Source organism: Rhea pennata, chromosome 9 (genome assembly GCF_028389875.1).
Source record: "Rhea pennata isolate bPtePen1 chromosome 9, bPtePen1.pri, whole genome shotgun sequence".
Lineage (NCBI taxonomy): Eukaryota > Metazoa > Chordata > Aves > Rheiformes > Rheidae > Rhea > Rhea pennata.
The window spans coordinates 4,913,112-5,036,751 of record NC_084671.1 but is presented as its reverse complement, the minus strand read 5'-3'; the positions used below and the strand labels follow the sequence as shown (position 1 = coordinate 5,036,751).

General features: G+C 37.6%; 3 protein-coding genes across 5 annotated transcripts; 1 reads left to right on the top strand and 2 right to left on the bottom strand.

The window, feature by feature from the left end:
* Nucleotides 1-22,387: 22,387 nt before the first annotated feature.
* Nucleotides 22,388-33,960, bottom strand: LOC134144239 (dynein axonemal assembly factor 11-like). The gene is made up of 7 exons (XM_062583021.1): nucleotides 33,942-33,960; nucleotides 28,869-29,019; nucleotides 27,693-27,786; nucleotides 26,551-26,669; nucleotides 25,380-25,522; nucleotides 24,487-24,684; nucleotides 22,388-22,499 (listed from the first exon to the last, which is right to left on the bottom strand). Exons 1-7 carry the CDS (start codon nucleotides 33,950-33,952, stop codon nucleotides 22,388-22,390), a joined length of 828 nt encoding a protein of 275 aa, XP_062439005.1. The 5' UTR covers nucleotides 33,953-33,960.
* Nucleotides 33,961-51,013: 17,053 nt separating this feature from the next.
* SERPINI1 (serpin family I member 1) lies at nucleotides 51,014-99,838 on the bottom strand. Of its 2 annotated transcripts, none has more exons than XM_062582731.1 (9): nucleotides 99,743-99,838; nucleotides 73,693-73,960; nucleotides 71,665-71,895; nucleotides 68,802-68,996; nucleotides 67,752-67,956; nucleotides 60,889-60,986; nucleotides 54,395-54,481; nucleotides 53,055-53,144; nucleotides 51,014-51,312 (listed from the first exon to the last, which is right to left on the bottom strand). In XM_062582731.1, the coding sequence occupies exons 2-9, from the start codon at nucleotides 73,940-73,942 to the stop codon at nucleotides 51,236-51,238; spliced, it is 1,233 nt and encodes a 410-aa protein (XP_062438715.1). In that variant the 5' UTR covers nucleotides 73,943-73,960; nucleotides 99,743-99,838; the 3' UTR covers nucleotides 51,014-51,235. The 2 variants fall into 2 exon arrangements, with proteins under 2 accessions (XP_062438715.1, XP_062438716.1); XM_062582732.1 differs by lacking the exon at nucleotides 99,743-99,838 and adding an exon at nucleotides 99,316-99,398.
* Nucleotides 99,839-100,057: 219 nt separating this feature from the next.
* On the top strand, nucleotides 100,058-113,507 carry PDCD10 (programmed cell death 10). Of its 2 annotated transcripts, XM_062583130.1 has the most exons (9): nucleotides 100,058-100,173; nucleotides 104,643-104,815; nucleotides 105,333-105,543; nucleotides 106,376-106,429; nucleotides 107,463-107,580; nucleotides 108,212-108,338; nucleotides 110,833-110,911; nucleotides 111,248-111,330; nucleotides 112,343-113,507. In XM_062583130.1, exons 3-9 carry the CDS (start codon nucleotides 105,448-105,450, stop codon nucleotides 112,422-112,424), a joined length of 639 nt encoding a protein of 212 aa, XP_062439114.1. In that variant the 5' UTR covers nucleotides 100,058-100,173; nucleotides 104,643-104,815; nucleotides 105,333-105,447; the 3' UTR covers nucleotides 112,425-113,507. The 2 variants fall into 2 exon arrangements, with proteins under 2 accessions (XP_062439114.1, XP_062439113.1); XM_062583129.1 differs by lacking the exon at nucleotides 104,643-104,815.
* Nucleotides 113,508-123,640: the final 10,133 nt, after the last annotated feature.

The window sequence follows — 123,640 nt, the reverse complement described above, 5'->3', positions numbered from 1 at the left end:
TGACTGTATGCTGAGATGATGTGAACTAGAAAGCAATTTAGACTTTGAAGTTCCATTATGCCAAATCTAAACACTACAGCTGGCACACAAATAAAGACTTACAGGAGAACAACTTGGACATCCTAGTTAATAAGTATTTGTCCAGACGAGTAATTACATCACCTTAGTACATGCTTTCTGGAGACTAGGAAAAGTTAAGGTGTGTTAACTGAGTTGACATGATTGGTGCAGGAGGTCTCATACCACACCCTTCAGACTTGTAAATAAGTAGGAGAAGGTAATCTGGAAGGATTTCTATGATGTGCTCTATTGCGCTTAATACTGAAAATCAGACTAGAGACAAATTCACACACAACTCTCTGAACAGCAAGAGTCTCTACCACTGCATGCCTACATGTTAAGGGGTAAAAATCCCCCACCAAAAACCAGGCCTTTGGTAGGTTTCAATGAACATAATCATGGTGCATGAATATATATTTGTATTGATACAGACCCTAGCTATTTAATATATGTTAAAAGGAGAATGGGAATCTGGATTTCCTAGGCTATGCCCCATTGCTGGAAATGAGGCACATAGTAGCTCCCCATGAAAGTGCTTGTTAATATATAAAAGGGGAGGGTTTGGGGATTTTTTCCCTTTTTAATAATGGTGCATAACAATATTTTTAGTTTAACTTTTTATATGAATGTAATTTAATTTTTTTTACTAACTCATTTATATTATGTTTTATAGTTGGATTTCATTCTCTGCAGTTTTCCTAAGTGTCCTAAACAGTACTTATGTTTCATAGGAATATTTTTGTCAGCAAGTATTTTGGTTTTCAAGTTACCATAAATCAGATTTACCTTATGTATAAAAAAGTTTACATGATACTGTAAAATGTATAATATGTACATAATCTTCAGAATACAGTTATTTTGGTAAATCAGCCTGTATTTTTAATGTCACTGTTACAATATTTAATTATTTGAGGCATAATAAAACTTGACTGTAGTCAAACTAGAATATAGCTGCAACAGTTTGTTAAACTATGAATGCAGTATTAGGAGAAGTATATTCGTATGTTTGTACAGCAGAGGCTGGTAGAGAAAGCAAAGGAACTAATAGCCGTGGTGGGACTTCCAGTGAAGGGGAGCAGAGTTAGAGCCAGCGCTCACAATACTGGTCGCTTTAGCGTTCTGTAGGTACGTGGTCTTTAAATCATCCTAGCAACTAGTCCCTTTTTCCATCGGCAGCACTAAAGCATCTTCTCCTTTAGTGTCAGAGTGTGAATCTTTCTTACCCTTCACCTTGGATATGAAACAGGAGGGAGACAGGCCCAGGCCCTCTTACCATGTAGGCTTCTCCTACGCCCAGGACCAGTCCTTTCCTGCTCTGCCCACCCCTGCAGTGCAGGAAGCCATTCATACCTTCCGTGTGGTGCCTGATCCTCTTCCTGCGCCACTTCTGTTACCTGTGGCAGAGGGAGAAGGCTGTTTTTAAAAAAAAAAAAAAAAAAAAACAATACCAATACTAAGACAGGTGGTGTTCAGGAATACAAAGGGCTTGCTGTCTTCTCACAGCAAGTCTTACACCTGTAAAGAATGATACATTTCAAGCATTTATATTAATGTGCACAGCTTTTCCAATTAGAGACTGTAGTATGTGGCAACCCCATCACTGATGGAAACATGGAGAACACAGACTGTCTTCTGCCAAGCTCCAGGGCTGGTAAGTAGAATTTTGAGTAGGGAAAGTTACTTCCAAAGCCACCTGCAGATACAAACTATCTACCAACTCTCAACCAGCAGAGCATCTTCACAGCAAAATATGACACTTCTCTCAAGTCATGAAAGCAGTTGCTTAAGCAATTTGTTGACTACAGATAAAATTAAACAGGTATTCACAAGTTCTCCTGGATTGTTGCCCTTGCTGTTCCTAATGCTTTGGGCATAGAGGGTGTTTATTAAGCATCTTTTATTTATTGTCAAGTGGTGGGGCTTTGCTCACATAACTTGTGAGCCTGGCAGAAGTCTAAAGAGGCCCAAAACTGCCCAGCATCAGCAGGAACAGAATAAGGGCTCCTCTTACCACTTGCATGAGCCAGTGTTCACAGCTGATGCAATATTTACTTTAGCAAGCCTAACAAGTTCACATCTACTGTGAATAGGCCAAGAAAATCTTAATGAAAGCCTATTCTGTACTTTATCAAGGACCTATTCAAGTCAGAAAAGTTACTTGACTGAAGGTCAACTTTCTGAGCAAGATTGTAGTCTTGCTAACAATAGCAGTGTGTAATCTCCGTAATATGCCACAGCTACTGCCTTAGCAACTGCTGCTTGGGCTTTCTCATGAATTCCTGGCCAACCTGCGCAGCAAGCTCCTCCAAAGCTCAGGATCAGAATGTGGGAAGAAGGAGAGAGGAAAAAAAAAAAAAAAAGGCAAAAAAAAAAAAAAAAAAGCTTGGGCTTGGAGCAGGAATCATGAGAGAAGTCCTAGTGCCTGTAAGAATAAATATGTAAATTAGAGATTATTGAAGAGGCTCCTAATAGCATATTCCAGCCATAAAATGTAGGAAACATTAACTCTCAGTGAAAAAAAGTAATACTTACAGAACGAATTCCACAGCAAGTCAGGAAATCCTGCAGTGGCTCAGCGAGAATATTATGGCCCCACAACTCACCCTCACTAAAATGCTAGCTCCTTTAACAACGCTGTGCACATCAGGGCATTAGAAACTGCACCACCAGGCAGCAGGGAGGTTCCCAACAGTGGCATGCAAATACACATTTTATATCCAGATTTTGTCCAAATATAGTAAATGCCTGAATGCTACCTGAAGGTTTGATCCAACCCAAGCTGAAGAACAAGCCAGACATCTCTAATGCAAATGTTAGAAAAATCAGTGAGATTAGAAGTGAAACCTGACTCTAAGATACATTTGCCATTAAAGTACAGACTACATCTGACAAGATATGGTGCAGTTTTTTGTGACAAAGGAGTGGTCATTGCTAAAAACAACCCTTGCTTGGTTTTTCAAGTCTGAGCACATAAGACGTGTTTACTGCATGAATAGTACTTCTTTCTGCTACAATGCTACAAGCAGAAACTATATTATTACAGCCAAAATATTTGCAGGATGAAGGGAATAAGAAGGCCAAAGCAGTGTATCCAGAGCAAGATAAAAAGGTCTATTCAGTACACCTGACACATTATCAGACTTCACACAGCTTTCCTCTTCCTTCCTCAGTTCTCATTTTAATAGTTCTTGATGATTCAAATGCAAAATTATTCATTATTTTCTCATCATCATCATTTAAAAGGGGAATAAAAAAACTGGCTTTTTTCATATCTACTAGGACAATATTTTTACACTTTTATTAGAACTTAAGCATATTAAAGCGAGTTATCAGGGATTCAGCTGACAAGATTAGCAATGCTTTTACTTGTTCCTACATGCTGAAAGACACCATAGAAAATTTACTTGCATGTCAGTATCAGTAACCTGTGATTCCTTGAAAACACAATAATTTCTTTAATAAATGTTTCTTTTTCCCAAAGTTTTTCATCTGCGGACCTCAAATCACTTTTAAATGATTTTTATCATTTTTAAAAACCTGCTAACCTTATCTATCTTGGAAACAGAGACAAGGCCATGCAAATGGTTTGGAAAAGGTTTTCAAGAAGAAACATTGATAACACAAATCAGATGATTGGCCTTAGAGTCCTGCTGTATCTTCTGATCAAAATCAGCAATATTAAACTGTATCTATCATCTTCTGCATGTTTTCAAGCACATAAAAATTTGGGTTTTCAGTGAAAAAAAAAAAAAACAATAGACTTTTGACCCCGTGCTGATCTCTCACTGGTACTTATGGAAGTTGCTTGTATGAATTCTTGGCCTCCCTTTGACCTCTGATGTCATCTAGGACCTACGTGTTTCCTTCACTCCATATCTACATTTCAACTGCACAGGCTAATACTCGAGCAAAACTTCAGAGGAGGTGAAAGCGTCAGGACATTTTCCTAAGTGCTATGTAGGTCACCAAAGTACATGATCACAATCTCTCAGAATGCCTTCCCGTTACCTTCAAAGTCTGTCCATAGGAGCAGACTCTCCAACAAATGTCCACAACAGAGCTAGCTGGCCAAAAGAGCTGCTATTTTCATAGACCTGCTGTCAGTGACTAATTGACATGACTCGTAACATTTTCATATACCTACAGACTTCCACATGATGCTCACAAACAGCTTTGCTGCTTCAAGTTAGGTGGGTAAGAGTCTAAAAACACACTAGGAACATAGTGCCTTCCCAGTCAATAGCGCTGACATATGAATAGTCTCTTGCTTGTATACCTACTTGTGCTAACTCATCCATCTCAAGGTGCCACCTACATAATTCCGATAGCTGGGACATAATCCCTTCTCCCCAGTGCTTATTTTACTTCATAAGAAATACCTTGTTGCCTTCAGAGTAAGTCAGCCAGTTCCATTCCTGCTGCCCATCATCTACCACAATCACTGTGCAGTTGAACTGAAGAAAGAATGCGAGTGGCAACTTTGACTTCCACAAACATGGAAGTCCTACAGGCTGGTAGAAGCTTCTTGAAGTAAAAGGAATGACTCCAACCGACTACATCAGGAAACAGCTCAGCCCTCAGTGCCTTTATAAGATTTCTCCCTTGCTACCAAAGCTCTCGGTTCATTTGTTTCTCTGAAAATGTGCTTCCAGAATGGCAATCAGTCACTCTGAGCAATGATCGGAGGTACGACAAGCTGTTCGGTGACTTCTCTAAGTGCCCTTTTCCAAGAACGAGAAGGTAAATGTAAGTATGCGTTTGCTGAAAAATTGCTGCGTAAACAAAAATATCATTGCTAAGGATCAGGGCTCAGCTCCTGGTGTGCCACAAGTCAGGCCTTACCTGCAAAGCAAGTCACAAGCATGATAAAACAACTACTGTTCCCTGCATGCTTGCGTGACCTCAAGTCTCACGAGAGGCTCACCCAAGGGGTGCCTTCCTCCCACTCCTCTGCCGCAACACTGCTACCACGGCCGCTGGCTCTCTCCCTGGCCCTGCCTCGCTGTCTGCCTGCTGCGTGATTTGCAGATCGGCACTTACTGGACTGGGTCAAAGTCTGGACGAGCACCCGTAGCACGGCCACGTGGCCGAGAACAGCCGCGCACTACCTCCTGCCAGGAGGAGCCGTGCGAAGGGGCATAGTCCCCAGCTCCACAACTATTCCTGGTTCCACAACCTTTCTTTCCTCAAACGAGCAAAAATATCTACCATGTAACACACCGTGTGAGACACGCTTCTCTGTCACGAAGCCAAGATGATGGGATCTCATTCATCAGAAGACAAAACAAATTGGAGGACCTGTGTTTAGATTAGTCTCTCTTCGATCGATTTTGGGTTTTAGCATGAATTTAAATAGTGTCTAGTGGAAACATCTCCCTTCTTATCAGGGATTTTGGCTTATAATTCAAATAAATGACCATAGTTACACTCCTGAAAGAGTTTATATTCATGTTGAAGCCCACCCTTTTACATTTGTCTGCAAGCTGCAATTAAGAACTTAACTATAAATTGTGGAAGACAAAAAGATTAGCTTTAAGGGAAGGCTTAAAGTTTAAAGAATTTTATACACTGGTATACATTAAAGAAACAACAAAAAAAAGCCGAAGATGACATTTTGAAAAAGGCAGCATGCTTAAATAATGATAAAATGATATTGTTAGCAGTTTATCAGAACAAACAGCCAAAGTTGTGTAAAAAGATTATGAAATTAATTCACAGACTACCTGGGACACATTATTCTATTCATGTCAAAGATAACAGCAAGACAGGCAGTTTTTCTCTGATCTGTAGAAAACAGAAACTCAATCTTCCCTGCAAGGAGCTGGAAGCCCTTCTAAGGTAGTAAGTATGGTGAATAACTCAGGTCAGTCCTGTGCAAGCTACTCGCAATCGCAGAAGCCCTGATCAGTTTGTGTACAGTAGATACTGCTAGTCAAACAACCCTCCTACGTTACAGGGAGCTGATTTTCAGGTCATTTATTGTGACAGGCTAGAAATGTGAAGGTCCCTATATGTTATGCTGAGAAATGGGTTATAATACCAAACAATGCCCTTAGACCCCCCAAAAATCCTACAAGAATTTAGCTTTACTAACAGTTTTATATTGTAATGTCAATGAATAAAGCCAATATCTGGGGAGACATACAGGGAATGAGAATATTCAATTAAAAGTCGGTGCAGAACACAGACGAGAGATGGACTATATACAGATACACTTCAGCACACATCCAGCATGATCTATTAGAAGCAATAGTGGAGCTAATGAAAATTGCTACATTTAAGTCACAGCTAACTAGGGCCGGTGTCAGAAAACTGACATTAAAGAAATAGTATATTTTTTGTTTTAAAAGATTAAAGGAGTTTGCTGTTTCACCATGGGAAAAATCAGCACGTGTTAGCAATGAACTTTTGCAAGTGTCTGTTGCAGCTGACACACTTGAAAGCTTACAAGTGACCTTATGGTAAGTATTGGACATCACAGTTATTAAACCAGCCAGGCAGCACAAGCTTAGTTCAGCACCAGTATAATTACTGAGTGCTGGATGGGGAACAGGGGCAGATGGAAGGAACCATAGATACGGGGTGGAAGTGAAATAAAAGGAGACATAGCCAGGGTTACCGTGCTAGAAAAGGTGGAGGGATGGACAACATAAAGCCACATGGCACTGGATTTCGTTGGCTCTAGTGTTGGTGGAACAATTTGTGTTACCTTTAAATTATACAGATATATAGAGAGAGTATGCAAGTAATTACATCATGAAACAGGTTGTTTTGAAGTGTGTCTACCCGAATGTTAGGCAAAAGCCTCCCATAGATAAGCTCCAGAGTTTCAAATTTCCAACTATTGCCTTTTTCCTATGTTAAGATTTAGAAACTCATAAAGGTCTAACTCAGATCTGACTCTTTCACTCAAGAATGATAACATTATTTGGCAAAGAAGAGACAGCTGCACTCCCTTACATTCTTTAGGCTTCCAAATGCTCCAGCAGGTCTGGATATGGCTCTACTTCTTGTTTTACTGACGTGTTGGATAGCCATGGTATCAGATTGATTTGTCTGTAAATTAGGGAAGATGGTGCAATAAACTAAATATGTTGAGATCTTTCTGATCAAGATCAGTATTTTGAGGGTTTTTAAATGAAACTTGTTAAAAATAATGCTGTAATTGAAGTATGTCTTTGTAAAAGTGTTATGACTCAGTGGTAAATGTGAGAAACCACAAACCTAGTTATTCCTGAAAAGACATTGAGATTTGTTTGGGAGGAAGTTTCCTTAACTTTAATTAATTAATTAATTAATTATTTTAATTAATTTAAAATTAATTTAATTAATTTAAATTAATATCAGAATATTGGACAATCTGATATCATTTTGCAGCTGAAAATAATAGAAAAGTTATTTGGAAAAAAATTTAACTTTGGTGTGTTTGTAACAGCAGATCTATCTAGCTCTGCCATGCTGAAAACTCCAAGATTAAGACTCTGGATTATTTAGTGGTTTGTTGCAAACCAAGGTGACTCAGTGCAAGTAGGAGGAAAGAATATGTCATAGCTTCTAGCCTTGCTTCGATTTTCTACATTGATTTTGACCGTAATGTAATTAGTAGTTCACAAGGTTATTCTGTTTGGTTATTCCACACTGTCAAGTGTTCTCCTTAGGGCCTATCTCACAGCAAAGTTAATGAGGAGTAGCTCATACACTGTAAATTTACAGTTTACCTTAATCCACGCTTAAAGTTCCCCATCCAGACAAATCTTCACATCATACTGCCTCAGTTAACACAGAAAGCTCTTGGTCTACCACTACCGGTGACACTGAGCGCGCTGTTTTCTATCCTTCCTTTCCCTGTTTGTATTTATACTCAGTTTTAGGGTTCACATCTTTAACAGCTGGTTTAGGAGGGCTGGTTTTCCTCTTCTTCATGCAAATCAGCATGAATTGCACTGCTGCTTCAGGTCATCCCCTTACATGCTGAACTGCTTTCTTGAGCTTCACAAATTTAAGCCTTTTGCAGATAATATCACCAATAGATTAATCTAAACACAAGATCTGGGCTGCACATATCTAATCCACATTGTTAACGGACCATCTGCAAAACAGAAATTATCGCCACCATTGTAAGGAGTGAAGGAAAGAAGGGGCATTTTCAGCTAATTGGACGGCAGAGGTTTCGCATCTCCCAAATTATTAAAGTTTATACTACAGAAAAAGAAGAACAGGTTATTTAAAATTCCTCTTTATTTTAGGAAACTAAACTACTAAAGATTCATAATCGTTTCATAGAGCTTTAGCTTTTCTAGAAAAGGTCACTGGTTCTTTCTGGTACATTACGGATGCGGGCTATTTTGATACCACATACAGCACCATAGACGCATGCTTAAAGATCTAGTGTGGCTTAAATATATTTTAAGCATCAGAAATAAAACCATCCTTGCTCTTTAGATATGGTAAACTCATGCCTTGCTCAGTTCACATTAGGCAGATCAGGACTGCCCTAGTGTTCCTATCACTGAGACAGCAGTCTGGTGTTATAGTCCACGGTTTCCAGTATTTTGGTCTCAGCAGAACTTAGCAATTTATTAAATTGCTAATTCTTGCTGTGATTTAAATTTTCTATGGCAAAAATATACATTCACACAGAACCTAGTCTGCATTATTTGTGCATGCTGCATAATATCTCACTCTGCTCACATGCAGCTGAATTTTGTTACTTCATGCCTCATGTAGAGGAGTACTATTCAGCTTGAGTAAAAGTGCAGAATTAGGTCCTAGTTTTCAAAATTTTCTGTTTATTTGCCTTGATGGAATGATATTTTTCCCCTCTGGTGTTGTTTTCCTGGGGTAGTTCTGTCCAGAAGCCAAAACAGCTGCCAGTTCTAATTTCCAGGGGACTCTGCAGTGTGCTCCCTGCCTGTTCCTGTTTGCTGATCGTTCAGCCACCAATTAACACTCCATCTGCAGAGCCAGGCGACACCGCGGTGCATTACCATTACGAGCCTGGCAGGAGCTGCTGAATTTATAACATGACAGAGTTCAGCCTCTCCAAACACCTTTCTGCCTTGAAAACCACAAATCTCACCACAGTGAATGCACCCAGGGAGAACACAGAGACAAAAATCCAAAGCTTCAGCCTCCCAGGAAGGATTTAGTCTGTTTGGTTCCTTCTGATTTCACAAGGGCATAAAGGCCTTCAGCACTCTGCGTTACTGGGCTCGTATTCAATAACCCAGTTGTCAGCGAACAGAATCGCAAGCCGCATTTGTCCTCTGTACGATGGGACACGTATCTGATTAGAAACGGAGTATAGTGAACTTTTAGCAAAACTTCCCCACCCTTCACAGGATTTGGGCCCACATGAGTATCATCATTTGTACATTATCTGTGCAAATTGTTTTGTGTATTGTGCCTCTTCATACAAGTCACCTACAAGGTTCTCAAAGAGTGAGAGATCACTTCGTTATTTGCTTTTACAAACAGGTAACAAACACACTAACAGCCAAGTAATCTAATACCTAATAAGAGGATTAAGTAGAGAGGATTTCTATTTAATATTGTATTAGTAATAGCAGCTACCTTCCCTGCTCATTCTAACTCTCTCACAGGATACAATATCCACGCTTGTAAGGAAAGCCTATTGACATCTGATAAGTCAATAAATCTGTTTTTGTTTTTTAATGACCTCCAGGGCTGTTTCCACATGCTCACATAATCTTACCGACAATTTACCCTCATAAATTTATAACTACCCTTAAGGCTTTTTAAACCCTAGAACTTGATACAGCTCCTTTGCAGCTCTCCTCTTCTGGTTGTAAATCAAGACTCAGTGCAGGAACAGCATTAAGCAAGCCTCACCAAACCAAACCAAATACAGCAATGCATAACAAATAACAAAGCAACAGGGACAGCGGTACTCCTTGTACGTACAATCAATTCTAACGCCTACAGATGTTAGTGAAAAATGCTGTTCCAAAGAAAAGGGATGATCCAGGAGTTAGGACACTAGGTTTGGAGTAACACCTGGTTTTTCAGCCTTTGCTGCTAAATTCTGTGTGTGACATTCAGAATCAATCTCCCTCTCTGTTTCCATTTTTTCTCTGCACAAATGGGAAGGGCAGCATGAGTCATACACGGATTCAACAAATACAAATATGTTAACTATCCATATATAAGTACATTAAAGCATCCATACTATGCGAATGTCTCCAGTTTAAATATTTTTAAAAGCTCAGTGGGCTTTGGACTGACCATTAAATGAACAATAAGCACATCAGGAACATCCAAGAGGGGGGAAGCCCCCCCCCCCCCCCCAAACTACATTCTGCTATGAAACACTGGGCAGTTCCTATAGAATCAATGGGATTGCCTGGCAGTAAATTGCCAGGGAGATGTGCTTTATTTCCTGGCTAGTAAGTGAAAAACCAATCAGGAGCAAGCTGTCAGTGCTGACGGCTTTGCCTCTGGAGCGAGCTGCCTTCTGAGCTGCTGGGCCCACAGCCTCCATCCCACGGGCCGGCTCCTTGGGATGCCTGCCCAGGAGCGCCAACAGCCTTCTTTAACGAGTAACCATGTACTGGAGCTTTGGCCGGAAGCAGGCGATGCACATTGCACGTACGACCTCTGGTCCTCAAAATACCGCGAGGTGGGAGAAAGTCCCTCAAGCCTCGAGGGGCAGATCCCACCACAAACCACAGCGTGCGAGGAAGAGGAGGGAACAGAGCAGCAGTCAGTCAAGCTATGCAAATGCCTCTGCAAATCACGGAGTTTATTTTTATGTTTTCTGCTCTCTACCTAAAGACCTTATCCTTTAAGCAAACAAGATACTCACTACAAAAGTTATCACTCCACTTCAAAACACAGAGGCACAGACAGATAAAGCAGTGTGCCTGAAAATAAATAGAAAATCTGTGTCATAGCTACAAACTGGCATGGAATCAGGGCTACTGCATGCCATAAAATTTGTGTCCCAGTCCAGGACGTAACTAAACCAGAATGATATAGTGTTAGTTAGCTGATTTAATTTTAGGAAAATTGTAAACACATGGCAGTCATCATATATAACTGGCAGCAACTGCAGTGCTACAAAATACATTACTAGAGGAAAAGATGCATATTTCGGAGACTTGGACTTTGGTGACTGCATGTGCTTGCTGAACTGGTAGGATAGCTGAATTTGAGCAAACATTAGTAGCTTTGCTGCTTCCTTAGCTTGCTGGCAGAACATTTACATACACTTGTATGCCAGAAACTGTGTGTGTGCACGCCAATAGATCATCTCTTTTGGGATTACCATACAGATAACTTGTTTTGATACGGTATTATGTTCCCTAAGTGAACAGTCAATACTCCAGATTCAACAGTAAAAGCCAGTAGCAGATCTACACCAATTAGCACAGTGTGTCCATTCCTAAAGAAAAAAAAAGTTTATGGGAACTACAGGGAAAAAAAATAAATAAATTTTATAAATCCCTGAGGTTCAGAAAAAAAAAAAAAAAACACCACCACCACCAACAAAAAACAGACTCCGATTTAAACATTGTCACCTAATACTTCACATAAGGAAATTAAAACAGGTCTTTATTTGACAGTGAAAAACAGGAACTTCTGAAACCTCAGGACAACAAACCAGCCTAAAACTAGAATACGTTTTCCCATAAGCCAGGTTCTTATCCTTACCATCTCCCCAGATACTGAATCTGCCTTCAGCTCCTTCCTTTCAGCTGCCAACCTCCTTATACAACCCACAGTCAGGCAGGGATTTCCATCAACCTCTGCCTAATCATTCAACTATTTTCCTCTTCCATAGTGTTTTTTCCCTGATAGCAGTTTCTTATTGTCCTCCAAAAGACATTTGAATTTGTTTTTTCCAACTTACGTAACACCATAAATTATCAGGAACGAAATTAGCCATCAAAGGGCTAATAGACCTGTTCCTTCAAGGGCTAAATTAGTTTTACCACAGTTTATCAGGAAGGGAGGAGGTTTAAAAACGTGCTCTTCCAATGGATTTAGCTCCTTATTATGTATACTGAAGCCTATCTTCAGTAGTCACTCAAGGGACTAAGAAAAGTCCTTTGCTCAGCACAGATGGCCTTGAACAAAAGGTCAAATAAAAGAGCATGAAAAACGTGGAAATACTTTAAAGTTGCTCTTGCAGACAGCAGTTGCTGGCTGGAGCTGCTTTTTGGTACAGGCTTCACTTTTGATAAAGGTCTTTGAAGAGCCTTCTCAGTATTACTGTATTCAATTTAATTCTCTAAGTTTTGGTTTAGTTTTGCTTTGTTTTTTTAAGTGGGATTTCTGGTGTCTCTCATAAGGGAAAAATATTTGCTTTATTGTGAAGGGATGAAAATTATGGAGATATGAATTAGCCAAGATACTGTAAACATTAAAGCAACCTGGACTCTGTATTATATAGTAAAAGGTTAACTACAAAAGCCCTCAAAAGGAGACCATGAGAACAACTTTTCACTGTATATAACTACTGATCCACACTGGCAGCTGGGTGAGATTTCCTGTGAGACAGGAAATCAAAATTAGTAAACTTTGGCAAGAAAAAAATGGCCATTTACATCATGAGCAGAAAAATAGCATGGAGGAACAAGGGCTGTTCACTAACACACAAATGAAAATAGAGCTATGACTTTACATAAGGTGGAAGTTAGTGGGGAAAAGCTTGTGCTTCTTTTTTCAAGGGAAAAAAAATTGTTAAACAAAGCAAAATGGAAACAGAACCCAATACATACTGGAGTGCTTTGAGGAGCTGAATGTTCTCAGTTTTATAGCATTTCTTGAGAGCTGAGCATCTCTGGACTGAAATGGCACCTTGGGAGTCTAAAGAGAGACACTGAATATCAAGTTAAGATTAAGAAATGCCATAATAAAGGGATTTCATTCCTTTGGGAATCCTATGAAACAGATTATTTGAGGCCTGCAAGAAAACCACAATGGGAAAAATAATCACAAAGAAGAGAAAAAGCACTTTAAGCCTAAGGCCCACAGTCAGCTATCTCAGGTACGATCTTTCAGGTGTACTTCACGTAAGAGCCTACACTTCTAGCAAAAAGCAGCTAGGTTTAAGGAATAAAGGAGCAGCAGACTGCAGCTGAATATTATTGTCTAGAATTTCAGTGTTTCCCTGAGAAATCTGTGTTTCTTTCAGCTGTAGTTAATTCCACAGAAAAGAATCTGTTTATTTTTCTAATTTATTTTTGACAGTTGCACTGTAGTTTATTGGCCAGGGTTTGGTGGCTGCTCTGCTCTGTTGTATTCATTGTTGGATGGTTCAGCTCAAGTTATTTTGCCTAAGAAAATGTAAAATACTGTGGCAGTTTTCGTGCTCATATAGATATCTGTCTAATAGATATGCCACTAATTCTGTCTGTTAATAAGTTTTCTCCCAATCAATGTTTTGTTAAAAAAGGATTATACTCTGAAATGAATAAAAGGAGTATAATGAGTAACTAAAATTAGTATTAAAAGGAGTTAAGAAGCCCCACACTTCAGGAATGAACCATGTAGCAGCTCTTGATATGCAGACTCACCCTTCAGCTATCTCCAGAGGAAGGCAAGAGTCAAGCATATCTGAAAAACACTATTCATTCTCTTTGAAAGGTTGTATCTTGGCTCTACTGCTAATAGTAAACCATCCATATAGTTCTATCGCAAATTAAAGGTTGCGTTTCCAAGTAAATTAGAAAAACAATTTATTTTAAAGCAAGAGATGAATTAAGACTTAATTAAAACTACACAATACGACTGGAGAAGGAAGGATTAATTCAGACTAGTCCTAAGGGAGCTCCGGTCCTACAAGAGCTTTGAGGGAAGACATTCAGTTACCATACCTCATCAGCACAATTCCCTTTAGTTACTCCCAGGGGCACAACATTCCTATGGCTTCACAAATTCACCTCTTTGCCACAGCATACTTACAAAACACAGAAATCACTCAATTCAAAGTCAGTTGGTATTTAGAAACAAAAGAATCAGAGATTGAACGGGAACACAGCAGCAGTCTGCTTCTGAGAGATTTAAAGTTGTAGCAGACAGAGCAAAAGACAGACGTGCCACTTGCACAGCATAAAATGCCCCTTAATTTACAGTTCAAGAGCCAAAGAGAGAGGATGTTTCAGCACGGCACTCCATATTGGAAAGCAGAGCGCGCTCTTGGAAAGCACATGAGCTTCAGGGAGTGTTAATCTTAAACAAGATATATTCTTTAAAGAAATTTGTTTACTAGCTGCTTCTTTCGGAGGAAGTCACAGTCAGTAATTAATAGGCCAAGTTTTATGGTCTACAAAAAGGTTTGTCATAATTAGCTTACCTTGTTTAAGATCAGATTGTCTTTGTATTTGTTTCTGCTTGTATGTTGCTGGTTCTCCTCAGACCTTCAGGAAGAATTGAAGCTTCAGCAAATCTGCTTAGGCTGCAGGAGCAAAACACAGTAAGTCCTCTGTGATGACCACTAACACAAAACTAACTCAGTCTAAGTAATTCCCCCCCTTCCCTGCTAGCCCGTGCACATCATAACCCTTCAACTCCGCTTTCTTCTGAGGCTTCAAAGTTCATTTCACTAAGCTTTACCTTGCTAGACAGAGCCCAGGTGAGAGAGAGCTGCTGTTTTACAGATGTCTTGGTCCACTGGGTGTAGCTGGCTATGCTTCCTTTCTGGCTTTATGTATACGACTTTCACCTGTTCACCCTCTGTCCTTAGCTTCCTAGAGAGCCTAACAAAAATCCTTCCCACATGGGAAAGGCTGCCTTGTTTGGCTGCATGGCTCCAGGCCTGGAGGGCAGCATATTTTTTAATTTACAGGCAGGAGAAGGAGGAGAGGGAGTAAAAGGAAAACCAGTGGCAACTGAAATATAAGCACAGCAGAACTCCAGCTCACTTAATGATGGGCTCATAGCATCCATGCTGGATTTCTGCCCTTGAGAGGAATCAGGCACACGGAGAAAATACGCTTATTGAGGGAGAAATGGCTTTTGTTTATACACAAACATTTATAATCACAGGTATTTTTGTTTTCTCCTAGTATTTTCAAGTAACACATTTCACTTTAATTATTCCTGAGAATACCTAGTTTCCTTTAGAGATGATTGTTTACACACAGATCAACCAACCAACCCCATCCCCCAAACCCTGACCCCTCTTTTGCATTATGAATTGCCCTGTCTGGCTGCACGTACTTTGAAGTTGCTTGAAATTAAATATTCACACTTACTGTAGTGTCATATTATATTTTACTCTGAACATAGATGTTTGGCAGATCTGGTGCTTTTATTATTTATCTGCATCTGGACGTTTCCCTCTGATAAGTCCAACAGAAGTCATTACCTTTTCAGATATGTTTATAGTTCTAACTTTGAAGATAACCTGTATATCTGCACTGAGCTCCATGCCACTGTCACAGCAAAGCTACTACAGTACCTCTTCCAAACCCACCAAGGAACTACCCTGCCAGGCACCTGCCGAAATGCCCCTCTCTAGCTTTGATTCAGCAAAACCTTTCCCAGCCCTTGCCCAGGCTCTGTCCAGAACTTCCTCCTCTCTTCCAGGTTTACGCACTCCTCGGCCTCCTGACCGCCTGTTTATCCCCACCACCCAGGCTGGTTCCTCTCCAGCAAACACGCTCGCACCAGCCCCTTCCTCGGCACAGAAATCACCTCTTTCTAGTACAGCCCTCTGCACAGGTCTGCGACAATCATTAGGATTACAATTCCCAAATGTCTGGTCTTCAAGGACTAGCACAGCTTCACAGTAATGCGAGTTTGGAGCTGAAATAACAAATACCGAGTTTCCAGCAGGGCTGACAAAAAAAGTTCCTTTTCCTTGTACAGCTAGCAGAGACTGGCACATGCTGTTATACCCTTCAGAAAGCTCTGTGCAGAACTCGGCAGTGCCACGCACCATGCTTGAACTCAGACACCTTCCATCACAAAAACCAGAGGCCCTGCCTGAGCTAAAGCCTCTTGCGCCAGCCTGACTATATTGCGTCCAGCACCTGAATGACTTCAGGCATCCAGGCATCGCACTGCACTGGGATGTGAAAACCACAAATTTAAAGGCAGATTTTGGACAGACTTAATTATAGACTTTTTAATAGCTTATAGGCATCTGTAGTATAAATAAACATTACTGGAATAAATGCAATTATACCTGGAGAGAAATTTGCCCTGGAATTATTTTAGCATATTCAAGTTGATGAAATATTAGAGACTGAATATAACAATCATACTGCTGCTGCAGGCTTTTTTGGGTTCAGAGTGCTTGAGTGTGACACCATCATAGTAAAAAGCTTCAGGAACTTTTATCTGATTTTTGTGGCATAGAACATCATAAGCACTTTAGATACTTCTCTCTGCAGTGAAATGTTGTTTTGAAATGTTGTTGTTACTGTTTAACTTTTTCTCTTGATACATATATCTATACTTTGGAGCTTGAGCTGTGATTTTTAGCTTGAATCTTGTAATGTTTAAAGTAAGAGAGAAAATACAGGAAAAGATAAAAAAATGCCAATACCTCAAGTTAGAATCCGAGGTAAAATATTAAGCTGAGTGAAGAAACATAACAGGTCCTTATTCTTTGTCACTTAGATATTATTGATCTTAAATGTCTTCCATGTTGAACAAATAAGCTTTCCATTATTTCTCTACAATATTATACCCTGGTTTGGTCATCTGTCCTCTTCTTTTTAAAGATTAAATAGAGATATCTCTTTTGGAATAGACGTCATTTGACTGATTTATTTAAATCCGCACAATTCCATGCTTCACCAGTGATTTTTGTACTGCCTACCTAATACTGAGTATAGTAAACAGAGTGGCGGACCTGAAGCTGGAGCTGGGACAGAAGTGGTGGCTGGACCAGAGACTGGAACAAGGAGAGGAGAACGCCTAGACCTGGCAGGCAATGAAAGGCTTGCAGCAAAGCCAGCCTGCACAACCAGGGACCTCTTGGGCTAGAGGTTGGTGCTCATTGGGAGCACTCGCCCGGCATGACGAAGCTGTTAGCAGCTTCAAGTTCTCAATGTAACTGAGCTGAGGCAGGATAAAACCCCAAAGAGTAGGACTCAGATATGCATAATCCTGAAAAAAGGTGAGAGCTAAGTACTGACTGGAAAAGGGTCTGGATCCCTGAGCACAGAGCAGTCTCCTCTGATTTTCCCTGTGTTCAGAAAAATGGAACTTTGTACATTTTATGAAGAAAATTAAAATTACATCAAAGAAACATCTGACTTCCATCATCGGTTCCTCTTGATAGGAGCATCCATAGACCAGCTCAGTGTTCAGGTCAAAAAGACTAAACATAATAATCTATTATAAGGAAAACAGACTACAGCAACAGCAAATATATTACGTTAACACAGAATAAAAATGAAATGATGGGTGTGGAAAAGAAAAAAACTTGGCTTGTACTACACTCCCCAAGGCTGACTGTGCAGTTTCATGTCATTTGATTATTCATGATCTTTCTGCTCATTCCCAATTTGTCACTGTCAATGCTTGTCATGTCCCTGTTATGATCATTGCATTTATTTTTATAGCTGCTTTCATCCAAGGCATATGTTATCTATGGCCTTTTTCCCTTACCTTCAGTGCTTTCAATGTAGCATGGTACCTAGCAATTCCAAAGCAAATATATCCTGGATGATAGATCAAAAATGAAAAATTAATGCTCTGAGCCATTTTAATAGCTTATTTCCACCCAAGCTTCTAGCCAATGTGCCTCTGTGTGTGTTGTAAATATATCCAAATAGATCAAAACATCAATCAATACATTCACTAAATTCATTTTTTCCTTTAGTGCTGATAGCAAGGAAATCACCATAAATGTGGAAGGTTGTTCAGTGAATGGCAAACACTAAGTGGCAGCGATTGAAAGCTGCTTTACATTGACTAGCAAGTATTTGATTTAATCAGTCAGGAAGGAAATGATAAAACAAATGAATATCCTCTGTTCTTCAGAAAGGGATTCTCAAAGGAATGGGGAGAGCTTCGGCCCCTTAAAGGTAAACAGCCTCAGAGTGCCCTTTATCATAACCTGATCCCTAATTTGTAACTGGTTCCCCTCCTTCCACGCAGAAGCACAAAGCTGTGCTTCTGCAGCTTTGAAATTGGTGGAAGATTTGCTGTTGAATTTAATATGGGAAGGACTCATTTAGTCACTTGCAAAAGTGAGTGAATAAGTGAGTATTGAAAGCACCACTATTCTGGCATTGCTAATACACAAATACCACAAACAGAGGAAATGAACCCCCTTTCCGGCCACAGGAACATGCAGGTTTGTCCACAGAAGATGAGCTAGACTGTCTTCACCAGCGGCCAAAGCAGGGCCTGCCGTGCAGTAAGCCAGTAGCACAGCCCTCTGTGTCAGCTGTTTCTTGGTTTACCACAATGCAGCAAGCACCAGGACATGCCAGCTCACCCAGACCATTTCACATCAGGCAAATTCTTAGGGTTACAGGGGAAATTAAAGTTGACCAGGACTGAAGGAGGTCACTTGCCATGTCCCTATAACCATTTTGCGCTCCAGCATTATGAAGCTCAACTGCAGGGAATCAGAATTACTACTGTAATTCGTTGATTAGCTATTTACTCCATCAGCATGTAAATCTGGGCTTTAGCCATTTGCATAAACATTCCTGCTGTTCAGCCTGCACCTTTAACTGATCAGCTCTGATTTTCCTCTGATGCTCTCCTTCAGCCTCTGGAAACTCAGCGTAAGAAATTAGAAGAAAACATTTTTGGAGGTAGACCTGAGAATAATGAACAGAATAAAAGCAAAAGTCATGTTTTCTTTCTGTTCCTTTCAGGAAGCTGTCTTTTGATTTGATATTGCTCACTTTCTATTTTGTATTGATAGAGTTAGACATAATGACAAATGAATAGTTAGTTAGAATGAGACTCGGGAACTCAGTTCTGAGCTTTGCCAGCCCTGGATCTGCTATGTGAGGTTAGGCAAGACTTTACACATGCTCTGCTGGATTTTCATGAAATACCAGGTTTGAAGGTATCTTTGTCAATAACTAGGTATGCAGTTGATTTAATGATACTGTGATACTGAGGTCACAGATAGTAGCTACTATTTCAGATTTCAGAGTGCAAGCACAATTGACGAAATCTCAACAGCTCTAGGGAAAAAAAAAGGCTCCAAAGTCATAGATTAGGCTTAGATTAGACTGCTCAGTAACATAACTGTGGAAAAGCAAGGAAATAAAACTCGGGAGTAATTTGCCTCAGGCCTTTCTTTCCTTGGTTTTGGACAGGCGTTTCTCATGGCTGCCAAAACCCCATCTTTCAGCCGAGAGAGTAATGAAAACAACCTCTTAACCATGTAGCAAACTCAGTGATTCCTCCTTCCTATCTGCACCCTAAGAAAACATGTGCAGTATGTTCTCACTGGTGCCAGGCCTGGAAAGTTGAAATCGTATAAGCTTGGAGTTTCCTTCATAACAAATGTCTAAGTGCAGCTGAAGATAATTTTGGCAGGAAAAGAAAGATAGTAATAATCTAATTTTGAAACCAAAAAGTTCACTAATTTATCCCTGGTTTGACATGAACATGGGGCCCATTTCAAAAGATTCCCACTGCTGGCATTTCTAGTTGAGTGGTAATGTTGAAATGTATCCAGTATGCTTCCTCTGCTTTATGGCTGTTGTCCAGTCAAACAGCTGGAATTTAATTGCTCTTTCTTGCCAGTTTCCCGTGTGACATTGCTGATAGAGAACATCTCATTTAAATCTCATTGCAACAAAGTGGCTAAAACTTTGCCAGTACGTTCTTGCTCTTGGACGCGCTTCAAATAAAATCTGCAAGACTCCCTAAATATTACCTAATGTTTCGCTGGGATTCCAAAGCCAGAGAATTAAGATAATGAAGGGAAAAATCATGAGAGTAGAATCAACTTTCTGTCAGGAAAGAATAAATCAAGGTCTATTCCCCTTCCTTGTTGCTTACCCAGGAATCAGGTCTATGAGAGCAAAGTCTCTGACAGTATTCTCAGGAGAGAATCAACAAATTCCTAATTACAGATGTGAAAAGTGGATGGTAGCTTCACTAGCAGCTTGCATCTGAAATGTCTGCCCAGAGAACAGGGGAATTTCCCAGCTCAGCCAAACTTTCTGATCTCTCAACATAGAAAATATTTTTAAGGAAAGGTGTGATCAGCATCTCCATCATGCTGCAGGGGGACTGCAGAACTCCCTTTCCTGCTCCCAGACACTTCCAAAAATGTGATTTATGAATGCTGAATGTGTTGTCCCTACAGGACCGGGAAGAAGAAAGCACAACAAGTGGTCTGTATTGCATACAGAATGCAATAAATATCCTAAAAAGCATCCCAATGAGATGAGACAAGGTGATGAAATTCAGTGCACTTCATCTCAAACCCCTGGCATTGGTTCTGATATCTTCTGGGATGATTTTGCTGAATTCTGGAGTGACAGTAGACAAAAAATCAGCCTAGTTCCCAAGTGCCTTTCCTTGTTTGAATACTGCTGATTTGAGTACTCTCTACTGTCTGTTAATTTCTGAAAAGACTCTTTCCCTTTCCAGCCTCTAGATGCAGTAGCCCCACAACAACCAGTATTCAGCTACTTGCGGCATCTGTCAATACTCTTAAATCCTGTTTGCTTCCCACTTTTGTTCCCAGTCTTACTTCCGAGATGGTGTTTTCTCACATATCTCCTCAATCGAGAAGAATACTTTCATCCTTGTTTCTCCCCTTTCCATTCCCAAATACAATAGCTATGCTTTGCATTGATTACTTTCATATATCATTTCCATATCAATTTCTTTCTCTGAGGTAGAATACTAGCTTCCTTCCCCAGAAAGCTTTCAGCTTTGCTGCTCTTACCCTCCCTTGTAAAAGACTCCTCTTCTTTTGGGCCAGTTTGCCACACTGTACAGCACACAATGTTCTACTTTTTCTGTTTCAAGCTACCAGTTGCCTTCTTGTTTTTATGTGAACCACACCTCTTCTCTGACTCTAAAAGCTGGCTGCATTTTGATGTTGAAGAGTATCATTTCAATTCTCTAGTACATTTATGGAGAGGTTTGTCATAGCTTGGTCTCTTCCCGTTTTTAGGAACAGGCTATACTGCCTAGATACAGCTATTGAATCATAAGAGCATATGAATGTCTGTGTCCGGAAGGGGAGCAGCCTGTTCTATGGATCACTGAAGAATATTTCCTGGGTGTAAGTCCTAAATCTGACCCTTCTTTGCAGTGGTCCATACTCTCTCCTTTCGCAGCTGTAGAATGTATTTTGAGCTACATACATTATACATTCAAGATCTTGTGGTGTACTTCCTGCAATATTTTGATAAGTACTATGACTGCTAACCTTTGGGACAGGTAAGGACACTCATAACCTGGAAGCCTGGAAACTTTTCAAGTTGGTTATTTCTCTTGTCCCAATCCAATACATCACATTATACTGAGCTTCTACAACCTTTCCACATGTAAGTCATTTTACTGTGGAGTCTGCAGGCTGAGCGGTCATTAGTCCTCCTTGCATAATTGAACCAAACTGCTCAGGTAGCCAATACACATCAGAGAAGTTACTGATGGTCTCCAGAATTAGGCAATGCTGTTAATTGTCTTCTTTTTCCAAGACACTGTCATTCTTCTCCTAAAGCGTTAGCAACGTAGCTGTTGTGCCAGCAAAAGCTCCCTGGATAAAAGCTAAAATTGGACAGCGAGTGAATCAAAAAGGGACAGATACATCTCAAAGATTATTGTATCCAGGTCTCCTGGGGAGCCTTTACAAATCCTTTTTCAGCTTCCACAGCTCTTTTTCTTCTATGTGGCTTTGGTCTGAGGACTCTATAAGCAGCACTAAGGCCTTCCTAAACAATGCCAGAAAACAGCTAAAAGATGTCTTTCCTCTTCATGATTTACCTCTCCTCAGTGCTTTCTAGCCATCCAAATACAATGAGCAAAATTCGTAAACAAGTCCTGACAGAGACATGTGGTCTGAAGTTGGACACATCTCAGGGAGATGTAATGGGAGTCAATAATTGTGGGTTATTATTTACATAGGAATTCCAAGACAAGAAAGTTACCTGATATTTTTAATGCACCAAATTCATGACACTCAGCATACATATTATATCCTATTTACATGTCATGTACCCGTACTTACTTGAAATCTGTGGTATCAGCAAGTACATGCAAAAGAATTAGAATCAGAATTTCTGATTCAACACATCCTTGATCAAAAAAAAAAACGGTAAGTTGTATACACAAAATGTATCAATTATTTTAAATAAGGTGATTCCAGCATCACCTTATCATCATCCATCTGTCATCATACAAAAATGCAGTGCTACAGTATAGCACACATTTTGGAAAGAAAATTGTTTTCTGGGGGTGAACAGTCCTCTGGTAGTCGCGGGACACCATCCAGTGTTTTCAGGTTTGGCAAACTGGAAAATACACTTAAAGAGAGACAAAAGAAAAATAACAAATCAGAGGTGAATTATTGGAAAGTGTTGAGATCAAAATAGACGTTGATAAAAACGAAGCAGTGGGTTCAAACATACTCCAAATATGTTTTTGTTGTTGGAAATTTTAATTTAGAATTTGGTACAGAATTTACCTAAGAGCTTTATCAAAGAACCGATCACAGAGCTAATGATTTTCTCTTTTCACTCAGTTGTACAAGTTCTATATCTTCAGACTCATTAAAAAGCTATAGATATCCACGTTTTTAATAGACAAGAACCAAACCAGAAGTCTAACATAAAACAGGGGTTAGCCCAGAGTGAAATTCCTAGACTGCTGAAAAGCAAAGATTCAAATTTTAAGAAGCTTAGCTCAACTTTTATCCTTCTGTGACAGAGAAATTAGGCTCTATACATAATTTTTTGTACTCTTGCTACTCTCATAGAAGAAATACCTCGTTTTGTGGACATTATGCCAAACGCTCCAAAATGAATGACTCTACCTCGTAAAACAGTTCCATTTAAGCAGCATCTCAGCAGGTTTGACCTTGGTCGTTAACACTTTTCTGTTTTCTCCTCCAGAAGAGGAATTTGATAGAGTCTTAGCCTCAATAAGCAGTGCACAAGGCCTTAGCCTACTTGCTATAGCATGTGCCCGTGTACTCCAGTGCCTAGTCCCTGCATGTAAATCAGGGCTATACCTATGCTGGAAAATCAATTTGTATGTCTTCCAACACAGTGAAAATAATAAGAGTTATATATATTTAATTGCCTTTAGAACTGGCAGGATCGGGGGCATAAACATAATTAACAATTGTTAAAATGAGATTAATACCAATTCTTCTACTGGGCCTTTTGATATATGAATAAAATACGAAATCCGTTATTTCAAATTCACTTTTAAAACTTTCACTTTGATATCTATCTGTCTATCTGCTTATCTTTAAAATGCACAAGCATCACCATCACACTGTCAAAGAGAAGCCTACTAGACTGAAGGAAAAAGCCTAAAGAAAATTCAGAAAGGTTTTCATTAGAAAGATTCTCTCTCTTTTTTTTTTTTTTTTTTTTTTTTTCTCCCAGGAAGAGAGGACTTCTTACACTCATGCGGGAGGAATGGGTTTATCTGAGAAATATCACCAATGCTTGCTTTAGATGGAAGACTAGACTGTTTATAGTGGGGAAAAACACCCAGCAATGTAGAGTCTGAGCAGTTCAGAAGGGATATGCTTAATACTCCTTTCTGATCTTTATGCAATGTTTCTTGGCTATCAGGTTTTGGAGTCAATAAAGCTGGGGAAGAACGGAATAGGGATGTGAGTGTCAAAATATGCATGAAACTTGGAATAAATTATCCTCCCCTGAGTTCTCTACTCTGTCATGAATAGACCATACCTGAGGCAGCTCAGTTAAATCTATGCCACACAGTACTGTCTGCAACCTATATATATCCTGAGTGGGGAGTTCAAGGCAGTGTGACTCCCACAGTGCTGGCAGAAATAGAAGAGAATATCAGAAAAATAAATTAAGGTAGTAGATTTCTCTTGCTTCTCTCCCATCTTTCAACACTTCCTTCTGATTCTCTCTCTGACACATAATGTAATTTAGACTCCTTTCATAACCCGTGAGTGATGTAATGACACTGAAAGGAGTTTTAGTAAAAGGTAACTTCTATTAATAAAAGGGAATCTCATTTATCTACCCTACTCAATGTTTCTAAACTTGGTTCATGGACTTAGTTTATTTCATGAACTGACATTCATGTCATTACAGAGACTCCTAGGCAGTTTCTGAATATTCTGTGACTATTCTCAGATACCAGCCTGCCAGCCCATTTTTCTGGAGTATGCTGTTGGTACCAGAGGAAGACAAAAAGGCTTCCTGGGAGAGCTTATAGTATTTGAGATCCTTTTCCTTCTATGCTCCCCTATAAACATTTTTTTATTTATATTTTTCTTGACCATGAGATGGTAAAACTTACAGTTGCCTGTAGTTTTCTTGAAACTCACAGGGATTCCTCTTGAGTATAAGGGATTCAAGTGGAGTATCTCTCAAGACTGATATTCCATTTAGCATCATAATGTTATTTTCAGCCAATGATAAGTGTTGGATCTGAGGTATCTTTGGCAACTGTTTGAAGGATGTAAAGTGATTTTTACTGACATTTAGTTCTTTGCATCTGTAAAGTACAAAGCAAATGACATCACTGATCACACCTACAACAGCATATCCCTGTAAACCAACATAAGGATGGCTCTTCATCAACTAAGGTCGTAGCACCTTAGTGTTTTCAATGAGAGGTACAAGAATTTGATTCCTGAGGACCTGTTTTCACACTAGTTTTACACTTGTGTTATTCTTGCCTAACCAAGGACTGCAAGATCAGACTCCTATAATTTATACTCTCAACTTTCCTTATATTATATGATAGATATTTCATTACTCTCATTCTCAGTATTACAACTTTCCATATATCCAGTCATAAGACAACATAGTAGCAAGAGCACACTGTAATAATACAGTTGTGATGATCATACCTGGCCTCTCTGCTTGCATCATATTGCACCATCTCAGCATACACATTCCTTCATCTGTGTTCAACAACTTCCGCTTTTAGCAAAAATATCACTGAGCTCAATGAGATGCATGAAACACTAAGAATGAAGGGGACACGATCTGTCTACCTTACTGAGTATTTTTCAACTTAGAGATGACATGAACTCAGAATAGCAATACAATGACAGAGTCTCAGTATAATACCAAAACAATATCATATTTTGGCAGTTCCCAAGAGTCTGCTGCAGATGCTGCCTAAGTAACAGCTTTGATTTCTATGATAGTGGATAAGAATAAAAATAGGACTTTTTTGTCTACCTTGGCAGCCTTATGGCACTGAGGTCTGTCAAAGAATTGTCCACCAGCCAAAGTTTTTCCACCCGAATTAATCTTCGGAGAATTCTATTGAGGTTTTCCACCTGGTAAAGATCTCCCAGGTCCTGAAATGAGAGGTTCAGTTCCTGGGGAGGGAAAAATAAAAGAAACCAATTAATCTTTTCCTTGCATTCTAGTAACTATATTATTAAATCTTTTCTATGTTAGAACTAGTTAAAAGATGAATCTGTTTTATTATGCTGCTCTTATATCCACTTAAAAACAAACAGTTGTTTCAAATTCACCTTGCAATTGTAAGGATAGCAATGCCTATCCCTATGTAAAATAAGGTTAATCTGAAATGGTACAGTAGAAAAAGCTGGTCTTTTTCTAATCAAACACCAGTCATTTGCGTGAAGCTGTATCTGGGAGTGTTATTCTATTTTTCTCTATAGACATCTTAACACTAGTCTTATTTTTTTTCTCTACTCTTTAGTAGAGTCTTTCCTTCACCATTATTTTTGCATTTTTGCCACACAGTCTTTCATGCCTGAAATATGAATCTTACTTCTAGGCCAGCCTTACCCTTTGACTGGGGACCCCTGTGTGTGTGCTCTGGCTGGAGAACGAAATATTAAGTGGTTGTGGCTTCTGAACTCTGGAGCAGAAGCGACCAGCAGCAGCCAGGCACCAGTGTTCCCCTAGTCTGTTTTGTGTATTTATGCAAAGGGAGAGACAGATCCATCTAACACTGAAATCTAGTGCTCCAAAGTTACTACCTTGCCTCTTTCTTGATCTTAGGGAGGTCATAACTTATTGCTGACCAGAACCAGCAGTAATGTTGTTCCTCCAGTCAAAACCAAAAAGAACTGCTCAGGCTGGTGAGGAGAGAGCGGAAGAGCTAAAATGAAACTAAGCCATTCCCTAACGATCTACCTATCACAGATTTCTTTGAGGAAGGCACTAAGCGGGTAAGTTCTTATATGTCCAAGCACAATGAAACCTTATCACAAGGCAGAAGTTTATTCCTTGTAGAGGGCTTGTAAAAATGTTCTATTTTACGTCATGGTGCCAACTTCAGCTTGAAAACTGCTGTCAGGAGCCACCCCTGCACTATATGTTCAGCTTGTTTACAATGCAAAGAGGTAATGAGAAGAGTTAACAAAAGTTTTACAGCACAGTTTTCCCAGTTCTCTTGCAGTTTCTTTTGCCATTTCTCTGTATCAGTTACTTGTTTTCTTTTTTTCAAAGTATCTTCTTCTCCTCTGAAAAATAGCTCTTCTTCTGAAGGTCCTGCTCAGAAAAAAAGATCTGCAATAATACATGTGATGTGGAATTGGCATTTAGTTACTTGCTGAAAGATAATATATATGGCTGGGAATATATCTGAAATGAAGAAATATATACAATATTTTAGCTGCATAGATTTCCAGGCTTCTGTGAGGTAAATTAATCTGAAGATTTTCTACCTTTTCTGGGCCCGTAATCTAGCAAACAACCTAAGGTCACAATGTTTGGGCACATGGTTAGTAAGTGACATTTCCTCTAGAATTCAGAATACAATTTTTTTTTTTTAATGGTAGGGCCTAAGAATCTGAGCTTTAAGATATTGTTCCTCTATATTTTTTCATATGCCGTAAGTAAGATTATATAACAGATATGTACTTACCCTTTCATTGTCCTGATAAAGGAATGTGTTTGTAATTCCTGAGCCATTGACAAAACCTGCAACTGGGCTTAATAGGAATGACTTTTTGAGTATGACTTTTTAAAACAACACTTACTGAGGACTTAAAGTCAATGGATCTATTGAAATGCTTAAAACTATGCACACATTTAAATTCCTAGCTGAAGTAAGGACAACACGGACCTTTTTCTCCATTTAGTAGCAAACATGCAAATACCTTATTTTAAACTTTCATTCCACATTCCCGAATACTCCTATAGGCTATTCTTGGGCCAATTCAGGCTTAAAATAAAATGTGTGTATATTGTTTGCTGGACTGGATCTCACTCTCAGTTTCTTAGTTGATGTATGTGTACAGCATTCTGAACATTATTTGAATGTTAATGAACTTCTGAGAGAGATAATAAACACCACATTAAAGGTAAAAATCTGGTAAAAATTTAAAAATTACAATTCTGGCTTAAGGGTATTTTCTTAGTAATTAAAAAAAGTAAATATCTCCCATGTGAGACGGAACCCTGTCCCTTTTCAAAACAACCGCAAACTCTGATTTCATCTCTAATGTTTAACAACATACCCTTAGATAAATAAAGTAAGGCTTAGCATGAATGTGTCTTTTTCATCTTTACCTTCTCTTACTCGGGGACAACGGAGCTGATTTCCTCGAACATCATGTTCCTCTAAGTCACACCAGTTGAGATACTTGAAGGAATCAGAAGGAAGCTTAAAGAAGCAAAAGAAAGACAGACGAATGGGTTAAGGTCTTCCAGTTTCCGTCAATAATTTTTTTCTTATTTCTGGCCTTACCCCAGCAGAAATAACATTCGTGCATGTTTCCACAATGTTTTCTGCCTTAATACCATCTGGTGAACAGCAAAATCATATACAGAAGTGAGGATGTAATGACATGCATTTGTGTATGTATATGCATGTAAACACAAATTTATGGACAAACTCACATACAAAATACCCTGAATGAAATTCAGGCATGAAATCTAAACACTGAAAACCTGCCACTTTAGTCGAGAACATGAGGTTTCTGCCCATTTTGCTTTCTCAGTAAAACCTGTTCTGTAATTTCCAAGGCATCAGTCTCACAGAAGGGAGCAAGAAGCAAACACTCTAGTTCTGCTTGTAGTTTGTGAGATAGGTGTGATTTGTTTCATGCCCAGGAGACCTGGCCCCACGGTTGCTCGCAGTGGAGGAACCTCTCAGTGTATTGCAGATAACCATCTGCTCACATTTCCAGCATTCCTGTCAGTGCAAACCACAATGGTTGAGCTGAAGGCAGAGGAGAGAGGGAGCACACAGCTCTGGCTCACCCCCTCCAGCAAGGGCTGAGCTGTACACACACACACACAAGCTGGGAAATGTTGCCAGGCTTCACAGGTTGGGGATAGTTTACCACATACATCCTGATTTCACAATAGCTTGTATGTACTGGCTCAAGCCCAGAAGAGCTTTATGTTTGTAAAGGCACAGAATATCCTTATTGTTGCCTTTCACAGCAGTCCTTGCTGTGGTATAGCAAATGTACACAGCCACTTCAGGACTTAGACACTTGCCAGTTGCATCCAGCTAAGGGCACAGTGCTCACGGGCTTCCTGGGCCATTGAATCAAGTCTCTTGCCACTGCTGACATCTTGTCATATAATCGTGTTCATAATCTGATCTAGCTTTGGAAGATAAAGGGAGGCAAGACATAACCAGTTTCAAAGTTGAGGAAGTGATTACAGCCTTAGTTACTCTTCGTCAGCGTCACCGTTCTATAAACTCATAACCAGACTGGTAAGCCAAGCACTTACTGGGGAAGATAGTCGTGAATCACAATTCTGACTGATGGGTCCTCTGTTCTGCGATGAAACTGGTGGAACAGTATGTGTATTGCTTAGGATGGAGCAGTAGGACAAACAGGACTTACAGAATCTTTGATTGCTTGTAGTCAGACCTGAGGAACTAGAGAGAAGATTTTAAACCAGTAATAGATTCTCATTCTGTTTAAAGAAATGCAAACTATTTTATAATAATAGGAAACAAGGAAAACAAGGGCTAAGACATACTACTGGAAAACAGTCACAGGATTCTGAGATCAAACCACAGATACAGTAATCCCCCCAGTCCCTTTATAGCACCATTCATCAAAATACCATTTACTTATGCATATGAGACTCTGACAGATATGTCCAAACATTGGAAAGGGGAACTCACTGCCAGTTTGTTAGAAAAATTCAACCTTGGACAAGAAGAAGAATTGAGCTTTTTCAATATCACGATATGCCTCTTTTATCCTGCATAGCCCTGCTTCTGTGGATCCAGTTTGTGTGAAAAGACACTTCAACCATTGCCTTATAGATATTTATTTCAATCCCTTTGGTAAGTTCTAGTGGAACACGAAGCCTCCAAAGAAGAGCTAAACTTTATTTGATAGAACCATCAAGTCATCCGCTTTGCTAGTTCATTGCTTGAGAGCACTCACGAAGGTATATCTTCTATACCCCAGCTAGGGCGATTTCTCCATTTGTGCTTCAGAGATATTGCATAACTCATAGGCTGGTAGCTACAATTGAGAAATTTACCCACGGAATACTTTAGAAAAATAATTTTAACTTAGTAAGTGTACTCATCCAGTTTGATAATTTGCCTTTTACTGTGCAAGCTCAGTGAGAGCTTGTCAGAAAGTATGATTAAAACAATCATATTCAGGAGTAGAAATGGAGAATAAAAATGTGGCTTTAAAATTGTGTAGTGAGGATAGTAATGAAAGCTTTACATTTAGTATAAAAGACAAGCTAAATATAATATAGTATAGAACTCAAGATTATGGAGTCATAGGAAAATAATAATGAACAGACTATTTTTTTCACCTTCTATGATTTTGTTTTGCCTTTTTTAAGTATTATCAAAAATACATACTATATTTTGCCTGGCTTTTACCTGGAAGTGCATATTGACTGCACAGACCAGTATTGACATACAGAACTACTCCTCCCTTCTTGCTTTATGCTTTTTTAAATGAGATTAGAACAACCATGATAAATCATCGGTGACTTAAAGGAAGTGGAGCATGCTCAGCATCACCATGTATATGATTATACAGTTAGACATTTTGAGGCAAACAGACTATTTTCATGTGTGCATGCTGTTAGAATCAGTGGGCATTCATGCAGCAACCCTGTGAAAAGAGGGTTTACATTTGGTGAATGTGCACTAAGAACCCTTGCTTACCCCTGCCTTGGTATTTGCTTTGCTTCTGCTTTGCTGTATGTTAAATGCGATCATATCAAAGGATTATGTCAGAAATATATAGAAGTACTTTATATTTCAGAAGATCTATTATCCATCCATGTTTTGGTAGCACTTTATTAGGATGTATTCAAACTACTGTTTGTAACTGCAAGGTTTTTCAAAACCTAGCTTCATATCAGCTAGGTGCTGCCTCTGCTGAGCCATTGATACACTCTCCCAGTTCCTTGAAAATTTGGGCTAAAATATTTTAGCCAAACCATTTAACATGACTTCTACTCTGGTCTTTCAGTAGAAGCCCACACGCAAAATTCTGCATTAGTGATAGAAACTAGAATATGAAATCCCAGAACAATATGTGAAAGATAGAACTTGTGAAGTCAGCGGGGTTGTGAGATTTCTTTCAGAAGGAGGGACAGAAGGAAGGAAGTTTCATCTCAGAAGCATCTGAGTTTAATAAGCACCAGCTGGACCCTAACTAATGTCAGGAAAGATTTTTCTCAAGGAGTAAGTGCAACACTGCTTTTCTCTCTCTTGCTTTGGTTTCCTCACTATTTTGCTGCAAAATTGATGTAAAAGAAATTGCAATGGATGAGGCAGGATGCAATTTCAAACAATTACAGATCACACAATACATGAAAGTAACAAAATTTTCCATCTTGATTGTGAGGCCCTTCGGCTGGATATGAATCTCCAATGACACTTCTGGGAGCAGCACACTAGATTATGTCAGCCATTAGGGAAAAAAATTAGATTCATGATGTCTGTCCAGGTTGAGTCATTTCCTCTCACTTCGCCTGCAGTGAGAAATTGGTGGCTATCATAAATCATAGACCTAAATTCTTATGAGGGAGGAATTAATTTCAGTAATGGAAACCCACTGTGGCAATAGCCTTCCTCCATTCTCTCTCTTCTCGGGGGGGGGGGGGGAATCTATGATGTCTTTTAAGCAGTATTTTAAGAGTCATGTCAAAAAAGGTTGGAGCAGAAACTTAAAATGGTAAGGGAGGGGGAAATCTTGCATATGACCAACTTTTAACTTCTGAAGCTGGCCCTCAGTCTAGTTGGTAGTATCATGAGTACAGCCTTGCTACTGATATCAAATCCACATCCAAAAATTCAGAATAACCAACAGTAAACACCTAAAGGATTTTTCTCACTTAGCTGCAGTTGCCAACTTGCATATCCAGGCTTAGCAAGTTGTCTTGGCTCCCTCTGCAGTGAGTACGTCCAGATGCCCCCTTGCCCCACCCAGCCTCAATACCTATTATTTTCAACTGGGGTGAAACACAGCCTGCATATATCACTCTCCGCTGTCTACAGAAGGAGCTGTCAGGCTCCCCTGGGAACAGACACAACTTTTAGGCATCTGAAGTTTGATGAGGAGGATCCCATCTTCGGTGCCTAAAGTGTGCTCTGAAAGAGCAGGATTCCTCATCTGTACAGAAAGCTCAAAGGAATCATTCATTGTTGAAATATATAAAACAGCCATTTCGTCTAAGCAAACAAACAAACAAAATACACTGTGCAAAGCAGATCTTTGCTCGCACCTTGAAATCCGGAGTGATGCATATGACATGAGTGGAGATAGTACAGATAATTGGGTAAGTGAAAGTAATCATGACTAAACCAATACGTTTCGTATTTTTTCTTCAGTAGAGGTTAGAGTGGAGAATTAAGTGGCTGAAATATTCTGTAAACCGTAAGGTATGAAAATACAGGAGCTAATGCATTTTTCACAACATGATTTATGAGACATGAAGCCATATCTTAAAATCACATACTCCTATAAACTTCACTAATAAAAATTACACATATCAAGATGTCAGTGTCAGTTGAGTATCAGTGAAGTGGGTCTGCTTCTCTTCTCACTGATATCTTAGCAAAATTTTCATAGGCAACAAAATGCTATAAATTTTCTAACTGCAGTGCACGTACATTTGAGTCCTGCTGACTTTAAGGGCAGAACATATTAAAAGCCTGTGAAATACTTTGAAGAGCTATTGCTGTGCTGCTTGTGAAGCTATTGAGTGAAAAACATTTCTCCAGTGCCTTTTTTTTTTTTTTTTTTTTAAGATATTTGGCCTTTAAGAAGAGTGCCAGTTAAAATACTCCCTTCTCCTGATATAACTGGCAGCTTCAATATAGAAACATTTTAGTCTACTGCAGATGCTGAGCTTTGCCTTATGGAAAACAGCAAATGGAAAGCTCAGCAGAAAAAAAGCAGGGACAAAGAAGACAGAAGTCTTGCAAATAGAATTTGAAAGGCTTTTGCCCCAGTTTTGAGCAATGTGGGGGTCCAGTCTACTTCCAGTAGCTATTTTCATGACTCAGCAGCTCAAGCAGACTTAACTTTCACTGCATAATAGCTACTTCCCCTGTAAATCTGAAATGCTCTTGACATGCTGGGACCACAAGGCTTCTGAATGAAGAATACCTGTACTACCTCTTATGGATATCCAGAGTGAGAATTCCTCTGGTGCCCAATACAGCTTCAAATCCCTCTGAAACAGAGGACATAGGGGATGGAAAGGCCCTTATGCGGTTGACCTTAGTGGGAATATGATCAAACTGATATTTAACAGCAAAGTGCTCCAAGTTCTTCGAGTCCTAAAAGTACAGAAGTGAAAAATGTGGATCTTTCTAAAGGTACTAAATCTGCAGAATTTTATAACCACTTTTACTAAAAAAATAGGCAAACTAAGCAAAGGATGGTAAAAACTCCAAAGTGGAGAGCTCTTATACGCAGGCAGGAGCTGCTGATTTTGCAGAGGCTCCAAGAGAGCTGGTTATGAATCTGTCCAAACCACTTCCACAAACAGTTTGCTTACAAGATACAAAGATCCAGCTATTTATGTTGTCTCAGTCAATTGCATGTGCCAAAGCTGATAAACAGAAATGAACCACAGGGTTAAGATACAAATCTAATTTGTATACATAGTGTAAAAGCCAGGAAATTCAGAATTTGGGCTGAGCTTTCTTCATAACGCACATAATTCGCTGCTACAGAGCAGGTGTTTCTAGAACAGGAGAGGACTTAGACGTAATGTTTTCATGCTCTACTTCTATCTACCTTTTGATTATTTTAATATGAGTTTTATGAGACATTATGCAATATTTTGAAGCAGTCCTTTTGAGCATAATTTAATGACAAACACACCTGTAAGTTACGGTAACAACGCATCCCTGCTGTTAACTGTAGCATCAATTATCTTGCTTTATGCGTTATAAAGCTGCCCCCTAAAGAGATGTAATTAACATAATCAAGTCTTATCAACATAATCATGTATTCCCAGTATATTTATCATTATTTTTCTCTAAAATTCCTTGCAGCTCTTCACAGATATAACTTGCAACCACACAAATTCCGTATCTCAATCCATGTGCCTTTTGTACCTGTTTATAATAAATTATGTATTTTTGTGAAGACATCTTCTGTCTTTTGGTTTTCAGCCACTGACACCAAGAAAAAAAAACACATTTTTTCTCTTTTCATTGCACAACATCCTCCATCAGCAACACAGTTTGGTACGTTTTAAAAAGATACTCAATCCTGTAACACTATCTTTGTTGTCAAAGTGTGTCAAGCCAACTGTACAATGACTACGGTTACTTATCTTCTTTTGCCCTCCTACCTTTCAGACATCTCTTGCTGTTGTGTAAAATCCTCACATCTTGCATAAGGCTATTTGTCTACAGCCAAAGCTTATCTTCCCATCTTTTCCCCTGCACAGAGTGACAGTGTTACATCCTTTGAAGAGAGGTAACCTGCCAGGATCCCAGCTTGAGCTGTATGGATTCACTGTCTCCAAGGAAACACTCGCGACGCAGTCACATTAGGAGCTATTGTTACTGATCTCTTAAGCACATCAAACAAATTCCTGTACTGATCTAGTTGGTATCAATGAACTGTCTTTCAGGGAGGTGGCTAAAGATAGACTGGTGATACTGTGGCAAGATATGTGATCATCCAGATGAATCTCTGGTGTGCTCCTTTCACCGACTTCACTTTCCTAAATTGCACTCACATTTTGCCTATTGAATTTTAGTTTTTCTTTAGCTTAAAAGATCTCCCACTTCATTAATGACTGTTGAATGGCTTATGATTTAATCCAAGAACACCGGATGAAAACAAAATAGATACTTAGACTGACTCACATTTTATGCAATGTTCATCAAAGTCCTTTATGAGCATTTCTTGCCCCATTTGCAAATGTTCAGCCATTTTGCACACCATCTTCCAGGCTATCTTCTCCTTTGAGTTTGCATGTGAATATAAAAACAAAGGACACTTTTCTCTGTAGGAGCTGACAGGCCGTTTCTGTGTCTATTTCTGCGCATTATTTTTCTTAAAACTTTAAAGCTATGGGGACTGCTCAAGTGTGATTATAAAGTTGTGCGGCTAAGCCTGGTGAAGCTATTCACTTTAAAATGCATTTCACATAATGTTCGCTTGGTTCACTCAGACAGAGTGGAGACGCTGGCAGTGTGCCACTGACGGAATTGCAGCAGCTCAGTGTTGTTACGGGCACTGACTAGTCCCTGCTGAAGTTTACAGTTGTCTTTCAATCTTTAATGACAGTTGTGGGAGCCTAAGTTTCAGTGGTGTGTGGTGTAAAGTTGTGACAGAGCAGTCAGTCATGCCCTATCGATCCATAAGCGCATCTCCCTCCCATATTATGGGCATAGCTTCTTCTTCACTTGGACTCCTAGGTTACATACTGAAAGAAGAGAGATAAATAAATTAAGATCAATGTGGAGAAAAGTACCCAGTACTTTGCCAGTGAAGCACAGGACCTCAAAGCTTATCAGAAAATTTCAGTCCCTTTACAAAAGTATACGTGGCTCCAAATCCTGAATACTGAAATTTGAAATGACAATTGTCTGATCACTCTCTGAAATTAATTTCACAGAGGTCTCACTAAAACCTCAGGTCATACAAACTGAGCTTACTATAGGGTGGGCAGAGCACAGGCTAGGAAGAGTTTCATCAGGACATTTAGCACTTCTTTTTTCTACCTGTCCAGAAAAAAACAAAACCAAAAACATATTTCCTTTCCAAATTAAATAAGTAATTTGAGACCTTTTTACATAATGTTTTTCCTCTAAATTTTAAATGAAAGGCATTAGTCCATACTGCAGATTAATGGGCTTCAGATCTTTTTATGGCAAATACATTACTCATAAAATATAAGAAAAATTATCTATGTGCCATTTCAATGAAGTGACATATTTAAGATGGTGTCTCCCTTTCTATTATAAATGCTATTTCTCAGGCCTTTACAACCTGCCCACAAAAGTGTGCCCCTGCCTAGAAATGCAGCAACATACCTCATCTGTACAAGAAAGAAATAGCGTTTCTCATTTCATCCAAATTTGATTGGCAATTTTGTTTCTGGTATGTCTGAGCGGGTGTATCACTCTCAGGCACGTGTCTCTCCACTCTACATTCCGCTTATCAGAGGCTTCTCCGCACGTCCTACAGACACAGCTGGTGCACTACTGAAATATGGATGAACTGTGCAGAATACCTGTCATCCTGAGATCTGATTAATGACAGAAACGATTCAAATTATTACAACTAGTGTAGGCCACGTGAGACCCTACTGTTCTGGACACCAGAGGAAGCCAGTAAAATACAGTTTGCTGCAGAGAATTTATAGTCTAATTGAATAGAGCAGATAGAGTAGGAGAAAGGAAATAATATTATCCCTCCTCTTTTTATAGAGAAATAACTGAAATGCTCACACCATGAAATCCTGGCACTGTAGTAGTCAACAGCAAAAATTCTGTTAATGTGAACAGGATCAGCGTTCATACAGGATTTGCAGATACTGACTTCATTAACAGTCTGGCTTTAAAATCTAAATATTTATTTTAAATTGCTGAGTTGTTCTGATCTGACATGTTAATAATCTTCAACAAATATTCAAATTACACTTCTATATTTTTCTGATGCAGGGATACAGCAGCCTTTTAAAGAACACTTTGTTGATGTTATTTCAGGTTCTTTATATAAATTCCTTATCTATCTTAATATTAGCTTGATTCCTACCAGTGCTATCAAGCCACTTGTTTGATGTCACTAGTAAAAACAGATCTAAATCTGAACAACATTGTATCTACAGTAGAAAGTTAATTTCTACATTGCTCTTACATGCTTTGACTATATCCAGGAATTCATGGCATTTATTTTGGATGAATCAGTTAGAGAATTTCTCTGCATTTTAATCAGTGCAATCTGCATGGAACTCATAGGACGCACTGGGAAAGAACACAATTAAATGCATATACGCTCATCTGTGTACATGCTCCAGCACACAAGCAGGCACACTTGCATAAACAAATTGGTTATTTTGCCTGGTTACCCAGACAACCATTTTTTTTTCTGCAGCACATTCAGGATTCCAGCAAACTATTTCATTCCCAGTGGTAGGATTGGTATTCACAGGAAAAAGCTGAATACAGCAGAATAAACTCTTGGATAGTAGAACAGTGCATCAGGGATATCAGACAAAAAGGAATCAACAACTAAAAACACATAAATAATGGAAGTGAAAACTGTACAAGTTTGGCTTTTTAAGGTGTTATAAACCTACGACTGCAGCAGCACTGAAACTTAGTTCTCTTTTCTGGAAAAACAACAGACCTGCAACTCATAATGACAATATCTGGCACTGAAGACTGAGTCTTTCCATTAATTTTATGGTCTTCGGATCAAGCCATAAAAAGAGATGTTTATGGAATGAAGAATAGCATTTTTATTTGGTTTAGGAGAGACTTATTTCACGATCAAATTTGAATTCACTAATAAAATGTGGGTCAGCAATTTCTGGATGAAGTAGATGGTTTCTGAAACTAAAGAAAGATCATGTGGAAGCAACATTTAAAGATTTTTTTTCTCAAAGGTTTCTTTTCTTGATAAATTATGTATTTTTCCTAAAAAATACAATAGACATAACTTGCCTTCTCGTGCATTTGGCAATTTATCTGTGGGTGTATGAAAGAGAAAACAAAATTGTGCCCCGAGTAAAGTCTGTGGCATCCAGCACTCCCACTGACTGAAGCACAATTATGATTTCTCCTATTACACATCTCACAGAGATGAAGTGTATTTCTTTCACTTTAAAACATAGCTTTTTATCTTTGAACAAAATTATTGGAGCTCTAATCCACAGATGCACATAAGCTTATGTTTAATGTTTTAGCTCTTAAGAGTAATGCCATTGACTTTAAAGCAGAAACAAACCGTATGTGCACACAGGAAAAAACAAAATGTATCTGCCAGATAGCTGCCAGATTTTTCACATAAGATTGAATCAAGTATCCTTTTATGGAGGGCATGTCTAGAGCTCATTGAAATTGATAGGCAAACTGTCATCCACTTCAATGAGTTTTCTGCCAGCCTTGACTTCCCAAATGCTACTTCTATCTAATTCTTATGAATTGAAACATCTTATCCAAAGCTGCCAAAACAAATAAGATCATACATTTGATGAAGCCATCCAGGGATGAAAACCCTAATGTGTGCATGGCAATCTTTTTTTTGCCTCCATTCACATTTTCATTATGAGTCGCATGTTTCATCTTATTGTATATTAATTGTTAATAATTCTAGATGGAACACAACATTCATTAAGTAGTTCCTAATTTATTGAACATGACTTTCAACAGGTAATTTTAATCATATGAAAATCCTCCCAAATTTCATTTAATAATCAATTTCCTGTTGCAGTCTTGTAAACTTCCTTTTACACTACATAATTTTAAATAATATCTCTAGTTATTTTCCTGTCTAACTTTCATCATGGCAGATGCCAGCACATTTCCATAAATTGTTGCGTTTATTTATGTAACTGTTGCTACTTAAGAGCCATATTTCCTTTTTTGCATGGAGAATTGATTACTTGAATTATATTGAAAAAAAATGTTTCACTTCATCCATCAAAACCTTGCCTTCCTAAAATTCAGATCTTGCAAGTATGGGAATACTTAGGAGTCACAAGAACGCTCCTTTAATAAACTGACTTTACAAAGTTGTCATATGTTAGATATTTAGGCTAAATAGATATCATTTCTTTAAATATGGAGTGGGAAAACTACTCATTTGATTCATTCAGTTTGGCATCATCCATTCCATCAGTGCTCAAAACATTTATACTGGGCAGCCTTTCTTCTTGCATGAAATACTTTGCCCCTTTCCCTCCCTTTCTCCCCAGTACCTTCTTGCCTCACATGTACACCTACTTCATACAGATACTGGAGTATGTTCAGCTGTGTGCATGCACACACAATACACATCATTCCACAAGCACAGTCAACTTCAATTTTGTATGTATATTTACAGATATTTCTATATTTGTATAAATACATAGCTGTATACATGCACACATGCATGTTTACATACACACACATGCACATATATAATATATAAAGGCAGGGAGGGGAACAGAATATATGTCTTCCTCCATATATGGAAGTCCCATAGAAGACCACCAATTTTTAATAAAAACATGTTTTAAAATGTCTCTGCTATCTTTCAAAGAGCTATCCCTCCCTCCATTTGTTTCTGTGATACAGTCCGCATTACTGCGCTACATTTCTCATTGATGTTACGCTGTTGACGGGTTGAGATTGTGAAAACAACCTTTACGTTAGCTAAGAAAGAACTGAAAGAAGAGGATAGCATGCAAAAGCAATACAGTTGAATAACAAACATGCAATTCTGTTGTTTGAATTTCAGGGACATCTGCCTCCCTTGCAACCACGACAGAACTGAGAACTGTGAATAGGTACTTTCAGGCAAACCGGTTCCTGACGTCTCTGACTTTTTCAACCCCATACTTTTCCTGTTTCTATTGCCAAAGAAAGTGTAGTTCAAAAGAATACCTTGTTATTCACTGTCTATAAGGATAAAGACGCATTTGTGTGAAAATGCTTCTTTTCTGGGAAGGAGGAAGAAACACTATAGCTATCCATGTTTCATACGCTTAGAGCTAGAAACTGGCATGTCCTGCCAAAAAAAATTAAATGTAATGAAAATGTGTATCTGGTCAAAGTCAGACAACGCATTTGCCATATCACATGGTGGAGAAGGTTTTAAGCATTCTTTGGACTGATTTTCCATTGCTTTCTCCCACAGGTAAGTATTTGTACCTGTTGCTCAGTACGTGTAATGACCGAATGGAGAATTTTGAGTAACGAGCATTTTGCATTCACAAGGTGCAGATATAAATAGTTATTTTAAATCAGGTCTACTGACTTCCAAATAAAAGGCATTCCTAATTTATGTATGTTCAAAAGACAAGAAGATCTTAAAGTATCTTCTGGATGGTGAACCTTCCCCTTACTCCACACAACCCCGTCTTTCACCCAAGTTCTGATATTCTAGGACACTGAATCTGTTGCCAGGACTAACCCAGAGCACGTACACCAGGCTGATAAGGGAGTAAAACATCAATATGAATTAGTCTTTCAGGCCAACTGATTAATTTTGATCAGAGTCCAGTAAAGGCAATCTATTGGCTTGAAATTGAATAACTTCATTCAATGCCTCTCTCTCTTTTAGTTATTTCATACAAAATCCCCTCCAAAAACAAAACTATCATCTTGCTTAGGTTCATTTTTTCCCCTCATTTTAATTTTGCTTTGATTTTAATTTTGCTGTTTCAAGAAAAGGAGTAAAAAGTAACATTTTAAACCACCCAAATCTTTTGACTTCAGAGAAGCTATGCCATCTGATGGCCTAACAGAGGGTTATGAAGGTGCTGGTAAGATACTTTATGTCACTGTATGCTCCAGTCACAGGCCTGCAAGACCACTGAACCAGTCTCAAGCATAAATTAAAGTGGCCTTTTGGCTGCTCCGCTTTGTTGTGCTCTGCCAGCTCCTGTATTCTAGCAACTGAGAAATGCAAAACTTCTTTTCTCTTTGATTTACACTGAGGAAAGGAGGAGGCTACATTTTCAGCAGTAAACATTATGTGGTGGTGGTACCTCTTTGAACAAACAATATTGTATTAAAAAATTATTGACTAGGTGTAGTTCTGTTGATCAAGGTAGTTTAATTTTTCTACTGATACTTACACTTTTGTTTCATTTCAGATCTCCGAATTTTTGCAGTTGAATTGTGAAAGATGAGCACCTGAGCTTCAGTAGTATTCCTTATTTTGCATTTTGCCTTTGCTGTTTTGTAGAGCTGCTGAATACAAAGCAAAGCAGTAAGAGCGTGTGCTATATAGCTAGTAAGGCTCGAAGTACTTCCTCTGTACAGCTGTGGAATACATCCAGGATATTCATAACATACTCCCAGGAGATGTCATTCAGTGTGTGACTTTCAGTATGCTATTGTGTGACACCAGATGATTAAGGCTCACAGCAAAACAGGGGTTAGTTTAAGTAAATAAAATTAAATATTTCTTTATGATTGTGAAAATCACATGTTACATCTTTGAGGTGGCATCAGCTGTCACTCCCAAATGCTGCATATATCTGTTGGCTTGTTTTAAAATGCTTTGACTGTTCCATGGATTTTCCTACTACATAAATTCATTAACACTTTGGCCCTACAAGATGATTTGCTGATTTGGACAATAGTTTGGGATGCAGTGGAACATCCCCCCTCAGTCTCCATGTCATTTTATGGCTTGGAATTTATAGCCTCTTACTGCTTCCGTTTTCAGATTTTATCTGACAAACACAGATAATAGCTTACACAATATAATATAATTTCCTACACAATAGCCTTGCTCCATGTGAAATCAAATTTTAATCTGCAAGCTTTCCACATCTGTTGCCATCTACAAGCTCTAGGTGAGCTCTGAGACTCTTTGTCAGGAACAAAGAATGTGATACTCCTCTACCAACTGTTAGGAAAAACCCCGTCCTAAATGAGGTGACTGAGTAGGATTAGAGTATTATGGCAGTGTAATTCATAATCAGCATTATTGCCATACATACAATGGTATTACACATACAAAATCCTCCTGTGTTTATTAGGATAGTCTGTTTTCCATACTGCTGAATGTGAACAAACCTATAAAATGAATAATACTGGAATTTCATTAAAAAAAAAAAAAAAAAAAAAAAAAAAAAAAAAAAAAGCTGTGTGCAGAAAATCTAAGGAATTAGCAGAACTTTATGGCACTCAAAAAGATATTAATGTAAAACAAGTTTCTAGGAATTCTCCACTTGAAAATCTTTGTTTATAGGGTTGTTAAGGATGTATTTGCAGTGAAAACAGGAAAGACTTTGATCTGCCTTTTTCTTGAATGCTATTCTGATTATCAGGCTTGCAATGAAAGAAGATAGAAAATGGGCTGCCAGATGGTTAATGGCCCTTCTGAAAAATAGCCTTCTATGTTGCTTTTCAGAAGATACTTGCCACAGAACTATAATAATATAATCTTTATACACTTGTCATTCACAGAAGGGAGCATATTTTAAGCAGGTGTTATCAAAGCTAAGTAAGCCCAAATTAACTGGTCCTAAAGTTACTTTTCAGTACACCACCAGTAAATCTACTAACAAGCCACTGTGATCTAGAAAATGCATGCAAAGTAATACAAAGGCAGCATATAAATGGGAAGGTCATGACTCCTCTTTAGAGCCCTCAGGGTTGACAAGTAGCTGGTGAGCTCTGCAACAGCCCATCATGTTATACAGTGATATCCCTTTATTCCCCTATGATTCTCTGCCTTCATCTATCACTTTCTATCTTACATTTAACTTGTGAATTCTCTGTGCAGTGGCTGTAGGAGGAGCAATATGCCTCCAAAAATCTCAGGAGGCCTGAATACTTGAGCATATCCCATTTAACTTTAGGGATCAAAAGAAACAGATTTAGTCAGGTTAGGCTCCCTAAACAGTAGAGAAAGGGAGAGAGTGAAACAAGCTATACTCTACACTATTAAAGGTATCCTGCACTAAGTCCTCCAGTCTCCAAACCAAGAGGCAGAGAGCAGCTTTGTTATTTTGTACTGTATTATCTTCTAGTTTCATGCAAATATAATTTGTATAACAGTAACAGGATTTATGATTTGATGGCATGTCCACACTCAGTGGAGTGTATATGCAGGTGTACATACACACAACATACCTGTTTTATAAATTCTATATCCTGCATGCTTGTAGTCTCTCTCTCTCTCTTTTTTTTTTTTTTGGTGGAAATATTGTGATCAGAGGTCCACTTCATATTTTCAGGAGTGACCTGAAGTGATTTTTGCCACAACTGGACAAAAACAGATCTTACTGATCAACAAAAATTACAGATATGCCAGTCTCACCTGGTTCTCTATTGTGCATCAGAACATAACCTGAGAAAAATTCATATGGTCCCAAACTGACTGAAACTAATGGCAATCTTCTTTACGGACAATAAAACAACTTTTTATCAGGCCCCAGATGACTGACTAAATAGTTCTAATAGGTTTTTATGATGATACTTTTTGGTATGGGTATTTAGGATGCTATGTGATTGTTTGATTTAAACAGTTAAGTCCTTGGAACTAGACTAGTTTTTGGTCATTGCTAACTGCACTTTCTCCTTTAGGATGGTTCATGCCTACTTTGTAATCGACATGACAAAGACAAAGCACTGGTAATATCCTCAGCTTTTATAAATGCTTGATACAAGTTAATCTATTTTACTCACGATTTCAAGCTCTTCATCCTGTGTATATCATGAATCAAAAAGTCAGTAATCAATAGATCATTTCCTCAGAACACTTTGTTCCACAGAGATTAAACACATTAAAATGGAAGGACAACTGAAAAATAAATGAATTAAAAGGATTCAAGGTTAGCTGATTCCACTTGCACCCTAAGAAATTGTAGCAAAAAGACTAGCACTGAAACATTGTGACAATTTGCAAATGATTTCTGTTTAAAAAAATATCTGAATTGAACTTATGAACTGTAGCACACTGTGTCTGATTCTCCTTTTGTTTACGTCAAGGAAAAAAAATCTGTGGAGGAATAATCGGTGGAGGTACATCAATGTAAAACAGCTGGGAGTGAATTAGAATCGACCTCCTTAGCCTATTTGTGGGTTTCACTGAGGGTTTTAACAGCAGCTCAGTCGATTCAGCTTATAAAGAAATAGTCTTGAACCACAGCTGGCAGGAGAACTTTGTGTGTTCCCGCTGCTGGAAAATGACGGAGCGTCTCTACACTCTGGCAATTCGAAGTCATCAGCCTGACCCAAAGAGAACTTTTCTCAAAAGCACTGATGAATTTTAAGACAAGTATTTCTCCTTACATGAACCTGAAAATTTCCACCAGTTTGTGTGAAATTATTTCAACTTTCTAGTTTCTACAGTTTAAACCATGCCATTTACAGAAAATACTGACAATGTTAAAAGCCTCAAATGTAAAGGGCATTTTGTATCAGATTCTTGGCAACTGATGAGTTTTGGCATTGTTAAAACCATGACTTTGTAGACTATGATCTTTACAGCTCTCAGGGAATGAGAGACTTCCTGATTCCTTGTATTTCTTGGCACATTCTCGCATATTTGTTTCATTCTATAAAGGTGATGCTATCATACAGTTAGTACTTGTACGCATTCTATCACTTTGAATTGCTTGGTTTTAAAATGTGGGTCTTAACAAATACATGTAAAGACAGAGCAAAAATTTTAAACTCTGATTTTGGCTTAACTGCTTTTTAGAATACTTTAGAGCCTGAGAAAATGCTTGAAGCCCTTCTGTCTAGCCGTAAATAGTGTTGCACCCCATCTGAACAAATGCACACGCAGAAAGGATCTTTCTGAAAAAAAAAATCCCCATGGCCAATTCTAATCCCTTAATGGGAACAAAAATCCATTAACTATATATCACATTTTATCTGTACCTAATTTTCTTCTTTACTTAAAGTGTGTCTTCATAAATATAAACTCCTTTTTATTTCTGTAGGATTCTTCCTGAAGTTCTTCCAAAAAATGCCTTTTCCATAGGGAACAGGAGACAAGTTTATGTGAGCTGCACAGTGAAACTACCTGTCAAATGTAAAGTGTAGGGCGTACCTAAATAGTCGTTCATGTCATGATTCAGTGTGGCTGCAAAGATAGAAAGTCAGATAATTTGGCTTAATTCCCCAGCTACAGGAATGAATTTAATCTTTTACCTCAGGCAGCTCCTAGCAGAAGACCTAGAATTTTACTACCACTATCTGGCAGATTAATTTCCAGAATACAGTGTCGCAAACACATCATTAAGGAAAAAAAATTCAGACTATTTGATCACATTAGAAGGTGGAAAATCCTACGGAGACTTTTGCACATGATGCTTTTAGGAACAGTTGTTAATGTTTTGAGCTCTGCTACACTTGGTTTGGGCTTCCACTTACTTGAGAATGATTAGCTGCTTGGATTCCAGGCATAGCCATTAACATACTTTTCAAGTTTTATTTGTAAAGTGTTTTCAAAAAGTTTGAATAATTTCTAAAATAGTGAATGCAGCCAAAAGTCACATTTTTTTTTTGAAATACATTTATCTGTTAATAAAAATAAAGTGCATTTATCTTCAGTGCCTTTCTCCACTTCCCTATCTGCCAGTGTGACCATGATAAGCCTGATACCCTTCTATCAGCCTAGCAGTCTTGACTGTTGCACTATACTGTTGCCTATAAACTGCATTTTAAACTACATATTATCACGTGACTTGTGACAAACTTAGTCAGTTTACCTAAGGCCTAGAGCAATTGATCCATGATTATGACTCCTAATTACCGCTGTGAAAAACATTAATGTGGATGTTATGAAAGCAGTCCTACATAAACAGAACGTCATTTGAGAAGCTCTAGTAGATGGCGGTAACAGATATACAACGTTGCTCATGAGTTTTACAGTTTAGGCTATGTTTCTTTGTGTATTGCAAATAGTTTGTTATGTTTAATTTTATTTTATAGCCCTTAAGTAATACCAGCTGGGGGCCAAAGACAAGCTACTGAACCAATTAACAAAAGGCCCCAGTAAGCAGGCAGTCTTTGTTTTGTCTGAGCCATTTTAACTATTGCAGCTTGATCCCAAATCCTTGCACACTGCAGATAGTTTTACAAGCTAGGTTAAACAACAATTTCTCTTTGACCACGTCCATAGATGCAGAGTAACTCATGAGGGAAGTGAATTCACATCCTACAGGTAGAGCTGCGTTATAAAGATACCTTTTCCCTCTCCCCTGGCACCGTGCTTTTGTAATCATACATCCTCATTTTTAATTCATGTATTTCCATTTTCTCCTGTGAGGAGAGAAGCAAAGATCACCCATTAAAAGGGATAGAAACACTACTCCTGACCTAACCCGCAAACACAGCTTCGGGAATATGCCTAGTCTTCTCTTCTAGAAAATCCTGATAAGAAAAATTTTCCTTATTCCCTAGCAAGAGAGTGAAACACCTGACACTAGTGTAATTTCATTGCAAAAAGGGAGGACATGCTAGGAATGTGCTCCTGCAGAAATTCTAGTGGCTGTAGGTAAAGAAGCAAGGGAGAGGAGAAATAACAGAGGTAAAACAAAGGGAGTAACATAATAATAAAGCCAGCATATCAGGGACCTCAACCATAGTCATTTCTCTCTTGTAGTCAAGAAAAAGAACATTTACTACAGCTCTTAGACTCTGAACTACTCATACTATAACTCTAGTGCTGTTTATTGGGATGGGTTGAAAAATAAACTTTTTCTTTTGCCTCAATCCACCAAGCACATAATACCATTGTGCAGGCTTGACCCAGACCTATGAATTCACCTACAAATAAAGAGCTTAACATTGCTAAGTTGTGAAGAATCAAAGAGGAAGACCTGCACCACAGAGTAGAGATGATGAGTGATATTTACCAGTTACTAATCCCGGACACATGGTTCTAGTTAGACTCTCAAATGCAGAAGCAATGCCCATTGATTTCACCAAGAACTACATACTTATTTGAGAGAAAATCCTATTCCAGATAGATATTCAGCTTTCTAACATTGCCAAATGATTACTATGAGAAAGTACTTCTCAGCTTCTTAGGATAGAGTGACATCTTGTGGTCTCTTCTTTTATCTGTCATTGAAAAATTAAAAAAAAGCCACAAAACTTCTTTGCTGTTTCTGGTAAAACACTAAGATCTCATTTGCTTGATTAATATCTTGACCTGACTCAGTCCCACAGTCCAATTTTATACTCGTATATTTGCTGTAAAATTACAACGAGGTGAGCTAGGTTCAAAATACAATCCATGGTCCTTACTGTAACATACTGAAGATTTAGAGACCAAAGCAAATGAAAGGAGATGGCAACTAATAGACAACCATAGCCAGGAATGGATTTCCTTTGTTACTGCCCTAAGCAACAGGATAACATGGACATCTTGCCATTTTCAACAAGCTTTCAGTCTCTTCCATGGACCAGAGCAGTTTTTCTTGAATTTTAAACATATATTCTCGTTAAGACTTTTAGTATGATAGCCATAGTTAATGCTTGGCACAGCAATACATTAACATGCTTATGTATATAGCATCAGAATGTAGAAGCAGAGCACTGACTGCTTTCTGCCTATAACAGCAGCGTGTTGAAAATGATTCTCTTTACTCAGAGCTCCTCTACAGCTCAGTAAGCACGCTTAATAAATGTTTTTGAGAGAAAAAAGATAAAACAGTAGCATGAAGTATATAAGATTATATCTAATTCACGGCCAATAATGGTACTCTCAGATAGCCTAATAAACTTTTATGAAACTGTGTATGAGAATATTAATTTAAGCAGCACAGTCAGATTTACTACTACGGTTCTGTAGCCTTCTACAGGTTGTGTTTAGTCCTAAATAGGTCACTTAAAACCAGTGATAACTTTTCCCTTGACCAAAAGCAGTATCTTAGGAATTCTAAAGCTACCTCCTTTAATGTTAATTCCTGAATTAACATTTTCCCTACTACAGCGCTCAGTCAGAATAGTAGACGAGTGACACGTATTTCCTAACCTAAATATGTTCACCCTGTCTATTGCTGCATGTTTACAATGAGTTAGATTATTCTGCTCACTTCAGAGTACATCCCATTTTTCTTCCTGTTCTCTCAAGGTGAAGAGACTTCTGCGTATCTTCAGCAATGACCATGTGCCATGGACCATGGCCAACTCTAAGAAAATAGATGAAAAAAGCCAATTGAAGAATTCTGGGAAAATGCCCAGTCTTCAGGGTTTGGGGGGGTTTTTTAGGGCAGCGGGCAACTGTAATGGAAAATACAACTTGAAGGCTGAATGAAAACTGGTATCTCTTTATCATCTTACTCTCAGTTCTTCCTCCTCTCTAGTAACTTAAAAATGTTCTGCTACATCAGCTTGAATCTGCTGCTACCACAAGCAGTCAGATTCTGAGTTAGTATAAAACTATTTTATAAACCTTTTAGCCCAAACACTTGCTTTTGCATGTTGAATTTGCTGAATTCTGGTCTCCACTTTATGTATGAAAGAGTTTGAAATCACTATAGTTACAAGTTCTGCTTCATTTGCACTGAAATAAAAGAGAAAAATGCAAATAAAGGTTATACACAAACATGTCTGAACAAATAAGGGGAGGAAGCAGTGAGTGAGGTATACACTGCTTGTTGATATCAAACAGACTGGAATCCAGATAAAGCAGCTATTAATTTTTGGGGGTTGGAGGGGGAAAAACAACATTGTCTCTCTCCCCCTCCCCCCCCCCAAATGATTACTATCAATATTTGCAACAACTTTGTTACAGGAAATAGTCTGTAAGCCTGCAGCCAAATGAAGTAACTGGAAACTTCTTGGGAAACCTTACAGGAAAAGTATAGGAATCTTTATCAATGGAGCATCATTATAAATACTCTCAGCTCTTAAATTTTGAAAGCCACAAAGCCTGACCGAGTGGGGATGAAGGGTAAATTTAAAGCCTCCTCCAACTGATTATTCTCACTTCAAGAATGTGTATGTCCTGCAGAAATTTAACACCTGTTTTCCAGAGGTGTTTTCACTCACAACAGATGCTTTCATGTATGATAAACTCAGTGACTGTACAAGGGACCAGCTAGCCTGAAGCAATCAAGCAGAACTCCTAGTGAGCTGCCACTAAAAGGATTAGTGGGGAAAGTACTCTCTCCAACTGCAGCCCTGGAAAGTATTCCCAGCTAGACTCTGGTAGGAACACATAAGGAGGACAGAAGATGACAGCATTAGGGAATTGCACCTCCTGTTAAACTCCATCTGAACCAGAGAAAGACCTCAGTACCCTCTGTCACATTACGGGTCACTTACACAGCACAACTATGGAAGTTTCAGTATTTTGTTTTCTGATAATCCTTGCCCTCCCCCAAATACAAAACAATTTTTAATAATTATATGCCTAAACTACCATGTGAAACAATTCACAAGTTCCTATTACCAAAAAAAAAAAGACGAAAGTATTTTGCTTTTGTCCTGAAGAAGCAGCATCTTTGATAAGATCACTATACAAAATGTAGATTAAAATACACAATGAAATAGTAGTCGTGTGTGTACATTTTTATATATAAATTGACAACAATACTTAAGATTATTGCTATTGAAGACAGTACTGTCTGAGGCCAGACCTTATTCTGATTGACAGCTAACATCTTTGCATAATTTGGTAGTAATTCATGTTGCTGAAAATTTAGTAATTCTAGATTTAAGAAATATGAACTGGCTATTTTGAGTATCAGATGAGACAATTACTCTCTGCTCTTGTTTCTACTAGTTTCCCTAAATGCCCATTGAGGCAATTCTCACAGAATCAGACTTGGAATATGAGATTCTGCATCATTCTACTTAATACCTATGTTCAGTATAACTGGTAGGGAAGTCTATACACTTGCCTGACATCCTCTACAAATATTGTTGACTGGCAGTTGTCTCTCCATAATTCCATAGCTTTAGTTCAAGTCTATCTTCAAAGTCTTTCCCTTAGTAAGAAGCATCTACACTGCAACAGATTAACGCAAGGAAAACAAAACTGGTCAGGAAGAACTTTCACTTGACTAAGAATAAAGATCATCAAGTTGTCACCTGCTTTCTCCTGTCTCTTTCAAGCTCAGAGTAATCACCTTGAAAATCTGCCTAAAGAAATGTAATAGCTTAAACATCTTACCTATTTTCAGGCTCCTCAAAGTTTGAGGCACAAGAGATGCTTAGCATATGGATCACATTTACAAACATCAGAGCATATTCATAATTTATTTAAATATGAAGAACCAACCAGCCATTGCGTAACTCCATTCATGTCATAGGAGCTTTCCATTTGCACTGGAGCTAGTTCTAGGCATTGGTAAAGCTAACCTCTACTCCTTCTCATAAGCATTCCTCTTCTTTCTCTCAAATATAAGATTTTCCTTACACAGAGCTAAAAAAGTTTACAACTTTTGTCTAAGTTAAATATAAAAATTTGTAAGTCCAGAAATTTACACATCAAGGGTAATAAGCAACAACAGTTAAGCATCAAGGATCTTTGTTTCCTCTGTGCAACAGAATGAAACAATTCAAGGAGGCAAAGCTAAACATGCTCAGGTGCCCCTTCTCAGAGGGAGAACCAGCCTTCCAAGAGAAGGCATCCATTGCTTTCTGTAGGTTTGATTTGCGTGATCTGCACCAAAAGTACATATAAAATAAACAGTGTGTTCAATTTTGGAAATTCTCCTTGCATGAGTAACTTCATGAGCAGTATCTATGTTGGTCTGAAGTGCACACTTCAGAAGAACTCTTAAGTAAAGCTAAAGCTCCGCCAGTATGCATTTGTTCCCATAGAATTCAAAAGACAAAACTCCTGTCGACTGAGAAGAAACCCACCTATTACCAAAAAGATTGTATTTATCATCTGTTTCAAAGAAGCTCCTCCCCTCTTTTCTCCTATTCTTTTACCTTTTAGTAACTTCTGTTTATTTCATGTTTTACACAAAGAGGGAAGAAATAATTACATATCTTTGTGGTGATAACTAGTATTTCTCTTCCCTCCTGCAAATAGGAATGACAACTAATTTCCTTGCTAATGTTTACTTGTGGTGTGTGTCATTCTCTCATCTATCAGTTTATTCTTAAGAAGTTAGGGAACAAAAAGGATTATGTTCTATTAGACATTTATTTATGAACCGAACATTTTTCAACACTTGAAATTACGGTTTTATAAGAAAGGTCATTCTAGATCACCAAAGTGAGATATTGCAAAGTTTGAGTTAACAAAGTAGAATAACTATTCTGAGGAGAAAATATGTCCATATAAATGTGACCATTTCAATTAATTTCAGCCATATATATAGCTATTCTACACTGACTAGTCTTAAGTATTCATGCGATCAAATTTTATTGGCATCAACACTTACGGAAGGTGAATTGCAGGTTCACATGCAGAAGCATTCATAAAAGCAGTATTTTAGAATCACATGTGAAAGATTCACAAAAAACCCTACCACAGTTAACTTATAGAATAAAATCCACTAAGCTTAATTTCTTCCATTAACTTTGATGGAACACCATACTGCAGTCTGTTTACTATAAGAACAGAATAAAATTACATTTTCCAGATATAATTCTTCATCCAACTCTAAGCTATCATGTAGGTTTACTATTTCCATTATTCAGAGCTGTATACATTCTGCTTCTGTCTTATTGATCAAGTCAGCCTTTGGACTGTAAAAAATTTAGGAGTTATGGATTTGCAAGATTTTTTTGCTTTACAATTCACTAGAACAAGAAACAGCTGTTGACATGTATACAATTTTATTTTAAGGACACAGCAATCACAATTACAGAAACAGACCATTATTTTAATACTGTAAACATTCCTCCAGAAACTGACTTGCAATTTAAACCACAGTTAAACCTGAAAGGCTTTTAAACAGTATCTTGGGGAAAAACACAGCAAACCTTAAATATATTAACTTCAAGCTTCATGTGCTTATTTCTTTTTGGTAGCTGGTAGTAGTTAAAGTTCTTCAAAGTCATGGCCACTTGCATTCATTGCTTCAGGGTGCATTACCCTTCCCATGAATAAGACAGTACCTGCAGCAAAAGAAAAGGGTCAGGGAAAGGGAAGAAGTCAAAACCAAAAGAAAAAGTTGAGGTTATAAGATGAATACCAATATTAAAACCTAGAATGTATGGTGCACAGCTTTTATAGGAATACAGGGGTGTGGGTGTACATGTGTATGGGGGGGGGGGAGAAGAGAGAGAGACAGAGAGAGAGACAGAGAACAGGTACAATATAGATGAGAACAATGAAATCCTCTACATGAAAGTGCCTCTTAGCTTATTCTAAGGGCTTGATTCAAAGCCCTCTAGAAATCAAAATAAAGGGTCACTTTCATTTCAGTGGCTCTGATAAAGGCGTGTGAAAACACTGCCACTGCTGTCAAGTAAGCAGTTAAGTTAGTGTCAGCTTCTAGATTGGAGGTTTCCGAAGGTGCACATACCTATTCAGAATAATTTCTTGATCACTCCATACCCTCACGTCCCTGAGCTGTTGGGTCAATGTGCCTCACAATTAACAGTGAGCCACAGAAGCTACCATACAATCATTATTTGATACAGAACTTGGTTCACAGATTTACTTCCCACTGAAACATGCAATCCATAGCAAGAAATACTGCTCCCCTGACTTATTTAATCAATATTTACAGCTCACATTTTCCAAGCACTTACTTAACCTGAATAATCATGAGCACTTAGAATAAAATCAGATTTGCATACATCTTTTCAAAAGATTTCTAACCTTGGGTTTCTAAGTTAGTAATGCATCTTCTGGCTTTAAATTTAGCTGTTGGCTATAAATGCAACAACAATGCCTGTGAAACATTAAGTATTGCCCCAAGGCTACTAACTTCCACTCTCTTTCACTTTAAAACTTTGTTTTTTGGAAAGGGCATAGGGGATCTGAGCAGGGGAAACAACTGACTCCCACCTGTATTTTTGCTTAGCTACATGACTACAATAGCAAGTCTTCTCAAATTTCGGTCTGTCATTAGGGGCAACAGTCACAACAGACTGTAAGCATTTGTATGACCACACCTTGCACACAAGGCACCCAGCCCAGTTAGAATGTAAGCATTACTGCCATCTAAATGGTTTAATAAACACTGATCCTTATGATGGGCATCTCATGCAGTAAACCGCCTGCCAACTATCGATATTTGCTTCTAAAACAGATAAAATACCAGAACACACAGATCCATTGAATAATCTCTTAAATGGCTATGTAGTAATGTTCTGTTTGTCATCCAGTCACATCCACATCATTAGGAAAGACAAATTACAAATACGAAACCGAAGAATTATTTAATTATTGCCCATTTTGCTAGTGAGTGCTGTTCTCATCCCTTGCCTGCCACAGAAGACTTCAACACACAGAGTTATTCAGAGCTGTGTTATCTGTCCATTATGTAAATCATTTGGCACTGCAAACATCTTGCTAGTCTAACTACAGCCTAGCTCAATGATTATGGTTATTCAGGAGAGTAACACTGCTCTTTGAAGGAAAAGACCTTATCAGTGAATTCTTCCTCCTCTGGATTTTTAATCAAAAAATTACAAAAATTTTCCAGGACAATGGAAGATTTGGGTGTGTCTTGGTGAAATGTTAAGGGGACAGATTTTTTGAAAAGCGTCAGTCATAATACTAGGCATTTCAAGACAGATTAAGGAAAACTCATACTACAAAAACAGTTCACTAATCAAAATACGCAGTTCTCTTGCACACCTCTGATGACGGAAAGTGAAAGACATAGAAGAGTATCATAAAAACTCACCTGTTCTTCTGTTTCTGATCAAAAAGAAAAAAGGATGATCAACTATAACTTGGGGATACAGCACTGCCATTCTACTAATAGCAATCATTCCTAAAGGAAAAAAGAACATAGGCAACTTGTTAAACATCACTGCATCTTTTTCACATTCTCCTGTTCTTCACAGGAAATACCTGTGAAGCTCAGACACTGAAGCCCCTCACTCCAGCACCAAGCATCACCAAGAAGTACCACAAACAACCTAACTGAAAACAAAAGGGACCTACAATGTAATTGCATGCCTATTTATGCTTTGAGAATGATTAACAGAGCAACACAATTTGATTTCCAACACTGAGGGAGCAGATTACAAATTATAAGATGCAGAACCTTAAGGGTAGTTATGATGCCTGCTCACTTTAGAAAGTGCATTGTGTCAGATATATGATGACCTGTTTTATTGAGCTCTAAGGATGCATTTGATAGTAAGAAGTAACTTCTAATAACTAGAGTAAGCAATACCTAAACAGGCTGATCTTGCAGCTTTTAGATTCACTGAGTCCTTAAATAATGAAGAGGTTGAGGGTAAAACTAACTAGCAGTCAGGTAGAATTTGTCTCTTCATTATTTTTATTTCATTTGGAGATGCATGGATTTGTCCAGGCCGTTGCTACTCCCCAATGTGTCATTTTAACATTTTTACTGAACTGTCAACACGAACTCATGCATGTCAGTTCTCTCTGCCCATAGCAATATTACATTCCAACAGTTACTGGTATTTATGATGATGGAAACACTTTTCCTTTCCTTAAAGACTGGTACAATTAGTAATCACCTAATAATCCCTACTGGCAATTAATGTAACTTATTTTCAGGAAGAACATGTGAAAACCAAGTAATCAACCATCTGGCCTTGTAGCATTAATACTGGCAAACTAACCTTTATTTTATCCCACCTTACATCTCTGTGTAGGAGCTTATTAAAATGCAACAGCAAAAATTCTCAGCTTCTTCCAGCTATTCTGGAGCTAAAGCAGATTGTCTCAATTAGCAGATTACCACCCCAAATTACAAATGCTTAAGTTCCACAAAGAAAGTGTAAACTGCAGTTTGTACTCATCTGAACCTTGGAAATAAAATAAGAGGTGCTTTTCCATAGGATTCTCAAAATGCTTTGTGAAACATACCACATTATGAAAATGTGAACATTTTCACTTTCCAAAATTCTCTTTGGAAAAGCAGTAAACTAGCTGTGCTTTGTCTTCATGCTACATGCTACTCAGCTTTCCTAGCTTTACATCAAGTCAGCTTTAAAATATTAATTAACCAGACATTTGATTTAGTTCTGCTTTTCAGTCAGCTACCTGAGGCAGCAGCAGCTTCTGATCCTTCCTCATTAACTTCTAGGAATGCCTTGTGAAACGCCTTTCCAAGGTAAAGCTCTTTGTTATCTAGAGAGAAAAAGGAAATGTTAAGTAGCTCAACAGTAAGAATGAAATATTTAAAAATACACCACCACAAAAAAGCCAGCACTACTATCCACTTTCTGTACCAAGCAGAGGCAGGTAAAAGCTTTGTGCACAGGGGTTACATGAAAATGTTTTCTGTCCATGAAGGGCAGAAAGTAGTAGCTCCATTTGCTTTGCTTATATTTGTAGCGCCCTCCTATACTATTAGTATTATAATAGCATTGTACTACCTGGACATCCTGTGTACCAGACTCAGCATAAATTCTTTGGTGCAAGAATTGTCTTTCACTGTTTAAATTCAGGAGTTTGGGGGAAAAAAAAGAATGACACTATACGATAAATGCTTATTAACAGGAAGAATTTTACTTGTTTCTATATTAGGTGCAATGCAGACTGGGGGAAAAAGAAGGTATTTTCTTTGCACTCGCCATTTTACATAAAAGAAGCTATTTTCTTTGCACTCGCCATTTTACATAAAAGAAGCTGAACATAAATATTTATTGCAACAAAACACACCGCAGGACTGATTTTTCTGTCTTATCCTTCCTTCTCAGTATTTTAATTCAGGTTCATGTCTATTCCTACTCAAGTCTTTAGAAGTTTTACTGCTTTTCTTTACTGACCAAGTGATCTGACATATCAGAATGGTCAGCACTTTGCAAGAAGCAGTAACATTATTTAATCAGTTAGATGAAATTTCATTAGTCACACCATGAATTAGATACACCAAAGATTATCTAAACTACAGATATTGTACCTCTCTGAAATCCACAATAATGGTAGAGCACAACTGGTAGTTAAGAAATAAAATCTTTCTAAACGCGGAGCTATGCAACCATGAAAGCGTGATCCAACAGCCCCAGTAAGGTAACTATACCGTTTTGCATTTCTGACCCTCAAAAAACAACACAGCATGAAAACTCTAGCTGAAGGCTGAGTAAGAAGGGAAAGCTTGGGACTATTCTAACTGCTAGCCATTTCATTTGGCTCTTACAACTACAGCTAGCAGTTCTAATACTAATGCAAACCATGATACAGGAGACAGCAGGTTATAATGTGCATCTCCAGTAGGTCTCACTATCACTACACATATGCTTCAAAACTGAACTAAACCTCATAGAGTTTATCTGGTTAACTTAAATCTCATCAAGAAAAACCTCAAGTCATTCCCTATGGGATTGTGTGCAGTAAGACATACTGATTGCCATATATTTTACAAGTGCTAGGCTTCAGTTACAAGCCTCCAGAAAAGTTATCTTGAAAGCTGGGATTAAAGTCTCCAGTCATATTATTTTAAAACACAGGCCCTGCTGCATATGCTTTCCTTGTAGAGTAAGCACAGTTCCAACAGCTTTTGTATCCTTAATAGAAAGACCACCTGAAAACAATCTGGTTACTTTAAAATACTAACATCACCCCAGGCATTATCTGTTAAAAAACCCTCAAGTTAAACACACACTAACATCAAGTGTACAGTACAGTCATCCTCTAATTTAGATCTTATGAATGTAATAAGACTCAAGTATTCCAAAAAGGTATTTAAAAAAAAAAAAACACAAACATCAAATGTGCAAGAACATTTATAAAAGTGATAATGGATATACACCTCAGGCAAAAAAGGGTAACAGAACCAGATACACTTATAAATAATTCCTGCTTTGTACATCTCATGTAATGCATGTGTTGCCTTTTAAAACGTCAGTTAACAGGATTCCTGCTCAGCTTGTTGGTCAGTTCCACAGACTTCTTCCAGGTAGCTGTATTTCGCTATCATTGCTTGAGATCATTTCAAGGTTTAAGTATTTGAGCTAACTCTCACACAGGCCAAGAGAAAACAAGAATTTTGCATCTTTTAAAGAAAAAATTTGTATTATCTATTTGTATTTGTATTGTTTTGTATTATTTTAATTTTGTATTATCTTAAATCTTAATAAATATTTAATAGCAGACAGATGCCCACTCAGCCTAACTATAAGTTTCATACACATTTATTATGCTACTTAAGCCTTCTTCTGTGACCTGATATTTACAGTAATACTCTACATTTTCATGCTGAATGTTTCTGCATAGCAGTATTTTTTGGTCAAAATTCTTAGAACCTAACAAGATTGGTCTCCACATGAGAGTGTGAGAAGGAGCTTCTAATTCTGCTAACACAAACATTACTAACATTTACCATCCGTTATAATGCTCTAATAGCATGCTTAGTTGTAAATGTATTCAGAATCTGAGTGTAAAAAACAATATATTGTTAAGTGAACAAGAATACAGGAAGTGGCAATGGGCAGAAATTGAAGCACTGGAAGCTCCGCCTGACCGTGAGGGGGAATTTGTTCCCTGTGAGAGTGACAGGGCACTGGACCAGGCTGCCCAGAGAGGTGGTGGAGTCTCTTCTCTGGAGATCTTCAAGGCCCGCCTGGATGCAACTCTAACATGCTCGAAGTGACCCTGCTGAGCAGGGGGGTTGGACTAGATGATCTACGGAGGTCCCTTCCAACCTTACTGATACTGTGAGACCACTATGTCCAAACACTAGCACACTGCTCCAGCTATAGTATTATTGTCATTTCAGAATAAGGCACAAAAAAAAAAAAAAAAAAAAAAAAAACTTACAGATGACAACTAGCATGCAAGTTACCCACAACAGAAAAAATCCCCTCACCCAGAAAATGCCTTATGCCCTGAAGAAAGTTTATAACCCACAGAATACACAGAAGGGCTTTATTCAATGTAGTACATATAGTTTTCATTGCTCTGAAATACCAAATCTGTTATTTAAAACCTAGACAATCTCATGATCTCAAACAATATCCAAAGAGCTCTGTGGGTGAATTTTCCATCATAGAGAGGTACTTTCTATTTGGTTTCAATCTGTCGCCTTTCAGCTTCATTGGATATCTTCGTCTTTGGATAGTGAAGCAAGCAATCCACATCCTTGTTTATTTTCTCTAGACTATTCACTTTACGTTGTCACTACCGCATCCCTCTTCATTATCTTTCCCCAAAGTGAATGAATCTCTTCATGTGTAGAGATGTTGTTACCTGCTGTTCAGGCACCCTTTTCCTTTTGTTCTATTTTGAGACTGTCAAGTCAGGACTAATGGCAGTATTTCAAACCTATCCACAAACTCTTGTCACTTCTGTCTTTCCCTTATGCCTTTCACCATGCATAAGGTGGGGCTTACCTGAGCATCTGCTATCACGTCATTCTTCTCAATTAGCTTCTACAAATCTGAATTTTCATAGCAGCCAAAAAGATTTGATTGCTATCATTCCAGAAAAGCCCCACAGAGATTTGTCATCAGAATTTAAGCCTTCTGCAAGACCCTAGCCTAGATACCCATTAATGTGTAGGAGTGATCTGAGGTTTACTTTTAATGTACATGACTGTTAGCATCACATTTCATTTGTCACTACACTCCATGTATTTGTAAACTCCCACTCAGAGCTGCCAACTGGTTGCTCAGCAAGTCTCAGTTAAGAAGTGTGCAGATTTATTGACTTTTCTGGCTTAAGTTGTCCCAGAAAAATTGTACCTACCTCAGTCAAGACTTCTAAGAAGTCTTTACTGGGATGGTCCTCTTCCAATTACCTTACATTGTGAAAGTCAGTCATTAAGATTACTTCATTACTCACCAAAATGTAGGTCACCTTGAGATTAAAAGCAGTTGCCATTTAAGACATTACACAATACTAAGAAATACTATAATCTTTTGACAGAAAAGGAGAATTTTAGTAAAGTAGATTCAAACTTGCCCGAGGGCAAGTCTCAAGTGGTATCAAAATACTCAAGCTGCAAGTTTGCAAATATGTAAACCTAAAATCCCAAATAGGAAGAAACAAATCTTGAAACAGCTTCTGGTAAGTTTTAGGTTTGATTATTTTGAACACCTAATGGAATAAGGATCCACAAATCAAGCCAGACAAAGTTTTGTTTTTTTTTTTTTTCCCTTAAAGTGAGAGATAGAATACCTGCAACTAGACAGGCAAATAGGAATATTCCCTAAGTGTCTCCACTCACTTGAGTTAACTGACAACTTAATTTCCACAAGCTAGCTGCATCTAAAAATGCACCTCTGGAGTAGTACTTTCTGTTTGGTTACTCACAATCCAGATATTCCAGAGGTAAAACTCACTCTCTTCCATTTTACAAATTGAATGCAAAAGTATAAAAATCTGAATACTGAAGAATAAACCTGTAATCCTGCAATTTGTTCATATCTACTAAACCCCCATAGAATTTCACTGAAGCCAACAATCTGTGTCTGGATCTCATTACAGGATTACAGCAGGTTTTCCTTGACAATAATCCAAAAGCAACAGCAACAGGAAAGTGGGAAGAGAATATTTTTAAATATAACAGAATTTTCAAAATATCTCCTTCTGTTTTCTCTTCTAATTTGTATCTTCCTAAATTGAATGCAAATATTTGAAAAAAAAGTTTCTGCCTGGATATATATAAATATTTTAAAGGTTTCATGGATTGCCAGATTTTCCAAAGGGTAGACAATGAAGCACATAAAAACATCTGGCTTTAATCTCATTACCTGACATGCCATAAATGCATTTTAAAAAGCTAGCTTTCACAATTTGTCTTCAGTTTTTTTTCTTTCCCTCTCCCAGTTTACACTGTGAAATTTTGAAATGGTAAATAATCTTTTGTACTTTAATTACTTAAAATTTTGTCTCTATAGCATGAACAGTCAGGTTTTATGAGATCTGTCAGTTCAAAAATATTTTCTTATCCTTAACAAAACTATGAAAGACCTTTTCATCCCCTACTGGCACACGTTCTTTATTTAAATCAAAGGTGAGAATGTTATAATGAAACAAAAATTCTCTCTATGCACTGCTCTGTGTTACCCTGTAAATAAATTAATCTGTAAGTAGTACAGGAGTTAATTTACTTATGCAGTATTGTATTTTGATTGTGTGGTACAATTATAAAAAAATATAAAGCCTTAAACAAACCATTTAATCACATGGATTGAAACAAGTTCCAATCTTCTACTAACCTCCTGACTTTAGAATTACTCACTGATATTTAGGCTTCTACTTTATATAAATGGAGAACCAAACACTCCATTTGTGGTTCAGTTTCCCCTGGGTGTTTTCTGTTGATTTGGACAGTTTTTTCACTTATATTTTTTCAGTATATAGACCTCAAGTTACCATACACCTTATTTTCCTTTAGGCTGACAGAGAAACTGGAAGTATTTCTCATGTTTTTTTGTTTTTTTTTTTTTTATGAATTTTTCATTTATTCAAATTCTTTTCACATTATCTAGCTCCATTTTTTTGCATAGTTTCACAGGAAAATTGCAAGCAGCAAAAAAAAAAAAAGATAAACTACATAAGCTACAAATGGGATTTCAAATATGGTAAAAGTCACAAGCTATGTGAAAAGTGTAAGCATTTCTGCTGTAAAGCTTAGAGAAAGGTTCCCTTTCATCATCACTCCCTTGAACGAAGCCATACAAGTGTGATGGCTTCCAGGAACAGACAATTAAGAACAGCTGATTCCCATCACCTGAGTCCATCTGGCTAATTAAGCCATAAAGCAGAAACATACAGAGAGGTATATAAATGTAAATTATAAAAACAGTGATAGTAAACCCATGCTGGCACACACCATCTAGACAGAACCTAGGACCTCAGCTGGTCTGCTACACTTCAGCTCTAAACAGACTATACTAAATACGCTGCTTATGTGGCTTCTTAGGCAAAAAGGAAAAAACTTCTCAGGCTCATTTAGTATTTAGTTCAATACCCTTAGAGGGTATTAAAAGCACAAATATCTGTCATTTCCACCTGAATTTCCATTGGATATTTCAACTTCTGACAATAAAGTATTAACAACCAATTTAAATAGACACAGAGCATAAATGACCAATTCACCTTTATCATAGTTTTCTTTCATGTGCTGCTTCTATACTGAAGGTATCTGGGGAAATGACTAATTGTACAACAGCTTAATGCTCTTAATGCTGTCAACAAATAACCTCTAGACACAAGAGATGACAACGCACTGGTGGTATTAATCCCATTTGTTGTCAAGGCACTCAGGCCACATATTCTGTAATATGGATCTGCTTCTTGCATAATATTCCATTTTCTCCATGATTTTAAAAAGCTCCAATTCTAAAGTGCTCTGAGTGAAACTGGCCAAGTAAACAGTATCTTCCCATGAGATTCCTCCCCTGCCCCAACTGCTCCTACAGTGAGCATGACTTAGGTCATTCAAGAATTCAAATGGAACAAAGATTTACTAACAGGTTTTTTTGCGTAATTCAAAGAGTGGTTTTTTTTTTTTTTTTTTTTTTTTCTTTTTTTAAATCTTTACATGATTTTAAGACATTCTCATATCTTAAAAGACAACAGCCTCTTACCAGACATTGCAGTAAGGTCAGCATTATTGCTGAATAATTCTGTAATTCCAAGACCTTTCATGATATCTTTCAGATCAATTTCTTGTTCTATTGTGAACCTGAAGAACAAAACAGAAAATTGCAAAAAGGCAAGAATCCAAGTAGTATTTATTACTATTAAAAGATTAAAATTTCTAGATAATGACAACTGAAATACTGAGGTAAATAATGTAAAGTAGCAGTATAGAACACTGATACTTTCTATTAAAATGTTTATAAACCAGTTTGACAGCTTTTTTCTAATGCAGAAGCAATCAAAGATACACTAATGGTACGCACAATCTCTGACCATAAAATGGTAGTATATCAGTTACGTGGTAGCTGATATAAATGCTTACTTTTAATAAGAAAGGGTTAATATAAGAACTGAATTGTACACATACTACAACGAAATATCAAGCAATTCAAAGAGCAGTACAAGCTTCACAGAGAGCTGTTGGCAAAGAAAAGAGGAAACTATGGATATTCCACTTTTATTTAAAAAGTATATGCAAAGAACAGCATTTATGAACAATAAGGTAGTTCTGACTTAGCATCTAATTAATCTGGTGGCAAAATTCTCATTGGGTTTTAATTGCGAGTAGAAAAGGAAAACAAATAGTTGTTGGTGTAAATGCACTTGTAACTAAAACCTAGTACAATTTCAGGATTAGCTTGCCAACTGTACTATGCTGCTGTGCTGGAAGGACAAATCGAGATCTGTCCTGAGGGCAAAATTTTGGGCAAAAGCATGTTCAGCACAATAACTTTTTCTAAAAGATTTTAAAAGTTATGTCTGATGTTAGTAAGACAAACAAAACAGGTCCCTCCTGTATAGGCAGACACAGACATGGGCAGCCAGAAAAACACAATGCAGTGTATCAAAGTAATACAAATAATAACACTGGCTAGAAACAATCTTACCAAATGACATGCCCGTGGAGGGACATACCAGATGACCTGAAAATTGCTGATGGGATTTTGGGAAAGGGAAGCATGTCCTGCTTACCTTCTCTAAGAGGAATCAGCACTTGCTTCCCCCTTAGAACATTGTGAGCATTGGTCAAAAACTCCAGGCAGGGAGCTCAAGACCTTTCGCACAATTTTAGCTTTCAGTTAAAAAGACAAACCTACAAGTTGCTTGTACATTCAAGTTTCAGACTTCCAGCCTCCAACACAAGACATCAGGTTTTGTTCTCATTAGACACTATGTGGAACGGATCTAGAATTACTTTACAGACTTCAGTAAAAACCCAAAAGAAGAGATGAACTGAGACTTGCCTCCTAATGCCAGAGTTAACTGATTTAAACAGTACAGATGTTCTTTCTGTGCTTTTGCACTGCAGTGAATAAAATCCAGAAATATTTCCTTTATATTAAATCAATATTAATATTTTCCAAAACATAAATCCAACTATACCTACCCTACAAACATGAAGGAAGAGCAAATTAATGTTAAAATGTATTTTACGAAGACTTAAGTGGTGTAATTCCCTTTGGGTTTTACTTCAGCGTTTACATTTAATGTATCGAGCTTTCAACACACCATAACCTAGCTGCTTAATAGCAATATCAAATTAGATGGAGATTCCAGAATAGGACAATAACGAGAATCCACGTGAAAAGCAAAATTTGAAGTCACAAACAAGAAAAAAAAAAACTGCAAAAGCGCACTTTTTCAACTGCAGAGAATCACTATAGGATATAAATGAAAGTTATCGGCAGGTTTAAATCTCTGGACCACTGGACAGCAAGCACATTTCTCTGCTAAGTGACAAATAACAACCCAAAAACCAAGAAGGTAAAAACATGATTAAAAAAAAAAGCAGTTTTTGCATGCTGATCAAGGAAGAGGTTTGGGAATCTTTTTAAAAAATTCCAAACAAATAAACCCTGAAAGCCCCGGCTGAGTATGCCGCCACTAGAAAACACAAACAAAGGATACCTACCCAGAGGATAGCATTGACTTAAATTATCGTAAAGAGGGTATTAGTCCTGACTGAAATCTCTGGAAAGGCAAATAAGCAAATGCTGAAGATACTATAGGTAATATCTACAGAAATGAGTACCTCCTTTTGTCTGTGATCTATGAAGCAGACTGAAAATATCACATCACTATATAAATACCAAACTGCTGCTTTAAAAAAAAATAAAACTGATTACTTCCCTTCTTTCCCTTTTTGTTTCACCATATGGTAAAAACTTACTCAAATTAAACTGTCGTTAATATGGTATCTCTCTTCCTTTCTCACATGTACTGAAGAGCAGTGAAAATTACAAATAAGCTATTATTCTTACTTCACATATTTTATTTGACATCTAAACTAGTCTTTGAAAATAATAGGGATGCTTTAAACACTGAACCATAATTTCAAGCTACGCAAACTCAGGTTAGCATTCTGCGTAACTGATACATCATATCTGGATTTCTTTGCATTCCTTATAACCAGTGATGTAGTTACTCCAAATGAAAGTCAACCGCCTAGAACACAGAAGAGACCCATTAAATGTTATTTCTCAAACCAACTATTTATTGCACCTCCAGACTTTGAAATGCTGAGCTACTACATACTAGTCCTTACACGTGGTTATTTGCAGTGTCTGTTCATACAAAGAACCAGAAGGTCAGATCAATTTTTTCCCCACAATCTTTTAGGTGCATCTGATGCTAAAAATAGTACTATAAATCAATTTCAACACATCATAAGTCATGGAATTATCCTCTGCAACTTGGGAATATTAGAAACCATGAAGGGAGGCCTGAGAAAGTTCAGACACTGAAGAGAAGATGAAGAGTAAGCCAAAAAAAGAAGTTGGAGGACTGATCTGTTTAGTCGAAAGGAGAGTTTCTGTTCTTACTACACAATTGTTTCACTGATACACATGCACAGAGATATACAGGCTTCTACAGACTTCCTCAGGAAGCATACGGCACAAAGATATTAATAAGGAATAATGACTCAGACTATGAGTTGAAGCTAGTCAAAGCCAAGAAAAAGCAAGGACATGCATTTGCTTTATATTTATCTTCACAAGGTTTGTTTGTAGTGTCTCTCTACTTCCTAAACTTGAAATGAGGTCCAAAAAGCTGAACAACAATGCTTCCCTTGATTTCAATCATGTTTGGACCTCTCCCATACAAACTGGGGGTAGAATGAGACAGTTTCTCAAACTAATTCTACTTCCTAACAAACAGTTCTCCTGAGAGTTTAGCAGCAGAAGATGAGCTCCTCATGAAATTTTAAAAATTCTACAAGCATTAGATTCAAATGATGCATTTATGTCATAGAGTTTCCTTAGTTAAGTATCTGAAAGTCCAGATTTTTTATACAGGAATAACTATCATACATGATCAGAGCATCTTTCTTCTGCATTAGACTTTTAAGATAGAAAAAAGATGGCCTGGTCTTGTATAATGCTATGCAACTCTGAGATGTTAAATTTTTAGAGAAGTCTTCAGAAGCTCAGGATCCACAGAATCAAGTATACTTGATTATACTCGATAACTCTTGCACAAGAGAACTGGAGACTACTGTGATTGATCCTAAAGGCCATAATTGCACAAAATACTAAAACTTCTGAATGAGAGAAAACAAAAAGCTCCAGGTTTTAGCACATTATATTCTGCAAGAGAAAAAGCAAGCAAAGGAATGGCTGTCCTTCTTAGAACCACAGGGTCAAATACACTCCTGGTTGAAGGACAAGGTCTCAGGAACTGTATCAATATTTAACCTAGCAAGCAGCTCTCAATACATAGCTGACAGATTCCAACATTTTAGCTGGAATTTCAGTTAGGTCTTCCTGAGGTGCCAAACTAACTTGCATTGTACCTGAAAGAGATGCACAGCTGATCTGATGACCAAGGTCAGGTCATGGTTCTTTCTACAACAAGGTCCTTGTTTTCAGACTTAATTATGAGCTGCAGAAGCTGACTGCTAAGTGTGCATTTCAGCAAAACAGTTTTGCGCCTCTTCCATGATTGCATCTGAAAAGCAATTAGAACTCACCTGTTCCTCATGAAATGGGGACTCAAAAGAGCACATTAAAAAAACATGTTTGCTCTTTTGGGTAGTGAAAATAATTTTCTAGAAAAGTAACTTGTCCTTTTAGTACAGTCTGAACTATTTTTAAATGTTTCATTTTAGAAATCCAGGCATACTGGAACAATTCTTAAGAGGAACTGTGAAGACTGTAGTACTGTTATCAGGTAGTTCTTTCTTCTGTGTTCTTGAAGTAAATTATGTTTGGGAGACAGCTTTGTAAATTAGATTCATGGTCTGTTTCACTTCTATGTAAAAAGTGGATTAAAATGTTGATCACTTTAGTCTGGGTTAAACTGGAAACAATGATTTGAAAATGAAAATGAGAAAGTATAATTTAACAATTCTGTACAAATCTCTCCTTTGCTATTAAGAGAAATAATACACAGTTTCATTTGCACACAGATAATGCAGACAGCAATTGGAAAGCTGTGATTAACTCTGCTTTGTTTAGTCATTCATGCCCTATTACAAATGTATAAGTTTAAAAGTGTTCACTTTATGATTGGATAGCACCTTTCAGGATATAAAAATTTAATTTTGTTCTACTGCTGCTTTTAATTTCTCAGTGGACAGTGCCTGCAGGCCACATTTCATAACATGTCTTTCTGAGTCAGAGTATAAAATATTTATGAAGTGTTTATTTAGAGCACTGATAAAACCCCACAGATCACCTCTGAATCCTAACGGAAATCTAACTCTCTGGGAGCATGCAATTAATTTTTGGAATTTGATATGGAAGTTACTGTATTACTGTATGGAATTTCAAGCTCACACTAGCTATCATTTATAATCTGAAAACACGGAAGATAGTGAATTAAAGCTATAAGCAAAAGAGGTACAACTAACATTTACCAAGTTCTTTGAGACTCTTAGATGAGAGTAACAGATATGAAGATTAGGTCTCAAGAAGGAGATATTGGGCACAGAAGACAGACACAAAACCTATGTCCCACAAACTCATGTCCAAGGATCATGGCTTCCAGGAATCTTGGAGTCTTTTTTTTTTTAAGCAAACAAAACCTAAAACTACTTGTAAAACTAAAACTCAAGCTCAGTATCATTACTATGTTTACAATGGTATGCATGCATTTAACCCTATATACACCTAAGCTTCCTAAATTCAGAAGCTAGTTTTCATGGATTTCCTATATAGTCTCATAGATTTCCTATATAGTTAATGGAGACAGACTTCTGCTATGAATCACTCTCTCTAGTATTCTGAGAGATGTCCAATTTCAGCAACCTATACAGACATTGTGAAATACTCAGATTTATAAAAGAGTTAAAAACAGAAGTTATAAAAGAAGCTTGAGGAATGGAAGAATTCTCATATTCTCATATTTAATTCATTTAGTAACATCTAGGCTGTTTGCAGATATGGATAGATGTTACCTGGGAGAAGTGTCCCTTGCATCTTAGCAGAATGTTAATACTAAACCACCCTGGGCCTGAAATTTCAAGGGAGGGAAAAACAAAAAAGCACAAGAGAGTAGACTCAGTTTGTACAAAATCTGCAGTGTAGTTCTTGCTCTCTGTATTTCTTCAAAGGAACAGCTGGTTAAAAACTAACTCCTATTGCCAACTATATGGGGCAGAGAAAAATAGAGAGCCCCAAAACACTGCTGTTCCCTCACTGCTCTGACTCCAAACATTAAAACTTTAAAAGGAAGTAGGATTCAATCCTGAGTTGGAATGATATGGCATGCCAATAGCACCAGTTCATCTCAGTCTAATTTATCCCTGCTAGCCTTGGCTTATTGCGCTCACAGCTGCAGTCAGCTTCTTGAAAGTGGTCCTTACATTGGAAGGAAAGTCAAAGTGCAAGGACTCTTTTCCTGCTCTTTATATGTGAAACAAACCTCAAATCCTCAAATAACCTGAAGAAACAAAAACCCAAAAAAGTTGTTTTAATGAATTAAAAGGTTCACTACTAGTATTTTTTCTACTGCCATGTACTGCTACATAATGCCACAGAAAGTAAAGTAGAATGAACTACATTAAAACTGTGCTATATCATTACATAAACACTTCAGTGAAATCATTATGAATCACTCAAAGGGCATCATTATCCAACCATCCATCTGAGACATTTAGCAGTAAGCACCTCTATTATGTCAAGTATAAAGCCAGCATGAAAAAAAGAGTATCTGAAGGCAGCTAAAACAGAATTCTGTGAAAAATAACTAAGTGATATATTTGAGTAAATATCCATGCTGTTGAGCATGTTCAGTTTATGTGCCCACAAACAGACAGAAGTCCCATCCCATTCTGATAGTAATGTCTTGTTCTTCTATTGCTCCTCCAAGGAGAAAGAGAGAAAACTATTTATTACAGCTGTGAAAGAAGATAGACAAATTGGAATTACCTTTCAACATTCAACCATTTGTGTCTACATAGATGCATGCCATTAGCACTCTTAAATTAGCAAACAGAAATCTAATTAGTACTTAAACAAAACATTTTTAGCTTTTGTTAATTCTCAGACTTGCAATATTTTTATGGTTCCTTTCTAAAGAGAATTTATTCATAATGAGCTCTGCAAAATGAAGCAAGCCATCATTCAGAGTGAATATATTCCTCCTTCCAGGGCTTACTGCTCAAATGCAACATCCATCTCTCGCTCAACCAACTACCATACCACAGTGCAGGCCTCCGTGGCTTTCTTCTCAAAGCAACTTGCATTTGCTTGCTACATAAAGCTTAAACAGCTTGGTCAGATCTGTGGTTATCTACTTTGCTATTATGACCATCCCAAATGCAAACAGTCTTCTCCCTTCTTTTGACCCGAGAATATGATCTCACCTTGGTAAATATACTTCCACTTTTTGTTTTTTCACAGAGTTAGCCCATTCATCAATCAACGAGGCTTTGACCAGTGGTTCTAGTGTGACCAGTGGAACTTCCTGTCTGGAAAGAACAATCATCATACTAATCTCGTCTCCCTCATACGGTATTTCCAGAACTTGGTAGATACCACCTGCTTCATTGGAGCCATCACTGAACTCCCCTACAAAAGAGGAAAAAAAGCTATCAGAATTTTCTTTTATCTTCCCTAAAGAGGGAAAAGTTAAACAGTTAACACTATGCAATATTTGCTAGATACTGGAGCTTAAAGAGACCCCCTTTACTCTATATAAAATCAATCTTGTTTTCTTCACCTTAGGATCTAAGCCTTACACCTGTTTCCTACAGCAGAGAATCACTCAGATTGTAGGTAATCATACCTCTGAATCTGTTAGCTAATTTCCATGAAGTCAGACAAAAGCCTCAAAGATGCTAAAATTCCCAAGAGTTTCATGGAAAAGAGCAGAACATTTTCATTCAGGACAGTTTATCAACAATGAGACTGAGGGAAATACTGTCAATACTAGACATTGTAGAATCCGTATTGGAGGTTCAATCTCAAGTTAAAGAAAACAAGCATAATTAATTCTACTGTTCCTAGAACCACTATTTCTCTTCTCTAAGGTTGTTAAAATAGCAATCAACATTTTTACAGGGAGCAGAAACATTTACAATACTCAATATACAGCAAAGCACAAGAAAACACTTTAGTGAGAACCAGAAATAGCTCTAGAAATGTAAAGGGGTTGGAAATAATGGTCAAACATTCTCAAATTCAGCATATGGCACCAAACACATTTAAAAAATAATCAAGAAAGGTCATTATGAAAAGATCACTATTCAGAATAATACACAAGCACACACATTATGAAAAGACATCAAATCAGAATCCCTTCATTGGGCAGTCAAACACCACATTTAGAACAATACAAATGAGTATTACTGCAACAGTACTATTAAGGGAAGAATTACTAGCTTTAAGTTGCTAAAGCTCCAAGTAAAGCTCACCATAGTAAAACTCTCCTTGCTGGTACATCATCGGAATCTGCACTTCACTTTCATCATCTTTAGTGAAAGAAAAAGTTCTTGTATTTTCAGGTCTGAACTGTGATTTCCAACTACCTTTAAAGTAGATTGCATTGATTAGAGCCAAATGAGTTAGAGCACCAAAATCCCTCGACGACACAAAATCTTTGATCATATCTGCGGGGTGGAGGGAAAGAAAAAAAGAAACCTGTCAGTCAGCATGTCAAATTGAACATTAAATCAAAACCTAAGACAGCTTGAAAAATGCAAGAAAATAAAAAGCTGTGCTAACATATAATTTCCAATTCAAATGTTCTATTAAATCCCAAATTAAACTGTCAGTGTTTTGCAAACCTAAATCACAGCATAGGTACATAAATTCTTCCATCAAGCATATGTCAGTCAATTGTTTTTTGATCACTGCTTGAATATTCACCACAATGAAATCTTAAGTGGAAATGGGGTCAAAGAATGTTTATACTTGTGCTATCGTATGGCTCAGTGTTATCCTCTAGAGGTCAAGCTCATACAAACTTTGGTTCCAAACCAAAGAAGTACTTAAATGGTTGCTTAAAGTGTGTAAGCATATCCATTGGAACATCAGCACCAATTTTGAAGTATTTAATTTCTAATCAAATAGTGTCCCACTGACTCTAAAGAAAAGACTAATCCTAAAGTTCTCAGCATTTGTTCCACTGACATTTGGTCCTCGAAAACAGAAGAGAAGACATCTTGCATCTGCTCTGATCCTGGGAGGTTTGTTAGCTGAATGCAAGAGCTGCTTTTCTCCTAGTCCCAAAATAAATCATTTATATCTGAATTCTCTGCTACCTGCTTTAGCTTCTCTTAAACAGCTTGCTTTACAGCAAAATAACTGAGTATGTTAAATGTTATACTGACCAGATTTGTCACTATTCTTGAAGAATTACAGCCTGCTTCAAGTTGCTTGCTTTCTCACTCACTTCTATTTTTAACTGACATTGCAGTGCAAGGTGTTAAAATAAATTCCTCATTCTGATTATTACTTCTTAATTCATAGCTTAAAATACAAATTAATTCTGCTTTCTGCAGCTACACATGATACCTGCCTGTTGATGTGAAACTTTTGTACATAGGGTAGTATTTGTTTTGGGCATGACTATATTTATACTTCATTTTATCTGAAAGGACATTCTTGAAAATGAAATCTCACCCTTGCTTACATACTCCCTATCACTGGAGAGAAAAGGAAAAAAAAAAGGAAGGAACTAATGTGGTATGCACTTCCAGTTTTTCCTTTTTCATTTGGTGCATTATATTCCCTTACATTTCTCAACCATTTGTTAACAAATACATCTGGCCAGAGAAAGCTTGGACAGTTATGTTTTCTACTTTGAGCCACCCATCATGCTTAACATGCTGGAACTAAAAGCTTATCTGTCTTGTATCCCTTTCCTAATCAGAGAAGTAGTCTCCTCTGTCAGCAGAGCTATCAGGCAGGGCAAAATGATCTCTACTGCTAAGAAATTAGGCTGAAGGGCTGTTACTATCACAACCTAATGCTAAGTGATCCCCATCTGGTTGTGCTAGCTCTACAGTTCCTGCCAGGGTGATGGTTATAAACTTGGTAGGACACAAAGCAGAGAGTAAGCAGGGGATCTGATCTTGCTGTTCTTTCCAAAAGAAACAGAATTTTAAGTTTCCCTCAGACATGCACCATGGTTCTCTGTGAAAACACTGCAATCTGCTGCATGACTTGCATTCTCTCCATTTCTGTAATCTGAGATAAAGGGCAGAATTTATTATGGATATAATAGGTTCCATTTTTTTCTTGGAAAAACAAGATTTTCAAAACAGCATAAAAGCATTACATGAGCTGCTTTTTACTTTGGTGCTGTAAGTTTCCATAAAACATCAGGGATTCTTAAACTTTCAGACAATGTGGTGATGCGTCAATTCCTTAAAGGAGATTCTGATCTTACCTTTAGATTTATAACGGTACAAATTATATTAGAACTAGTTCTCTATAGTTGAATTACTCTTAAAATATCAACCTCCAGAGTGTGCCAGATGACCTAGAATAAGATTATGCTTTGATCCTTACAAGGGCAGTAACTTCACTTTCATATCTTGATTCTACATGTAATCCGAGAACACCATATGCTTCTGATTCCACATGTGGAACAAGCACTATATATCATGTAGGTCTGAGTAAATACATTTACATAAGTAGTTTTGCACTTATACTTTTCCCCTGCTACAAGTTATTGTTAACCTTCTTGAAATCAAACACTTTCCCTGCATGCTATCTGGCTCATTTGAGTTGTTTCCTCATGTGGGAAGAGATTCACTTACAGGGTCTGATTGTGCTTATCAAAATTTACTTTTGTATTCTTTAGTACCTTACACCTACGAGTTCCTGAGAAAGGATTAGGGATCCTCCACACATCTAGAACACAGGCCAATAATCTCTTCAGGTAACATTTTTCTACAGTTAACAGCACTTACCTATTTTTAATAAATATCTAGATCAGTATTAGAATACTGTTAAAATGCCTACTATTAAAATATCATTCACCTTCAATAAACGTTACAGGCACTTCAAGATAGCAATACAAAGGAAGATACATTCTGACAGATGCACATGGTTTAGTAACAGTAAATGCTACCTAGAAACACATCGTCCCTGTACAGGAAAAATAATTCCACAAAAAAACTGATATTAGAATTCTTTTTATGGGAGGAGATACCTGTTTACTTTAAGACTAAAGTAACAGTCAAGGCAAAAGTTCTACAAAACTTTCCAAATTCAGAAACACAATGAACACTTACTGTAGAAGTACATCAAAGAACCACATGGACTTACTATTTGTATGATTCTCCACCCACTTATTGATGTGGGTGGCTACAGCCACGCTTTGACTGAAATCTACGTTCTCTACTTCAGCTTTAAAGTATTTTTTCACTAGCTGCAAAAATTTGTCACTGACATGAAATCCATTCTGCACATAGAGGGAGTTAGCAATATTCAAAACATAATGACTTTCTTCAGTAGTTGCCATAGCAGAAAGATCCTTCAAGAATGCAAACTCCTCACCTGCAGAAAGAAAAACAAATAGATTCAGAGGGACATTTCAGGAAATAAAGTTATTCTGTGTTTTCCTCCAGAAATTCACAAAGCTATCATCAAGGGTGTGGGGAAGGGCAGATGTCCATCTTTTAAATGTTTTACACTTCACACAGCTTTTTTAATTGTTTAGTTTAATGAGGAATTCAGACAGTGACAGCATCACAGAAAAAACCTCCAGAAACCCAAACTGCTTCTAAACCAAAAACTGATGAGACTCATGAAGTATTCCGCTTTAAGACAGAAAGGTTGTACTGTTGCATGGTCCACATGAAGCTGAAATTTCTGGGTAAAGTTTACTGGGTAACTTAAAAGTTGAGCAAGATAATACATTCCAAGACAAAATCTTTGGAGTGCTTTCACTGAATATCACTCATGCAAGAACTGTGAATGGCCCAGCTTAAGTCAACTGCATGCCCTCCTCAATTTAGTCGGGGACAACTTGTCAGCGTTTTAGAGACAAACCGTAGAACTGAACATGTGCTGTAATCTTCAGATGAAGGCATCATCTGTGTAGTGGTACAGTGCACAGTGAACTTGCTAAGCATATTTTCAGTTATATTCAGAATTCCCTCCCCTAGATGCTTTCACAGAGGACTTAGAAGTCCAGTAAAACAAGCAAATAAGTTTTATTCAGTTTTCAAACCAATTACTACATCAAAATATATAGAAATTGCCTCTTTAAAATCATTTTTTGCCATTCACTGATCCTCCCCATTTGCAGTCATAGTATGGACTGGCTTGCATCAGAATGTGCTTGCATTCCACAGTGCAGCACTACATCAGACTCACCCCTTCCCAGAAATGGCATGGTACGGTACTATTATTCTCTCTGCAAAAGAAACATCTGTTTCTCAATAAGACTAATGTGAACACAAGGTAGCATCTCGAAACATCCAAGACACTTACATTTCTTAGGTTAGCTTGAATATCTGGTTGCTATGCAGTGCAATGAAGACAGAACATTATGGACACAGAATTTAGGGTAAAGAATATGCAGATTCTATTATGAAAATAAGACTGCATGGGAAAATTCTGCCCTTAATTACATCCATATAACTACATTAGTTGCATATCTCTTACAGTGAAATTCAATATTAGAATAAACAAGGTAAAAGTAGTATAAGGACACTCGTTTTTACGCCTTACCTCCACATTCTGCATTTGTTTAACACAACAGGAATTACACATCTATCTTCTACAGGTGTTAAGTATGAATTTCATGGCTAATCATAGTCAACATTCACCCACCAGTTAAGTTTTCATTCACCCCTTCCCTCTCAAACCTCAGTCATTTCTATCAAGGAATGGCAAAACTGAAGCATCTTAAAAGAAATTCTAACAAAATTAGAGATGCATTATAACATTTCTGATTAAATTACTATGACATTTTCATATTTGTCTATGCAATACTGCTTAATTGTACTGCTTTCATTTTCAAGCCCTACACAAATACTACTACCAAAAAAACCCTTACAACTCTCAGGCAAATGACACGCTTATTTTACATACAGAAGCCAAGACTAATAGTTTATTTCAATTGTCCGAGGTTCAGGTGCCCAAGCCAGGGTTGTATGTTAGCATCTCAGATTATGCAGAATCCACTGAAACATGTTTCAGCATGCTCAGGTCAAACAGGATGTCAAACAGCCTATTGACTAATAACCCATAGACAGCACTGGGTCACCATCATAGATGTTCAGGCATTGCCACTGGTTGCTTAAAGATAAGAAATAGCCAGAGTAAAACATGATTAAAAGATCTTACCATTTTTCAAGCTGTCAAAACCCAAGGAATGTCGAATTTCTTTCAAGGTGGTTCCATGGGCTCCAAGCTCTACCATTCCCATGGCTATTACAATGCTCAGAGGAGAGAAAAGAATATTCTCATCTTCTCTTGCAGCTCGCAGCTGATTGTAAATATTCACAGAAAGCTCAGCAATGGTTTCATCAGGAAAATTTGTATTGAACGCCTTAGTTTGCAAAATAAGTAAAGACAACAGTCCAAGGAAATACATGTCTTGAGATTCTAAGATCTGCAAGATAAAATTTAGAGAAAATTAGCCAACCTTGCTTAAGAAATAAAAGATTCAGCTCCAGGAAGAAACAACAATATTAAATTGTTTAGCCTTAAATCTGTGTGGACAAGAATACAGTTACAGAGTTCAGTTCATTTATTTGGAGGAGACACTGAAAGACACACCATTCAAACTAAAGTAATGATATATTTTGCATCATTATGCAACTTTGTTTTTTGAGACTTTCTGTAAAATTTACATTTTGCTAATTTACTGTAGGTAGATTTCAGAAGGATGTCTTCTTTCTTTCCCTTTTGTAACAGTAGTTCTTGAATTGCTATGCACTCCTGCAGTTCTTCACCAAGGAGACTTAAAGACACACATTTCTTTCATTTGACCTTCCAGTAAGGTGCAACTTATTCACCTAAGTTCCAAAAAGCCAAAGCCTCAAACTGGTAAAACCATATGAAGTACTGTAAGAGCTTGCTCATGACAAAGGAAATATACCATGATAGTGCTCAGCTACAAAACATGGCAAATAGTCAAAAAAAAGTCTTTGAAAGTCAGACATGTCTCATTTACCAAATGAAGTATCTTTTGTTAGTAAATAAAAGCAAAAAGTTAGCTAGTTACTTAACTAAGTAACAACCCCAGCTCCAAGATCTTTAGAGGAGAGTTAAGGTTATTGTATGTACCAGCAAGAAAGTTTCAAAATAGAGAAAACAAAAAAGTGAATTCAATAAAGAAATAGAGGGTTAGTACCAACGCTCTTCACTAATCCACCTCCCAGCTTTGCTAAAATTTACTAAACAACACTTTCCAAGCTACCTGCTTGCCTAATCACACAACAGCTATGTTATTAAAACTCCAGCTCCTGGGGCAATCTATACACATCTCCATCCCTCCATTTTTCTTTTAAACCTCACATTTCCTTGGCACCTTATATATTACTTCCAAGTGTTTGGGGTCAGCAATACCAAGCCAACATGGCTCACATTTCTGTTACTTCTTTGACACTTAGAGTATCCCTCACACATAAAGCAACAAAGATTCCCAAATTAGTGGTCTAGAGAACGTATGATAAACAGCTTTGGTCTGGAAACGTTTGCATGTTGCTGTGCCTGTCTACAGTGTTCACTAACGTGGACCACATTCATGTGAACGTGCCTGCCCAGAGTCAATTAGCACAAGCCAGCCCAAGCACCTCCGCCTTATGCTCCCCAGCTTTTCCGTTTCTAGAGTTACTGCGGATTTCTATACACCTGACATGCACACCCTTAGTAAGCCTTATACAACATTTATGTTATGCATTTCATCTTCAAAGCACTATGTAGTGTTACCTAATTAACTCACACTACACTGAATGATACATAATTTAAGCATTATTACTCACATTTTATAGCTAAGGGAATTGAAAAGCAACAGGGTATATATATGTGTTTTGACAGTAATTTTGATGTAGTCACTGTTTAAGATTCTTCCTGTCTCCTAGCCACAGATTAGCTTTTTGTTCATTTTCTCAATGAGAAATTGAGAGATGAACAGGTGCAGAAACTACAAAAGCTTCAGGGGAAAAGGACAAGTCCTTAACGAGCAGTGTTAGACAGGGTCTCGTTTTACCCCTTCTCCCATCCCCTTCCTGATGATGGCTTATAGGTGTATTTGGCTATGTGAAATACGCCCCATTCCTCAGTTCCAATAAACTCTCCCCTATGCTGGCACCACGTCATCTCTGAACTAGCTGTAAATCTTTGGTTCTTAGCAAAGTATCAAAAATCTCCACTGAAGACCCCTACGCTACTTGCCATCAACTAAAAAATGACACAGGATGATCTCCAGAGGTCCCTTCCAACCCTATTCTATGATGATAGACTTCAGCATAATTACAAACTACCTAACGTTTCACTGCCTCCCAACAGAACACATTTCAGTCTGTGCCATGACCTTTATTTCATAAAGACTGAGATCATTAACTTTTAATGGTCCAAAACAGCATAAATGTATCACAAGCTCTCATTACTTTTCTTAATAACTACATATTTTTTTAACCTTCCCACTTAAAAATTACTGGCTTAAGATTATTAAGATTTCTGTGACAGTAAATAGATTGATTTCTGTTTCCTTTGCAGTTCTGGACATTCTAGATTTCTTTTTAATAAAGAAATAGAGCAAGCATTGCTCCTACTACTAAAAAACATAAGACTACATTCAGCACACTCCTGTCATATACAGAACCCTGGTATTAACCTGAAAGCTGCACAAACAGAAGGAAAGATGCTTATAAACACCTCACAGTCTGAGCCAAGAGAGCTCAAAAAACTGAGGAAATAAGCTTCATAAGTGATATTTTACACATGAGGAACAGACTAAGCTGGAGGGAGGAAGGGAGGGAGTGTGTGTGTACTGGCCTACAAATTCAGAGAAACTCACAACCTAATGTGAGCAACCAACCTTTGTTGTTGAATATGGATATAGTTACAAAAATAGCTAAGAATTTTCCCCTCTATCTAGCCCATAGCACAGAACTGTGCCAGTTTGCTTTGAGTGAGAGAAGGTTACAACAGATGTAAGATAATCTTCCATTTCAAAAAAAGAAATTTCTCCAAAGCCTTTTTGTTGCAGAGGCAGCTGTTTAGCACACCATCACTGGAAACAGTCTGTCATATGCTCTATTGCTAGACATTTAAACAAATCGGAGGGGGGAATACAACTTAGTGAGGTGCTCACAAAGTGAGATAGACTATTTCAACTATTTCAATACCAATATTTGGCATCAGCTAATGCTAAAAAGCCCAAATCATAAAAATTGAGTATTTTCTTCCTGACTAGTCTCATGAAAAGCTCCTTATGTGAAATAACTGAACTAAAATACTTTAATTATTTAGTTGGACAGAAGAGAGAACAGGTACATATAGAGAACAAATAAGATTGATACTGTTTATCAAACTTTTTGTTGTATGCTTGAAGAAAGTTATCACCAGTATTTAAGTGAGACTTTAAGGGAAATGTTCTTTGAGGCAAAAAGCACCAAGTTTGAGCAAAGCTTTTTAGTGCGGGAGTCAGTGAGGTGGGAATGAGCAGGTAAGCGCAGGCAGAGGGTGGAATAATTTCTCCTGGTGGCAGTGCTAGCTTACAGTATTTGTGAAGCTACAGCTTCTTCACAGCATATGAGTACAAAAGGGAAGATGCTCTATAGTGGACTAAATGTCTGTGGGAGAAGGCTGTTGAAGAGCATTCTGACTAAGCCTTGCAAGCTAATGTGAAGATGACTACCCCTTTTTACATTTTATTCTCACCTGTCCAAGCTGAGAGGTTTGGGGTAAATTCTTCAATTTTTTTGTACTTCCGGAAAAAGCATACATTTTTCTACTGCCAATTGGAAATCTAGTTCTAAATTAGCATTCCAGTCATAATGGTTATAGCTTCCCTGATGCCACCTTAATTCAGGCTATAGCTTTTCTTTCTGGTTTTGTGCTTTCCCATACCTCTTCATGCAGGTCTTCAACCAATGAACTGATAAGCACTTACAGTGCAGCATATTCTCATCTTTTCCTTCACTAAGATCTGAAAGTGTTGAATAATTTGTTGTATTTCAACAGCATGGAATTGGAGACCGTTTTTTAAAATCCACTATATGCTATTCACAAATATACTTTAAGTGAGGGAAATGAAGTTGAACATTATATAATGTATGCCTGGGACATTAGACAATTCCCATGAATATCAGACTTTTTGGACAGTGTTCTTTGTCATTCATCGGCAGTACAGTCTCTCTGAGCTGTTCTGCATCAGTGAAATCTAGTTAAATAATACTGCATCAACTGAAAAGGGGGTTGAAGTTCATATTTAACAATCTTTTTAAAAAGAAAAGTAAGAATCATCAGTTTCAGATGTTACTGTATGCATCTTGCATTTACTGGCTACTACACAAGTTAAAAAAAAAAGAATGTTAAAATTCCTTTCCCCACCAAACACACAGCTGTTAAGACCACATGTGAATTTTCCATTTGAGGGCCAATCAGTGAAAGAAACTAAGTTCTACTACATTTTGTCTTATACATTAAGTCAAATACATGAACAGGTGATGAAAGAATCAGTACCAATGCACAAATGCTCTCCTCATTACAGCCTCTTCTTGAAAAAAAACATACAATAAACAATCTCTTGCTGCAGAGGTTTGCATAATACTAGTTTTGCTCTTGCTTGCAACTGATCTTCTCAAAAAGGAGGCAGCACCAGAACACTAACTGTTGCAGCAATTCAGTGATATCCATGTTTATCATGCTATTTGTCTAATTTTACCATAACTTCAGTTTAAATCCGCTCTTCTAACATACATGTACTTCTTTACTTGAACACCCTACTCCACTCAGTTTGACATTCCTTTGATTCTCCTGGTACTTCTGCTCTGGGAACTGAGCTATGTCTGTTTTGTCTGTGGGCTTTTTTCCTATTTGGATGCAGTTCTTTAAAGAGCTTGAGTTTCTTGGAGCCATCTTAAAGGGCTCTCCCCTCTGCTTCTGATTTTAATTTGTTTTTATGCACAGCACGATCATTTGGAACAACTCCTTTCTTCTCAATACCAAATGATTTTTCACCTTGGAATTTAATCTCTGTAGGCATTTATCATTTCCCTCACTTACTACTAAAGGTAATCCAGAGAGATTCCAGAAACACTACATTCATTAGTTAATTGCACTGAAGTCATAACTAGTGCAATTCCTGGGAAAGTTTCCTTCAAAATTTCAGAAAGCTTTTGTAAATATTTCATCAGCCCCAAAATTCAGTCTGCCCCCCTCCATAACAGACTTCAAATAGCTCAATGCAATGGCAACACTCCTGCTTTTTCCTAAGGCCAGCACAGATTTAGTACTCCTGTACATGAGCAGAGAGAAAAGAACTATTTAAATTATGTTTAAAGAAAAATGTCCATAGGCTAGAACACAAGACTGATGCTACAAATGTAGCTCTTGCCTTTCCCCAAACATAAGGCTGGAATGACTAAGAGAAAGGAAGTAGAACAACATCGCCCCCTCACACCCACAAACCCTGAACTATTCAGTTCATCACATATGCTTTCAGAAAAATGCAAAAGGGGCAAGCATCCTCTATAAGCCAAGATATTTTGAGATGTTATATTGCCTGAAACTCGTACTGGGTTCACAGAAAGAAAATTCCATGAATTTTGAAACAGCAAGAAGAATTGGACTTGAAATAGGAACATGCCAAAAAATTCAATTAAGGGTCCAATTTAACACCTTGTATATGCCAGACAGATGAAAAAAGGCTATTGTTTCCATCTTTTACGCCTATACCGACTGCGGGTTTTATAAAGAAACTTGCCTTACAGCTTTTAAAACCCAGAAACTTTGCAAAATAAAACTGTGATTTATTGTCCTTAGTTCCTCAGCATACAGAAGCTAAACTAAGATTAGTTGCCTTGAAGATTACTCTTGGCTATGTGCAAGCTAAACACCAAAGGTATGGGAAGCAAATGAGGAAGAACTGCTGATTCATTCTGTTGAGGGAAAAGCTTGGGGAGGTAAGCAAGTGCGGTGGGAGAACTGACTGCATTCTCTCCTTTAAAGAGGAGCGCCTGCTAGCATGCAAAACAGTTGTTGTTTAAAAAAAAAAAAAAAAAAAAAAAAGTTTACTTACAGAGCAAGTTCACCTGGTCAGAGGGGAAAGAAAAAACCACTCATCACAAAAATACACACAAAAAAATATGTTGTATCTATCCAGGCTGGAGTTAGGTGCCCTGCACTTCCTCTATACCCAACCAAACTTTATTATGTTTGCAATAGATTTTATAAAAGTTTCAGCAACTACTGCTTTGCTAGCAAAACATGACAATTGCTGCAGATACCTTTATTCTAGATGTTGTCTTGCTATGTTGGCACATATACTAGGGGCAGGCTGTGTAATAATAATCATTTAAAAAAATTCAACGCAACTCTCCCTACATAAAGAAACAAGGGAACACTAGTTGAGTAAGGGAGATGCACTGAGCAGTTAGCAAGATCATTAGCTGTTCACCCAGGGCCAGGCAGTCGTTGTCATGACTACCTTAAAGGATGTGCAAAGGTACACAGCAGTAAGGAGGAGCTGCCTGTCTCGTTTAGGCTTGCCTCAGGCACGCTGCCCAGGAATAACAGGGGATTGTGGCTGCTATTACAAATCACAAGATTCTTAAAACCCACAGTTTATACTGCACTATGACATTGAATCATTATTTCAGCTCTTTTGCTTTGTGTAGAAATCCAACTTTGTGGGTTTTTAATTTACTTTACAGATTATGCAAAAATTACATCTCCAGCTAGCATTACCTGAGCAAAGCATTCTCACACCTCCAGCTTTGCAGCTTTACCTTTAACAGATCCCAGAGAAGTAACATGGCACTTTCTTCCCTCATGTTTACTTTGCTTGTTGTCCTTTTCCTCTCTATCACTCAACTGTTCTCCTCCTTCAGCATGGGAACTTACACAGAGCACTGTAAAACAAGGCTGCACTGAATTAGCCTGAGAAATAATTACTATTACATGTCAAAGTTACTTTTACATGACAAATAAGAACAAGCAGGTATACAGCAGATGGCAGTACAAAGGCTAACCACTACAACCAAACATATAAATGTGAAATCTACACCACATCTGCTTACTTAATCCACTAAAGTATGCATATACACAGAATTAAGATACAGGAGAGTCCTTCTGAAAATAATATTTAGGTGTTAAAATAGCAATTTCAGAATAATAGACAAGCTATCCATGATATGTTACTGCTTATATCCATGATGTGTTACTGCTTATATCCAATGAGATGGGAGAATAACTAAATGCCCATAAATAGTTTTAAGATATAGCTATCATGGCTAATTCAAGTAGTACTTGAAGATATCTACAAAGTAGTTTGCTTACTAGAGAAGTGATGACAACTATGTGAAATTACACCTGTCAGGCATAAATACCGTCTCTGACATGTATGTTATATTCAGCCTGCAAGCCTACTGCTTCATATCAGGACATATTTGTTTTGTGTTGCAAAAAATGTTTATACTCAATAAGCAAAGGCAGCTTAATATGCCTATGTGAGCTTCTGACCTTGTCAGATGGAGGTACTACAGACATATGTTCAATCATTAAGCTTGTTTGATTTTGTTTATTTCAGAGAAATGCAATTACATTCATATTTCAATCTGCATTAACATTAGTAATAAAGTTATGGGATTTCACCACCATCTGCCAGTTCGTGAGTCAGTGCCTTCTGCAGCAGGAAACTTTGAGGTCAGTTTCATCAGAAAACAGCAGAGTATCAAGTACTGTAGTGGTATTTAAGGGTTAGTATGTAACACGTAAGATGAAGAGCCATTCAGCAATGTTTGGGGTGTACTAAAACCATGTTCTCAAACACACACAGCAAGGCATTCTCCTCAGGATGTTATGGCCCCATAACATCAGCACCGTCTAGAAAACCTGAAAGGAGAACTGTACTGAAAACTTTCACATTGACAATTTCTAACATCAAACCCCAAATATTGTTAAACTTTCAGAGAACTTGGCACTGAGTCACTAACTTGATGATGCAATTATGCAAGCCAAAGATATCTTAATTGAGCTTCCTGAAGCATAATCCCTCAGCTCCAATTAAAAAATAAAAAGAGATGTTGAGAAGCTACATCCAAAATACTTAAATTTGAATAGCCTAAAGCAAGCATCAAAATCCAGGTGTATACAATTAAGGAAAGCTTCCCCCTTCCCCCCCCCCCCCCGAAACTACTAAGACCTGCCATTGTACTGACCCATATACAACTCTTATATTTGTTTCTTATGGCTAGAACAAAAAAAAATAGAAATTATTAAAAAAAAGTATTTTTATCTGTGACAGTTATCACATGCTTCACAAAGAATAAGCTATAAATAAGAATACAAAGATCAAGCTCTGAGAAGGAGAAAAATCTTAAGTACTGAAGAATTTGGTGATTCTAAAGGTTCAGAATTTATGGTCTGCAGACAGACCTCCTTAGAAAGTCAACAACCAGTTGTGGGTGGACAGAGAGCCTCAAGGCTAGAAAACTAGAAAATGAAATACTGCTTTGGATCTGCTTGCAACAGATCAAAATGGTCTGTCAAGTCCCTTAGAAGCAACATAACCAGGTATGCAATGATATATATGTGGCTTTCAGTGAGGGCTGTGAGTGTACCTCTTGGAATGAGATCACTTGCATAAATGTTGGAGCTACAGTAAAGATATGCTGACCTCAATTTAGTATTGACAAGAATAAAAGTGGTTGGAAGAATGAGCATGTTGCACTTTAGAAGCATCAATTATGCTTATTTTGGTATTATGTAATAACTTTGTGTATACGATTTGCACAACAAATTAAAACTTAACATATCAAAAGAGAAAACAGGAAAACAGTGATTGGATCTCAATTTCTTCTTTATTTTACAAGTAATTTAAAATCTGAGATATTTTCTTCTATTCAGAAATGAAATGAATAGATTACCCATAAGAACTGAATTGTACTTGCAGTCCAGTCTTTTAAAATGAATCAAGAAGCAAGAATAAAAAGGTTTATATAGTTATCTCAAAGTTGCCTTATCTTAAGAAAAAGTTTCAGTTGCTACCCCCATTCCTCTAACAATACTGTCAGCACTCCTGACAATCTGTTTTTCATAGCCTAAGACATTTCCCAGACTCTTTAGTTCAACCTTGTGAAGAACCCTGAAAGCTGACTTAGGCTCAGGTCACAACAGCTGCCCAGCAGCTCTGCTTCAGTACAGAAATGGAGGCCCAAGACAGGACAGTGCCCAGCAGTTGGAACCTGCCCTTCGGACTGCTTTTACTGTGGAGGAGAGACATGCCAAGACATAGGAGGGGACGCGAGCCCTTAGTGAAAGGCTCTCTTATGAACTAATTTTAATAAGTTACATTTTCAGATTTTTTCTTTTCAATGAAAAGTAAAATTTATTACTCCACTCACAATGAAACCACCACTTAGGGAAGATATTGCAAATGAGATAGTAGCATTTTTTCTTCCTCTCTTAGATTTACTTATGGATAGGTTGGGAAAGGAGGGCAGAGGAACAGCGTGATCTGATGCTGTATTAATCTTTTCTATATCAGAGGCTGCACAGACAGCACACAGCAATGAATTATTTTAGATACGGGAACAATTACTTGCCTGCTCTTGCTTGTAATGCAAATTCCCTTATTTACATTAAGTCACATATTCTGTTATTTTACTGTGAAATTCAGCCAACCAGCAAGCTCCCAGAAGCTCACTCCCAACTGTAATTTAATTAAAAGGGCAGTTGCTAAGTTTCACCATATGCAGCTGCCAGATGCAATCATTGCAGTTTAAGTCTAAAGGCAACATAACTGCATGTACTGGAGCATGGTTTTACAAGTGATGAAAGCTGTCATTTATGTCACAGATTTCTGTAATGCATTATGATGTAGTTTCAGCAGAACCTAAAAAATATTAATACATTTGTGAAAGCATTTATGGCCAGTAAACTTGGAATGCATCTGAAGTGCCTTACCCTTTTTCGTGGAACTCTATTTATGCATAAAATGACTTATGTTAAACTATATATTTAGTCAGGCATGATATACGACCTCACAGAGGATTTTAAACCTTCAAATGTTGGAGGACTGAAGGACAACTAATTAGGGACTTAGAGATGCAACAGGGAGCCCTTCACTATTCAGTGATTCATAAGAACAGGGAATACCGCATGGATAGTACCGTGTTTCTCTTTGGGAGAGATATTTGCCAAATTCAATTTCAGAAGCCTACCAGCTGACTCAGGAAGTCTTTAAAAACTCTTTAATAAAACGCAATGAAGAATGATGGTTTTTAAATCACTCCAGAGTACAAGGTGCATATCCATTGTGAAACAGTGCAATTCAGAAGTTCAAAGCAGATAATTCTTTAATATGTTTAGTTTCCTTTACAAGGACTTCAGAGGGAAAAGGATCAAGACTAGATTAATTAGAAATGAGAATTCATCATTACAAGATTGTTATTTATAACTGGCAGTTATTATTTGTCTAATGCCTTTCAGCTTCATAGTCCATTTCAATACACAAGTTGGAAGACTGCAGTAGCCACATTGACTGGTGAGCTTCCAGCCAACTACAGTTACTGTTAGAAACAACTGCACTTATCAGACCGACTGTCAGGACAGCCACAGTCCCGACAGCCAACCGGCAGAGCAGCAGGAAACACTGGGCCACAGCAGCTCTCAAGCACAGCTCCCCAGGCCATCCCAGCAGCCTGGCACCCCCCATGCTGGCAGCCGGTCTGATGCCAGCCAGGGGAAATGTGCCGACAGAGGTGCCAAAGCCATTACTGTCCACTTAATAGAGCTGTACTGGCAGAGCCTCTGAAGCTGGACAGGATCTGTGAAGGACTGTTTTTAAAAACAGTTGAAAGAGCTGCTTTGGCAAGTGTGCAGAGCCTTACCAGTGCAGCCACAATTGCTACAAAAAAAAAAAAAAAAAAAAAAAAAACAAAACAAAACAAAAAAAAAAAAAAAAAAAAAAAACAAAACAAAGCAACCTCTAAAGATAGTCTTGCATAAAAATTTCAGAGAGAAAAAAAAGTGAGTAGAGTCAAAGAAAGAGTATTTCTTTTCTCCTCCAAAGTGAGGGAATCAACATGTATGTAATCAAAATCTTTACCTTTGAGATAAAACATAACACTAATATGTAAGCTTAACCATTTCAAATATTTAAGACAGCATCATAACATCTTTCATAAAATACACTTTTTTCTGAAAACTACATAATAGACTGGCTGCAAAATTCAGCTAGCAGCAGGATTTTACTTTCTAGTTCAGAGTGGAAAATTCCAAAAGAAAGAATAAAGACTTAACTTTTGATATGAAGGATACTGATCACTGATCTTTCCTAAGGAGTGAGAAACACTGAAAGAGCAGGTACAGAAAAAAAAGATTAAACCTTTCTTGGGCCCTGAAGTCAATTCTAATTCTTCTCTCTTAGGCTTCATCGTATCTTTCTGCTCTGCAAGCAATTTTAAATATTTTCATTCACCTTTCTCCTTTCAGATTTCTTCAACTTCAAAACTCTAAATTTATGTCTTCCACTTGGGAGCAGCTCTGCAAATATGGAAAAATGAGACGGCAACTAGGACAGCTATCTGTGGGCCACGATTACAGACACCAGAAAAGGCAATAGTTCCACTTACATATCTGGATATAAGGAAAAAAGCAGTTAACATCAACAGTGCCCCTAAAGTCTCCTTCCTCTTCCCCCCATCTCCTCATTCAAGTCCTTCCTCCTTCTCACTTCTTCCCTAGCATCCATGAATTTATCAGCTTAAAAAGACTGCAACACTACTCATACCATTCTAATATGACAAGCAGTCAGGCTATGAAGGCAATAAACTAATTCAGCACCACCTTGTGTGTGTTATTTCTATAGTTCATCACAGAGAGAATTGTTCAGAACAGCAGCAATTTTAAAAGATAAATAGGAAAGCAGGAAACAAAAGATGACAAGACACAGGAAAGAAAGAAAATCCCAGTCATGCAGCTACTTTGTCAACAAGAGAGCAGATAAGCAACAACTGAAGACAACAAGTACAACTTCCAAAAAAAAAAAAAAGGCAAAAAAAGGCAAAAAAAAAAAAAAAAGGCTCATTTGGGAAAAAAACATACAGAACAAAACATCGTCAGATTTTCACATCTTTCTTCTGATGGTTATGTTTATCCTGGACTTTGAGACCTATGGCTGCTCAAAAATGCCTCTTGGCAGTCTGTGGACACAGCAGTTCAGTGTAGAGTCCAGTATTCAAGCTGTGCCCAGAAGGTAGAATTTGGCCTTGAAATGCACTTCTGTGGATCACTGTACAAGCTCCATTGGTTTGTGCTTATTAGAAGTGATGCTTTTCCAAGCATTCTGTGATAAGCCATTTAAACAACACATTTATGGAACTGAATTTGTTTTATTCTCTCATTCTCCCACACAGAGAAGCTGTATCACATTATCTCCAAGTGGAAATACTAAAGCACTGCAGATAAGCAAGCAAACATGAAGCACCCAAGAACAATCAATCCACTTCTGTTCTTCACTGGCTCACATCTATGCAATCTCCCTATGGTTGTATGAATGCATTCAGTCTGTGTTTTACTCTGAGAATTTAAAAGTTTTTAAAAAGAATAGATTTTCATAATTTGAGAACTCCAGTACCTTACAGAAAGTAATCAGCCCATACCTAACACACATAATGAAAAACAAATGCTGAAGCCTCATCAACCCCACCACACACACACGCTTCCAAAATACAATACTTGCTTTCCAACCCTTCTTCAGTATTTCCTCTAGGGCATCCTGCAGTAAGTTGACATGAATTTCCTTTGTTAAGGAGGCTATCAAACTAATCCCATTTTTGTATTATATGCTATGATTCTTCTTCATGCAATGTTTTACATTGGCAGGTAATACATACCCTTGTTGAAAATATTAAGCTAATAATCTGAATGAACTTGGCTTTGAAAAATATATAGGCTAACTTGAAGCCTTGTGCCTGCATGCAAGCTCTCCATGGGTTATCTGAGTTTTAATTCTAAATGAAGAGGTTAAGTGGACACCTGGGCCTCAAAGCAAGAGCAAGCACCTCTGCAAAACACGAATTTTGACCCAACCTGTGCTGATCAGTTCCTGTAACATAGCCACATCAGAAGAAGTATTTCAAATCATTATACCTCTACAGCAAACTCACTAGCCAACAATCAACCAGAATGCACTGCATTGTATAGATGGAGGTGGTGCAGCTATGTGCTGTGCTAAATGCTGCTGGAAGCATTTCCTTTAGAAAAAAGGAAAAGTTACTCACTTCAGACCAGTTATTTTACTGGTTCCAATTACACCCCAGCAATATGTCAACACCAGTCACACAAAGTCTGTTAGCCCTCAGAGAGGCACACAGAGATCAACTATACACTTGGTGGGAATTAACACCAGACTGCATACTTCAGCCACCTCTACATCTCATCATCAGAGAAGCTTGATCAGCCTGCTACACTGCATACTCTGTTTAAAGTTACATTTAGCTTTCAGAGACAAAAACAGACATGGTAGACTTAAATGGAGAAACATTACTTACGGATGGTATGAAATTATCTGCTTAATTTAAAGTTCTTAATTTATTTCTACTCTATTCAAAAATCATTCAGCTTGGGATACAAAAGCACTCCAAGTAAAGAATACTGCTCAAGGATTTGTTGTTTTAAGCAGTAAACTGCCTGTGTACAGGTGGAAGCAACTTATCCATATCAAGTGCCTAATCCTGTTTGACATTCAGTAGCATGGATTTCTGCATGGCTTAAAGAGCAAACAGTAATCAGCTGAGACATAAGCTTGGTGCTTGTCTTTATAAAAATAGAGAAAAAAGCCGACCACAGCAAATATCAAGTTGTAAATGGGACATGTCTTTGCTAGCTCCCAGAGTCCTCAGCAACCTAACTCATTAATAACAAAAGAATAAAAGGTCAATAAATGTTTTTCCCTCATGCTAATTAAAAAAGCTAGACTTCAAACAATACAAACTTCACTGCACAGAAAAAGTCATAAAATTTGTGTGCATTTACTGTAGTTACTAAATGCAATACAAATGATGACAGACAAACATCCACTGGCTTTGCCTAGGTAAAATTTAAATGTATGTCTCTCTCCTTCTCTCCCTCTCTCTATATATATATATTCAGAAATTAATAGCCTAACATTTATTTTCCCAAGATTCACTAGGTTGCAGGAATTGTCACTATATATTAGGAGGGGCAACAAAAAACCTAACAAGAAAAAAATGGATTAAAAAAACTCAGTACAGCAAGACTTGAAAACACACTTTATCACAGCTGCAATTACAAGCCTGAATGGTCACACTGATTCCTAACCTCCAGCACTGCTTACATTCCCATTCAGTTTTGTGACCTTATTAAACATTTCCATGTACTACTTTTAAAGGTGCTACTAGTCTAACCCGCAGGTAGAGAGTCAGACCATGATGTGACAAAGCTAAAACATTAACTATCTAGAAGTCTCCAGGTTGTTCACGTATTCCTAGGTCTCACCATTGTCTTTGGTTGAAGTGTTTCTGAAAAGGGACTACACCCATGTTCACCTGCTAGTGAACACATGCACCCACCAGTCCCTCTAACAATTGTTGAGCTTACTTTAACAAGGAAATAGGAATTTATTTTCCTTTAACATCCAGATCAAACTGTGGATATCCCAGATAACTAGTTTGATATTACTGAGAATTGTCAAAACAGGGTCTAGCTGGTTACTGTAAAATGTAAGACTAGCAAAAGCTTATTGTGAAAGGCAAGTAGTGCCTTCCAAAAAAACAGGAACATTTTTTCCATCAATACGATTCTCCTAAGCATGACAGACAATCCAGTCCAACTATAAATTCTTTAATGCAGGTGCTTATTTCTGTTATTCGATTAACAATGATGCCACTTGAAGCAACCAAGTATTAAAGTGACAGGGATTTTAAAAGCTCAGTTTTGCTAGTTAGGGGCTGTTTTAGTCTGTTTGCTGTCCTTTATATCCATGCAGGAGGGAAAAGCTAAAAAAAAAGGACTTGAAACAGTATTCTGATTCCATATTTACAGTGGATGGGACCAGAACTATGTCAAATAGCAGTAAAAGCATCAAGCTAGATATTTGTGATGGTATTCTACTAACAAAGACAACGAAACTCTAGAACAGATTAGGGGAAGTCTACACCATTAGATTTAAGAACATTAGACAAACATGTCACAAGTTAAGATATGGTTGAGCATACATTGGCAAAGTGGATTAGCTAGATGAGTGAATTTCAAATTCCCCTTATACAGCATACATACCCCCATGCCCCATATGCTGAAAGAGGTTTTTAATTTTTTTCAACATACATACACACACATAAATATATGTATATATACACATACACACACATTCTCCACCTACATATTCAAATTAAAAGGTATTTTGCATATTTTATCATGTCATCAACTTATCTATATAGAACTCATGTCCAGACAAGTGAACATCACATGTGGCTGGGAACCATGTCATTTAGAGTTGAATTAAAAAAGCATTATTTATGCATATGAACAAGAGGAAGCCAAAACAGTACTTCCCTTCTTTACAGTCAACTGTCATCATAAGAAAAATTCAGAACATTGGGAAAACTGTAACCTCTCTCAAAAGGATGACATTAATGTCTTCATACATCACCCTTTTAGTCTTCTCACACATCTGATCCTCTTTTTTCCCCTCCCCATCACCTCTCCAATTTGTCTGTAGTTAACTGGCTGGAAGAACTTCCAGCCTTGGTACTATTCAGGTCTGCAGAACTCTGAGCTTACAAAAAACCTCAAATGGAATTTTCTAGCACACATAAGAATCACTGAAAAGCAAAAAGCTTTAACCACTAAGTCCCTTCTATATTTTGAAAGTCTCATCCTTAATATGTTATCATGAAAAATGTGGTATACAGGAAAAGCTCCAGCAGATTAAAAAAATACTGAAAGAGGAGTACATGCTACTAGACTTAAAAGATTATCACATAACTACTAGCAAAGGGGAGGTGGGAACAAACAAGAACAGCAACTTAAATAAGAAGCTAAATTAGATGGAAGAAAATAACAAAATTGTATTTGTCAATCTGATTAATTTTAGACCATCAGTCAAATCAGTCAAAGGGTAAGCCGTGCATGCATAGAACAGCAGGCTGAAACATTTAATGCTATACTCAAGCTTGCTCTTCAGATAAAGTCACATTTTTAAGTCCCTGTAGGATCAGCATTATTTATTTGGCAGTAGGCATAAGAGACCGAAAAAACGTGAACAGCTTATCCATCAAGATGATGGATGAAGAGTCCCTAAGCAAGGTAAATAAATTCCCATAGCAGTCATTTTAAGATGTCATTTCACACGTTTTGCTTGCTATCTGTTTTCTGACATTCTTGAATGTTTACCTCTATTTGAATATTACGGTTTTACTTTCACAGCTTTCTTAGAGAAACAGAAAAGGACAAAAGTACTGCTAAAACATAAATAAAGCCACACAAACAACAAACAAGCACACTTGTAACACAACCTAAAGTGTACCCAAATTGTTTGAACTAGACTAGATCAAATTTATATTTACATAATTTTGCTTGCCTACCATAAGATCTGTTTCAGAAGTGCCCATTACTGGAGAATTCAAGTGCTGATAACTGCCACAGGAAGTAGGCCTCAGCATTTTCAAACCACTGAAATGTAAAGAATACATGTAGAAATACTAACACTAAGACTCTATCCCAATGGGCAACCATACATCTCAGTCATTCAATACATAAATGTTTAGAAAGTTTCCTTTATGGAATAGAAAGCATTGCAGTACTGTGTATTTCAAGTCCAAGACCCATTAAAATCAGATCAAGTCAGTCAAGTCAGAAAGACTTGAATTCTACCATATTTTGCATACACAGAGCCTGTACGCAAGCTTAAAAACCGTTTGTAAGTTCATAAAATTCTGTTCTCGTAATAAAAACAAGTGAAGTATATTCAAGATGGAGTACATAACCTTTCTGCAACAGCAACACAACATACAAAGCTGAAAGAGTGAAAGCAAAGACTAACATATTGGGTTGCTAATACAGGAGAAATTTAGCTACAGACTGGATGTTTTATTTTCAGGTATGAAACATGAACAATAAAAAGAAAACCCCCTGAAGTTACGCTGATCTCTAATACCACAAAACAGTTACAGCTTGGTGATTTTCTCAGCAATCTGAGATAAATTTTGGGTTATTGTTCCACTCCTAAAGTGCTACTGAAATACCACCAAGCTATAGGCTTCCCTTCGAACATTGACCTAGCTGCATCCTTCTTGTTTTGAAGACAAAAAAAAAAAAAAAAAGACTAAATTACTATGTATTAGGTGTAGACAAGTAACCCCTAGTATTTCAGTTATGAATGAAGAGGGGGAAAAAAAATCCTACAAAGGAAATGAGATTAGTACTTTTCCTGTCATACAGACAGGATAGCTACAGTATAATTTAACATTTTAAAGGGCTTTACGAATTTTGTGGCAAGTTATCTTCTCAAGTCCAAGTCTTAACAAAACGTATACAGCCTTTGATATGCTTAGTTTGAAACAGAAATGTGCTATCCACTTATCAGTTAATCACTTCTAACATATTAGAACACAAGAAGGTCTAAATACCAACTTACAGACTATGTATTAGTTTGTAGTACTCATTTGCATTGTCAGATAAAATAATGCCATGATTTTTGAAAGACATCATATATAAAGCAACTACTATCTAATAGCAATATGACACACCCTATTACTAGAAACTTCAAAAACAGTGATTCATTCAATACACATACACAAGATTAACCCAAGATAAATCTTACACTTCAGTTTTTCAGAATAACAGGTATTTATTAAAACAGAATTCCCCTGTCAAAATCTTTACTCAGACAGAAACAGTCCTCTGATAAATATGTTTCAGAGGCTACAGTCCAACACTACTCATGGCATGAAACATTCTAACATAAATTAAAAATGTATCTACAAGAAAAATAAGTGATTTTCCTTGGGCACTTCCATAGCTTGTATGAAGACATCAATTACCATAGCTTGTCTTCTAAATTAATGTTTCACAGTGATGGATTATTCATGCAATTTGGTCAGTGAACATTACACTTTGACTCTAAGGAAAAAGTATAGCATGTCTTAGTTAACTATGTTTTGTATAAGCTAAAGACAGTCAAAAATATATTATTGTAGTCAACCAGGAGAAATAGGAGAATATAAGATTAGTGAAATTTAAGGGTGCAACGATCTTCAGCAGTCTCCATAATCTGTTTAAGGTGAATTAGGCCTATATAGCAAAAGCATGTTGCCTCAAACATGTTGCCTCAAACAATCTGAAGTAGTTCCTTAATGGCTGGTTAAAAAATATGTTTTTGAATGAACTAACTTCAGATCTACTCCATTTAAGCATGGAAAATTGAAATTTTATGTTAGTACACCGCCTTCTGTTGTATCCACAGATTTGTAAGACTTCAATGATGGAACAACAACTTGTTTCAAAAAGGAATCAAGTATTTTCACAGCTTTGACTGAAATTCCACCCAACCTTGAATTTTTTCTGCAAGTGAGTATGTTATCTCCTAAACACATTTTCTAAAGGAATATGGTATTCTAATGATCTCCTGTAGTCTCTTGAATGTAAGTAACATGAATCATGAGTAGGTATGTACACCACACAGCTTTGATCAGGGCTGTACTAAACATCTCCACAATTCACAAACAGCATCAAGGATTTACAACTGCTGTCTTTCAGACAAAGTGTTATTCAACCATTGCACAGAAAAATTTCCAAGCCCCCCCCCCCCCACCCTCCCTGTAAATCTATAGTACCATTTATCCTTAAAGTAGCTAATGCGATGTGGTTATCTGTACCAAGCTGCTCTAGCAAAAATCACCATGCCTGAATAATATTTGCCACCTAGTTGCTTACACAATTATATGCAACATACCAAAGCTGTTAGAAGTATTATCACATTCAAATTGACCTTTATCTTTCAGTGAACCAGATGCCTCTCAATCACTATAATTATTTTCATTTTATGCAGAAGAAATGCAAGTTAAGCAGATTAAATAACCTGCCCAAAAAAGATGTGGAAAAAAAACCCAACAAGCTTTCCCATTCTAGAACTAAGCTATCCATTAGTGTTACTTCTTTTAGCTTCCAGAACAATCCTAGAGCCCAATATAATCCCTGAAAGTAAAAACCTACTTTGTTCTTCTTTTAGTGTTTCTGTTACACTTCTGAGGATCCTTCTTAAACCCTACAGTTCTTAAGGAATTATGTAAAAACTCAAAGATTGGATAGTTACATAGATAAAGATTATTCCAATTTATTGCAAAGCAATGAGAAACACATAGGAAGGGATGTTAAGCATCAGTTCAGTTAGTCTCTGCCAGTCCCTAAATGAGAAGTAGTGGTAATACCCCCACCTCTTTAGGGCTCTCACTGCAAGTAAAAATACTATTGTATCTATCGTAAATAATTATGGACTTAGATCCAAATCTGCATGTAGGAATTGTTACAGGGAGCTATGTTGCTTGTTTCTCCTTCCAAATAATACAAGATATGACAGTGTTCTCAGGGAGAAATATGCTTCCAGAACTTAAAGAATTTATTATTTTATTTTTTATTTTGTAAATAAGTGAAAGCTATCGAAGCTAATAGGTATTTTGCTGTCACTTCATATATGAAGACCTGGCATCAGTTATGGTAAACTAACAAGCATTCTATTTTTTCATACCATAAGCAGGTTTTCCTCATTCACACTTGCACATAAAAGTTTTACTGATGGCATTTTTTTCCTTCATACACGTCATCCCCCCAAAATAAATCTACTTACATTAATTTTCTCATTTTCGTTGATGAAAGTTCTCTGTCTATCCCGTAAGACATTTCTGCTTGCTTCTCTCTCTTAGCATCTCCTCATAAATCTAGTATACTGTTTTCTTTATTATTTCAACATATACACTGCAGGAATAGCAGATGGAAACTGCTAGCTATAGATAACGCTAAGTAGTAGCTTCTGTGCAAGTGGAGACTCCAAAAGGTCTAAAATCCACACATTTGTGCTACCATATTTTCTATGACTTAGATGCTGAGGAGGACTAATCAACTCAAAGCTCTTCCCTACAGGAAACTGAGTATAAGTGTGGCTACAGTACGAAGTGACTACTTCAGAAGTTGCATTCAGAAAGGCATGGCACATGCCTTAACCTGTCTCTAGAAGAAAAAGGGGGAACACCTACAGCTACAAACCACCAAAAACACTCTTTCAGTTTGTTTAGCTCTGTCAGGTATTGTTCAACTAAGAACATTCCTTCATACCTTTCTTAATTTTCTATAGGTATTTGGGTGCTTTGTACATCTGAGTTTGTCAGATAAGGGGCAGAGGGAAAGAAGTCACACACCAGTCATAAATGGTGCACCAGCATGAATTTGTCTCTGGCTTATAAACAGACTTCTTTCATTCAATAATGAAACCACTTTGCTTAATAGCTCACTGCAGCATTAGGAAGGTAGAGGACAGTAGAACTTCTCCTGTTTACTCTAGCAAGTAAACCATATTGAGTACACCTCAGTTCACTTGTGTGCGATGGCATTTTCAGATGGCATTTTTCTGGTCAGGCCACAGCCATGTAGAAGTTTAGATTTTTGTGTGCCCAAAAGCCTATTCAGTGATTTCCAACTCAAATGTCACTCTGGCTAAGCATTACCAGAAGCTTTATTTTAGAAACATGGAGTCAGTTTTGTTTTGCACTTCTTTTTAAACACCTGCTGTCTGGGAATTATTGTGAACAAACAAAGCTACTTTAATAAGGAAGTTTTTATTCACCATATGTAAGTACACAAGCTTTTAAAAATAAAATAGAATAGTGTTTTAAAAGTCAACATCCAGTTTAGTAAGAGCATAGTTTCTCTTTAATACTTGTAGGAATCATTAGACATCTTCTGACTCCCACTGATTACTTTGGTTTGGCAGACACCAGTGTTTCCTCCTCCTGCTTTTTGAATAAATCTGAAATTAACAACTAAATAACCTGACATATTTACAGTAAAAATAACTTGGCTTCCTTCTCATCTTCCTCCCACTTTTGTCAGATGAAAAAGATATCATTCATCCAGTCTCTACCTTCAATCTTTCAGCTAGAGACCTAGGTATCTGATTTACAACAGGATGTCAAGCTGAAGATCTGATATTAGTCAGTTGCTCAGATGGTCTTAGCTTTTGATTATTTTAAAATAGTTTAGAAACTGCAGCAAATGCTTTATATAAAAAAAAATCTAAGAATATGAGTTGCTTCAGTGAACTCAAATTGTTATGTGATGCACAAAATCATGAAATGCTCCGTTAAGTATTTACGTTTAGTTTAAACGTGAGGGGAAAAAAAACCTTCCTAAAAAGATAGTTTTACTGTACCAGTTAATGATACGTCTTAAATCTTTAAACCTGTTTTAATTCTAACTACAGTTTATATAACTGATGTACACTCCAAAAGCTGGAATTGAGAACTAATGTTTTCAGACTTAGCAAAAATCACATTTTCCAGTAACCACTGTTTCTATATTGCCAAGGAATGAGGCAGTCTCCAGTGGTTAAGTGACAGTGAGACAATCAAACAGGCCATCCTTAGTAAAATATCTGTGCTGCTAACATGACCTTGACATGTCAAGGTAAGTTTAAAAAAAAAGCATTTAAAAGTATAAGGCCAGGTTCTATGGTTTACTCCACAAACTCCACAGGAGAATCAAGAGGTAGAATGGAATCTCTCCTTAAAAGGAAGAGATGAAAAACATAATAGGGAGCAAATGTTTGGGCAAATTATATAATTAGGAAGGCACTTAAAGTACACTATCTAAGCAAACCTCAAGAAATAACATTGGAGAAAACAAAACAAGTTTTAAACATGTTATTAAAAGAAGCCAGAAAAGAATCTCCCTTCTCAAATACAGAAATCCCCTAAACTCAGTACACACACAGAGGAAAAAATAGATGTTAAAAAAAAAAAAAAATCACAGGAACTGAAGTCCTTCCAAGGCTTGGAAAGACCATTCCTAGTTAACAAGTGCTTATGTTTGTATATTAAAAAAAAAAAATCCTACTGTGCATATGGTACAGTATCAAAGTTTCAGTCCTGATAGGCATCAGGATCTTTCCAGAAGCAGCTAATTGTCCATTAGTCCCATCAAGGTCACCATGAGTTTAGATTTCTCAGACATACGGAGTAGATTAGAAATGCTTTGCACTATTAAGCAATTGCTTGTTTAGACGTAATGGTAATACTGACTAATAGTCCAGCTATTTGGGTAAAACTGAATGTAACCACAGTGTTTAACTTTCTTCTTCTGGCAGGCTTATTATTTGTCATTATTTCTTCCTGGAAGAACAGTCTTAAGACCTGAAAAATATTTCTAACAGGTTATTGCAATTTTTAAAACATTTGGCTAAGACACAAATTCCTTATAACACAGGAGGTCAAGTCTTAGCCTAAAAACCAGACACATTTAACCCATTAGCTTTTATCAATAAAAGCTTTTTTCTTCCTGTCTCATAGCTACAGCTGCTTCACAATAACACTAAAATACCAAAATGTAAGTGGACAACTCATTCAGTTTTCACCTTATTAGCCACAGTCCACAGTTTTCATAATTACTAGGTTACTTAGGTATACTTCAAAGCTAACTGTTGCACAGCAAAAAAATGATAGGTATATGGCCAAGGAATAGCTACTTCTAAATGCCATACCTGAGTTGAAGGAGCTTCAAGTACAACGTGCATGTGTTTGTATGTGTGCAAGAGACTAATATAGAACACAAAAAGAAGCCTTTGGTTTTTGAAGCAATACAATCTAGGGTAGCTTATTTATTTTAGCAAAATGCAGCAAGTATCTTAGTATCTACATGCATATTTAGTACACTCTGTGATTACTTCAGAAACACAATTTTGAGGGGAGAAAATAAAGATAGATATTCTTTCAGTGAAGGCAGGAAATTTAAGAATTTTCATATAGCAACAATTCATCCAACTTAGAGTATTGTTATCTTAGCAACACTTAAATCCCTTAAGAGCCAACTTAAGCTATTTAAGGTATAAAAGAAGTAAAATACACTCCTAAAGTGATTGATAGTTTGTTTACATCTCTGCCTTTTTGCATTGCTTTAAATTTTAAATATTAAGTACAGAAAAGACAACAAAATCTTACCCTTATTATATAGGTGCAGGATTTTCTTCCATCTTGAAGCTGCTAGTTTCATTATCTCCTACACATGATTTTACATGATTTTTCCATGAGATGAGCAAGTTCTATTCATGAATGGGAAGCTATTTAGAACTACTAAATTACATTTTGTGAATGACGACTAAGAGCAAAAGAGACTCCATATTCTTCATTTTCAGTTATGCTAATACCTGCAGAGGAAAGGAAACAAATGCCACAAGCATTCACCTTGTATTCTCTTAGATGCTTTGTCTAGACAAGTGCTAGATCTGTCTTAAGTTAGAGGCATTGAGAGTCAAAACTATAGTATAGTATAGCCAGGCATAGAGGAAGTTTGTCCAGTGCCCTGCACAGGCATTCATACACTTGCAAAATGAGATTGCTCTGACTGAGCAAAACTAGACTATATTGCTCAGTTACATAAGCGGGCTCTTTCCCCTGCAGATATTAAAACATTTGAAAATAAAGAATACAGATTCTATTTTACTCTTAGTAATCATTCACATAACAGATAGTTCTGAATAGCTTTCCATTCATGGACAGAACTCACTTACCTTATAGCAGAGTTAAGATAATCCTCAAGGCAGTTTCTTTTTCTCTAAAAAAAAAAAAAGTTTGTGTTGTCTTTTTCCCTTCCTGTTTAAGTCATATGTGCTTATGATACCTAACTACTCTTTGCTGAAAACATCCATGTTTGCTATCCAGATTTGATAACCAAAAGAAACATCAAGAGAGATCTTTTGGGGCTTCTGCAGAAAAATGACTCAAAAAATTAAACAGTATCTTTCTGCCACTATCCTCCCTATACAGAGGGATTTGGGATCTCTAAAACACACCCATGCATTTTAAATGAAGCAGAAATTTAAAAGCTTTCTGCTGTATGTTTTGATTTTATGTTTCTTTTTAATTCCAAGTCTCTTCCTCCTCTCTCCATCCAACGCAACTGAAACCAAACCAAGAAAAGGCAGAAGAACCACCAGTCCCTTCATGAGTTTCAACCTTGCTTGCCCTCCCTGTTGAGTCCTTGAGCCCTGCTTTCAGCTTTCCATAAAAACATGTAATTTAACTTTTACACTTTGCTAATTTCATATTCCCTTTTTGGAGGTTACAAAGAAAATAACTTGGAAAAATGTGGTATTTTTAACTTCTTGCATTGTACAAATTTTTGTTAGCTACACGCCTTCCTGAAGTTTTAATTACACAGCTGATAAAAATCCACTCAAGCTAACATTTTTTCCCCAAGAACAATTTAGCTCCACAAACCCTTTTCTTCCTTTCATTTTCCCCCACATAAATTAGAAAAATAGAATGAAGAAAGCTGTGCCTTTGGTAAATCACTCGGATTTTCAAACATCCAAAGCAATAATCTAGACCACAGAAGTACACATCTATTGCGGTGTGAATGTATCTTAAAACTTGTATCATTAAAAAAGTTATTTAACACAATATCTAATCCTAATCTGAATCTTTAAAGAAAAAGCTCCACCACCACCATTCCTTCTCCCTCCCTCACAAGGGGATAACTCTCTATCATGCTCAAGCAGTCTTACAGCTACAACAGTTCAGTATTTTCATTTCCTTTCTTTTTTTCAGAAGTACAAATCTAGTCCAAGATGTCACTACTTAAAAGAGATAGATCTTGGGAAATATAGAGGGCTATAGAGAGTTGAGTAGAATACCATTTTAAAAACTAGTACCACTACAACTGTATGAAGCTTTGTAGCTTTATTTTAAAGCACTAAGACTTGGGGAATGAAAAATAATAGGTGATTAATAAAACAGTTTATACAACATTATGCAAGTTATATGACCAGTCTTTTAATCCCAAAATACATGAAATATTTGATATATTGATTACACATAGATATGATTAAAACAAAATAAACTAGTGGAGGAATGGGGAGGAAATCTGTAAACATAAAGCACAACAATCTAGAACGTCTTTCTAAGAGTTCTTACCTATATGAAGTGATTTTTGAATTATTAACATAAACAGGCATGCATACACGACACACGTTCAGACAGACGGTCGAAGTTTTCACACTTTGCCATCCCACTGCTGCTAGAAGTTACAGATGTTTCATGAGCTTAATCAGTTTTATATTCATTCACCTGCTTGCATCAGAATTTGTATCTTGTTAATACTAGGCCATACTAGCAAGTACCTTAGAAAAAGGGTTTTCATACTGATGTACACACATACAGATACAAACCCAAAACTGAGTTACACACTTTAAGAATAGTGAATTCTTTTAAAATACAGTTCAAAGCTTTTCAGTGACATAATTATCTCTAGCAAGTAACATACAAGTTCATTTAGATCTCTTAATAGACAAAAACTAAGTACTCTGTATATTTTTACAGTTTTTTGAGTATTGAAATGTGTTACGATGTTATTAACTCGTATCTCAAGCAGAAAAAAAGCCCATGAAAAAAGGGCTTCGCAAGTACCGCCCTCGCCGGTCAGCTACCACAAGAGCCATACAGATCTGTATCACATCACCTCGCCCGGCATGAACGAGTTTTAAAGCGCTGCTGCAACACTCACCACGGAATTACTCGGAAATAAAGCGCCCGTGCCCGACCGAAGACGCCGCTGAGAGGAGCCGAGGATCTCCTCAGAGGAGCGATTCCCGCTTCCCCCGAGGCGAGCGCGCTCCGGGCGCGCGCAACGGGCGCTCTGACAGCAGCAGGTTCTTACTTCCCCCCTCCTCTCCTCCAACTTCTCCTATCGCGGGGAAGCACCTTCCCCGCTCGCCGCTCCTCTCCCCGCCGCAGCTAGAAGGCAGGCGGCGACGCGCCGGCGATGCCTCCCCTCAGGGGAGCGCGCCTCGCCTCAGGCGCTAACGGACGCGCTCGCGCGGGGGCAACGGCCCCCCGCGGCCGTTACCGCGGCCGCCACCCAGCGCGGAGCCAAAGAGCCTCCGCGACCTACAGAGCAAAAGCACGCTAGGAAGGGCTGCGAGCGCACTCACCGCCCCAGTGCCCCAATGCTCCGGCCGCCGCCGCCGCCCCGCTAGTCGCCGGCACCCACTCCGCTCCGCGCTCCGCCGCGGAGAGTGAGCGCGGCGCCTCCGCCACCGCCTAGATATTCCCCCGCCCCGCCCCGCCCCGCCCGCGGAGGCTCCGCCCCCCCTGCCCGCCCCGCGCTCCCATTGGGCGCTCCCTCTAACTCGGGCCTCCTCCAGGTCCCCGCCGGGCGCCGCGCTGCATTGTGGGACGCGCGCCGGCTGGGAGCGGACTCCAAGTCCCAGGGGCCAGCGCGGCCGCCGGCCAGTTCCGGACAACGCCTGGAGTGTGGTAACGGCGGCGGCGGGCGGACGCTTCCTGCTCGCGGGCACTTCCGGCGCGGCGGCGAAGCGCACTGAGGAGCGCGGGGGGTCGGCGGGGCGAGGCGAGGCGCACGGTGAGGTGCCGGCGGGCGCTGGCGCGCGCGCGCTTGGTGTGGGGGGGGGGGGGGGGGTGTCGTTAGTGCGTTCGCTTAGGGCCGCGCTGGGAGCGTAACGCGCCTTCGGGCGTCGGGGCCTGGCTGAGGCTGTGGGGCGGGGGCGGCCGAGGCGCCGCGAGGTGAGCGCGGGCGGGCCAGCCCCTGGCTGCCCCCTTCGCCTCCGCACCTCGCCGCCGCGGGGCGCCGGCCTGGCCCGGCAGGTGACCCGTGTCCCCGTGGGGAGAGGCGGGGGCGCGGCCTGGCGCCGGCTCGTCCTTGCCGCCCTTCCCCCCCCCCCCCCACTACCGGGGCCTTTTTGGGGGGCTTGGGGCCCTCCCGGGCGGGGTTGGGGGGAGCCAGGGGCCGCCGCGGCCAGGGCCGGGGCCCGGGCGCCGCTCTCCGGGGGGCCGCCCGGCCTGGCAGACGTAGGCCCGCGTGTGTATTTTTAGCTCGCGCTAACGTTAGCGAGGAGCGTCGTCAGGTGGCTCGGCCGCGCCGCCGGAGCGTTGCCGTCCCCGCAGCCCGGGGAACGGGGCAGCCCTGCGGCTGCCCGGCTGGCAGCGCGGAGGCAGGGGGCCCCGCAGCGCCGCCCCGCAGCCGGGGCTCGGCCGGCAGCGCCGCCCCGGCCTGCGGAGACGGAGCAGTAAACGCTGCCCCTGTGAACTGCCCCTTTAGCTGGCGACTTTGCTCCGTTCCCGCAGCTTACAGGTGCCGCGGGCCCGGGTAGAGGGCTGAAACCTTGGGCCAGGCTGGTGCCCTTCCTGTGTGCGAGGAAGCAGTTGCTTTCTGCTGTTCGTTTACTTGTTGAAACACGTTTGTGTGTTTGAAAGTGCTTTTGTTTTCATCTATTTTCTAATACTAAATAGAGTATTTGATGAGAATAATAGACACAAATATTATTTTAACTTTCAAATCCCCGAAGAGGGGGAGGAACTTGAAAAAGAAGCTGGCATATGTCCCTTCCATAATGCATGTTAAGAATAGTGATCTGCTTCAGCCAAAACAATTTTTGTATAGATACCAAGTGAAATTGAGGTGCAGTCCAGGAGGATATTCTTGTTCCTCCTGTGGCAAGCACAAAAGCTATATATGTTAGGAAAAATTAAATCATCCTCATTTTGAAGTTCAGCATTGCAAAAGAATGTGAATTAATTATAAGAGTGATTTCAGAATAAGGTTGTATTTTTTTTTAAGATGATCTGATTCTAAAGCTAGACTTCTTGGGTTTATCTGAATTGCTTATATGACTTCTGTATTAGTCACTCTCACAGTAATATAATGCATAAGCAGCTATGCTTTGTCAGAGTAGACTGAAGTGTAAGTGGCTCTAGTGTATTTGGATGAGTGTTTGAAAACTGCCTATGTCTTTAGCAGAAGATGTTTAAAGATCCTTTAAAACTTCAATACTATCTTCTGACAATATTCTTTCTGTTACCTTTTCAGTGAACTACTGGGAATACAAATTAGAACATGGAACTCGTACAGCAGAGTGCCTTTGTAACTGTTTCTGGTTATCTTTACTGATTTTGGAATACAGATCTTGTCATTGTAGTTGAACTGTACACTAATTCCAATGAGTGGTCTGAAAGCGACTGTTGAAACTCTTATTTTGAAATCTCTTCTGCTTTTTTTAAAATCAAAGCTATTGGATCTGATGTTTTGTTGAGATTTTTTTGTGTGTTTGTCTGAAATGTGTTACTAACCACTTTCAGACAGGACACTGGAGAAGATATGTTCTGATCAGGCTTGGCTTTTCAATCCTCATCCCTTTCTCTGTTTCCTAGGCATACATCAACCTTTTCTCCTTATTCGCCTCTTCTAAGGAAAAAATGTCTTGTCTTCATTTTTTTTTTCTATTCCAGATAAGTAGTATGCAGCACAGAGAATGAAAGTAGAGGTAAAGGTGATGTTTTCTTCAGTGTAAACCTTTGGTTTCTCTAAGGGTTGCAGTCACTTAAAGTAGAAACCAATATTTGTTAGTAGATCCAGAGGTGTTTTTTATTTTGAATTTGGGGGTTTTCTTCTTGTAATTTTTTTCAGAGAGTATCAGGTAGTTCTTCACAATATGTATTTCTTGCTTGTCCTTCAAAGCTGAAGCAGGAGGCCTTCAGAAAGTGAATGATAAGCAATTAATTTCCAAATGTCTCAAGCCAGCCTTACCTTCTTAGTATTCTTATTTAGCCAAAGCCTTCCTTGTCTGGGTCTGAAAGATCTGCAGCTTTAGTGTTTCCTGGCAGTCTTTTTGCAGATGCATACTGCATCGTGAAGTCTCTTTGATTTTTAGAAGAAAAGTAGTTCTGCGTCTTAAGTACAAAGCTTAAAGGCTTTATACCATATATTTTTAAGTTATGCAATGGGAAAGATTACAATCTGTAATTGAAGGATAGTGCTAGCAGGTAAGCTAGTATCTGAAAAGGAGGAAGTCTTTTTTTTTTAACTGTTCTTTAAATGCTCATTAATAAGGGAAGCATAATAATGCAACAAGCTGTCTGGGGGTATGTATGCACTTAAAATAGTATATTCATTGCTGTTTCTCCACCTCTTTCTTCTTGGGTGTTTTGGTAAAATGAGAATTTTAGGAGGCTTTTTCTTTAACCTATTGTTCTTGAATCTTTACCACAAAAGGTGGAACAGAACATCTGGGCAATAAGGACAGTTTTTACCAGCAATTGTAGAGTTGTACTTTTGGTTCTACTCTAGAAGCCAACTACTGAAATCATTGATCTGGTAAATCACTACTTGGGCCTTCTTCCTCTTCGGTGCTTTCTTAAAAGAAAGATTGCGGTTAGACGTTAATGTCTAGGTGCTTAAGGTTTTCCAGATTTAAGGTATATGGAGCCTGGAGAGTAGGATAGAGACGGCATTATACTAGCATAGGTAGGTCTACAGATGGCAGGATTTCAGTCCTGAGTTATACATGCATGATGTTTCTGTTGTTTTAAAAAAAAATCTTTTGAGTTATAATTAGGATGCTGTGCTCTCTTTAAACACAATTTGAAAAGCTAGTATTAAAGAAACACCTTTCTTATGTTCATAGATATCTCACTGGCTTTCATGTTGGTCAATGAGCAAATACAAGTTTTGGGAAGATTACTGCAGACTGTAGTGGGATTCTCATTAAGTAGCTCTGTATTCCTGCTGTTTGGTTTAGTCCTTTACCAAAAATCTGTCAATGACATAGATTAGAGAAAGCAAACTTTTACTGTGGTCGCTATTAACAGCAGTTGTAAAATTCAGGAAGAGTGGTGCCTTTTCCTATGTTTGTTTTGGCTTACAGGAAGTTTATCATCTCTCTATTTTTTTATGACATAGTTGAGCAGAATGATTTAAAATATCATTGGGTAGATATTAGAGGAATAGGTCCATCAAAGAATTCCTTGGAATTTGTTAATCAGCTAAAATTTACAGGTTCTCTCAGTGCCTATTCAATAACTGGAATCACAATAGTTTAGTGCTGAAACTTTAAAGCGTGACTTTATTATACCTACTGGCGAACAGACTGTATTTCAATCTGTGGGGTCACTGCAATAAAAATCAGGCTTATGTGCAGTGTATATTTGGCAGTCTGTATTTATTCCCATACAATAGATCTGACTGTTTTCTTGCCTTCTCAGACCAATTAGCAAGTTCTATACCTGTTGAGAAACACCTTTGTGCATCTTCTGATAATAATTTGCCAAGATTTGTTTGAGCTCAATTAGTACAGAACTGCATTGTGCTGTTCTAGTATCAGTTTTTACATTCTCAGGAAGATGAAATAAAATTCTATGAAAACATAAGTTAAATGACTAGTGGAACTAGTCTAAATTTATCTCAATTAAAAGACTGTTTTGAGATTCTAGTGAACTCGGGTTAAGCTTTCCGAAGAGTGTTGCCATAAGTCTTGGTGCTATGCACGTGATAGCTCTTGATTACAGACAAAAAAGATGTTAAAAGCTGCACGATAATTTGCATTTAAACTTTGGCTTTAGTCGGCTCTTCTGAAGACTCATGGACTTTCTAATAATTTATCAAAATAATAGAACTGTTTTCCATTTCCATAGTGATTCAGCCTATAATCAGAATTCAGACCTTCTAAGATACTATTTGTATGTGTTTTAGTGCAGCTATGACAAACTATCTTTCAGTAAAACAAATATGTCTTTTTGGAAAGAGACTATTCACTGCTGCTTTTCACAATTAAAGACTGCAGTACACCTAAATTACACATAACTAGAAAGTGACTTCTTTACATCTGTTATGAAGATGCATAGTGTAGCGATATTAAGTCAGATACACTAGGTAATTGAGTGTCGTGTTATGCAATTATTTTCTATAAACTCAAATATGTTGTGTAAAATATTCAAAAAGAATCTTGACCTGTTAAAAAAAACACAGCATACTTTTACAGAGATTTCTTATGAACTACAGGGTGACCTTTTTTCCACATCTGTTCTGGGTCTGAGCAGTGATCGCTCCATGTTGGAGAGGATGAGCTGGACTGGGTGGAGAACTTCCAAAAACTAGGTTCAGTTACTGGAACAATTTCCTATTGAATTAACATAGCTGTTGACACACCCTGAATGGAAACAAGACTTCTGCTTATATGAAAACAAAGATGTAGTATTCAGACCTCAAACGGGTAGGGAGTACCTGTGTTTGTGTCCTGTAATATTTGTTAATGTTCTTTTCAGCAGAATCATTTCAATAGAATCATAGAATATACATCCAGTTTTAATGCTGTTTCATAACACATGTATTAGTATTTAATATTTACAGTGTTTAATGCTTTTAAACAAAGCTTTTCACATGAAAAGAGTATGAGAGTTGCCAGGAATCTTATGTTGTTGCTTACTAGTGATGGCAAGATTTATGTATTGCATATTAAATAAAATTATTACTTTCAGGAAAATGAGTTATGTAAGAACTTAAGCCAAAGCTTTTCAGTAGTACCTTACTGAAGATATGTTCTCATTTAATAAATTTGAGCTAGGGTTTTGAAATTTCATTAAGTGGAAACAATTACTTAAACTCCTGCCATAAAATAATCTCTACTTTCTGGGCAATAGTAAACTTAATGGTGTTATGTGCCTTTTCATTTTTAGAAACTTCAGTTGTAAGCAGTCTTTTTTTTTTTTTTTTCCCTCATGCATCCTAAGGATGATATACTTTTAAAGTTCTTTATTCTTACACAACGAGGAAAAAGAGGAAACGCTTCAGTGAATGAGGAGTTTTATGCTTCTATAGCATATTTCTTGAGAAGTGGGTCTTTGAATGAGGATGACAATGGAAGAGATGAAGAATGAAGCAGAGACCACTTCTATGGTTTCCATGCCACTTTATGCTGTAATGTACCCTGTCTTCAATGAGGTAAGCTACATGCTTTTGCTTTAGAATGCAATAAACATGTTTACGTTGGGAAGTATGATCACAGTAATAAGTTACTCATCTTGATATGGAAAGCTTTGTGCCACAGATCTAGCGCCATCTTTTTTCTGTAGATTTGGTTTTTTAATCCTTTTCATGAAGGCAACACTTCAGATTCTTCAAAGGTTGCTGGTTATCTTGGCCCTGATCTGTTTTCCTTAACTTTTGCAGTAGACAGGATTTTCACAAAAAAGGTTGAATGATAGTGCACAACATAGAAGTTAATGGTTAAACCAATATTGCAGTAAAACTATAAGGTTTTTTTTTGAATGTGCAGTTCCTCTGGAGATAACTCCAGAAAAAAAACAAAACTGATTTACAATAAAGAAAGAAACACTAAAATAGTTATTTCAGCTATAATAAGTGCAGATACAATATAGCTATAGTAATGTACAGTTACCTGTGAACAGTATGGTGTCTCTTATTTTTGTTGCTACTGGCTGTAATGGCTGTGATTTAATAGGATATTTCTCTTTCTGCAAGTACGGGAGACGCTCAGGATGTTTTCAGAAGCTTCTTTGGAACTGCAACTGCAGGCTGGACAAAATCAAAACATGTCCAGTCATATGTTTGGGTTTTTTATGCTTGTATTTAGGGGGGCAAGTTTTTTTCCATTTGGGAGCAAAGTTCTTATTTCTCCTTCAAATCAGACCAGTCATTTGGATTCTCTGTATGTTCTCTGTTGCCTTATGCTCTGTAAGGTAAGACCTGAGTGCTTGACTTGTTTTGTTCTGATAACATTAGAATTGCTAATCATTCTAAACTTTCATTGCAGCTAGAAAGAGTAAATCTATCTGCAGCTCAGACACTGAGAGCAGCTTTTATTAAGGTGAGCAGTAACTTGTATTGACAAATGATTATTTGGAATGTAAACTATCTGTAATGAAGCTTAAAATAACTTTCAGCTGTCTTGCTTCCCTGTACTGTCTTGTTTTAAGACTGCCTTATTCATAATCCATAATCTTAAATACCCATGTGTATCTGTATATATGTATCTGTGGACAATTGCATGGATTGGTAATATCCATCTGTAAGTTAGACAAGTGTGGCCATACATGTTATGAATAGGAATCTGAAAGATTTAAGACATGACATGTATAAAACTGCTCGATTATACCTATGTTGTCCATGTTATACAAAAGCTTAAATGAGGGGGCAGTCAGTGAAGGCAGGGCAAAAATGATAAAGGTAACAAAATTTTAGTACACATGACAAGATTATTTAGAGTAGACATTTATGGGGAAAGAGGTATGTAGCAATCTGCAAAAACTATTTATAAAATGAATAGATATGGGATTTGATTATTATTTGGCTGAGAGAAGGATTCAGTGTTTGTTGTATTTGTAGTGTGAATACCTCCAATGTTAGTCTAGTTGAGCTTGACTTAGGTGCCTGCTCTCAATCAAGAGTAGCTTTTCCAAAGAAGCGAGTGAGATGATGTTTGAGCATATGATGTGATTTGTAAGAAGCAGACTTATAAAATCTCTTGTGGAAATGGAGTAAAATCCCTGTGGTTGACACAGAACAAAATGTTCTACATACTGGGATTTAATTCACTAAAAATTTGTTTATAGGAATAAAACAAAATGTAGAGAATTTCATTATGGAGTATTTCTTACCCAAATTGAAATGAATGGAAAAGTTTATTGGGAAGGTTGCCTATGCAAAGCCACTGATGTAGTCTAAGAAAAATGGATGTTGCAGTAGAATGGTGTACAATGCAATCTGCTTTTTTAAGCCCCTTAGACTCTTAAAGTTTCTAGCAAACTCCTGCTGTATGAGAAGTACTTTGCATAAAAGTCTGCCTTTTGGCTTGCAGTGTTCAGGTCTTGCATGTCTAAATAAAAATCTTTGCAATGTAGGCTGAAAAAGAAAATCCAGGTCTCACACAGGACATAATCATGAAAATTCTGGAGAAAAAAAGCGTGGATGTGAACTTCACAGAATCTCTTCTGCGTATGGCAGCTGATGATGTAGAAGGTAAAAAATCTCATCCCTGATGTTGAATAAGTGTATTTTTAATTATACTGATACCTAAGAACATGCATTTCTCCACTTAGTTTCAAAATATAAGTTTCCTATTATTCTGCGTTGTAGAAGAATAGTAGTACTTTCTGAATACCTCTTTCAGAAATTAATCTCCCAAACATACTTGACCAATAAAAGAAAAAGGGTGAATTTTTAGAACTTAGATTTGTGTGGGGGAATTGTGTAGTTTGCCTTTTACAGTTTAAACAACTAGAAATAAAGCAAATATAGCGGGAGAGGATATAACTTGTCTTTCTTTTCCATGCTTCAGATAACTAGCTGTAGTTATATGAGTGAAAAGCAGCTTTAAGTTTTCTTTAATATTGCATTTGATTAGTGTAATTTGAAGCATATCACACTGATAAAATAACATGGACACTTGTTCAGATTTCCAACACTAAAGGTATTTGTGCTGTGCATCTGTTGATACCAAGTGTGTCCATTGCAGTTTTGTGGATGTGGCTATTTGTTGTTCACCTTGAAATGAGACATGAGGATACTGCTGCATTTTTGAAGTAGAAATTTTAGCTGTCACTGGAAACTTGAAGAAACTAATGGTGTATTTGAATGTTCTCCTTGTTAGAATATATGATTGAAAGACCAGAACCGGAATTCCAAGACCTGAATGAAAAGGCACGAGCACTTAAACAGATTCTTAGCAAGATTCCTGATGAGATAAATGACAGAGTGAGGTTTCTTCAGACAATCAAGTAAGTACTACATTATGTATTTATCTGAAGATCAGGATCAAAACATTTTGTCCTTCAACATGACAAACTAAAAACCAATTTGTGTGCTGGTACTTGCTGAGGCAAGTGATTTCTGGGGAATGTGGCTAAGCCAAGTCAGGATGACCAATGTTGTGTTTTAAATAAGCTTACTGTCTGTGTGTAGTTGGGAAGAAGCATTAGTTTCGTTCTTCATTAATTTTGCTTGGGCGGAACTTCTCTGACCAGATAAAACTTCAGTTCTAACAGTCATGAAAAGCTGAATTAATTTTTTTTTCCTCATATAAGAAATAATTTGTGGCCACATTCATAAAAAGCTGCATAACATATAAGATTCTGAATCTGTTTACAGTATACCATTTATATTGTTACAGATTTAATTAAAATGACTGTACAAACTTGTACTATTACTATTGTGATACTTGTCTTGAAATCCTAGGAAGTCACTCTACCCGTGTATAGAATTCTCTAGTTCATGACTGTGAAATAATAAAATAGTAAATATGTGCTAGGAGCTGTTTTGTTGACATAATATGCTGTATTCAGTGGTTGAAAATTTGAACCTTTACAGTGATAGTACCTTAATTGTGCTATTGTAATTATGTTTAACTTTTGCAACTTCTTTCATTTTAAAGATATGTAGATCACATTGATATGAAGCTACATAGCTGCCCAAAGCAAACATAATGGCATTTGTTTAATGAATATTGAGTATTTAATTTCCTTTGGTTTCATGTTTAAATTCGTTTGTTCCCTTTTATACTCTAAACTGTATGTGCACATAGAGCTGTTTAAGTATTGTTTGTAGTAGTAGGACTAAAAAGGCCTCTTCAATATGCAGTATTATGCAACCTTTTAAAATTAGGTAAGGTTTTTATAGTTTTGCCTCTTATCTATATCTAATAATGAGCTTCTTGGAAGTCAACTCTCCTCCTCGCCTGTCCTTCCCTCAAAAATACAGTTCTCCTAGCACTTCAAACTAGGGAATTCTGTCTCTTTGGAGTACAGGCAAGGAGTAAGGGAATAGGATCTGGAACCTCCTAAAGGTTGCAGAGAAACATTGTCAGCAGTAGATCTCTCTCAGGACTATCTTTATTCTGTTGTTACTGCACACACAAATTCCTTTTTCTTTATTTGCTGGGGATCAAATAAACAGATTGTGTAGTCAGTCTGACAGGAGTGGGTGGGAGGGGTTCCATCTCCTGCAAAGAATTCTTAGACTAATTCATTTACTTACATTTACTCATTCAAATACTTGGTAAACCAGTTAGTTTACCTGACCTAGTTTTTACTCGTAAACTATATTAGTCTTTTCTCTCCCGCTGCAACCCTCGCCTGCAGGTTCTTTTCCAATATGGAGGGCGTTCTGTCTTTTGGAATTTAGCTTCAGCAAGGAGTTAAAGTGTATGGATTTCTCTTAAGAGAGTAAAGTCAGTAGAGAATTTGTATATCTTAAGATTGCACAGAACACTTAATGAATCACAAATATTAAATATGAAACACATGGCCAAAGTCGTCGTATTCATGTGAAGTCTTAAGCTTGGTTTATTGAATGGCTTGCAATTAATTTTGGATTCACTATACTTTATTGATGTATTTTTGAAATATCATTGATCTTAAAAGCAAGAAATTACTTTGTAGCACTGCAGCAGAAAAGTACGAGAGTATACAGAATATCTGCATACTCTGCCTAGTGAGTAGAAAATATCTTGAATACTCTGAAATGCAAAAAGTTATCAAATATTTAATAAAGGTAATGCATCATATACCCACAAAACTACAACTCTGTCTCTCCTGATGTTATTGACACACCTAATGGTACTTATATAAGGAATAAAGAATTTTGATACAGAGTATTGGTAAATACTTTTCAATATAGCAAGAGGGGAATTTTAAGTCTTTTTAATGGTAGGTGCTTCTGATCAGTTTGAACTATGTAGCAATACATTCACCACCCTTTAGGAAGGGATGAGGGGATCTGTTTACTATTACTAAGGTCTCAATGAAGACTTTTTCATTCCATTGCTTCTATGATGCTAATCACAAAACACTTCAACATAGAGAGTGACTCATGACTCTTAATGTGGAAAAAAGTTGAAGGTGGAAAAAAATTGAAGGATCAAACACTGTGTTTAGGTCTAAATGTTTAAAACAGTTGTAGAAGAGGTTAGCACCTCTGCTCCTGTTGAACATAGCTTGATACTTGCATATGAATGAGTGAATAGAGTTGAATATTTTTAACAAGAGCCCTATGTCACTAGACAGAATTTAACTTGCTGATGACTAATTTGAATTACCTTGTAACTTGACAAGTTCTTTGCATTAGGTCTTACTACATCCTACCTAACATTCATTCTATAAAGTAGAGAATGTTCTAAGAAATATGATTTGACTGCTTGTAGAAGGGGATTAAATTCAAGCCTTTAATTAGGATAATTTAAGGATATTACAACTATCTTTTTTTATTGCCAAATAGGGACATCGCGAGTGCAATAAAGGAACTTCTTGACACAGTAAATAATGTCTTCAAGAAATATCAATACCAGAACCGGAGGGTATGTGAAATAACTTCTTTATACAGCACTTTTAATAGTATAAGAGGAAGCATATCCTTATGATCAAAGGATGAATAGGAGAGCTTAACTGGTTGATGATAGAATGTGTAGCCAAAGAAAAATTTCAAATAGACATACTGCTTTAGAAAGAAACTTTTTTATGAAAAGTATCAGTTTAGTAGGAATGGGATCATTTCTCTGTATATCTTCTAGAATATTTACATTTCTGTATGTATATATTTTTAACCTATTTTCCCTTTTCTTAACTTACTGAAGACCCTTACTGTGGGCAATAGTTACATGAAAACTCTACTTCTGTTACTTTTGTTTTCTTAGGCACTTGAGCACCAAAAGAAAGAGTTTGTAAAATACTCCAAAAGTTTCAGTGATACTCTGAAAACCTATTTTAAAGATGGAAAGTGAGTATGCTTTTGTAATGACAAACTGTACTTAATGAAAAAGAATCTTGTATTTAACTGGCATGATTGGAAAGATCAGATAAGCTTTTGGGCATAAACAGGCTTCCTCAGGGCTTATCTAATTTTTTTATCCACCTAGATTCTGAGTATGTCCTCAGACCTCATTGTGGCTGCTTTAAAACAGTATTCATTTTGTAATGCAGTTGTGAGAAGGGAAAAATTATTTTGAGACACCATACAACATCAATGTACAGTATTAGCTTTGAATTCTTATGCTTGTAGTTAAGTTGCATAGTCTCATGTGGTGTTTTTGTGTATGTATATGCAAGGAAAACTTATGAATACTTTATTTGAAACAAATAACTTCCCTATTTCAAAATATCATTTGCAAAACACTGTGTATCTCTGTGGCATTTTTAGGTGACTTAAATTTTTATCATAATTTTTTGTAGCTACTCAGTACACTGTAATATTTGGAATGACTCAGCAGATTAATCTTTTTGTTGTTTTCTTGGAAGTTTTTCTTGTGTATCTGGTGGCCCCAGCACTAAACAAGATACAGTCATACTTAGATACAATTACTTAATTACTTGGCTAAAAATTCAGTGACACCCCCGCCGCACACACATATCCCCCCTTATCTTTATGTATGCATGCTCCATATCTGTTGAGGAAAATATCCCCACTGCAGAGTGTAGTGTTCAGCACTGGGTGGAAGGAAAAAAAAAGACCATCTGTTCAAATGTTTTTAGTGTTAAAGCCCCAAAACTAAGTGATTGATGTTGTAGGTTCCTGCTAATAAATGATAGGCCTGTTTGCACTGGTAGGTCTAAAAAGGCTGTTTGCTGGCTATAAACTTAAGTTAGATCACAATATTGTGAAGCACATCAAGGTGCTTCTCTTTTGGAAAGTCTAGAGGCTATTATATTTAGTTACCCAGACTTAATATTATTTTATTCAATGACATGACACATTTCTAAAGATGTCTGAAGTATTTTTTCTTTTCTAACAGGGCAATAAATGTGTTCATAAGTGCCAACCGACTAATTCATCAAACCAACTTGATACTCCAGACCTTCAAAACTGTGGCCTGAAAACTGTATATGTTGAGTTGTACTTTTCAATGGTGGATAGGGTACCTTTATATGTAAATTTTAAAGTTTTGACTGTATAAATTATCAGCCTCCCTTGAAGGGGCCTAATGCAGGATTTTGAATGGGATTATTGCCATCTTACACCATATTTTTGTAAAACATTGTAGCTTAATCATAATCTCACAATGAAGATTTTGCATCACTTTTTGCTATTATCATTCTTTTCAGAATTATAAGCCAAAAGAATTTACGCCTTAATGTGTCATTATGTAACATTCCTTATAAGAATTGTAAATATTTGGTGTTCTGTTTCTGACATTTTAACTTGAAAGCAGAAAAACTGCAAGATTATGTATTTAACAATATTGGTGGCAAATATTCAATAAATAGTTTACATCTGTTAGACTGTCCTTTTGTATGTGAACAGAAATGCTTACTGCAGAATATTGATTAAATGGAAGAAATTCAAATTATTTGGGTGCTTAAGGCCTTTGGCAGTTTAGATCAGTATAAAAGTGAATTTTTTTTAAAGCTGAGATTTTGACTGTCATCCAATATTAGACCAGAACACCTGAAAAATTATATTAAAATATCTTTGGCAAAATTATAAAGAATGCCAGAAGTGAGGTGTGTATTTTGTTTTTGATAGATATTAATCCCACTTTAATCTTTTGTTGGTGGCAGATTAGCAGGCTTTGCTCCTAGAATATTTCAGGATTTTGAGTACAGAATTACTTTTTAAACATATGTATCTGAGTGTGCAGCAAAGGGTCCAATTCAATATTTTGAGACAACAAATTTTTTAATTGGTACCCTTTTGGCAGCAGGGGGCCTCTTCTGGGTAACGCCAGTGATGTTTCTGCTATGTATGCCATAGAAGGCACTTTTTTTAAATTTAAATCATGTGAGACCTAGATTGTTAAATTTCACTGTTACGCAGATGATGAAGAACTGCTGATGGACAAAGACTCAAATCTTACCACTCCAGTTGCATGGCAATATGCCACTTACTCTACTGAATATTGCATGCCCCTTCAAAATGCAAATTGAGTTTATTTCGAAATACAAAGAATCTTCATAGAATTGATTGCTGAAAACTTTATTTGGTCTTTGCATTGAAATGACTAGTAAATTTAGGGAAAAATCTGACGCAGTTTATAAACCTGTAGAAGCTGTCTGTGGGAAGATCACTTCCGACTGAAAAGCACAATTGCTACAGGGCTATTCTTTGTTTAGGTGTTAATGATGAAGAGGAGGTATGGCCAGACATCTTTGCATGCTGTGGCCTTGTGCTGCCCTGCTCTTTGGGAGAAGACTCTTACCTCGAGTGCAACAGCTGGGGTTATCTGCCTGAATAGTCTAGAAGTGGAAAAATGGACATGTGCATCCTGCCAAAATTACTCTGGATGTTCTGTTGTATCTCTGTACGTAGTAAAATTTCCTTGATAAATATTCCAGCAGTACTGAGATGTAACAAAGATGTAAAGGAGGATATGGAGTGAAAATGAGTTCTTGGAACATAGGTTGTGAATTTCGTGCTTATCTAAAACTATCAACGGAGTCCCGAAAGGTTTGCTATTCAGGATGTTTTCTGTTGTGACAGTGGTGTATTGACAGTGGTGTCTTTTTGTTTACGAGCAAGTTGAGCTCAGTAAAGTTACAAAGGTAATTGTTTATACACTGTTTATAATTCTTACAACTTGATATAGTATCCATTGACATGCTGAACTGTCATTTTTTTTGAAAGTGGTAAAAGTAACTGCTAGCTAGCATCAGGAAGGAGGCACTTGGTCTAATTTACAGTAGTACTTAACTTGCATCTTTTGAGTTGTGTAGGTAAAAAGGTTTACTAGTCTTCCTTGTGGATGATGGTAGCTTAGTAATTAAGACCTAGTAACACAAGGCTTAACTAAAACTAGTAAGTTAGGTGGATGTAAGGGAAAGATGTACAGTTTTTGATACTTAATTTGCATTGAAAGTGTATTTGCTGTTGGCAAGTGTACCCTGTTAACGGTGGTTTTTATGAGTGACCTATGACAGCTTGGTTTGTGCTTCATGAATTGGACCCCGTTCTAATAAAATCACTGCCTGCATCAAGAGAGGACCAGTAACGGGAAGAACAGCTAGTGCTGGCCAGCCTTACTGACTGACTGATGATAGCGTGTTTACATACTTGTTCTGCAGGTGGTTCAAAACAGTGTGTGTGTGTACGTGCACGTTATATAAATATATATGTATATAAATGAAATCTACACACACACCTATGTACATAAGCTTTTTATGACTTGTTCCCAAACAGAATGATGTATTATGCCCTGGTAACTGATTCCTTGAAGTTGGAATCAGAGGCTATCAAGAAGTGAACTGTTTCTCAGTTCTTCCAAACGTCCTTATCAGGTAAAGGTACCTAGTATAGCAATAAGCTTCAAGTTGTCTGACCAATGCATTTTGTTTTATGTTTAACCTTATTGTGTGTTTTGCCATTCTTAAAAATGGAAAATTACTCATTTTAATCGTTGTCTGATAATGGAAATACTTTACTTGATATATTCAGGTCACACTCTCTCCTTGTGTACAGTGAATCCATATCTAGTGATTTTTAACAAACATTGCTTTAATCTTCCACTAACTAAGAGCTGGGGCATAGATCTGTCTGAGCTTTACTGTGATTTTGCACTTTATGTTCAAATTATCTGAGTCGCTAGTGATAAGTTTCTGTTTAAAGAGATTTCTAATACAGCAACTAAAGTGCTACTAATTGCTATTATAAAATTTCAGCTGCTGTGAATGTAGGTTATAACTGCTACAATGTTAACAGACAAATCAATCTAATAAAATTAAAGCTTTGCATATTTGGTATCTTTATGAAGCAAAGAAACATGACTTGTCTTAATTGCTTGATTTGTTTTGATGGTCCTTTCTCAGCATATAAAAAAAATGTGAAGAAAAGCTTAGACCAAGTTCTGACTAAAAGGTGTTTGTTTTAATATTCATAAAATGAAGGTTTTTACAAACTGATAAAATGTGCGCGGTGCCTAGCTCAGTATAAGCCTTATCTTGAGCTGACATCGTAACATGGCAGGTATGAAAATTGTTGGGAAAACTTGTTGGGGCCCAGTGTCTGCACTTCGATTTACCTGGACAATAACATGGTGATAAGGTATGAATGCTGAGGTTAAGCCTTCTTTTTGTGTGATTCTATCTTGGTTAGTACAGAATTGTACCCTGTCTTTTTATTGTTCCCTTTCAGATCTTCCATTGTGTATCCAGAGAAGAAATTTATCTTGTTTATTCTGCAGATGTTATCTCATCTTTTGATTTTACAAAGATGCCATATGTATACTACTTTATGAATTGAATGAGGAGTGGAAGGAAGGTTGTCTAGATGATACTACCACAAATCTGAGTTTGCTTATTCCATTATGAAAAGAATAAAAGGGAGACGAAATAAATGTAATTCAAAATGTGTGATACTAATAACTGTAGTTGGTGCTGCAGTTATTATTGCTTATCTTTGGAGTAGACACTAGCTATTCTGCTCAGGAATATTGCTTTGTTATAGGAGTATTTTAGGAGCTGCCCAAACCACTGTACTACAGTCTGGCTCCATCTTCCTGCAGGACTCTTCTGGTCTTTCTGAAAGGGCATTGCAGTGGGTTTCCACTCGGACTGTAGGAACTTTCTGGCTTTGCATAAGGATTCAAAGCATTAGTTAACTTTGTCATTTTTCATTGCAGTTTTCCTGTTTCTCCTCTTGCAGTCTTCTGAGCAGAGACTGGTAGGAAAGGAATTTCAGGAACAGAACAACTTACTAGCTGCAACGTTATGGCTAGGAAAAAAAAAAAAAAAAAAAAAAAAAGGACTGAAAAGATGCTCCAAGATTAAGTTTGGCCTTCTGTTACAGAGTGTAGCAAACTTACAAGATGGTCACTAGTTTACCAACCTGTATTTTAATAGCAGCTTTTTTGTCCCCATTCCTTTTGTTAGAAGTGATTTTAAAACAGTTGTGGGGGTGGGGGAGGAGGGAGAGAAGGGGACACTTTTCAAATATGGAAGCCTAATCTAAAGCGTAAATTAATCAGAAAGAATCGATTAACCTTGTCCGTAATTCTTTTTCCCCTTTTCTCGCTTTAGTTTTCTAATGTATTAGGGGGAGCTGACTGTATCCCATCCTTGGCTTCACTTTTTAAAGATAAAGAATCCCAAGCTCTTGGTCTTTCTTAAAAATAGCAGAAGTATAGAAGTATATTGCTAAACTTTTTCCTTCAAGGCTGAGACAAAACAATTTATCCTTACATTTGTAGCACAAAGTTGAATTTTGGCACAGAGGAGTTGCCTCCTCCAAAGTGGAGGAGCAGGGCCTGGCCGTTTCAGAGATTTGTTGTATGAGATTTTATTTCATAATTGTATCTGTTAGACTTGCACAGTGGGTAATACCTTTTTTCCAAAGGTGAATTACTGCTCAAGGACAAGTGATGGGTGTAATAGAAGCATGAGTGCCGTAAGTTTTAAAATAGAGAATCAATTATCAACTATAATTCACTTAAACTTCCTTCCTGCTGCTGGGTATCTAATCTCAGAAGCCACAGTAAAAAAAGCTGTGGAGAAACCTGAAAGCAGGCAGAATATAACATTTAAGAAAATACAGGACACTTTCATGGTAAGTGAATTTTCTAATTAAAATGTTAATTAGAAGAACTTTGCATAGCTTATCAAGAAAATGTAGTAACCATTTTTCACTGATGTTTGCATAACCATGTAGTATTAATAATTGTGCTTGCTTTTCTGTACCTGCTTAATGAAAGTGGCGAACAGAATTTCCATACATGGTTTGGAGTGTGAGATCAGATGTTCCCATCAAGAATGTAATGTGGTGAGGGTAACAAATACTGTCTGGGAAGGGTGAGAAGCAAAATTCAGACCTAGCTGTAGGCTTCCTCTGATTTGCCTGAATTAGACAGATGCAGATGTTTGCGAAGCTTTCCCAGCATCAGACGTGCTCTGTAGTTCACTCATAGTAATTCAGGTCACCCAAAATAATATCAGGAGGCAAAAATTGTATGACAATGTATTAGTAGAGAAAATAAATCTAAGTTTCTGCTCTGAACTACTTAGCAGACTTAGTTTGCCAAAAGTTTTGCCTAAGTTTAAGAAACCTTCTGAATGACAGTTGCTCTGAAGTTTCACAAAGAACTTTTGTGGCTGCAAAGAGTAAGGGGAGGTGGGGGGAAATGTGTACTATTTCTTAAGTATCTATGAGGCTTGTGGAAGAACTGAAAATAGAAGCTAAATTTTACTTTCCTTTTTGGTATTGTTTTAAAAAAACAAAAACTAAATCAAAACTTTAACACCAAAGCCTTTTGCAAGTAAGTATTTTCTATCAGAGCAATATCCAAGTAAGAACTGAGCTAGTCTTTTTAAAAAAGAAATACATGTTAGCCACAAAAGCTAAGTATGTTTTTTCCTTCCAGCATAACAAGAGAGCTCGTATCAAATACAAGCAATAACATCAACTGCTAATGATGCCAAAGTAAGTAAACTTCAACCTGTTGACCTCTTTTTATCTGGAGGTTTTTCTCATGAACATGCAATAATGCTTCTGTAATTCTCTGCCAATATTTGGAAGCAACTTGCATTAGCAAAGTAATGTGTAAGGAAAATACAGCTGAGGTGCAAAAAAAAGGGGAAAAAAACCTGTTGTAATCATGTCCATCAGACATAAATTAAACTGCAGGGCTGACACACTGGAATAATCAGTGATCAAAACTGCTATTTGGCCAACTCTCATTTATTGAGGTGTCAAGTGTGATGTGTAACCTTGTGGCAGTGCTTCATCTGCAAGGTCACTGAGCCTGCAGGACACGTGCAGCGTTCTCACTTCATCCACACTGGTTAGGATACAGAGGGAGGCACAAGATATGTGAGCTGATGCTGCTTTTGTTTACCCAGTTCTTGAAATGGTCGACCCCAGGAAATACCAGCTTAAATAAAGAATCGGCAGCTGCCACTTCTTCCACTAAATATATAGTGCAACTCTAAAATGTAAAACCGAAGAATCAGGTGCTAACTTCTTGGTGTCCAGAGAGCATTTAATGAGTATCAGCACAATCATTCTGTAGCGCCACATGCTGCGACATAGCCTGAGTTACAGTTTAGGTTTATAGCAGGCACCTGTGGCCTCCGGGTCTGGTGCTCAGGGCAGGTTGGCCAAAGCGATTCGAATCCCTGTTCTGTGCAAGGCAATAACCTTAGCTCAGGGGCATCATCTCTGGCACAGACTTTCCATTTGATTCCAGGCTCTTCTGCTCCTATAGCCTTTGAGGCTGCTTAAAATGAATGGAGTTCATCTGTACAAGGTACAACTGCACTCAGCAATTTATTTTCATAGCAGCAATCATTGGGCTTCCTTCGGTGTTCAGTCTGCAAACTCCAATTTCTGTTCTTCTCCAGACTATTAGTCACTGTCTTTTGAGCCTGACTTTAGGAACAAGTGGAAAAATGCATCATCTAAAATGCCTAAAACAGATGGATTTTAGTAGGGAAGTCATCCAGCTGCAAACTTCTGTACATCTCCAGATAATCTGTCACTTTGAATCAAGTTCCTGGAATTAAATTATAAGTTTGAAGCTTTGTGAGTTTTCCAGACTTCTTAATAGTTAATTCTAAACCCATATGCTCTGCTACTTATATGCTGTAGAGGCAAAATTTCTGATCACTTCTGTATTTACAAAAATTATTTGGAGGAAAAGTATGATAGAAGTGAATGAAAAACTTGGCCTTAACACTTGTTTTTCTTGATCTCTGAAAATTATCCAAAATGTAGAGTGTTAGTCTTGCTTTATTTTGCTTGCTTGGAATTACAAAATAGTTTTCCCTCTAAATGTTTAAGGAAGCTTGCATCAAGTCTTGGATGTGTGGCCATTCATCTCAGTAGAAGCTGACCAGCTTGTTGTTACAGACACTGTGCACGTTTATTGGCTGATGGCATGACAGTGCTTCCTACAGTTAATGCTGCCTCGTTCCTCCTATCAAATGATTAAGCCTCTGTTGCTTATTTTTAATTCCTTTTATTGTACTGTTACAGTATAGCCTAATACGTGGGGAGTTAAAATGTTCTGGGTGGTTTTTAGGATTGGTAGTGAAATGTGGCTATGTTGCTGAAATGATCTCCCCTTCTATGGAGCAAAGGAGTTCCACAAGTTGTTCTACAAGTCTACATAGTTCAGATTTTTGTAGCAGAATTTTCAACAGAAACAAAAGAGATGATTTTACATTTATTTTGTCTGTGAGCTATTAAAATAGAATTCAGAAATCCATTGCATAATCTATATCCATCATAGACAACATGCCAGAAATGCTTTCTTTTGGTCTCTCCAGTGAAAGGCTCTTTTACTAGTACATCTTACTGAAGGAACTCAGACAAAAGAGTTAATGCTACTACAAATGGAACTTGAAAATTAGAGCGATTCAGTGTTTTAAATTGCATAATTAATTGTAAGTATTAAAGTTTTTCTTACAGAAAGTATGACACCGGAAGTCTATTACTGAGATTTGCCCATGTTAGTAGGAACAGGCTTCCAGACCCAGTAAAGTTGGGAATCTGTTCCTGTAGCAAAGTGTTGGTGTGGGGATAAGGAAACCTGTACTGGCTTGAGGGTGAGCATAACTTGTGCTATTCTTTCCTCACAAACTAGATGAAACATAGTGTTGGTATGCTTGTAGTTCCTGAAACTACATCTTTGATTTGCAAACAGTACATACTTTATAAAAAATATATTAACTTTTTTTTGCAGCGGGTAGAAGGCCCCTCAATAAATAATAGAGATTTGAAAAAGTAAATCAAATTCTAGTATCAGTTGCAGGTTCAAAGATAACTCTGTTTCCTTTTTTTCATAGATCACTGGGTTTTAGAGGGTCAGAACTTGCTTATTGTGGAAGAATCCCTCCTTTGTGCTACAGTATTCAATACTCACGTCAGAACGGCCATCAGTGGGGCACCCTAATGCAAAAATCCTTTAACGTTTAATTTCTTTTAATCACCTGCTGAACGCCTAGTCCCCATTCCTGACTCCTCTTGATGACAGAAGTCAGACGTTTCTTGACACTGACAGTAAATCTGTGGTACTGCAATACTTATTTCCTCTTTCTAATCAATGAATTCGCAGCGTAAGTGTTGCACGTGAGACAACTGGAAATGACTGCTGTGAATTGCCAACTAGCATCTCTTTGACCTGGTGGTCAGCTCAAATTCCTAACTGTTGTGGCGTAAGGAAGTAATAGACAGGACAGAGCCTGGAAGAACAGGACTGTGGGACCGTGCACAACTAGTTGATGCTGGTCTCTTCTATGAAATAACGCATGTGAACATGGCAGTTACACACATGTATTTAGTACTGCAAATTTTCTATGAATTGTTGCTGTACAGTGGGCATCACTCATGCCTTTTTCTTACTAGAGGGCAAATTGGTCGTTTTGTCTCTGGTAATTTCAGCACAGTTTTGACATTGCACACACACAATAAAGAGAGACTAAGAATGGCCTTGTTTTAAACAGTGGCTGCAGTGGCTGTAGTTCCAGCTTTCATAAACCTTTGTGTGATCTTGATCAATTTGCTTAATTTCTCTGTACCTCAGTTCCCTGTTCATTATTTAAGCAGTATACACAATAGGGCCTTGATCTCAGCTAGAAGTATGAACATTACTGTAATAATAATAAAACTTCCCAAGCATAAAGAAAGCTTTGCAGGCCAATGAGCTTGGCACAATTTCAGAGTGCTGCCTAAAGTCTTTAGCACGAGAAATATTTTAATGTCAAGAAAGGCAAATCACTTACAGTACGGTAACATTCAAAAACTAATGGTATCATCCAAATACCTTGCAGTCGGGATAAAATAAATCTACTTTCAACTAATCTGCTGCACAGATTATATAGCCAGAAGAAATCAGAGCAGCAAATACTGAGGGAGAATGGCCATAGCTTTCAGAAAATAGGTGCTTGGTATGTAGAAATATTTATTACGTCGTTAAAATGCCTACTGCATGTTTTCCTTTGGGGAAGGAAAATGCTAAGGTCTCTTAAATGGCTCATTTTTCACTGTAGTACCTGCAGAGGTGCCTAGCGGAACAGCTCCAAGGTTCTCCAGCTCTGCTGCTCTGTAGGCCTTGGCGGTACCTGGAAGGCTTGCGGCTTAGCACGCACCATCCATCAGGGCTGCGTGCAGAAGGTGCCTGCCTTCAGAGAGGGGGGCGTCAGGAAGTAGCATAGTAGACGTCTTCTTTGTCTAAGACAACATTGCCTGAGGTGTCTTTTGCTTTTGATAGGTGTGAAGCTTTACAGTGCACTTGTTCTCTTATCCTTCCAAAGGAATTGGAACTGGAGCCAGAAAGGTAGTCTCACCCGAGTGCCCTACATGCTAAAATAAGTTTCAGACGTTCTGAGAATGTCACAGAAAATCATGCAAAAGTAATACAATTTGTGGTTTCACATTTAAATAATCCCTGGTGTATGTATAGAGGAGGGGAGCAAGCTGACTTCATACTTCAAACTGTAATCTGGTCACGCTCTCTCCAACTCTTCGTAATCCTTCGTTAGCTTTCCATGCTGACTACAAGGTGAAAATACTGGAGCGCAGAATAAACTGAAGCATCTGTGTTAGAACGATATATCTAATCTTCTGCTTCAGCAGCTATGCATAGGAGCTGGCAATGATTTTCCTGTACATACTCATTTAAAAATTGTATTTTGCTATCAAGTCAAGTAAAGAATAGAATGCACAGAGGGGAAAGAAAGAAGATGGTGGTGCAAGCAGGGATGGAAGAACATGCTTTAAATTAAGCACCCTTGTAGGCTCTTGGACTTAAGATCCCAATTCTGAAGATGTTTTGGCACTTATTATCCTTGTGATTAAATGTAATGTATGCTTACAATATGCCAAATTGCTTAGGTGTTTTTCCCTAATCAAAGCTTAAGTACTGAGTCTACTGAAAATAAGTGAAACTCATGCATATTTTTGGAAATCACTTTTAATGTAGTATGCATGTGGTAAATAAAAATTACTATTTTTGTTTACTCTGGAGTAACATTTTGAAGCAGTCTCTTCACCTATAGACCGCAAGATGACATTCTGAGAGTCCCATGCTGACAGAGGCAGATGCTTCACATCGCAGTGAGTCTAGACTACACTGCTTATATGCAAAATACCTCAGGGTAGATCTAGTTTTTGTGGCAATATAGTGATCCTAAAAATAGCACAATAGTGAAATGTGAAGTTAATCTTATGTATGTAAATGTAGAGATGTTATAGATAAAGGGATTGGAAATGCAGTATGAATCACTTTGCCTGGAAGCTACTGATACCTACTCTTCAAGTTGATACCACTCTTGCTCAGGTTTAGACTTTAGCCAATTAACGTGTGGGGAAGCCAGCAGAGCGTTCCTCTTCCCGCTTGTCTACGTAGTCCTCCTTACGTACATTTGTCAGACCAAGGGAGGGAATAATGTAATTTCCTGTAATATAGTCATTTGTAGACATAGCTGCAGAACATAATACTTTTATTCTGCAATTAATTCTGTAAATTTGGCATAATGCTGTATGACTGAAATAGCAATTGTAGTACTTTGTATACAAAACGGGCCAGAGGGCAGAAGTGATGAGGAGCTATAGGACCTGTTAAGCTGACTTTAGTATTATGCAAAGTCTTAGAAAGATTATGAAGGAAATAAGGATAGAGAGGCAAAGGATAAATCATGATGGGCTTTTATCAAAGGAAGAGTCTATTGTTTTATGCAAAAGCTATTGACTCAATAGTTGAAGAAGAAGTATTTGGAGATTCTTACTTGAATAACTGTGGTCACCAGTATAAGGGAGCCATGAGAAAGTATCCCATGATTATTCTCTTGAAACAGAGTAAGTGAAGTATCTCCAGCATTTTAGGAGGATCAGGGAAGCATTTTATAATTACAATGAGCAGTGGTAAGGTGACTTGGAAAAGCACATCTATGGTTCTGGCCACCTTGGTTCAAAAAAGATTGCCTGAAATGGAAACAGAACTAGAGAAGTACATTTAAGAAGATTAAGGGAATTGGTTAATCTGTTTTGTGAAGAGATTAAGAATTTGGCTTGTTTAAAACCCAATCAAGGTCAGAGAAGAGATTTTTTTATCTTGTTATTTATTCCCTCCAAGTGAAGAACTGCTTGAGACTAAACGGTGATAGGA

Excerpts from the sequence above, each read along its gene's own strand:
- SERPINI1 (XM_062582731.1), bottom strand. The coding sequence starts at position 73,942 with ATGTATTTCCTTGGACTGTTGTCTTTACTTATTTTGCAAACTAAGGCG. Across the intron at positions 67,957-68,801 it reads GCAAGGAGAGTTTTACTATG|GGGAGTTCAGTGATGGCTCC; the intron begins GTGAGCTTTACT and ends CCTCTTTTGTAG. Across the intron at positions 51,313-53,054 it reads GATCAGAAACAGAAGAACAG|GTACTGTCTTATTCATGGGA; the intron begins GTGAGTTTTTAT and ends CTTTTGCTGCAG.
- LOC134144239 (XM_062583021.1), bottom strand. Across the intron at positions 25,523-26,550 it reads AGAACTGGGAAAACTGTGCT|GAACTGAACCTCTCATTTCA; the intron begins GTAAAACTTTTG and ends TTCCCTCCCCAG. Across the intron at positions 22,500-24,486 it reads CAAGAAAACTACAGGCAACT|TGTATTTTCCAGTTTGCCAA; the intron begins GTAAGTTTTACC and ends TCTCTCTTTAAG.
- PDCD10 (XM_062583129.1), top strand. The coding sequence starts at position 105,448 with ATGAGGATGACAATGGAAGAGATGAAGAATGAAGCAGAGACCACTTCT. Across the intron at positions 108,339-110,832 it reads AGGTTTCTTCAGACAATCAA|GGACATCGCGAGTGCAATAA; the intron begins GTAAGTACTACA and ends ATTGCCAAATAG. Across the intron at positions 110,912-111,247 it reads ATCAATACCAGAACCGGAGG|GCACTTGAGCACCAAAAGAA; the intron begins GTATGTGAAATA and ends TTGTTTTCTTAG.